This window comes from Akebia trifoliata, chromosome 11 (assembly GCF_017979445.1).
Source record: "Akebia trifoliata isolate Shusen 1 chromosome 11, ASM1797944v1, whole genome shotgun sequence".
Classification (NCBI taxonomy): Eukaryota; Viridiplantae; Streptophyta; class Magnoliopsida; order Ranunculales; family Lardizabalaceae; genus Akebia; species Akebia trifoliata.
This window is the reverse complement of record NC_141385.1, coordinates 50376562-50520740: the sequence shown is the minus strand read 5'-3', so window position 1 is coordinate 50520740 and position 144179 is coordinate 50376562. Positions and strand designations below refer to the sequence as shown.

Sequence of the window (144179 nt, the reverse complement as noted above, 5' to 3'; positions counted from 1 at the left end):
ACTCTCCATTAATTACAAAAATCATAGCCATCCCTATTCGAGGTAAATAGAGAGAATAAAGTATGTCTAGAATACCAGATTTTGCATAAAGAGATTTTTTCTTACAAGTTGGTTTATTATTATTGCATCATCAATGGAAAAAGTTTGCTTTCTAAGAACCATTATCGCTATGGTCGATTGATCTTTCGAGATGCAATTGATTAAAAAATCCTATGCAATTCATGTAAAATTTCACATTATATTTTATTTAATTGGATCGAATTGAATGATTGGGATTTGTTAGTGTTAAGTGGAATCATATTTGTTTTGTCAAAATTAAACAGGGCCTTGGAATTAGAAAGATCGGGGCGATGAATGTTGGGGAGATTCATGGACGAGAGTTGTAATTTGCACTACAACATTTTTTCCTTGTTGCGTCTGAAATCAATGGAGAAAAAATAAATTCCACAGCATAGTGTTGTTAAAAACCTGAAGGCTGACACTTTCTGTCTCCTCTTTTACTCCCAAATATGTCGAACCTAGTCTCTAAGGCTTGCGATTTTCAGTGCGCTCTCTACCATCCCAGGCAAACGTCCCCCCGGGGTTGTATTTTCAACTTACTGGTGCACTTAGATTTTCTAACATCTAGAACCAATTTAAACTCTCCCAAGCAAGGCAACAAAATAAGAAATAAAAGGAAACTTCTCCTTTCTCAAATAAAGATCTGCCAGATCCATCTGTACCAGGAAATTTTCTCGAATTTTTCTTTCAAAATCCAAACTTAAGAGAGATCCTTGAGATCTTTATATTTTGAATCTTGAAAAACATCCAATGTTTGGATAAGTTGAAAACATTTTCCTGATGTTAAGAACGCAATACTGATGACATATATGAAGTAAACAGCAGTCTAGCTTTTGAGATGAAGCAATTGAAGATTTCATCAAAGTCGTTCTTAACTGACTTCAACATTGGGCTCAACAGTGTGCTGACGTGGCATGGGCAAAGAACCATAAATTTTTTGTTCCTCAAGATACAAGACCAAAAATCTATAGCTCTCTGCACACTGCCATGTCAGCACAGTGTCGAAGGAAGTTAGTTCAGCATTTTCCAAGACAAAAAAAAAAGCATCTGAGGGGCAAGAATTCTAGCAATTCAATCAGAGGCATTAACAACTCCCATGATCTCCTAGAATAGGTTTCCATTCTATCTCTCTTTCCTTGTGATTATTATATATCACGATCTTTCTATAACTCACCAAATAGTGATTTACCCAACAGAGATGAAAGAGAGAATCATAATGTGGCACCTTTGAGATGATAAAAAACCCAAAATTCACAGATTCGTGGCGACAAATATTGATCTGATCTTATCATAGGAAGGATTAAAACTCAATCCATTGTTCACAATTCACCAAAAATATCCATCTGCTGCTGTTCCATGGTGTTAAAAAGAAGTCTTTTGCTCTGACAAAGTTGAATCAATTTTCACTTTTGAGTTCCACAGTTTTGAAACTTGTGACTAATATCTCAACCAAGCTACCAACAGCAAAGCAACATAAACATTGAGAAGCCAAGCGTTAACTGTGCCAATTGCTGATGTTCCTCCTGCTGCTGCAAACTCTCCTGAATGAGTATTAACTTTCTGTTCATAAAATAACAAATTTCAGATTTTCAAAATATTTAAAATAAAATAAAAAAGTAAACAAAATCAACTTACCACACACATAACTACGTATGATAGATACGATGACATAGAGAATGAGGAAAATCAAAGCAGGTATAATGGCATTCACTATGTTCTCCCACTTCGGCTTCATCCTATATGGAAGTGGTTGAGAAACTATTTCCCTAAATGATCCTAAATTTTGAAATTCTGGATGGTTTTCCAGATTCACAAGGATTCCTTGGTTAGGCGGTTGAGAAGAGCTTCCCAGACTTGTTGATGCCTGAGGTTGAGAAGAGCTACCCGAACTTGTTGGTGCTTGAGGTTGAGAAGAGCTTTCCGGACTTGTTGGTGCCTTTCCCCTAATCAAGTTCACCAAATTATTCCCTTCAGTTTGCAAATGTCCATAGAAGACCAGTAACCGATTAAGTTCACTCGCGGCTTGCTTACAATCTTCATATGTTATATATCCATAACAAAGCATGTCAGCCAAAATAACCCCTAGCAAAACAAGTGAAAGAACCAATTCCATGCAGAATTTACTCATGATAAACGTCATAAAGAAAAACCCAAGGTAGAGAATTATTCTCTTATTGAAAGCCTCAATCGCATCGTCAGAAAACTTCACAAGTTCTGATCCTTTCTTCTGAGCTTCAGATATTTTCTCCTTATAGAAAGTCATGCTACTCACATGAGCAGCTGAAACAACAAGATAGGATTGTTAGCATTTATGCAGTAAAGAGCTTATATGCTTAAAAAATCCAAGTTAATTTGCTAAAAAACAAAGCATAGCCTTGTAAAGATATAGCTTGCAAACAGTGATCCCATACTTAGCAGAGTTTGGGTATCATTAATTTTATTGTTGCCATTGGATTTACAGACATTGCACTATGAGAGAACTCTCAAGGTGCAAGAAGTAATGGATCTTCGTTAGAAGGAAATCTCATGGCTGGAGTAGCTTTCTAGAAGTTGTGCAGGAAGGAGTAAACATCTGTGGAGAAAGGTGATTTGAGCTGGCAGAACTAAGACCATGCTTCTTTGGATTGCTAATGTCTAGGGTTATCATGTAGATTTAAAAGCATTTTGTAGCTTATTTCACGAGTTTTGTTATCAGGTTTCTCATGGGTGCAATGTTTTTACAATCTAGTTTTGACCCTCCTCTACTTTTCGTGAATATTTGCACACCCCTTCTAATTTCAAACTGATTACATGCCCCTCTAACCTTGTTTCGCCGTTCCCTCAATTTTTCCTCTATGTTTTGGTGAATGTTTGAGATACTTCCTCGTGTTTTCAAACTTACCCATGTGTTGTCAAACTGATTACATGCCCATTTGACTCTCTCTCTCTTCCCCCACCACACACACACACATTTTCACAACTAAGTTTGTTAAATATTTGAGGATTCCGTATCTTGTCAAACTGATTAACCCCCCTCCCTCTCTTGACCTTTAATATCTTGTAGAGAACTCTAGCATTTTCTTTTAAAAAATCTCATCATCTTCTACTCCAAAAATCTTATCTTGTTCTTTAGGTTCAAGGTTAAAGTAGATCAATCATAAGATTGAAGACCAAGGCAAAAAAATTTACCCAAAGGGCTGGAAATGATCAGTTTTGGAAAGAAAAATTGAAGAGTTTTGGTTTCAAGTTGATGAGGGTATTTTGAGGTCATTTGCATTGGTCTATTAGAGAAGATCGAGGTCAAGAGGGCATGTATGCATTTGGTGAATATTTGACATAGCATATATTTTTAAACTGATAACTATAGACACCGGAATTTGAATTAGTCTGATTTAGCATCTAGTCAACCTAGTGGTTGTGGATACCTAATGTTGAGCTAAAACCAATTGTGAACCAAAAACTTGTCTCCTATCTCTCAAGTCTTTTCTTTGACACCCTTTCTTTCGTTGAGAAACTTGTGAAATCTCGAAATTTGTGAAACTTGCTCAAATAACCAAGAGCTAGATTTCTCGTCTTCGTGTGTTTGGATGTCAGTGTCCCTACTTGCAAGATTATAGAAGGAACAAGTTTTCACTGAAGTCATTGTACACAAAGGATATAGATGTTTGTTTCCTGACACTGGACTTGTATATCTCTCGTCATGTCATTTTTCATGAACTACTCCAACCATATTCTAAAGGGTGTTCCCCTACTAGTGTTGTTTTGTTGCAGGGGACAAGCTGGAAATCTCTATGTTCTCTAAGTGGTCTGATCAAACAGAGATTCCACACCAAGAACTTAAAAGTAAAATGTCTCAAAAACCTCCAACTATTTTGCTTGAAGAAGTGGACAATCTCTTTAGGCCAAATGATATTGAATCAACCTTCTGAGGCCATTCAGGTATCACAAGAACAACAGGAAATTGGTATCATTTCCACCCCTCTTGCTTTACAAGATGTTGCTACAGATCTTGATCCACCAATTGAGACCTTGCCTTCTTCATCAACCTATCATAGTCTTGTTTCCTTATCTGAAGGGACTCTTGTTAACCACATCAAATATCAACGTCGCTCTGGAATCACTGCTCAAAGATTCATCAGACCCTAGTCAGAATCTCTCACTTAATATCCATCCAATGAAAACACAGGGTACGCAATAAAGCAGGCCTATTACATGAAGTTAATACTACCATTCCTCTTGAGCCTAAGTATTTTATCTCTGCTCTTTTTATCATCCTGGTGGATCTTCTGCTATGAAAGACGAGCTACAAAATCTACTCGATAATTCTACATCTGTGTTAGTCCCACGTTCTTCTGACATGAATGCTGTGGGATGAGATAGAGAGCATGGACTAATCCTTTTGAATGAATAGGTTCATGGCTATAATGGACATTGGATTGAAGTAATATATCTACCCATCGAGAAATCGACTCATTGAGTTTGGGGCTGATTCTCCAACATTCGTTACAGGTTTACTTCTAACACAAGTTAAATTTTGAAGCTGGTTTGGTTTCCGAAAGCATATGTTTTCAGGTTGTTCTACACCCAAAAACCAGATTTTTGTCTACTGCTAAGGTCAGACTCTTTGTTGACTGTGTGATACCCAAGTTAGGTTCTTTTCACTGTTTACTGTCCAGCAAACCCAAATTTTCTTGGGGCTGCTTGCATTATGCCAAATCCCACTATTTTCAAACGATTTTCATCCGGTGATTGGGATTTGTTATGGTGTACAAAAACCGAATGGTTCGAGTTGTTGTCATGGAGAAAATACCAAAGATTGTAGGACTATTTTCATGCTGCTAAAAAAGAGAGGTATAACACAAAGGAAATCAAATTTCTTCATATTGTTGAATTGACTTGATAATTCCTACTCAGACAAATTAGGTTTTCTTTCAAGTTGATTTGGTGATTTAAATGTGATTTTCTTCAAGGTCAATGTTCGCAATCTTATGATAGTCATTAGATCATAGTAGAGACTGATTGTTAGATCGGGCGGATTTGGTGTCTAACACCTTCCAGATTCAGTAATCTAACCACTTGCACATGATCTCCATATTAGACCGACCCAAATCCTATTTAGAGTCACTCTCCCGGTTCATAGACCTAGAAATAGGCGACAACTTCAAAAATCACAACCAAAAAAAAAAAAAAACAAAAGAAGAAGAAGAAGAAGACAGTGCTTTCAATGACATTGCACCTTTGACTTAGTTCTTCTCTCATAGACTAGAAACAAATTACCTTAATGCCATTTTTTTCAACCTCTAACCAAAATTGCTGGTATTTTTTCCCCAAAATCAGCCATCTTCAAACTCTTTAACCTTATTAATCAACTATGGTTTGCACCTTCAAGAAAATCTTGGCTCCGCCCCTTCTTCCAACAAATACAAAATGGCATTTGCTATATGCAGAGATTTCGTTATAGAGGGTGGAAGCATATGTCTGAAATAATCATTAAGTGGTATATTTAACTGCTGTCACCTGCAGATGGATGGTACGTGGGCCCGCCAAAGCAAAACAAAAAAAAATAATCATGAAGCTCATTAATCCTTCAAGACCCCAGCCTGCAAGAAGGGCTGATGTCCAAAAGAAGGAAGTCCTCTATGCAGGCATGAATCAGTTGGATAAGTTAAGCTGCTTGTTTGCGGACCAGCCAGAAATTTAAGGACAAGTAACGTAGGGGTAGGATCTAGAAGGACAAAACAGAAAAGGGAAGCTTAAATATCTAGCTTGGAGGGGGCAGGTAGCTTTTGAACAATGAGGGAGGGTGTGACGTATGTATTGGGTTCCATAAAAAAAGGATTATTAATCAAAGATTAAGTTCACACTAACAGTACAGTTCTCGTGCATAAAGGCTCAATCTTGTTTTAATTTATAACATTGTTATATCATTTAAATCTATATCACATACCTCGCATCAATTCCTGTGGTTCAAGAATACCTAGCGTTAATTTATAACATTGTTATCTCAGTTAAATTCATATTATATACCTAGTATCAATTCTTATCGTTTCAAGAATAACCCTTGATGCAAGAATACACTAATGTTATGCCGAATGAGTTTACAATAAGTTGTTGCTAATGTGGGATATCCTACATCACATTCATTTAACTTCCGGGTCTAGTATACCAAACAAGACAAGATGTGGAATGATTTCAACTGAACATAAAAAAAAAAATTAAAAAAAAAAAAAAAAAAAGCTTCAAAAAACAATAGAACATAATGCATGTGTGAGGATAGAAATCTACTAATTTAAACAAAAAATAGCAACATACCAATTAAATCCTTGTCATCTTCAGTATGAGATGATAATCTGAAAAAAGGCAAACAAAAGAAAATGTCAGACTTTTATGTTAAGTGTATATTATCAAATTGTATTTTTACATAGTTTAAAATTTAATACCTATCCTTATATTCTGAAAATTGTTGGTCTAGGCGAGCAATACTTCGATCCAAATGTCGTAATTTCTCAGATACTCTAAATTAAGATTAACATAAAAGAAGTGAAACTCAAATTTTTAATTGAATTACGTGGACGTAAATACAATAAAATGAATTTTCATTAAGTCAATTTGTGGGGGCTATTCCAACTTCCAGAGATGGTGGGAACATCTCACGTCATATATAAAAAAATCATTGAAGGTTTGATACCTGTTCCGAATATCCTCACGTCTGCCATCCATTTCTTTCTTGTAGTTTGCTTTAGTATTATGTAGAATAGTAAAGCGAAATAATGCATTAATGCAAGTTGGTGAAAAAAAAATATACATTAATTCATTATATTACGCTTTATCCTTCTATAAAATATTAAAGATATAAAATGCATTAGGATTTACGCAAATTATTTTGCGGAAAAAAAAAAAGCAATACCTCTTTAATTGATTGTAACTCTATCTTCTTTTGCAAGGCAACCATGTTTCTTTCAAAACTTGTGATTTTTATATGAACCTGTTCCATTATATCTTTTTGTTATAAACAAGTATTCCAAGTAAAGTGAGAAAAATCTAAACAAAACGAAACAAATAAAAGACTAAGACAAAACAAATAAAAGACTAAAACTCACATCTTGGACTTGTAATTTCAGATTACTGTATTCTAAGACCCATGGATCCTGTAACGAACATGGGACGATAGATTAATAATACTTCATTCATTTTTACCTAATGACCCATAACTTTTAATTAGAGAAAGAATGAGAGAGGGATGGAGAAAGAACCAACCTCATCAACAGAAGAAGCTGGATTTTTCTCCTGATCTATCACCGAATCCTGGTAAGGAACATGGAATCTATAGATTAATAATCTTCATTCATTCATAACAAATGAACAAGGGATGGAGAAAGAACTAACCTCATTAGCAGAGGGAACTGGATTTATCTCCTTATTTGTCTCTATTACTGAATCCTGTAAAGAACACGGAATCGATAGATTAATAATACTTCAGGATTTGGTTACTAGAAACTAGTAACAAGAGAGAAAAGGACAAAGAGCTAACCTTAGTCTTAGGAGTTTCTGGACTTCTCTTTATCAATGAATTCTGTAAGGAACACAGAAATGATAGATTAATAATACTTCAGGATTTGGTTACTAGAAACTAGTAAATAGAGAAAAGGGCAAAGAACTAACCTCAGTCTCGACAGTTGGATTTATCTCCTCTGGGCTTCTTTCTATCACTGAATCATGTAAGGAACACTGAATCCATAGATTAATAATACTTCAGGATTTGGTTACTAAAAACTAGTAACTAGAGAGAAAATAACCAAAAAAACTAACCTCAGTTTTGGTAGTAGTTGGATTTATCTCCTGTTGACTTCTCTCCATGACTGTAAATTAGTTATGGATCCTCAAACCAGATGACTGATTTGAATATAAAATAAAGTTTAATTGATTAAAAAAAAAATCTACAGAAGGACATGAAGATGATAGATTTTAGCAAAAAAATAAAAAATAAAATCATAATTAAAATAAAAGAAAAAGAAGAAAACTGTCTGTCTTCTTCGGCAAGAACAACCTTACGGAACTACATTCAACTAATCTTATCTTTTCTATCCATTCTCTATGACCGGTGGTAAGAAATTCAATTAAGATAGTCTGCAAGATCGTCTGCTATTACTATAGCTTAGGTTGAAGTCAGTGGTGTTAACTCTATTTAGACAGAAGCTTGAGCCGATTCGCTCACTGCTAGAGGCATCAATTAACTAAGTTTACAGCAAAGAATATCTATTATGAAGATGAGAGATTTTAGCCTAAAAATAAACAAGAAGATGAAGAAGAGAATAAATTTACTCACCGCTGCGACTTCAACAGAGATGGTTTCAACTGGAAATGAGTGATTTCAGATGATAAAACTCTAATGACTTCAAAACTTTAATGGCTATATCGCTGCGTCTTGGTTTCAAAACTTTAATGGCTAAACCGCTGCGTCTTCACAGAGATGGTTTCAAAATTTTAATGGCTAAACCGGATGATTTCAGATGATTTCTAATTTTAGCCTTTTTACTTTTAACCTTTTTTTTTAGGTTGTCTTACTAGCCTGCCTAAATACTGCAACATGCATATGCATTTCCTTTTATTTTTATTTTTATTTTTTATTTTACTCTTCAGTCTTTTCTCTTTGCAGGCACCTTCCACGAAAGGGATATGAATATCTTTTGAGTCCCACTAAACTTACTAACTTAGTAAATATTCCAACTTTACTAAGGTGCTTGGACTCATCTCTTGACATCCAAAACATGATCTGTTGCTTAAGATTGTAGAGGACGAAATTCAATGAATGAATTTTGGGAAAAAAGAAAAAAATTTATTTTCACAGTTGATTTTTATTTTTAAGTTTGTAAGTTTTGTGAAAGTTATCTAGCTGTCCATTTTCAAAACCTGGATCTATTTCAACAAAAAAAAAATTAGATCTGATTTTTTGATGAAACTGATGTGGTGTTGGATTCTGATAGGAATTCATTTGATCAAAACGACTCTTAGTAAGAATCAAAATCTTACTACCGTTGATATGAAAAGTGTCTGACATAACTTAAAGTAATGTATTTTTCTTTTTCATTTAAAAAAAAATGTTGACGTGTTGCTATACATTTCAAAATGACAGTCAGGTTGTAAGAAATAATGGAAAGTTCGTACAGAAACTGTTTTTTTTTTTTGTTTTGCGTACAATGCCAACGCATTTTTCTGAAAAAAAGCCTTTTAGGCCGTTAGTGTGCTTCAAATTTCTGTAGAACCCTAATATTACACGTGGCGTGGCAAGAGGTATCCCAAATTATGAAAGTGGGGGGAGTTGATATAAATACAAAAGGCCATGTGTCGTAGTGCGAGGTGGGTTTACCAAAATTTTTATACGCACGTTTTTTTCTATGTTGTTGAAATCTCAACATGACGGATTACTATTAATGCATGATTTCGTAGGGATGCATTTTTTGGAAATCCCTCCCATTCCACAAAGGTTGACAGAATGAGGCTCGAATTCTTTCTTTCAACAAATATAACGGGGCAATTCCTCTCTAATTTTTTTTGTGGCACGTGCATTCTTGGTAAAAATGCGTGGGTAGCCATTGTAAAAAAAATCAAAATCAAAATCTGTGATTTTTTTTTAAACGGTTTTGTTAATGTTAAATTGTAATAAATACACTTTTAAGATTGAAAATTAAGGATATTTTGATATAAAAAAATATATATTTATGAAGGCATTTTTTTATACAAAATACAATTTTTGAAGTGTATTCATTGTACTTTAACACGTGCCTGTTTTGTAAACATTAAAGTACAATAAACACATTGTGGAGATTGGAAATTAAGGGTATTTTGATAAAAAAAAATTTATTATAAGCATTTTTGGTACAAAATACAAATTTCAAAGTGTATTCATTGCACTTTAACTTAACAAGCCCCTTTGTAAAATAGTTGGTCTTGCACATGTAGCTTAATCTATGATTATGTAACTTAACATCCCATACGTGCCACCCCGATACCTAAGATATCTTCAATCATTGCTAAGTCCAATATTGGGTTCAAAATATTTCCTAAGTTAACCATCAATATATATATATATATATATGAAAAATGTTCGGCATCCTACTATTTGCTCAACATGTTTTGGCCCACATGGGTTAGAAGTTTCAGAATAAACTGATTTTTGATGAGAATGATCTCCTCACCATAGAGATCATCCTCACTAATAATTAATTCATTCCAAAACTTCTAACCCAACATCCATATGAAGTACATATTCTTGTCTTTTTCACTAAAAACAAAATAGGGAGGAGTATTCTTAGAGAAAAATGTGGTAGAGAATGTTAACGTCCCCATATTAATTCCTCTGTACTAAAATACTTACTGTGTTGAGAGCATGCAGTCCAATAGTTTTCTTTGCTGATGAGACATTATCAACTATAACAACTTTTTCGTAAGTGAGACCAGGTTCTCACAATGCTCTTGAAGACGACTGCTATATTCTTCTTTAATTAGGATTTATTGGCAAGACATAAGTTTCAATCAAATCACCAGAAATGGAGCCAGATTTTCCATTGGATGGATATCTTTTAGGTGAATCATCAAAGCTAATTCTATATACAACTCTCTTTCCTTGAAGAATGATGAGTGATGACCCATTAGACTTTATATATTTTCTTAATGTATGTGTTTGCCTCGAATTATCTACACCAAACCAACCAATAAAAATAAAAAAATCTGATTGAAACAACTTTTATATATACAAAGTTTCAGGTACCAAAATATATAATTCCATAGTACAGATCTATATATGAATCGATCTGCATAGAAGATAATTTATACTACTGATTGTATATAGTACTAACTATGAAGGACATGTTAAATTAAAAAAAAAAAAAAAAAAAAAATCTTGCACAATGAAATATGTGATTAAGTGAAAATGGCATCAACTCGTGAAAATGATATAACGAACTAAGGGGTGAATTATCCAAAGTATTGATCTCAGAACCCAATGGATTACTATGAAATATATGGTTAGTTTTCACATGTGAATGAGAAGCAAGAAATATGTGATTTAAGTGAGAACTAAGGGATGAATTATCAAAACCGTATCCAAAGTATTGATCCTAGAACCCAATGGATTACTATGAAATATATGGTTAGTTTTCACATGTGAATGAGAAGCAAGAAATATGTGATTTAAGTGAGAACTAAGGGATGAATTATCAAAACCGTATCCAAAGTATTGATCCTAGAACCCAATGGATTACTATGAAATATATGGTTAGTTTTCACATGCGAATAAGAAGTACGTTCAGAAAGTAATTATAGTTTAAGCTCTTGAACACACCAAAAAAAAAAAAAATCAAATTCTAAGATAGACAATGAACAAGAAAATAAAATTTAAAACTTCACCATATCCCAAATATACCCAGGAATGTTTCCATGAATCAACACTTTTTTGGTACCTACATAGCAGAACTAAATTTAAAACTTCAGCTAAAAAATATATTGAAAACTGAGCATATTTAGAGAAAAGTGAAATGCAATTACAAATAATTCAACTTACAATGTCTTCATTGTTTTCACATTCTCTTTTCAAGCTCTTGTTAATGATGTTCTATAGAGCTCCAATAGGAATAGTCGCTAGAAGTTGCATCACCCTGTAATAATGAGAGAAAAATCATCTCTTTAAACAACTGAGTGTGTGATTGCAAGCCGCTAATACACTACACGACTCTATTGAAAATGAAGATTGATTAATAAGCACTGCCTTACAATAGAGGTCATGATCAATGATAAAGTACCAAAAACATGCTTTGTCTAGTAAACTGTGAACAAAAGATTTTTGCCCCATAATTTTATTGCTTGCACACCATTTATGCATTGCAAAATCCGGCAAGATCATCGAGTGGTATAGTTATTGCTTATAAGAAGATGAAATTGAGATACTCTTAAGCAATTTGTTCATGATATTATAGAAACCACACATAAAACATCAAAAGAGAATACTAAAATTGAATTGTAAGGAAATCTAACCTCATAAAACTTCATGATACTACAAGAAAATTGACCAATAGCAGCGGATATTTCCGCTACTATAGGCGAGAAAAAGCTGCCGCTACACAGACAATAGAGGCGGAAAAGCGACGGAAGGCATATACACCATATAATCCTCCTAGCTATAAGGTATTATTCATTTTTTCCACCACTATTCCGTCAATATATATCAACTTTCGGATGGTAATGTGCATGCCTGTAGCAGTGGATATATCCACTGTGATAGATTTATATAATTTTTTTAAATCCATAAATTGATTTTTATAAATGACACTAAGTATCTCATGCTTATTTATTTATTTACTTATTTCCTGTTCTTGCTAGGCAAGAAAGGGGGTTTGTACTCTTATGTGTGGTGAGGCCCATGATAAAAATGATGCATTCGGAGGCATATAAGGTCCTTGGTGGGATTAACATAAAAAATGGCTATAAATTTGGCTTCCTCCCCTGCATCCATATGAAGTACTGAAAATAGTGAGCAAAATGTACAAAAGAAGTGCTGACAACCATTTTCAGGAAGCATGCTAATAAATTATCATATCTAAATGATGATGAGATTATAAAACGACATGATGGTGCTAGCAAGATAAATATATATGGCACAGAAATTGTAAGTGTTAAGACCCAAACCAATGTTCCAAAAGTACTTAGGCATTAATGGAGTGGAAAGTTTTAAGTCTTAACCTAAGGATCATGACATATACCCCCTTGCTTCAATGCCAACGCCCTCATTGGCAGAGGCAGAGCTAGTAAGGAACTGGTGGGGGCAATTGCCCTCACAGAACTTTGACACACCCCATATTTTCAACTAATTACATGCCCCACTCCCTCACCTCTCTCCCCATTTGCCCCCACACCCTCACCTCCCTCCAATTTTTGACCCCAATACAGGTCAAGATGCAAATAACTAGCGTCAAACTTGGACTACATAAATACTCATCTGAACCAAATCGAGCTTCTGCTAGTCGTTGTTTCTTGATAGGTTCATGGATCGAACAAATAAATAAATAAATGACTCACTCGATAGAGGGGAGTGGGCCTCCTTTACATGAGCTTTATTTGATTAAAATCCCTTTGCTTTCTAGATCCAACACCTTTGTATAATCCAGAAAAAATTATACTAATGGGAAACAAATCTCACAAAAAACAATCCAAGCAAATAAACTCCTATTGGAAAATAACCCCATATAAATAATGAAATCATAGGTGGTCTGTACACGACTGATGTGGCAAGGGCACAGAACCGCAGATCTTTTTCCTTGTGTATCCCGAAGAAAAAAGATCTATGCAAGATTATGTGCCCTTGCCACGTCAACCACGTATGATTTACCGCATGCATTCATCACGACTCTAATAATAATTACCTAGACAGAAAAAATCATCAATTGTAATGATTGCCTAAAGAGAGGAGAAGAAGTTAACAAATTATCCTTATCAAGCAACTGTGGAAGACAATATTGCCAAACGAGTTGAAATAGTAGTGGGGACTGAGGACTAAAGGTTGGGACCATGGATTACTAGTCTTCCAAAAGGTAGAGATTTTCATCCTATATTTGTACAAAATCAAAATGACCAATGTGAGGGTAGCTGAATAAAACGAAAGTAGAACACCCAAGTTCATCCTTGTGATTATTGATGAAATAATAACCCATAGCTAGGTTGCCATTGCGTCCTAAAAACTAATTTGATAATCACTTATACATAAGGTCTATTGTAATTTTGAGAAAAGGTCCTTGATCTCTTCATAAAGAGAGATGGACCAAAATAAAAATAAGAACCCATCCCAATTATGAATACGTTGTCTTTCATGTCATTCGAACCAATTAAGGTTGGAGATTATCAAGGATGTAAAATAATAAAAAATGAAACACAAAAGTGTAGAATTTGATAACTCTTTAACTATTTTCCGTAATATTCAAAACACAGATATGGAGATTCCACACTAACAACTTGGGGTCAGCTAAACCAATCCGGATCCAAGTCTTCTCTTATTAAAAGTGAGACCGAAAACACTCATCGAATCCCATTCTTCATTATTACAACAAAAGCAAGAGAAAATGTACAAGTCATGGAAAACAACAAATGAGAAATATATATACGCCTCAAGAGAATTTATATTGGCACTCCATCTCTTACTTATCTTAGTCATTTTTCATTTTAATTAGGGTGTAATAAGTAAAGTTGGGGTGCATCTTTTAAAATCTTATTGAGATTTGCTTTAACTAAAAAATTAGGGATTTTCCACTTTGATTGAGAAAAAGGAAAAAAATTGTGTTACAGGGCGGGGGTGGGGATGGATAAAAAAGTTTAGACCCAAGTCAAGTTTGGGGTGGGTCTTAGATGAACATGGTAAATCGGGGTCAAGGCCAGGTTAAGTTAAACCTGACCCAAACCTACCTTGTTGCATCCTAATGCATCCATTAGATTATCTTTACTATTATAATTAGGGCTGCAACCTTTGTAGGTTGGCCCGAACTCAATTCAACTAATGGGCAAGCTAGGATCGATTTATGCAGAAGATGAGTTGAGTCTAGGTTAGCATATCTCAACCCAATTTCAATTCAGGTTTAGTTTGGGTTGACGGTATGAGCAACCCGACTCAAACTCAACCCAAAACTTGATGCTATTTACTAATATGTAAATATTTTTATATTAATTATAGATTTTTTTCATTTAATTTTTGTATTCCATTTTATTATTATGACGTGTGGTCAGTTGGTTTTTATTAATGTTAACTTTGGTTTAATATGATTTATCTAAATATTCTCTTAATGATAGATTTGAAGATTATATGTGATTTTATTTACCAATGCCTAATTTTGTTTTTGATGTAGTATGTCTTTTTCACAAATATAAATTTATTTGCTAATCAAAATGAACTTACGACTATTTAACGAGCCCAACCCGACCAAATTGTCCAAAATTATATAACTCGGACTAACCCAAACTTAATCCAAGTTTAGAAGATCAAGCTCGAGTTGAGCTTGGATTAGTGATCTTAGGCTCAATGGTCGGATTCAGTTGAGTTCGAGTTGGAGGTTCTGTTACTTGAGTTGAACCAGGGTTTACCCTCCAACCCATCCTAATAAAATTATAAAAATATGTTCGGAGTGGATTGGGATGGATCCAAAGTAATTTTGAATCTATGATTCAAATCCAAATCCAATTTGAAAATTCAAATTTCTTGTGTTATTTGAATCGGATAGATTCAGACATCGGGTATATTTCTAATCATTGTCAGCCCTATATCAAGCTATGCTTAAGGAAGAGGTATTGAGATCATTTTTAATGATGTTGATGGTGGTGTCGCACACATGTCAAACACGTTAAAGGACAATAAATACACTTTGGAAATTGGAAATCAAAGGTATTTTAGTAAAAAATAAATTTTTAAGGGTATTTTTTTAATACAAAATCCAATTTTCAAAATGTTTTTATTGCACCCTAAGGCACATGTCAAGAAAATGGAAAATGCTGAAATAACACAGTACTTATTGCGATTCTCACAAGTCAAATGTGGGATGTGCACATAATCATAAATGTGTTTCCTCGCGATACGAGTAAAAATCATCTATGGTTATGTATGTATGGCCACATTAGAATTGTGAGAATCACAGTAAATCCTGTGTCAACTAGCACAACTCAAAGAAAATCCCTAAATTATATTAGAAAAATTTGTACAATTCGTTACACCCTGAGTTCCAGCAACATATCAATTTGAGAAATGCTGGGGTGACACAGGCTGGACACTGTGATTCTCATAGTTCTGACGTGGATATTAAGTCACGCCAATCACTTAATGAGTGAGTTGTCACGTCATTAAGTGAAACTTATAAAAAAAAACGTCTTCTCCTCTTCTTTCCCTATTATGTCTTCTCCTCTTCTCTCCCTGTTTCAGATATGCAATGGTTCTCTCCTCATAAACTTGCAATTTTCAAAAGAATCAAATCATAAAAAATAGTAAAATTTAGTAATTTATTATAGATTGAGACAAGTGGGGGTCTCTAATTTGAAAGAATTCGAGTAAATTTGAATGGGAAGCACTTACAGTGATGCACTTGGATTTCAAATCCATAAGTTACAGAGTAATTTAAAGAGATCTCAAGCAAAATAGAGGTGACAATTGAAAAGCAACTCCTCTTCTGAAACTTAAGGGTTTTGTGATAGAAATTAAGGAAATCGAATCACCTCTTTTGATTTTTAGGTCACACTAGCAATAAACATCAACTACTTCACCGTAGTGAACTTGATCCCTCACTTTCCATTCCAACTCAAATCGTGCTAGCTTTCAAATTGGAGGAATTGAAGGAGAGATCTACAAGATTTGCTGAAGTTTAGGTCTTTCGATTGAGTTTAGGGCTTGCTGCGTTCTTGTTCGATTTGATTTTCTGAAAATCGAAGATGAAGAAGGAGAAGTGTGAAACTCTCGAGTTTTAGTGTTTCATATCGAATTTTTGTTCTTGTTAAATTGGGACTCATAAACCTATTTTATTGATTTATTTTTTATAAATTTGCACTTTTTAAAATGATTTTTGATATTTAAACGACTTAAAATCATTTTCATTTAGACACCTGTTCTTAATTCCAAATTTTCTTGTATTGTCTTACAAGAAATAGGGAGAGAAGAAGAGAAGATACTATTTTTTTTTTTTTTTTTTTTTAAAAAAGTTTTACTTAATGACGTGGCAGTTGATTCATTAAGTGGGTGACATGACTTAGTATCCATGTCAGAAATGTGAGAATCGCAGTGTCCAGCCTGTGTCAACCCAGCATTATTTTAAAAAAATTTCGAACATTTTTTTTTTTAAATACCTTTCTTTTTCTTAGAAAGAAAGGAGTGATTGAAAACAAAATCTTCCCTCTATGCGCTATTCTGTGAAAAGAATAATTAATAGGTTTCGTACCGTCATTATCGATGAGGTAAAAAAAAACTTGTTCGAATTCGGATGAATCAGATCGAATAATAATGATAATGTACTTTATGAAACTATGTCCTCGAAAGAAACAAAACTAGGTTAATGGAAGAGGACAATAGCGATTGATTAAAAAACATATTTAAAAAACAAAAAGGATTTTTAACTACGGACACGAGATGCTGCCATTATTGCTCTAGTACAAGTTTAGCGGCGAACGTTTCCTACAATGAGAGGGAAAAAAACTTTGAAGCGTACAGCTGCTTCAAAATTTTGAAGAAACTTTCCCCAAAATTTACACGTGGCATTTCTAAAAAGTATTTCAAAATTTGCTCAAATATAAGAGATCAAATAAATTCAAAACGTCATTTGTATTTTAGGAGAAGGGTTACTTGAAAATTATGAAGCGCATACCCATATGTGAGAACTCACGCGCCCCACAACAATCATTATCAATATTTAATGAATGGTGCTTATCCCCCCCCCCCCCCCCCCCCCCCTCCCTTTCACACACATTTGAAAAGATTTATAATTATGAGTATCCCGATGCAAATGATCTATGATTTTATCATGGATCCTAAAAAATGACTTGAATATCATTATCATCTATTCGATGTAGATTATTAATATAACAATGAACAAAATTTAAATCTTGACAAACAATGATCGATTCATAGGGATAATGTGATCCGACAATTCTTCTAACTCAAACCCCGATTGGGATTCGAGGTAATCAAATTAAAACAATTGTCGAATGAGAGTATTGTTAAGATAAAATTGACAGTAAAGTTATAACAAAAAAAATAAAATGCGATGTAAAAGCTATAAGGGTCAAATCCACTTTCGCTAGTTATCTTAACATCTTAATGGTTCTATAATTATTTCAATCCACTCAAAATAGCTAATGCTCGTGGATCGGAGGATAAATCAGTAAATTCACAATGTGATTCAAATGTATGTGAATCCCAGAATAAGACAAGATTATCATAGTTTTACCCAATGTTCATAAATAAGTATGATTCAATTTGATCTCATATAAATATGAATCATCACACTTAGAACATTAAATAAGTCTTCCGATAATTCCAATCTCAAGAGCTTTCACAAATACACAATTAAGCAAAAGAAATAAAACTAGTTATAAATGTTTGAGAGTTTAACCAATCACCATCACAAATAACAAATTGCAATAAATTAAAATACAGAGAGAGAGGAGAAGAGAAAGGAGAATAGATGCTTCTTTATTGCTTGTTGGTTCCAAAACCCAGCTTGAGTCATTTTGATTACAAAGCTTGCACACACACTTAATTATATTTGATTTAAAAGAAGAGAAATAGAAAGGAATGAGAGTGTTCTTGTTTTCAATAATTCCTCCAGCTCATTCTATAAGAACGTTCTTCTATTTTAAGAAACTAAAAAGAGAAAGGAATAATCCAGGAAAAAGATTAGAGAATAAGTCCCCCAATACATTGCTGAACTTCCAATTTAGAGATGAACTTAGGGTTTTTTGGACCATACAAGACGTTTGCAAATAACAAATTCAATTCAAAACAAATGAAAATGACAACTTCCAGTTCAAGGAATGGGACTGTCTCCAATGAGACCACCGCGCCGCACCAAGGGCTCACCGCGAGGCAATCTTGGTGGAAACATGAAGCCAGATTTTCGAGATGCTGTGTTGTCTTGATCTATAAAGTGCATTGCTGGTATTATTTTTGTCTGTTTCAATCCAAAATTTTGTGAATTTATGCTTGCACATGAAAATAACCATTATTTAATTGAAAAAAATCTTTAGTTATTAATATTTTTAGGACTATAGGTAAATTGTATTTAAATGGGGGAAATAGTAAATGAAGTGTGGTTATATTCTTTGTAATTACGATCCCAAAATCAAATTTCTAGGTCCCGATCACACTCCAAACCTAGTTTTTGCTAGTCCCGAGTAAAATTAAATACACAAACCACTTTTATAGGTCGTACGACTGTATTTAGCGAATGCAATAAATCCTTAAACTCCTAGGTTACCCCTAGTGGATGAGTTTGACTCGTGAGGGTTTACAGTGAATATACCTATAAAATTCAAATATTTATATAATATTAACTTCAAAAGCAATGTATATAATGAAAACATAATAATATTTCACAAGTCAGTCAAGGATCCTTATTTGAGTAGAATTCTTAGTTTTCATTCCTTATTTTATAAATATTTAAAATGCTGATGCAAATTTCGGATTGTAAAACAATTTTTTTTTCGGAACAAGATTTTCCTTCCTAATTGTTAAAATAGTCGGATCTACCTAAGTTCTAACTCGAAACTTACCATCATGTCTGGGGTAGTGAGAGGTGTGGATGTTCACTTATTTTATTAAGGGACTATTTGGTACATATTCTCAATAAAGAGCCATTCACAGTCATTGTCATGTAAGAGATTGTCACGCTAGGACTAGCAACAGATTGATTTGCTATTGGATCCGTACTATTTCGATTTTAACCCGATTGTTTTTAAACTGATCTAAACGGATTAATGAATATGTGAACCAAATTTGATCCAAACTCGCCTTATTTTCAAATGATCAATGTTCACAAAATTTAAAACTTAAAAAGATATATACTTTCCAACTACAAATGTAAAGAAAAATAAAAAAGACTATTAACTTTTTATCTATATATATTTATATGAAATTAAAAATAATAATAAAATTATTAAAATATATTTGAAACGGATTGGAAGTATATCGGAAATAATTTTGAAAATTGGAATAGGGGGTATTTTAGTAAAAAATAAAGTATCACTCCTATTAGTGAGAAAATTTACATTGCTTTGCATGGGTGGTATTTAATAGCCAATCACTTTGATTAGGGTAATTAGACCACTTCGGTGGGGTCAGTCAGAAAATTTACAATCTACACTATCATTCAACTCTATTTTGAGTTATATTCTCAATCCAAATTATGAGCGTCTTGATCATTGGTTTGATAATTGAGGAAAAGTATCACTCCTATTAGTGAGAAAATTTACATTGCTTTGCATGGGTAGTATAATTCAATATCCAATCACTTTGATTTCGGTAACTAGATCACTTAGGTGGAGTCAATCAGAAAATTTACAACCTACACTGTCACTGATGCAGGTGTGCCATGTAGTGTAACTAGGGGCATGGATAGACAAAATTTAAACACGAGATAACAAACTATATCTGACAGTCATGAACTTTGCTTCGCAACACATTAACATGAACATATAAATGAAGAAATTCAAATAAATATATTCTCAAAGTAACCTAGAAATTTAAAAACATATTGTATGTCTACTTTATAACAAAATGAGAATCTTCATGTCAAACCTAAGAAAAGCATTCGAGTATTTCTTTTTAGGAATGTCTCTTTTCATCAACAGTTGCATCGAAGAGTTGATTAAAATTTTAATAAAGACAAAAATAATCGACTAACAAAAGGTTTAAATAAAATAAAAAAACTCAACGAGAGGCAAAGAAACTTTTTGTAATTTTATGGGAACAAAACCCAGCATCATGAATTTTAAACAACAAATCAACCATATGTTTTCAACCATATCTTTGATTCAAAATTACAAAAATACCTACTTCAAAAATTATGATTTTACAACAAATTTGCACCAAAAATCTTTTTTATTTTATTTTACAAATCCAAAAAAGGGGATTTTCCCTAAATTATCAATCGTCCATTGGGAGCCTTAAAGGATTCTTTCTAATAATAACAAGTGAATGTTCAAGAATGCATTCAAATGGAAATGAAACATGGAAGGAAGAGAAAGAGATAGAGATCCAGGTGCCATTCAAACTCGTTCATCCTTAATCAAAGATCTCTCTTTCCGAATTTATCGAGTGCAATGGAATTGGATCCTATTCAAACCAATTCGACTCAAGCGAATCACAAAGTCTAGCATATGCAAGCAAGGAGATCAAATTAATTAAGAAAAAAACCCAAATTCTACATAGATAGATAGAGAGAGAGAGAGAGAGAGAGAGAGAGAGAGAGATGGTCTTATTCTTTGTAGAAGCCGATATAGAGAGAGAGAATAATGATAGAGCTCGATTGAGGGTTTTCCTTCTTTTTATCCATCAAATCAATTTTTATTTTTTGATGGAGAATGGAGTCTTTTTAAATAAATAAATAAAACTTTGTTGAACAGGCCTTTGTAAAAACCTAAGAATTTATATTTGAATTCTTTGTTACAACTGTCATGCAATTTTCGATTTAAAAATTAGATCTTAGCCGTCTAATCACCCCACATCTAATGGCTACTCTTTTATTTTTACATATATTTTCTTGTATGTTTGTTGAACGCCCGCCCCAACCCCTCCCTATTTATTACACCATAAGTTCTAACTTCCAGCATGTCAACTTTAAATTTTTTCATTGAAATCAATTTTAAATTTTTTTGTTGAAATATCTTTCATTTTAAGAAAGGTTCACGTTCGGGGCCAGCCTTAAAATCGGTCGGAATAGCAAACGTCACAAGACCGTTGGATAAAGGTCGGATGAACAGCCCAGATTGAAAGTTACATTAAAATTAAACGAAACGTGTTGATTTACAGCGCCATCCTTTTGTTTTTGCATAATTACTACTACCTCCCTAATGTCTTTAAATAAAATTAAAAACACAGAGACGGGTTGCTTTCTCTAGTTGAGTCTCTTTCTCTCTCATTTATCAAAACAAAAGTCTCTTTCTCTCTCAGCCTATGTGGGACTGATTCTTCGACTGCACTTATTAGCGCATGAAAGTATTTTTGCCCTCTCTCTGCTAATGTGATTCTCAACTGATCTCCCTGTAGAGTATTAATCAGCAGCCAAGTCCACCATTAAAATCGAAGGGAAATGAAAAAAATAATAAAAACCCAATTAACAAAGAAGAAATGTCCTTTGATCGATTTCGTCCCTTTGTTGTTTGATAAGGGTTGGCATATCTGGAATCGGAGAGGGAATATTGATGAGAATGTCTTGAAAGATTAGTTGCAGTTGTTGATCTTCTTCGTAAGCCAAATGAAGACTAGTGTAAGGGCATTGGGTTACTTGTTATTGTAAGGAATTCAACCCGAAATTCCCAACCTGTGAGAAACAAGAAATAGAGAAAAAGAAAAAACACACACGTCGAAAAAGACAATCACACGCACAAGACAGTATTTACGTGGTTCGGCAATTTGCCTACGTCCACGGAGTTGTAGAGATTTCACTATTTCGAGAAGAATTACAAAGTGCGGCTCAAGTCTCAAAGACGACAACCAAAACCTTAAAGAAACCCTAATCACCAAAAACGGCTTCTATATACTGCGCACAAGATACACAATGGGTTACAAAACGGGCCCAAGCCTCCACTCCATGGATTAAGCCTCAGAAAATATCCCATCAAAATACCACGCAAACATTATTCGGGTCGGGTCGGGTCGTCAACCGGACCAAAATATAACTAGGCTCCACAAAGCCCAACAGTTATGGAGTTGTATGGGGTTTACGAGCGTAGTTGAAGTAAGTGCTGCAGCGGCAACAACAACGTTTCGTCCCCTATTGTGAGGTTCTTCACCCACTGCATAGAACATCAGATGGAAAACTTTAGAACCATACCCAATTCATTTAAGATCCCCAAACATCAATCTAAATCAAACCAAAATCAAAAGTTGAAAAAAAATTAAATATCAAATGATGAAGTTAAAAAGAAGGGATGAAAAATAAAATAAAATAACACAACCTCTATTGTTAATGAACATCTTGTATTAATTTATATATTCCGACAGAGAGAGGTTTGAAACAGAAAGAAGAAATCACTCAAAAATCATATTTTAAATCCTTAATTACACTTGTGTATATATATAGAGGGTCGAGAGAGAGGCAGTTGAGGGGAGGTAGTTGCAGCGAGAGAAAATGAGAAAGTGAGAGAGAGAGATTCGAGACGGTCAATTTTTAAGTTGAAAGAAGGTGAAGGAGACAGAGAGAACGTCTGTCTCTGTTTTTTTTTAAGACATTAGGGAGGAAGTAGTAATTATGCAAAAACAAAAGGATGGCGCTGTAAATCAACTCATTTCGTTTTATTTTAACGTAACTTTCAATCTGGGCTGTTCATCCGACCTTTATCCAATGGTCTTGTGACGTTTGCTATTCCGACTGATTTAAAGGTTGGCCCCGAACGCGACCCTTTAAGAAAAAGTAAAAATTGACTAAAAAGCAAAATCTTCGCATCAGAGAAGAATTAATGCGTTTGCAGACACCTCATTTTTGCATTCGCCTGACTTGATAATCTGTCACCCAATTGCTATGAATTCTTAATGATGAGCGTAAGAAACTTGAAAGCTTGTGAAAAGCATCCCTCCAATTCCTCTATCTTATAATTCTATTATATTATTTCTCTTGGCCACATGACATAGAATTACTCACGCTTATGATCGCTAAACTTTCTACTCGACTTAGCAAATAAGTACGTTTAGGTTCGCTACACATTTAGATAACTTAGAGACCTTACTACGCTAAGAAAATGTGAACTTGAGACTTAGAAATACTTACGTTGGGACCGAAAGAAATGTCACGCCAAAATAATCAAAAATCGATAAAATGAGGAAAATACTCCTCATGAATTTTGAACTTTCAAAAAATCTCGAAAGTACCTTTATTACATTTAGAACATGATTTCGAGTCTAACGAGACCCAAATCGACGAAATCAGAGAAATTTATGAAAAAATTACAAAATGACTAAAACACCCCTTGATGTCCAACTTGTATATAGAGACCTTGACTCTTTTAGGAAAATCAAAACAAAACAACTAACTTGAAATTTTTTTAAATCGAAACAAAAATTAAAATTCAAACGATTAGCTTGAAAACTTTAAATCAACATTCGATCTAAAATGTAATCAACCCATTAATATTCAAATTAAAATCTTAATCAACAAATTAACCATCGAATTAAAATCTAATTGATCAACATATCAAAAATAAAATCGACCAATCGACATTTTAATTTAAATTCGATCAACCAATAAAATAAAATAAAAAATACAATCGACCAATCAACATTCAAATTAAAACTCGATCAACCAATCAAATTGAAATTAAATTCGATCGACCAATTAACATTGAAATTAAAATTCAATTGATCAATCAAATTGAATTTAAAATTTAATCGACTAATTAATATTCAAATCAAAACATAATCAACTAATCAAATTGAATCTTAATCAAGATCGAAAAGTGAAACACAATTAACCCATCAAATTAAAATCAAACTAAAATTAAAAATTAAAAAAATCAATCAAAATTAGAAATAAAAATTAATCAATAATGATTCATCAATGTGCCATGGATTGCAATATTCTCTCTTTGGTTCGATCAAAGAAATAATAAGAAATAAAACAAAAGAAATAAACAAACGAAAATAAATAAATAAATAAAAGAAGAAAAAATTGTTAAAAAGAAAACCTAGAAGATATTTATAAAAGGCCTCTCTTTCTCTAAGTGAAGGACTGACATTTTTGAAACAACATACGAGACTGACGGTTTTTTGGCACATACAATAAATAATAATAATAATAATAATAAAAACAACAACAACAGTAAAAAAGGGAAGAGAAACACTCGAATTAAAATCTAATTGATCAACATATCAAAAATAAAATCGATCAATCGACATTTTAATTTAAATTCGATCAACTAATAAAAAAATAAAAAAAATACAATTGATCAATCAACATTCAAATTAAAACTTGATCAACTAATCAAATTGAAATTAAATTCGATTGACCAATTAACATTGAAATTAAAATTCAATTGATCAATCAAATTGAATTTAAAATTGAATTGACTAATTAATATTCAAATAAAAACATAATCAATTAATCAAATTGAAATCTTAATCAAGATCGAAAAGTGAAATACAATTAATCTATTAAATTTAAATTAAATCAAAATTAAAAATTAATCAATTAATCAAAATAAAAAATAAAAAATAAAAAATAAAAAATAAAAAATAATCAATAATGATCCACCAACTCGTCATGGGTTTTTTTCTTTGATTCGATCAAAAAAAGAATAAGAAATAAAATAAAATAAATAAATAAATAAAGGTAAAAAAATTATTAAAAAGAAAATTTAAAAGATATTTATGAACGGCCTTTCTCTCTCTTTTTTTTTAAACAACACAAGAGGCTGACGGTTTTTTAGGGGTAGACAATATTAAAAAGAAAAAAAAAAACAAACAAACAAACAGAAAGGAAAGAGAAAAGAGTACGAAAAGAAAAAGGAGACAGGCCCCACTTGCGTCTTCTGCAGCCAAGGTACGAAGCCCCACTCCATTCCAACTTTGCCCAGCCTTCCTTTCTCTCCCACTTCTCTCTTTAGCCTCCTCCGTCTTTCCAACTCCCTCAAAAATAGCTCCATCTCGTCTCCTCTCCCAAACGTCCACTGCACATCACCCTCTTCTCATCCTTCTAACTCTCTCGGACAGCAGTCACCACCACACTCTCTTCAACCATATGCACCAGCCCCTATTCTCACTTCTCTCTCAGCCGAACTCTCACAGTCCATTCCTTTTCATCTTCAACCTGCAGCAACACGATCAACCATTGATTACAGCACCCTTGCTGCCCTCTCTTCTCCTCCATTAAACCTGCAACACGCCTCATTGATTACAGCCCCACACAACAGCCATTCTAATCAACGTAGTAGTCCAACAACCCCCTCCTTGCTATCTTTGACACCCCTAACGTCTTTCATTGACAGCCCCTATTGCATCTTCTTCAAAGCCAGTCCAAATCATCTCTCAGCCATCATTAATACCGGCACCCACAACCCCTCTCGAACTCACCTACTCACCATGACCATGGAGGAAGAAAAGAAGAAAGGAAAAGAAGGAGAATAAAGACCTTCTGTTAGCAGCCACAAACATCTTCCCCAACCTTCTGTTACAGCCCTCTCAGTCCCTTTTTTTTTCTCATCATCTCAGCCATTCTTTCACAATAAAAATCTTCTACGTGGCTCAATAACTTTCGATTTCAATATACATTGATTTTCGATTCGAGGAAATACTCACGTGCCTTGATTGATACTCAAGCGCCTGAATGAACCCATCGCAGCCACCAATCGATCATAGAGGTAATTTGGATTTTTTATTTCGTTTATCTCCTTATTATTTATTCTCTTTTTTTGTTTTTATGAGGTGGATGATTATCCGACCTTCATTAGTATGTTTCTAACGTTTGCCGTGTCCTACATTCTCCGGATAAAATAATGTTTCTTGGCATCTATGCACGAATGATCGATTCAATGATTTTGCCACGTATTCATGATTTTTCCGATTGGATAATTTGCAACGTGTTCCTGATTTTTTATTTAAAAACTTTGCATACATGTGTGAATAGTTGATGCGATAATTTGCAACGTTTTCCTGATTTTTATTCAAAAACTTTGCATACATGTGTGAATAGTTAATTTGATAATTTGCAATGAGTTTCTGACTTTTACATTATTCGAGAGCTTTGCATATATATGTGATTCGCTACTTTGCAACGTGTTCCTAGTTTTTTTTATTATTCAAAATTTATTTTGTGTGTATGTGTGGATGAATGATTCATTGCCCCATGTCCCTATTTTAAAGTTTTGTGGGTTGTTGATTCGCCAATTTGTCGATCTATTGTGTGTTTGTAATTTGGAGACTTTCATGTTCACATTAGAGGAGCCCGTTTGTGAGAATTGCTCTAGTGTTTGTTGCAGCAGTGGAGAACTAGAAAAACATTTTCTCTTTTTGAACTCGGAATAATCAATAACTTATCTTTTACTTCAGCCGTGATGGAGAAAAGTTCGGGTCCTCCGGAGGGAAGTCCATCGTTGGAGGAAAAACCCATGGAAATATCAGATAAGCAGCCTGGAGTAATGGAGAAAAGTTCAGGTCCTCCAAAGGGATGTCCATTGTTGGAAAAACCCATCGAAATATCCGATAAGCAGCCTAGAGTGATGGAGAAAAGTTCAGGTCCTCCGGAAGTAAGTCCATCGGTGGAGGAAAAACCCATGGAAATATCAGATAAGCAGCCTGGAGTAATGGAGAAAAGTTCAGGTCCTCCAAAGGGACGTCCATTGTTGGAAAAACCCATCGAAATATCCGATAAGCAGCCTAGAGTGATGGAGAAAAGTTCAGGTCCTCCGGAAGTAAGTACATTGGTGGAGGAAAAACCCATCGAAATATCTGATAAGCAGCCGGGAGTGATAAAAAAAAGTTCAGGTCCTCCGGAGGGAAGTCCATTATTGGAGGAAAAATCAATCGAAACATCTGACAAGCAGATGGAAGAGAGCATGGCTGAGGTTAGCTCCTTACTCTCTCTCTCTCTCTCTCACACACATTCTCTTTGTAATTAGTAATTACAAGTTAGATGATCATTTATTAATCAATCGTTCCACTTTCCGTACAGGATCAATGGGACTCGAAATTCATTCAATTGCTTTCAATGATGGATGCGGTGGGTTTTATTTTATTTTTTGTTTAGTTTTTTCACACTTTGCTTTGAATCTTTATAACAAAAAGATGTAATGTACAGATTAATCAAAGAACTAGTTCTCTTCAAACTACCAGTTTACTCATGAAAAATGATGTCGAATGGTCAAAATCAGTTGTTCAGGTATTCACTTTTATTTTTATTATTCACCAAACCAACTTGTATTTAAAGCATTTTTTTTCTTTACTATTTTACAGAAGGCGAAAATCGAGTCAGATGACTCGAATAAGAAGCATTTGAACAGGTATCAAACTCATGACAAACTAATGTATCAGAAATTTTTAATTTATATTTATATGTACGCAATAAAATTAAAAATTTGAGTGTCACTTATTTTATGTTCTTGTTACATTAGGTTAAGTGAGAAACTGGAAAAATTGGAGAAAAACTTTGAAAATCTGCAAAGTGCATTTGAAGATTATAATAATAGGTAATAAATTTTTGACTTTGTATTTTTATAGAAAACCCTTAATATACAATGACTTACTTTATGTTATCTTATTTCAGTTTGAGATCGCCAGCTGCAGAAAAGAAGGAGTTAATTGGTAATTGTTATTTTTATTTAAATTTATTTAGTTGGTATATTCTTGTCCTCACACATGCAGTATGTTCTATTGTGTGTGTTTTTTTTTTTTTTTAATTGAACCCTTAAAACTTAATTAGTTTGAGACTTTCCCTCCCATGCATATTTCAGCCAAGAGGGTTCTTGTTGAATTTTTTATTTAATAAATTGTTAAAAGTTTAATTTCTTTTAATGATTCAAAACTTTGTTTGATTTGTTTAAAGTTTGAGAATTGGCTTATGAATTTTAGATTGGTTAAAGAAAATTTAACAGGTTTTTATTTCAAATATGAAAAAAAAAAATTATTTTGTGAAAAAAATTGTATTTTGTTTGTTAAAATATTTTTATTTGTTATTTGTCGAAGTTAAAAAAGTACTTTTGTTTGTTAAAAGGTTTTAGACTTTTTAAAGGTTTTTATTTTAAAAGATTTAAAATTTATTGAAGGTTTTTGTTTTAATTTTTAATGCATTGCATGAGCAGGAAAGTTACGATGATACTCTTGAGAAGATTGTTTTTTAATTGAGCATGGTTTTCGAGGTTCGGGACATGGTGAATTTTTTGAAAAAAAAATTTCAACGTATTTCGTGGGGTTTTTTTTTGCACTACAGGAGAGATTGTCAAGGGTATTTTGGTCATTTTCGATTTTTTTGTGAGAAAAATTATAAAATGTTCCATTTTATCTCGAGAAATGATTTCATGTGTTTCAAGGTGTTTTCTTGAGTGTAACGTGGTGTCTACGTTTGTTTCGAGTATCAGCGGTGTTTTCCTAATTTTTGTTAAATTTTATAATTTTGGCTAAAAGTTTGATTTGGTCCCATAATTATTATCTGTCTTGAAGTTGAGTATATTTCTAGCATAGCTTAATTTCATAGTTTAGTTTGAGTGTCAAGGAGCTTTTTGTTATTTTGTTAAGTTTCTCGAATTTCGAGGTATTGTGGGATGCAAACCTAAGCATGCTTAATTTCTGTCATTGAGCGTCAACACAATAAAAGGTGTCGAAGATGGTGCACAAGCTTTCGGTTCTCAATTGATGTTTGTTCATCATAAGGAATCCACAACAACCACAGTGATGAGTTGTTGGGTTAGGCAAATTCAAAATGGGTGTCTACAGTCAGTAGTTTGAAAACATATGCTATCTCAAATATTCACCAATATGTGTATATGTCCCTCTTACCTTGGTCTTCTCTAGTAGACTAATGTAAAATGGCCTCAAAATACTCTTTTCATCAACTTGAAGCCAAAAAACTTTGATTTTTCTTTCCAAAAGTGGACATCTTCTACCTTTTAAGCAAATTTGTTTGGCTTCTGAAATAAATTTTTACTAACTACCATAAACTCAGTCAACCTCCTCATTTCATTTCCGGACACCCCTACCATCTTAGTTCTGCCAGCTCAAATCACCATTCTCCACTGATGTTTACTGCTTGACTTCACCCCAACTTCAAGAAAGCTACTCCAGCCATTAGATTGCCTCCTAACTAAGATCCATTCTTGCACCTTAGGAGTTCTCTCTATCGTGCAAAATAACAATCTTTCTCGATTAGATCTTTCTTCACCACTGAAAAAACCTTGGGTTCTACCACTGCAGTTTACATTGGACCCATTAGATATGCATTTAAATATTATTTGATACTGTATTTCTATATTAAAAAGGATTAAAATTATTAGATTTGATTATTATGGAGTACATATCAACTATCACACTTATTGTGGACATAATACATGATTCATCACTCGCAAGTTTCTAGGGAATACGCCACACTTGCAAAAACATGGAAGAATCTAGTGGAGGGCAGAGGGAATAGAATGGATAGCTATTTTCATACCTGCAACTCTGATTTAGAATATAGATAGGTAGATGTGGTGTTAACCATTGAATTTTCTTCTATGTACTTTTGATTGATTATTATTTATTAATGATGCTCATGCATGGCAAAAAGATCCAGAAGTTCTCTTAGAAACTGCATGATAACTCTGTTAACATCATTTCAACTATCACATTATTCAAGAAGACACATTTAGGTCAAGTTTGTTGAATTGGGGTTTAGGCGAACCCCCATCTAGTTAGATGGATTGCCTTCTTGTATCCTCCTCCAAAAAACAACTGAGATTACTAGGAAAATCAGTGGGGTACAAAACAGTTGTGCCATGGCTGGTTCTTATCGATTAGTTTCCTTTATAACTGAAGCACACTTCCATGTCCAAGGACCGACTCTGTAGCTCCTTAAATACATTGATTAGCCTCTTTACTTACCAAGGATAGTACACTTAGAATTTAAGCATTGCACAGAAACCATGGAATCTGAAGCTACCCTTAGTTTCCGGAACCCCATTCTGATGGCAAGGTCAGGCCCCAATCTGATAGCTTGAATTTTCAGGAAGAGACAGGTTTCGCATAAGTAGTGTAGGCAATTGCAGCTATATCCCTGCCCAAGTGATCCCTTGGAATAGTCCCCGTTCGTTCCCTCTCTTAGACCCTTCACAGTCTCATCAGTGTTCAGTTGAATAATCCTTGCATCAGGAGGGTCCACCTACAGCTTTTTTGGAATTGATCTAAAGAAGGAGACTGAGATGTTCCAGGATCTACAAAGGTTTCTGTTATTGTGAGAGTCTTCCACCTTCAGATTTAAAGAGAGCAACCTGAGCTTTATATCCTCAACAATTTTCCAGAACACTGTTTTGGGGGTTAGTAATTCATTGGAGAATATCCTTCTGCACCTCTCAGCACACAAATGGAAAACAGAGGCATTAAATAAATAATTAAAAATAACACTGTTTCCAGGATTTCCCATTTCATAAACGAAAAATACATAAGTAAAAATAAATTGATGGAACATAGGTGTTAACAAGAAGCCATGTAAAACAATGAAGTATGATCAATAACATTGAGACTAAAAGAAAACTCGTCAATCATTAGGCAATGAGCATCAATACAATGAACTTTGATTTTCAATTGAAACTCATATGGCAATGTCTGTAAATCCAATGTGAACAGAAAAATGAAATATGATTAATGATCCCAAAACTCATGTACATATTGGATCACTATTTGCATGCTATATCTTTACAAAGTTATCATTTTTTTTCATTATTTATCAAATTAACTTGGATTTAAGCATATAAACTCTTTACTTCATAAATGCTAACAATCCTATCTTGTCGTTTCAGCTACCTACTTGAAACATATGGCTTATTATGAGAAACAAATACCTGAAGTGCACAATAAAGGGGTAAAACTGGCACAATTTTCTGATGAGACTGTGAATGCATTTAATAGAAGGATACTCTTCTATCTTGGATTTGTTTCCATGACTTTCACAATGGGTGAATTTTGCATGCAAAATATCACTTCAGGAAATTTGCTGCTTATTATTTTTTTTGACATGGTATGGAGTGGAATTACAGCCTATAGAGATTTTCAAAAAGCGGCAAGAGAACTTGACAAGTTAGAGACATTTTATGTGACATTGCAACGTGGAGGGAAGAACTTAGTGCGTATGATAAGGGGGAAACGATCGATAAGTTCTAACCAAATTACTTCTGAAGGATCGACAAGTTCGGAAAGTACTTCTGCACTTCCTGACCAAGGAAGCCAAGTTAATTTGGAACACTACCCAGAATTCCAAATATTGGAATCGTTTGAGGGTTTAGTGAAACGAACGCTTTCATATAGGAAAAGGTCGAAGTGTGAAAACATAGTGAATGCCCTTATGCCGACTGCTGTTTTCCTCGTTCTTTATGTCGTCATAGCCTACTTTCGTGTTACTGCATGTGGTAAGTTCATTTCCATCACTCTTTTTGTTTTTGTTTTTTTTTTTTTTTTACTTCAAATATTTTGAAAATCTGAAATTTATGTTTCTTGAACAGAAGATAAATCTATGCCCCTAAGTGTAAACTGGAACAGATGTGCGGATATGGAGCAACATGAGGTAAACATAATGGACAATTTTCTCTTTGATTTGAATTGTGTTTTTTTTTTTCTTTCTTCTTTTTCATCCTTTTCTTTATTTATTTTTAATTTTATTCTTGCCTTTTTTGGTTTGATTTAGAGTTTCACATTTATATTTCCATTACCATCAATGATTTCTCTTCAGTTGTGCGAGGACAGAAGTATAGTTGCACAGTTTTTTGGAAGACTGTAGGGAAGCTGATATCAAGAGCATGTGCCCCTGAATTATTTTTGTTCAAGGTTCAAACCAACCAATTACATGAAGGATTTAATTGAACTATTTCATGACTTCAATGGCTTTTATTAGCCATAAAGAGTAGACTTTCAATTTCGTAAACAAAAGGTCTCTGACAATATGAAGTCTCTTTTATTATGTTAGACTATAAATTTTTACTTTACCACGTTTTTTGACATTGAAGAACTTTGAGGAGTTTGACATATGAATTGCAATTTTCCAACAAAACTTGTATTCCTTGATTGATCTAGACCAATGATTTTTCTTTTCATATTATATATTTCTTATTAGTAATTTTCTTTGTGGGTTGTTGCAGAAAACTGACCCTGTACTTGTCAAATTCATAATTCTCCCCAATTACCCCAATCTCCATAACATATCATTGAATTCAAATCTTGGGTTGAGATGATGAGTATGCATCAGAAAAACATATATAAATAAAAATGAAACAAAGTACAGAATATCAGAAGTGAGTTAGAGATACTTTGTTTCTCCATGCATCTCTTTGCCCAGGCTATAAACTTCGGGACTTCTTACTCTATAATGAAGTTTTTGCATGTCTCCATGGTGTAAAACCAGCTGGTAAAGGGCAAAATCAGCTTTGGGCACTCTTATTTTGTGTATCTCATACCCACTAGGAGGGTAAAAATACTATTTTCCCAAGGGTTGGATAATTTCATCATTGGATTGCAATTAGGTAAAGATATCAAAAAGGAAACTTGTTTTTTCTTAGCCTTATCATTTTCTATGGAAAACATTTTGCATATGCAAGCACTATTACTAGTACAAAAACCTAACGTCCAACCTCATGTGTCTGACTTATCATATTTTGTCACCAAATAACCACTGATTTGGTTTCTGCAGTAATCAAGGTCATTTTTTTCCCTCCTAAAGTTTTCATTTACTCATTAAAACAATTATATATATATATATATATATATATATATATTTGATAGTTTGGAAATTCTATTTACCTGGATTTTGAAATGTGTAGAAAAATAGTGGTGGAAAATGGGTGGGGTGGAAAAACAGATCGTTGGTCTTTGATTACATTTGAAAGAAAAAGAAAGTGGGTTGAAAAGAAAATGGGGAAGAAGAGAGTAGCTGGTGGTGAGTGAAGAAAAAAAGGTAAAGAAGATAGGAGGTAGGGGGTGGCCGATGAAGAAGGTGATGACGGCCTAACAATGGTGGGGATGGGGAAGAAGAAGAGAGGTGGTTATAGTTTTGATTTGGGAATGAAAATTGTCGGCACAATTCATTTTTCCAACTTTTTTCTCATAGGATGTGGAAAAATGAAATTAAGACTTTTGTTGAATTTTTAGAAGATGGTGGGTAGAAAACCATTTTCCACCATATTTTCTATGTTCAGTTAAACACATCCTCAAAAAAAATAAAAATAAATAAATAAATCAATAACTCTTAACTGTTGGTAAAAAAAAAAAAAAATCTATTTTGCTAAATACGATGTCAACAATGGGCCAAATCAGGTCCATTGTGGGTCAGGCTGCTTCAAACTTTTGGAGGAACCTGCTCGTAACATGTCATGTTTGTTTGTTTGTTAATATTTGGAATACCTCCTTGGAGACACCACGTGTAAATTATATACAGGTGACTTGTACCAAAATTTTGAAGTGGGATGACTGCTTCAAAGTTTTTTCCAAAATCACTTACGTTCAAGCCCAGACTGATTTGCAAGTATGCAAGCCTATTTATGAGCTGAGTTCGATTAACCCACATATTTTCTTTGATATATATTATTATTAATGTAACCATAGTGAATTATAAACAAAATTATCATAGGGACTGAATCTATTAAGCTCGAGCCCAACTCTAACCATGAATCAGGCCTAGTTTGGCCTGTCCCAGGCTAAGGACACTGCCCGACGCCTTATAATATGAGAACCTCTCCATATCCATATGGAATTTAGCCAAATTAACAACAAAACCTTTAATTTTGGACGAAATTAAACTAGTGGAAGACATCAACTTTTTTGCCTTTGTTTAATCATCACTGTGACTTAATTGTAATTTTTTATGACGGAAGCAGTGACATCTTGTGCAAATATGAACAGATGAATTACAAATACAATTCTAGGGCGCCAGTCCAGACTGTTTCCCTGGTTTGGCAGGAGTTATCCATCTTGTGCAAATATGAACAGATGAATTACAAATATATAATTTTTCTTGGAGTTCAAACACGTTGGGCTGTACAGGGCTTTTGATTGATTTTGAAATAATAAAAGGAAACATGAGAAAGAGGGAGAGAGAGAAAATGAGGTTCAGTGTAGTCCAATTAAATATTGGGGTTTGTGACTTGTCATGCGGACAGCTTACCTTTATTATTGGAAGAGGACACTCTTCTCCATCCAAACTCTCTGTATTTAGGGATGTTAATTTGACTGTAAACCAAGCCTAAAAAACAAAGGTCTTGGCCCTTGATTGAGCCCATTATGTTTTCTGTCTTTTATTTTTTTAAGAACAAATGCTATCATATTAGAGTAATGTTGCAGTGACTTCAAGATTGGACCTCATAACACACTTTCCTATTGTGAAAGTGTGTAAGCCATAGATCATAGATGCTTTTCGTCGAAATACGAGTGAAAAAGTCTCTATGGTTCCTACACACTTCCACATCAAGAAAGTACAATATCAAGTACAATCTTGAGGTCACTCGAGCACGACTCATCATATTGATAGAGGGTAAGGAAGATTTATGCTAAGTAATTACAATGACTCGATCCATAATAATAGAGTAATGTTGGGTGATATTGGGATTTGTTGCAATTCTTACATTTTTAACAAAAGTATTTAATATTATTATTATTATTATTATTATTATTATTATTTGTAAAAATCAGCTCATTTCGAAACTTCTAAGCCATGTAGGAAAAAAACCTTTGTCATAGATTTTGTCACAATTATTGTCCCATAAACTGTTCCTAATTAAAAAAATTTATATATATATATATATGGGAGCGGTTTAGCAGCCCCATATGGTGCCACGCATTTTTCAAAACATGGGTTACAAACTTTGGAATGAGCTGATTTTTTGTGAGGATGATCTCTATGATGAGGAGATCATCCTCACCAAAAATCAGCTTATTCCAAAACTTTTAACCCCATCAAAAGTGATTTACAAAAATTGGACGGTCCATGATTCTTCAACTTGTAAACTAGGGTTAGAAGTTTTAAAATGAACTGATTTTTTGTGAGGATGATCTCTTCACCGTAGAGATCATCCTCACAAAAAATCAGCATATTTCAAAACTTGTAACTCCATCAAAAGTGATTTACAAAAAATGCGTGACACCATATGGGGCACCATAAGGGGCTGCTGAACCACTCCCTATATATATATATAGGGTCAGGTTCAAGGGCCATATGAGAAAACATATGTAAAAACTTTCGTTTTTAATAAAATTTTAAAATATGGGTTAGAAATTTTGGATTGAGCTGATTTTTTGTGAGGATGATCTCTATGATGGGAAGATCACCCAAAAAAAAAAAAAATCAGTCCAATCTGAAACTTCTAACCCCATTAAAAGTGATTTACAATGTGGACCGTCGATTTTTATCACTAATTTGTAAATCACTTTTGCTGGATTTAGAAGTTTCTGATTGAGTTGATTTTTTGTGAGGATGATTTTTTCATCATAGTGACCATCCTTGCAAAAAATCAGCTCAATCCAAAACCTCTAACTCTTATTTTGAAAAATGAAAGTTTTTTCATATGTTTTCTCATATGGCCCTTGAACCGCCTCATATATATATATATATATGTATAGGATGGGGTTCCGTAGACGTATAAAGTTACACATAAAGTAATACCGTGTTTTGTCTTATATGGGCAAAAATGTTTGGAATGGACTGATTTTTTGTGAGGATGATCTCTGTGGTGAGGAAATCATCCTTGCCAAAAATCAGTTCATTATGAAATTTCTAGCCCCATGTTTACAAGTTGAAAAATTTTAGACCATTCAATTTTTGTAAATCAATTTTGATGGGGTTAAAAGTTTTGGAATGGGATGATTTTTTGCAAGGATAATCCCCTCATCACAGAGATCATCCTCACAAAAAATCACTCCATTCCAAAGTTTTTTGCCCATATAAGACAAAAACAGTATTGCTTTATGTGTCTAATATATTGCGTTGTTAGTTACGTAGAAAATAATTTATTTAGGGAGTCCAAATTGTATGCATCCAAGGTGGAGGATTAAAATCCTCCTCCCATACCTCAACGCATTCCATGTGAGCCACAATCTTGAGAATAAATGCTTGGAGTATTTCTTTTTTAAAATTTCCTTAAATTATAACTTATGTGGCATGTGTGGGTGTATGTGGGAGGAGGATTTAATCCCCCACCTTGGGTGCATAGGATCTGAACTCTTGTTTAGGACTCCTATGTATTCTAAAGTCCAATCAAAATATGTCCCTTAGGCATCATTTCTATTCTATAAGAATGGGGGCACTGTTTGGATCCTAATCCTTTGCACAAAAGTAACTTGGTCAAAAGATAATTGAAGCACAAGTTGATAAATTTTAGTTCGTACTTTTAACCATTGGTTCTGCTCTCAAAAACAACGATTCACACTTGCCAAGTCAAACAGTCCTTAGATCAGCAATCTCTGGTTCACGTGCTACGACCATGCCAGCGCATGCATGCACGCAAGAGAAATTGTTTTGTCACATCAGAGCATGTGTTTTTTTTTTTAATTAATCTTTGCTTCACACCATAGTTAGGGGTGTCAATGGGCCGGGCTTGGTTGAGCCCTAAGCCGGTCCTTAAGAGTTGGATTCTACGTAGATTAACCCTATATAAGTATCAGGCCTAAGTCGAATAAGTCCTAATCAGACCCTAATGGGCTCAGGCAAGGTTTGTGCCAAATAAAATGATTAAAATTTTGTTTATTTATAAGTTATAGACGAGAGCTAAATTGTAATTACACGATGCATTTCACTTTTTGAGTTGCAAAGACTTCGTTTGGCCGCTGAAATTAAGGGAGCAGTTTTCCTATAACTCATTGAATTCTGTCATGTTGAATTTTTTTTTTTTAAATATTTGCATGTACATGTGCACACGATCCCGATTAGAAGAACAACTTAGGAGGTTTGGGGCTCTCCATCAATATGTTGGTATGTTAGGTTCCCAAGAAAGAGAGTTCCTCTTGGAAATGTGTACCATTTCCACCTTAGCAATCCAACACCATAGCCCTTTAAGTTGCTTCGAAAAACTTAGATAAATTTTTTTTGTTTAAGCTTGACCCAAGGTTTTGAAAATGAATGGCTTGCAAACTTCCATATAACTTCGAAACTTAAAATGAAATTCAACGGTGAAAAATAACTATTTTTGAGATATTTTCTTTCTTTTAAAATTCATTGATTTTTATCCTCTACAACCTTGAAGTGGTCATGTTTTTGGATGCCACAAGTTGAACCCAATGAACGCTTTGTTTGGATTGAGAGAAATGAAGAGAAAAAAAACTCATTAAAAGAAAAGGGGGGAAAAAAAAAAAAAGGAGAGAATAAACCAATTTTATTTCCATTTTGTTCGGTTTAAAAATATAAAACTTAAGTTTGGAGAGAAAAGATGGTAGAGTTGTAATTTTTAGTACTCTTATTAGTCAAGTATTTTCTTCTCTCCGATTTAGAGTGAAAAAAAAACAGAAAGAAAGGAAAAACTGGTGCATTTTCTTTTCCATTATTTTTATTTTCTCTCCTCTCGTCACTAAACCTTCCAAACACGAGAAAGAAAGTCACTTTTTTTTTTCTTTTCTCTTTTTAGTAAAAGAGTAAGGCTAGTCAGATTCACAAAGGCCCCTTCCGTTAATTGTAAATGGAAACAATATATGCGTGTTGGGACCAGTAGTTTCAGTATAATCTCACCGTCTTGTATGTATAAAGCTGAGATGTCTTTTGGACCTTCATCAAACAATTTATCAAGGACGATTTTGTGTCTCTTGACCCAAACCTGCTCTGCATAATCCACATATCTCCATCTCCATATTTTAAAAGGGATCACATATGGATAAGCATAAATGCCGTTCCATCTCCATCAGATCCATCATATGAAACATTCTTCAGTTGAGCAACCTGCACTGCCAATCCCAACATTTGTCTCCACCCTGACCGGGGGGGTTGGGGTTGGAATTGTTCGAATATCCTCGGTGATCATAGTGAATGTCACAATGAAATCTGAACAATGAGGGTCGACACCAAATACAGATCTATGAAACAAATGTTGTAAATATTTGTGAATCTGATTTATTGAAACAATAAATAATAAGCAATATTATAATGTAAATAATTCGATGAAATTGGAAGAACTTATCGGTGACTGAGGCACGGAGAAGCCGCTGTCCTTAAAACCAATTTCGCCTCCTTAGGATTGAATCCTCAGTGCAGTCGGTTCTGGCGTTTGGTTTCCAAGATTCAACAGTCACTGTCTGCTAACCGTGCACTCGGAAATAGCAGATCTACGACAGAGAAGAAGAGTGATTAGAAAGTATTTCGTTTTTTCTATCTTAAATAAAAGGGAAAAACTACATTTTATGCCAATTGTAGTTCATAACGGTGCACGTGAGGCTTAAATCCCGAAATTTGCACCCCCCCCTGCGCGCGCATGGTATGCGCACACGTGCACTAAGGGTTTTCGACGGGTTGGCCCGAAACTCAATGGGCTGCAGTCCCACAGTGCCTTGGGCCCCCATGTGGGCGCGAGGTCCAGTCTCTAACTCTCTCACACTCAAGCATTAAAGAGAGAGGGATCATAAATAAGTTGAGAATTTCCTTGTATTTACCCGATGTGGGACTAAAGAAAGTAGTGAAGTTTTTACAACTTTCAAAACCAATAAAGTAAAGTAAAACGAAAAAGGAAAAAGAAAAGAGTTCTTTTATGTTTCACCAAAAAAGGAAAGTACTACTTTTTACAATAAAACACTCAAAAGGTCTTGAGTTCAAAACTTATTCTCAACAATAAATGAATGAGATATTAAATGAAAATAAAACTATGAATTTTACAATAACAAATTGTCAACAATCCAATGTAGAACACCATTTATGATTGTAGGGGGTCTCTCTGTAAGTGGAGGGTGAAAGAAAGTGTTAGTTGGTCTTGAGCATTGGATCTTCAAACTAAGTATTATAAACCCAAAGCACGCTTGCCACCTATACATATCAAGAATTTCATATTCCCTCATCATTGAGTGGAAGAAAAGTCCACATACAACATAGCACAGAGTCTGGACTAGGTGATTTCACATGTACTTGTTCTGTTGTGAACATTCTCCTCTTTGTATCTATTGTGGAACATAAGCAAACCGTTGTAGAAACCAAAACCTTCCCTGCGAAATTGAAACCCAGGCCCAAGACTCCTATGCTTAAAGTGACTTTCATTCTTGTTTCCTCAATCTTCTGAGCCCCCCCATGATCAATATTTTCAAATATCTGCTCTCAAGTCTTTTGTCATCAAGATCAAATTTGAAGGATGTCCAAGAAATATCTTCAATGACAAGGCCTGGAATTGTTCAACTGAGGTGCATTTCGACAAAAGATGGAGTCGATGTTAAGGCCCAAAGTGGTCTACACACACATTGACATTGGAAGACGCATTCATCAGGGACTGCTAAAGATGTCAATGATGATATCATTAGGGAGAACAGTTGTATGTTTTTCTTTTTTTTCGACAACAGTTCCCAACTGTTGTATTTTTTTCCTTCTTTAGATAGGCAGGAACACTTGTATTTTTTTCTTTCTCTTGATCTAGATAAGCTGAACACTTGTATTTATTTCTTCTTCTTTTTTTGATAGGCAGGAACAATTGCATTTTTTCCCTTTCTCTTGATAGGCTTAAACAGTTGTATTTTTTTTTTCTTTCTCTTGATAAGCTGGAACAGTTTTATTTTTTTTCTTTCTCTTGATAGGCAGGAACAGTTGTATTTTGTGTAAACAAACCAAGAATCTGATCCAGAAAATAGGAACCCACATCATGCATGGGGCAATTACATTCATGATACCTGTGATAAAAAAACCCAAGAGTTAAATTTAAAAAAAAAAAAAAGCAAAACATCCAACACGATAGATAAATAAATACCCAATTACATGAACACCAATAAGTTAGAAAAGATAAATTAATGCATAAAAGATATAACAAGGTTTTCAACCCCAAATTTTTTTGGATTATGTTTTGATGTTGATCAAGATATAGATAGTGAACACATATCATGGACAGAAATATCTTCTTAAATCGATCATATCATTGTTGATGCAATTGAAGGCAGTTTGGAATTTGGATCAGCATCTTTAACGATGATAGAAACACATTTTAATGAACTTCTCTATGGAGAACAATTTCTAGTACATAAAATGGAGATCCAAATTGATCTTGAAGCTACCCTTGTTTGGAAAGTGGGGCATTCTAATAAACTAGGAACTTCGATGGGATCATTATGGATTGTATATCAATGTAATATGCACTAGTTCGAGTTCTTATTGATTTCGGTGCTGATACCAAAACAAGTAGATTTCATACAATACTTGGTAGGTTTCATTTCTATCATGTAATCAACTTTTAAATACAATACTTGGGTGGTTGAAAGTTTACAAAATTATTGAAAAATAAAAGGCAATACCATCATCAATTATCAAACCTTAAATCACTTCTCCTTCAAACTAAACAAGTGAGCAAATAGACGAAGAATGTCACCAATCCAACCAAGTTAAAAAAAATTATTGTTGACATTAATTTAACTGCGTACCTCAAAATATCACCAATCACTGTACCTCAAAATCCTTTTCCCTTCAAACTAAACAGACAAGCAAAAAAAGAAAATCCAAGAGAGAACAAAATGAGTTTTTTACTCCTTCTCAGCAATAACATTTATTGATAGTCGTAGTTGACCCGCCAAATCTTTATTCTGCCTCTTGATGGTGTTGCAAGTAGACACGGTTATCAGTGCAAAATGAAACAAGGCTGTTACTATGAGGGGCTAGGAAAACACCCGACATATCCAATTCATAAATTTTCCTCGAAGTACATAATTGTAAATGGTAACCATATAGTTGCGAAGGAGCTGCCAGTAAAATCTCACCGTCTCGTATACATAAAGCTGGAAAATATAATGAAGGGTAATCAAACAATTTATCACAGAAGATTGTGTGCATCTTGACCCAAATCTCCTGTTGCTGCTGCTGCCGCTTTATATAATCCTCCTCTAGGACCCATATCTCCATTATCCAATCCCATTTAATAAAGGATAAGCATAAGCATAAATTCCCTTCCAACTCCATCAGTTGCATTTTACGAGCTTTTGATCCTTGGCACCTTCTTCCACAACATCTGTTGTCTCCTCGACCAGCATCAGCACCAGGGGGGGATGGAATCATACGAAAATCTTCAGTTTCTGTATTGAATGACACAATGGAATCTGAACAAGGAGGGTAGACACCAAATACAGATCTATAAGCGTCTTCGTCAACCACCCAATATAGAACACCATTTATGATTGTAGGGGGTCTTCTTTTTGAAAGTGGAGGGTGAGAGAAGGTGGTAATTGGTCTCGAGCATTTGGTCCCCAAACTAAGTGTTATGAACCCAAAGCATGCTTGCCGCCTATACATACAAAGAAGTCTATATTCCCTTGTCATTGAGTGCAAGAAAAGTCCGCATACAACATAGTCTGGACTTGGTGGGATCACAGCTACTTGTTCTGTTGTGATGGGATTACAGATAAAGAAAGTATTCTCCTTCAGACGATTTTGGAACATAAGCAAACCGTTGTAGGAACCTAAAGGGAACTCCCAGTACCTGTACCTTATGGCCGCCAAGCTTAAAGTGACTTTCATTCTTGCTTCCTCAATCTTCTGAGCACCCCAATGATCATCAAAGAAAAAAAATTCTAACGTACGCTCACGATCGTATTGATAGTTTATGGTTGTTGATGTCCAACAATAAGCATGAATGAGAAGGCCTGGATTCGTTCGACTGAGGTGCATTTCGACAAAAGATGGAATCGATGTTAAGGCACGAAGTGATCTACACACACGTTGACATCGGAAGACGCACTCAGCAGGGACTCTGCTAAAGATGTCAATGATGATATCATCAGGGAGAAGTGTTGTATGTTTTTCTTTTTTTCGACAACACTTCTCAACTGTTGTATTTTTTTTCTTTTTCTTGATAGGAAGGAACTCTTCTATTTTGTGTAAACAGTCCAAGAATGTGACCCCAGAGAATAGGAACCCAGGTCATGCATGGGGCAATTACACTCATGAGACCTGGGATGAAAAAACCAAGTGATAAATAAATAAAAAAAGCAAAACATCCAACACAATGGATAAATAAAGTATCAATAAATACCTGATTACACAAACACCAATAAGATATAAAAGATAAATTGATGCACAAAAGATATAATAAGGTTTTCAACCCCAAATTTCTTTGGATAATGTTTTGACGATGATCAAGAATATATAGTGAACACATATCATGGACATAAGTATGTTCTTAAATCAATCGTATCCATTGTTGATGCAATTGAAACATTAAGACAGTTTGGACTTTGGATCAGCATCTTCAGCAAAGAAAGAAACACATTTTAAGGAACTTTTCCATGTAGAAAATTTTCTAGAACGAAAAAATAGAGATCCAAAATGATTTTTAAGCATTTTTTTTTTTTTTTGGGAAGAGGACTATTCTAATAAACTAGGAACTTCAATGGGATCATTATGGATTCTATATCAATTGAACTGAAACCTATGACATACGATAGTTCTAGTTCCTATCCATTTTGGTTCTGAAACCAAAACAAGTAGATCTAGCATTAGAAAATCGGTTCTGAACCAGTATCAGGTAGGTGTTCGTTTACAAAGATTGGTGTGTCTGTGTGTTCTAGTTATAAAAAAGGTAATTATTTGTAGTCTAGAACAAACAAAGTATTGGGTTTCCATTTTGCAAATTTGAAAAGTTTTTGGTCTAACTCAAGATGATAAACAAATATAAAAAAAAATGAGATTGTTCATCCTCCTGGCTCTTGATAGTGGATACAAAAAATAATGGAAGAAATACAACCTCAATTTATTAACTATCAATGTTTGTCTTCATCTACAAGTAGTCCTCCAAGTAGGATTCCTTTGGAACTAAGGAACAGCACCATTTACTTTCCCTTTCATCTACAAATTTGTTGTGAGTTTCACTTTGTGGTGTTATTTTGATAACATCAATCAAACCATGCACTTTTTTTAATCTATTCAACCCCTTCATGGGTTGTTTGTTTTGGTGTTTAAATATTTTCAAGATTACTTATCAAAGCAAGGCCATTTTTAAGAATATCGATGAGATAACCACAAAAAAGATTGCTGACATTGGAAAACCTCTTCTTTTCTTACTTTGGTAAATGATTTTGAGAACTTAGCGAGAGGTATAGGCATGCTCAAATGTAGGGACATACAAATAATCAATCAAACTGATTTCTAGAGTGTAGGCCTGTTGAGTTTTTGGGTTGTGGGGGATCTTGACACTGGGATCATGGAAGCAAGGTACTTTGTCCCATTTTCATGAAATTTACCACCAAATGTAGAAAGTCCGTATCATTTTCCAGGGAGAGTATAGTATTGAGTTCCCAATCTTACATTAAAAATTAAATAATAATAAATAAATAAACTAAAATCTACAAATGGCATAGTTCGATGGAATAGTAATATGTGAATCATTTGTTTTAACTATACATATTAATTTGATTTTAATAATAGTAAAGTAAGGTGTTTAATTATTTGTTCATCTATAGATAACCATTTTGTGATTTTCTTTTGCAAATGATATGAATATCCATATCACATGGTTCATTATTTAATTGCAATCAATTTCTTTTATCTCCAATTATAGTTCTTATTTTGAAACAGGTACATTTTTTGTCGTCTTATAATACATATTTGGATCTCAAAGTGAGTTCCGAATCCTTTTTTATTTTTATTTTTCATTTTATGTCTTCATAATGCAAAATGATATGAATATACACATCAGATGGGTCAATATAACATTTCAATCAAGAAATGGTGTTCCTTCTTGTATATAGATTGGACCTAGGGAAGCAACCACATAAGAAATTCAAGAATCACACATTTAAGGATGGTGAGGGAGTTGACTGTTCTTAATGTCTAGGGAGTGATCGTTATCAAACCCATATCTATCTAGATTTATTAAAATTGTGATTAACTTGTGGTATAATATTTATTGATCTTCCCCAAGGGTTTAAGCTTCTTGTTTATTAAATTTAATGAGTTTTGGGATCTCATGGGTTAAGTGTGTTTCCCCCTTTACTTGAATTTCTTTTTCATTTTTCTTTTGGATTCTGCTTTGGCAACATGAACTAGTTAGTTTTAGAAAATACAGAAAGTTTCTATATGTTATTTTCGTGTTTTTTTGCTTGTTTATGTGTTTGTGGTAGATGAGCTTGGTGTTCTTTTGAAAAGATGTTGGAATAGAAAAAGATAGTGAAAAAGGTAGAACCATATGTTAATTTTGCTACACTGTTAATTTGCTATAGTATGTATTTTATGGAGTTAGTTTAGGCTTTTTTACATCGACTTTGAATATTTACACCATAGTTTGGAAATTTTGTATAAGATTTTCCAAATTTATTTCTCATGTAAGATTTGATTGACCAGGTTTATTGTTGAAGTTCAAGGTTCAATTCCACAGTGGTGTTGAGTGAACCCATATTTATTCAATATCATAATCAGAAGAAGACTACATGAGCACTTAGAAGTAAACAGACCGAAATTGCTAAATAATCTAAATTATTAGGTTTTTTTTTTTTATCGTCTCAGAAATAGAGCAAGCCTACATACCTCGAGAAAGTTGGACTCACCAGACTTTAATCGATCCAAAGTTTTGCCGTGAAGTTAAGTGTAACAAAAAACCCTTTCTTCTCCAATTCTCCCCCCCGTCACACGCACATAGAAGAATGTCTGTCTCTGTTAGTGATATGATCCTTGTATTAGAATCTATGTTTGATTCCGATACTTAAAGAGAAGGATTTCTCAGTCTCACAAGCGTAATACGACTTTTGCTTATTAGAATCTATGTTTGATTCCGATACTTAAAAGAGAAAGACTTGTCAATCCTACAAGCATACGACTTTTGCCAAACTTACCAAATTATAATATTAGAAAAATTACTTAATGGTCTCTATGCCAACTTTTGATTTTTCCTGATTAATCCCTGACTTTTTGTGGGCAGTTATATAGATCATTTCGTTCTTTAAAGAAGTCAACTCTGATTTCAGAAATTGACTTTTGGACAGAAGTCCAAAATCTAAAATATCATATTCAACAAAAATTTATTCGTTACAGAAATATATAAACTAACATATGTTACAAAGACAAAATCGGTCGCATGAAAAAGAAAGAGTGCAATAGGTATTACATATCAAATTTTCTGTTTATATGATGTCAGATGTTCTCCACTATCTTTTAAGTTATTATATTTAAATCCATGCAATAAAATTGAGTATTTGATTTTGACTAGTTTTATGTTCATGTTACATTAGTGAATCCAATATTTTGATGATTTCAATGGAAATATTACTGGTTTAAAAAAAGTATTTTCGCATTATAGGTATTAAATTTCAATTTCTGAAAAATATATTCAGTTTTATAAAATATAGTTAATAAGCAAATATGACTTATTCTTATGTTAATTTACTTTATTTCATAGTACAATTCGAGGTGGAAGATAAAAAGAACTTGATTGGTAATTTTTTATTTTTTTTGTTCAAAATTTATTGAGTTAGCAATATTGCTATTGTTGCACATGCACCACATTCCATTGCTTTTTGGAGCTTTTTATATTTATTTTATATGATGTCTTATTTGGTAAATTAGACCCCGAAGATAAGTGAGACAACAATGTTAAAACTTGCAAGAATTGAAGCTCTTTGAGTGGCAGTGCACAAAACCATTAATCTTTTTTCTTTTTGTCTCCCGTAGAAAAATATCTATGGTTTTGTGCACTACCACGTCAATCAGTTTTGCGCATCATTTTATTATGATTCTGTATATTAATACTTGATATTCTTGAATCATAGGAATTGATTCTAGGTATTTAATATAAATATAAGTGATATAATGTGGTTTAGACCCGTAGGTATGGTAGTGGGGTTTCTACATAAAAATGTAACCCACATTGCGGAGAAGTCGAAGAAATAAACATTGAAAAGGCGCAATCATTGAGAAGTTGAACACAAATCAGTTGTTGCCACAAATTCTATTCTAACAATTGGTATATACAGATCAACTACAATTGGATTTATCTCAATGCTATTTGTTGTGGATCTTCATTCCAGGTCAATTTGTACGTTTTCTCGTTGGTTAATCGATTTAGTTTAGTATTGATTAACTCAAATTAATTATTTATGGAGTGCCCCCTTGACATACACCCCAATAACAGAACCGTAGATCATTTGCATTGGGAAACACAACAAAAAGATTTATGGTTCTACATATCCCAAGGCGAATGATCTATGATTCTGTTACGGGGGCGTCAGAAAATCATTATTCTTATTTATATAACACATGCAACATCAAGTGATAAAAGAGTTCTATTTCTTATAAACTTGTAGGTGCACCCATAATCATGACTAGTTTGCAAAGAGAAAGAGACAAGAAATGATCCAATGGAGGTAAATCCCCCTCCCCTTTCTTGTCGAATGAAAAATAAGAAAGTCTTAAACTTTTTTGGGTGAATTACTATTTCGTGAGTTGAAAGTGAGTTATTTACGATTCCAATTTGTTGTTCATTATAATTACTAAAACGTGAACAATCACATTTTTGTTAAAAAAATAAAATTCAGAACAAAATGACTATTTCGCAAATATCTCTACTTTTTTTTTTCTCTGATGCAACAATCTACCGAAGAGAAAAATCAAGAAGTGTACTAAGTGTGTTCACCTCTACGAGTGAAAGTGGCTGTGTTAACCCCGATGACATGCCCATATGAATCAAACAATGGCTCACCTGAATTCCCTACTACAAATTTCTACATGTCAATATGAACATGAAATGATTATAAACAATAGGTTGAAAAACCAACTAAACACTACAACATCTAAAAGAATGAAATCAAAACTATTAATAATGGCTGATGAAGTCTTGATGGAAATTTTATTTTCTATTAAAAAATCCTCACTAACAAACGGATGTTTGAGCAGATATTGGTGAACAAAACTATTGTGGATATAAAAATGGTAAAATAAGTCGTTTGATGCCAACGTCATATTTTTTATTTTTTTCGTATAGGCCAAAAAGATTTAACTGAAGATCCACTAAGCAATGCTTCATATTACTAAGAAATTTTTGATTGACAAGTGAGTTATCTCTTATAATTGTTATGGGCACTCCACGTCAAAAGGCGCTCTTCTCATCCTCCAACTATAATGACGAGAAGGGAAAAAATGTCATATTTCGTTATCTTCAAAAAGTGGAGAGACGAGGAGGGGGAGGAAGAGAAAGAAATTTCACGTTTCCAAGTTTGCCCTCATGAATTTCAAAAATTTCAAAGATAATTAATATGGGCAGACCAGCTATCGCTACTTACACCCCAAGTAAATAAACATATTTAATTTGATTTCAGAAACCCTAACGAAGGAGCCGTTTCAGAAACCCTAGAGGTGTAGAAGGAAGGAGCCGTTTTAGAAACCCTAGAAGTGTAGAAAAAAGGAGCCGGACTCGAGTAGGAGACGACCTGAGGTATCCTCTCTCTCTCTCTGTCTTGGTTTTCTTCAAGAAACCCTCTTCAACGGCACACACCTTTCTCTTCTTCTTCTTTTTTCAAAAACCCTCACACGCTCTGTTCTTGTTTTTGTAACAATGGGAAGTCATCATCTTCGATCTCAAGGTCATCAAGAGGTAATTTTGGTGTGGCGAGGTTGATGAGAGATAAGCAGACCATAGAGCTAGTTGCCGTGAAGTATATCGAAAGAGGCTAAAATAGAGAGAGATAGAAGGAGGGGGAAAAGAACAAAGAGAGAGAGAGAAGCCTTTCCAAGCAACTACACTTCTCTCTTTCAACTCGTTTCATCCAAACCATCTATTCTCTCTCTTTCTCATGTATGTGACACAGATCTCGCACCAATAAATAATGAAACCCTAACTCACACCACTCTCTCGGACGACGAAAATAGGTACGACATCTCTCTGTCGTCTTGCACTAATGAAACCCTAGCTCTAACCCACGTCATCTCTTACTACCTCATCACAGCTCTTTGTGTTAATTCTAATTTTTTCTTTTGTTGGATTTTAGGTTTTTTTTTTTTTTTTTCCCCCCTCTCCAAATGTTACACCTTAGTCATGTGTTTACTCTAATCAAGCATTGTCGATACATTTTATCCCACATGTTGGGACTTGCATTTGTTACACAAATTCAGTTTAGATTAAATCTACAATATAGAGAGAATGTGTTTCGATAAAGTGGTTCATTGTAACAATCTACTAAAATAATTGATTGTAAGTAAGAAAATACCCTATATTTTTTAACTTTGAAATAAATTCGTAAAATTCTTCAAATTTTCAATGATTTATGGATGTGGATGTTGTTGAGTTTAGTCTCACATCAGATACAAATTGCCTTGTCTCTCTCCTTTTAAGATCATAGGCCTCTCCACTCATTGCCAACTGGTTTTGAATTGGACCCCCAAATTTATCAGATATGCATCTTGTAAAATTTTGAGTAGTGATAATCTGGCGCTCCCCTCTAACATATGCACCCCTAAACTGTAGACCATTTGCCTCGGGATACACATGAAAGGATTTATGGTTATGTATATCCCAAGGCACATGATCTACGGTTTGTGATGGGGCGTATGTCAGCGGGGGCGTTAGCAAATCATTATTCAAAATCTTATTAAGATTTTCTTCGATTAAAAAAAAAAATAGATTCTCAATTTGATTAAGAACAATGAAAAAAAATTGTGTTAAAGGGTGGGGTAGGACCAAGGTTGGTTTTAGAAATACCATTAGGGGCAGGGATGGGTTAAAATTCCATACCCTAGTCAAGGTCAAGGTGGGTTAAAGGTGAACAAAACTAATCAGGGTCAGGCCAGGTTAAGCTAAACCCACCCCATTGCCATCCCTAAGGGCTTCTGATGAGATTAAATTTATGCTTGAAAGCTGCCATTTGAATCCAATCAGATTGGGTCGGTTCTGGATTGACTAAACAAGTAATCGGATTGGATTTGGTTAACAATCATAGAATAAAAATTCGGATTGGTCTTGATCCGGCACCAGAGCGATACATTGCCAGCAGCACTATTGGGTTTATAATATTTCTTAACAGAGTATCACAATCACACGTATTAGGGCACTTGCTTTTAAAACTAACCGATGCCGTTGCTTTCTTTTTTTACAAGGTTATAAAATCTAAGAAAGGGTGCACAAATTCGGCATCTGTTAGGATTTGTGATCGAAGTTCTGAAGAATTTTTGACGAAGAAGATGGTTGTTGATGAAATAAGTGTACCGTTTCTTAATCGGAATGGTGGTTTGGGAAATTTTTGGGTAAGGGGAAGACTACGAAAGAAAGTAAGTTTTTATTCTTGATGCTTAGACTTTTTTTTTTGGATTTTGAAAATGAATGAATCTTGTTATTTAATTGAAGAGTGATAATTAATTAGTTATTTCTTTTTGGTTGCTATTTTATCATACATGGAGAAAGCTGAAAAATTAAGTTAGGGTTAATCTTGGTTCTAGATTTTTTTAAAATGAGAAGTAACCGTCAATCCTAAATCCCCACTTTGTATGTTCTGTTACCTCACTTTCATGGCAACATTTTTTTACTGTATGAAACAATGGCTTCTCTATTAATATCTCAACAATGATGCAACCTCCAAATATCCATTAGAGCATAAATAATCTTACTTTGAGAACTCCCCATAGTTTACTTTGTAATTGAGCTTAGGGTGTGTTTGGAAGCAGTTGTTAGTTGGATTTGGAGTGAGAGTTGGAGTTCATTCTAACTCCTTAAATAAATTCTCCACCATATTTTTTCTCCAAGAACACCCCTCCCATTTTTATTTTAAGTAAAAAAGACAATGATATGGTACGTGTTTTGTTTTACATGGGTTAGAAGTTTTGGAATGGGCTGATTATTGGTGAGGATAGAGATCATTCTCACCAAAAATTAGTTCATTCCAAAACTTCTAACCCATGTGGGACAAAACATGTAGGGAAAATAGTCGGGTGTCGAACATTTCCAATATATATATTTGTTGAAAAAAAAAAATTCGAGCCTCACTTTGTCTACCTTTGTGGGATGGGAGGGATTTCCAAGAAAAATGTATCCCTAAGAAATTATGCATTAGTAGTAATCCATCATGTTGAGATTTTAGTCATTTGCATGTATACGTGTAGGCAATCAAAACAACAACATAGAAAAAAACGTGCGCATCAAAATTTTGGTAAAACCAACCTTGGAATATGACACATGGCCTTTTGTATTTATATCAATTCCCCTACTTTTCATCATTTGGGATACCTCTTCCGATGCCACGTGTCGTATTAGAGTTCTACAGAAATTTGAAGCACAGTAACTGCGTTTAAGGCTTTTTTTTATATAGAAAAATGGGGGGTGAGACTCTCCATTATTACATTAGGATGTTAGGGTTCCCAAGACAAAAAATATCTCTTGGAAATATGTACGATTCTAGAAATCAAATACACATCTCTATACAAACTTTCCACTATTTCTTACAACCTGACAGTTAGTATGGACTTTTTGCACGATCGCAGTAGCACTAACTTGTTTATGTACCCCAAGCTCATGGTACTCGTTCAGGACAGAACCTCGAATGTCTAGTTTATTAGGTTTAGGTTTCTAGAAAACCTCCATTGCTCTAATTGAGACTTCGGTTGCCATTGAAATCATGGCTAGAGAACCATCCAGGACTCTGTGGGTTATGGTCGACAGTGTTCTGTCTTGTGGTTTCGACTCGTGAGAGTCTAGGGATAATTGCCATCCTTGGCTCCCAATATGTGGTTATGCACATGTGTACAATTTATAATATAAATTGAAAAAGAAACTTCAGGTGTTGAGAAACGGGTACTCCTTAAGGAATTGTCATGTATTGTCGATTACGTACATATATGGTGAGATTGAAGATTGTAATATCAAAGTTTTGATCGGAAAGTACAAGGAAAACATTTTTCTGTTTCTTAAAATTTTCCTTAGGGTTATACCCCTTTAAAATCTACTCTCGCTGTTTTCAAAATCTTGAACTCTTGATGGGTCTTTTCTCTAAAAAGCTCATTTGAACTAGATTTTTGAAATCGTTGATTTTTGAAAACTCTGTGTTTCATCACTATGCTTGTCGAAAGATGTTCGCCCAACGCCTCGACGTGATCCTTTGCTAAAGGGTTAACGGCTGCGGCTATATTATACTTGTGAGCAGGACTAGAAAACAGATGATGTTTTTAGAAAATGTTTTGCAATTTCAATTGCTCAAATCCTTTAATTTGAAAATCCATTTGTAGAGGAATTCATTTTGAAAATTCGATTTTAAAGTTAGAGACCGTTAAGATAATATATTGAGAAGCATAAAGTCAACCATGATTCTTTCAAAACAAAACTAATATATTACAAGACTCGATACTCAATTACATATGTATCCTCAACATGACTCCCCTTGGAGTCCCTGGGGGATTACTCACACATACCTAAGAGGACGCTCGCTCGTAAGATCGATGAGAAGTTGAGAGAGATTCAGAAGAAAGCTGATGTCCTCAAATGAAAGAACTCTTCTCCTTATATAGGAGTAAAGAGGGGCTGATAGCTTTTGGACAATGAGGGAGGGTTTGACGTATGTATCGGGTTCTATAAAAAAATGATTATTAATCGAAGATTAAGTTCACACTAACTGTACAGTTCTCATGCATAAAGGCTTAATCTTGTTTTAATTTAAAACATTGTCATATCACTTAAATCTATATCACATACCTCGTGTCAATTCCTATGGTTCAAGAATACCTAGCATTAATTTATAACATTGTTATCTCACTTAAATTCATATTATATAACCTAGTATTAAATCCTATCATTTCAAGAATAACCTTTGATGCAAGAATACACTAATGTTATGCCGAATGAGTTTACAATAGGTTGTTGCTAATGTGGGATATCCTACATCACATTCATTTAACTTCGGAGTCTACTTTACTAAACAAGACAACATGTGGAATGATTTCAAGTGAACATAAAAAAAAGCTTTGAAAAACAATAGAACATAATGCATGTGTGAGGATAGAAATCTACTAATTTAAACAAAAAATAGCAAACAAACTAATTAAATCCTTGTTATCTTCGGTATGAGAGGATAATCTGAAAAAAGGCAAACAAAAGAAAATGTCAAACTTGTATATTAAGAGTATGTTATCAAATTATATTTTTACATAGTTTAAAATTTAATACCTATCTTTATATTCTGAAAACTGTAGGTTTATGCATGAGTAATACTTCCTTCTAAGTGTTGTGATTTCTCAGATACTCTAATTTAAGATTAACATAAAACAAGTGAAATTCAAATTTTTAATTGAATTACGTGGATGTAAGTATAATAAATTGAATTTTCAATAAGTCAATTTGTAAAGGTTATTCCAACTTCTAGAGATGATTGGAACATCTCACGTCATATATAAAAAAAATCATTTGAAGGTTTGATACCTGTTATGATTATTTTCACGTCTGCCATCCATTTCTTTCTTGTAGTATGCTTTAGCATTCTGTAGAATAGTAAAACGAAATAATGTATTAATGCAAGTTGGTTTGAAAAAAAAAAATATTAGTTTATTATAATACGCTTTATCCTTTTGTAAAATATTAAAGATATAAAATGCATTAATATTTACGCAAATTGTTTTGGGGAAAGAAAAAAAAGAATACCTCTATAATTGATGTAATTCTATCTTGTTTTTTAAGGCAATCATGTTTATTTCAAAACTTGTGATTTTTTTATGAACCTGTTCCATTATATCTTTTTGTTATAAATGATTCTTTGAAGGAAAGTGAGAAAAATCTAAACAAAACAAAACAAATAAAAGGTTAAAACTTAAATCTTGGACTAGTAATTTTAGATTACTAAATTCTGAGACCCATGGATCTTGTAAGGAACATAGGATGATAGATTAATAATACTGCATTCATTTTTACCTAATGACCTGTAACTTTTAATTAGAGAGAATGAGTGAGAGGGATGGAGAAAGAACCAACCTCATCAGCAGAAGGAGTTGGATTTCTCTCCTAATTTCTCTTTATCACCGAATCCTGATAAGGAACACGGAATCGATAGATTAATAATCTTCGTTCATTCGTAACAAATGAGCGAGGGATGGAGAAAGAATTAACCTCTTCAACAGAGGGAACTAGATTTATCTTATGACTTCTTTTTATCACTGAATCCTGGTAAGGAACATGAAATCAATAGATTAATAATCTTCATTCATTCATGACAAATAAGAGAGAGAACTAACCTCGTCTGCAAAGGGAATTTGATTTCTCTCTAAACTTCTTTATATCACTGAATCCTGTAAGGAATACGAATTCGATAAGTTAATAATATTTCAGGATTTTGTTACTAGAAACTAGTAACTAGATAGAAAAGGACAAAGTACTAACCTTATCAGTCTTGGGAGTTGAATTTATCTTCTCTGGACTTCTCTCCATGATTGCATATTAGTTATCGATCCTTAAATTAGATGGTTGATTTGAATATAAAATAAAGTTTTATAGATTTTTAAAAAAAATCTACAGAAGGACATAAAGATGATAGATTTTATCAAAAAATCATAAATCAAAATCATAATTAAAATAAAAGAAAAAGAAGAAAATACTTGTGTAGTTTCAACGAGAATACTTGTGGGTTTAGTTTTCGTTTTGCTCTATGAAGGGTGGTTTGTACTCTAAGTAAGTTTATAGTAAAGAAAATCAATCATGAAGATGAAAGATTTTAGCCTAAAAATAAATAAGAAGATGAAGAGAATAAATTTACTCACCACCGCATCCTTAACAAAGATGGTTTAAGTTGAAAATGAGTGATTTTTAGATGATAAAACTTTAATGACTAAAGGTTATGTAAAATGACATTCTTCTTCTTCATTGCTATTCACACAATTTCTATTTTTAGCCTTCTTTTAAGTCTTACTGGTTATGTTCAACGGCCTGTCTTACTACTGGAGCATGTATATGCATTTTCATTTTCATTTCTTTTTTTTTACTCCTCAGTCATTTCTCTTTGTAGGCACTAGCAATGAAACGGATATGAATATCTTTTTAGAGTCTGACTAAGCTTACTAAGATAATAAATATTCTAACCTTACTAAGGTGCTTGGACTCATCTCTTGGCATCTAAAACATTGTAGATGGGGTGAGTATGGACTTCCTGCACGAATACACTGTTAGCGCTACTGCGATTGTGTAGAAAGTCCATACTCACCCCTTCATGCGAACTAGATTTAAAAGGTTTAAAACACCCCCAAAATTGTCTAGCAACATATCAACATTTTTGTAAAAAAGAGATGAGTCGGATACCAAGAGATGAGTCCAAGCACCTTAGTAAGGTTGGAATATTTATTATCTTAGTAAGCTTAGTCGGACTCTAAAAAGATATTCATGTCCGTTTCGTTGAAAGTGCTTGCGAAGAGAAATGATTGAAGAGTAAAAAAAATGAAACTGAAAATGCAAATGCAAATGCATATGCATGCTCTAATAGTAAGGCAGGCTGTTAAACATGACCAGTAAGACTTAAAAGAAGGCTAAAAATAGAAATGGTGTGAATAACAATGAGGAAGAAGAATGCCATTTTACATAACCTTTAGCCATTAAAGTTTTATAATCTGAAATCATCCATTTTTAACTGAAACCATCTTTGTTGAAGACGCAGAGGTGAGTAAATTTATTCTCTTCATCTTCTTATTTATTTTTAGGCTAAAATATCTCATCTTCATGATAGATTTTCTTTGCTGTAAACTTAGTTAGAGTGCAGACCTCCCTTCATAGAGCAAAACGAAACCCACAAGTAGTCTCGTCGGAACTACACAAGTATTCTCTTCTTCTTTTTCATTTATTTTAATTATGATTTTGATTTTTTGCTAAAAGCTATCATCTTCATGTCTTTATATAGATTTTTTTAAAAATCTATTAAACTTTATTTTATATTCAAATCAGTCATCTAGTTTAAGAATTGATAACTAATATGCAGTCATGGAGAGAAGTCAAGAGGAGATAAATCCAACTCCAAAGACTGATGAGGTTAATTCTTTGTCCTTTTCTATCTATTTACTAGTTTCTAATAACAAAATCCTGAAGTATTATTAATCTATCGAATCTGTTTTCCTTACAGGATTCAGTGATAGAAAGAAGTTTGGAAAGAAATCCAGTTCCCTCTGCAGACGAGGTTAGTTCTTTCTCCATCCCTCTCTCATTTGTTATGAATGAAGATTATTAATATATTGATTTCGTGTTCCTTACTAGGATTCAGTGATAGAGAGAAGTCATGAGATAAATCTAGTTCCCTTTACTGAAGAGGTTAGTTCTTTCTCCATTCCTCGCTCATTTGTTATGAATGAATGAAGATTATTAATCTATCGATTCCGTGTTCCTTACCATGATTCAGTGATAGAGAGAAATCCAACTCCTTCTACTGATGAGGTTGGTTCTTTCTCCATCCTTACTCATTTTCTCTATAATTAAAAATTACGGGTCATTACGTAAAAATGAATGCAGTATTATTAATCTATCATCCCATGTTCCTTACAGGATCCATGGGTCTCAGAATTCAGTAATTTGAAATTACTAGTCCAAGATGTGAGTTTTAGTTTTTTATTTGTTTAGATTTTTCTCACTTTGCTTGGAAGAATCATTTATAACAAAAAGATATAATGGAACAGGTTTATAAAAAAATCACAAGTTTTGAAATAAGCATGGTTGCTTTGCAAAACAAGATAGAATTACATCAATTATAGAGGTATTCTTTTTTTTCTTTTCCCAAAACAATTTGCGTAAATCTTAATGCATTTTATATCTCTAATATTTTACAGAAGGATAAAGCGTATTATAATAAACTAGTATATTTTTTTTCAAACCAACTTGCATTATTTCGCTTTACTATTCTACAGAATGCTAAAACATACTATAAGAAAGAAATGGATAGCAGACGTGAGGATAATCGGAACAGGTATCAAACCTTCAAATGATTTTTTTTTTTTATATATGACGTGAGATGTTCTAACCATCTCCTGGAAGTTGGCATAGCCTCTACAAATTGACGTATTGAAAATTCAATTTATTGTACTTACATCCACGTAATTTAATTAAAAATTTGAGTTTCACTGGTTTTATGTTAATCTAAATTTAGAGTATCTAAGAAATCACAACACTTGGAAGGAAGTATTACTCGCGTAGACCTACATTTTTTAGAATATAAAGATAGGTATTAAATTTTAAACTATGTAAAAATACAATTTGATAATATACTGTGTCTGACATTTTTTTTTGTTTGCATTTTTTCAGATTATCTTCTAATACCGAAGATAACAAGGATTTAATTGGTTTGTTGCTATTTTTTGTTTAAATTAGTAGATTTCTATCCTCACACATGCATTATGTTCTATTGTTTTTTGAAGCTTTTTTTTATCTTCACTTGAAATCATTCCACATGTTGTCTTGTTTGGTAAATTAAACCCCGAAATTAAATGAATGTGATGTAGGATATCCCACATTAGCAACAACCTATTGTAAACTCATTCGGCATAACATTAGTGTATTCTTGCATCAAAGGTTATTCTTGAAACGATAGGATTTGATACTAGGTTATATAATATGAATTTAAGTGAGATAACAATGTTATAAATTAATGCTAGGTATTCTTGAACCATAGGAATTGACATGAGGTATGTGATATAACAATGTTTTAAATTAAAACAAAATTGAGCCTTTATGAATGAGAACTGTACAGTTAGTGTGAATTTAATCTTCGATTAATAATCCTTTTTTTATAGAACCTGACACATACGTCATTCCACATGTTGTCAATTTCAAACTACAGTTCACTACAAACTGTAGTACACATCTTATTACAATACATCGTATACCCTTATGCCCCTCTCCACTTCTGTTTATTTTTTTGGAGATATCTTCAGGAAAAAAAAAAAAGATGAACTGTAGTTTGTAATGATAATTGTAAGTAGAAGTTGGTAAAACATAGATCTATTAAGGAGGGGCAAGTTCGGAAATATACAATACCTTCAGAACAGCCAGATCGTATGCAGGATCAAAACCAATAATCTTGCCTTCTTTGGAAAAGCTATTTCCACTGGAATCTACCAGATAAACCTGTAAATAAGAGCACAAAAATCTGATTCTAGTTCACTCATAAACATTGAACAGAGATTGATAGCAACATAGCAGAGTCCATCATCCTCATATCTATTTTGAGAAAAAAAGAAGAGAAATGGAAACATAAAACGAACCTTACAACGCTGAAGCCCACTTGTATTGTAGCCAGTTTAGATATGACATGATAATTAGTGACCTGTGATACAATCAGTTAAATTTTCCCTTATCAAGATGAGCAAATAGATGCATATATATACAGGGAACGGTTTGGCAGCCCTAAAGTTTGCCAAGTTTTGTGCTAAACATTTTTTATAAATCACTTTTGATGGGGTTAGAAGTTTTGGAATAGGCTGATTTTTTGTGAGGATGATCTCTACAGTGAAGAGATCATCCTCACAAAAAATCAGCTCATTTTAAAACTTCTAACCCTAGTTTACAAGTTGAAGAATCGTGGACCGTCAAATTTTTGTAAATCACTTTTGATGGGGTTAGAAGTTTTGGAATAGGCTGATTTTTGGTGAGGATGATCTCATCATAGAGATCATCCTCACAAAAAATCAGCTCATTCGAAAGCTTCTAACTCATATTTTGAAAAATGTTTGGCACCAAACTTGGCAAACTTAAGGGCTGCTGAACTGTCCCGATATATATATGGGAAATGTTCAACACCCTAAGCTTTACCCTACACTTTAACAAACGTGTTTTGTCCTACATGGGTTAGAAATTTTGGAATGGGCTGATTTTTGGTGAGGATGATCTCTATGATTAGAAGATCATCCTCACCAAAAATCAGCCCATTCCGAAATTTTTAGCCCCATGTTTATAAGTTGAAAAATCGTGGACCGTCCATTTTTTGTAAACCATTTTTGATAGGGTTATATGGAAATCTCAGGAAAAGCGGAAGAGAAATGAGGAGGGGGGGACCTATACGGAAAAGGTAAGCATTGATGAAATCAAGCACTATAAGCATATTTAAACTAAAGTGTCCTGGATTTTCTTTAAGATTTGGCTTAATGTTCCAAATTCATAGAACATCAATTAAATAGGTGGGATTTAGATGTGCTTTACAAAGAAATTTGCATAAATCGAGGCATTGTATGATACCTAGTATCCATAGAGAATACCTCAACTAGTAGAAGTATTCAATCATCATGACCTATCATGAAAATGTAAATTGGAATATATGTGGAGAATGCCTACAACGTGCCCACTCTTATCCCAGATGATCCGGAACCAGTGCCTTCAACTTTTGCATTTTCATCGTCAATTAGAGTGACTTCATTAGTGTTCTTGGGGGTTTTTCACTATTTCAAGGTCTTTAATGAAAACCACGGACGGAGAAGTTTCCTACAATCACCCATGAGAAGTTACTCTGTTACAATACAAGTACAATCACATTCTCATATAATAGTAAATAGAAGAAGATGAAGAGAAGAAAATAAGAAAAAGCCTTAAAATCAGTTAAGCTTGATGTGCAAACTACTCTCTTTTTTCTCCTCAGTGTCACTCATTTTCTCCCATATTAAATCTATAGGTAGACATTCCTGTTCATTCTATGCTCTAACCACATAAGGTACTTGAGAATCCTTTCTAAATGGGTTTACTTCTCTATGCATCCTCTACAAGTGAACCAAAAGAAAAAAAAAAAAAAAAAAAGGTTTTTTGAACCCATATCAAGAATCATTTGAACACTTCTCTCAACAATTTGAAACTATTCCTTCGCTGCTCTTTACATATGAGTTAAAACTAATACAAATTAATAGAGCAGATGAGCAATCTGAGATAAACTGAAGGTTAGGTCATCATCTTTACATATGGTATATGCCAACTATTTGGGGTTGGCAACTTAACTTCTATATCTCCATTCAACTCTATCTAGAGCCTATGCAGTTTGTCAAGGCATCCTTCAAATAATTTTTACTATCTCAAACTAAAGTAGTCCTTCTGAAATTACCATAATTGGAAAAGAATCTAGATAGAGTTGAATGATAGAAAAAATTTATATATAAAACCCAAGATAAATGGATGGTAGAGATCTGAAAGTTGAATTTGAACATGGAGATGTCTTCAATGCCTTACCTCTAGAACCATATTCATTTTGAAATAACTCTTCCTGATAAATTTGGGGGTCCAACTCAAAACCAATTGGCAATGAGTGGAGAGAAGCTTATAAGGAAAGACAAGGCTCAACACTTCCATTTCAATCTCAAAAGAAATAATGGGCTATAAAGCATTAAATTGCCTACCACAAGTCACAAGGCAAGTAAATTGAGAATATTTGTATGCATGCATGCTGAAATTTGGGAGTAAAAGCTATAATTTGTTTGTGAAATAGTAAAATGAAGATGGGTTGTCTGACTTTAGAAGTGAAATGGGCAATGGGTCTCCATTAAACATTCTTTGAGTCAATCTCAGCATAAGCTAAATGGGTCTGTAACGCATGTATGTGTGTGTGTGTGTGTGTGAGTGAGAGAGAGAGAGAGAGAGAGACCTGGAATAAATGAACAAATTCTTGTTGCTGAAATTCATCCTCTAGAGCTCTTGCAAACTCAAATGATGAGGGACTGAAGTAGTTGGGAGCTAATTGGAGAAAAGAAGTTACAACAGGGAAAGCTAATAATATATATTTTCTCCTCGTAAGGAAGAAACTCTTGTTTGAAAGAGGAGAAGAAGAAGAATGAATGGGAATTTCAGAGGGGAGAGACTGTAAAGATCCCAACACCTTCGACATCTCTACTTCTTTATCCAACTGTTACTTTATTCTAGTAACTACCAGATAATATAAGAGCCTGTGAGATGCTTTACGTGCAATTGATCCCATTGTAAGTTTGACATCAGCCCAAAACCAAGGTACATTATCAGTCCCAAAATAAAGTGTAGAATTGGCTAAAACAAAGTGAATGACCAGCCAATGAGATGCTTTAAAGTCACCTAAATCAATGGTGCAAACAGATTTTATCAAGGTATGACCAACTTAATTATGAGAATAAATGAGATTTCTAGTCTCGTAATCAGGGGAATGACCATGAATTTGCCCTCCTGATCACCTTAATCATACGCTTCTTACGAATTGATTATCATAGAAACGATATTGATCTGGCCTGTTGTTATATCTTGATTTTGTTCTTCTAACCTTTCATTGATTAGATTAGGCAAAATAAATAGTGTTTCTAGCCAAAGGCAAGCTATCTTCTTCACGTACTCCTTCTCCCAACTACTTGTTCATCATCAGGGTTCTATATGTGTTTGGCATCATCACTTTAGTCCTCCATCAAAATGTGTTTTGGATTGGATTCTCTCCACTTCTTCTCTTAAAGCTCATAAACCTCTACAAGCCAAGTTTATATGTTCATCTTGTCAAATGGGTGAATGTTCAATGCAACAATTTTCGTTGTCTAGCTCTATCACATTTCCTCCCTGGTTCATTTTGTTAGTAATTTTCGTTATTATATTATCTTTGTTGATGACTTTAGTCGAGATTGTTGGTTTTTATCCGTTACCAATAAATCTGATGCATTCACCACTTTTATTGCCTTTAAAATATTGATCGAAAATTACTTTGATAGGAAAATTAAAATTCTCCAAACCGATGGGGGTGAGAAATACACTAGTACCCCCTTCTGGCATAATTTGGTACAAAATGACATTCATCACCTTTCTTGTCTCCACACCAGAGTACAAACGGTCTCAAGGGAACATCACCATATAGTACAAAGTGGGTTATCTTGAGTGGCTCATTCTCATATGCCTCTTTCCTATTGGGTTGAAGCTTTTCGTAGGCTGTTTTCCTCATCAATCATATGCCATCCAAACCTCTAGATAACATTCACAATGGATATGCATGTTTGGAAAACAACTGGACTATACTAATCTAAAATCCTTCTGATGTGTGTGTTTTCCATTCCTACTCCCCTGCGACATACACAAGCTGCAACTTCGATCAATCGAATGCATCTTTTTGAGCTACAATTCTAAACATCTGAGATTGTTTGGATCCTACAATGGTATATATTTCTTGACATGTACGCTCTAATGAACAACACTTCAATTCTAGCAAAACTAGAAAGGAATGTAAAATATTCAGCAAAACTCGGTCAATGGGGGCATGTAATCAGTTGGAGAACAGATTGGGTATGTTAAATATTCAGCAAAACTAGAAAGGAATCAAAATTGAGGGCAGCAACAAGAATAAAGAGGGAATGTTTAATTTGAAAAAAAGAGCGAGTATCTGGAAATATTCACCAACATAAAGGTGACTCTAGAACACCCATTTTTTCATATTAGGCATAGGAACTTTCCATTTCAGTCTATTTTTTCGCATATTTTTGTATCTTCATTATTTTTCTTCTTCTTCCCAAGGACCTTTAATCTTTTCCATCACTTGCTTTGGCAAGAATTGATGTCACCCACCCATCGTCTTCTGCCAAGAGCGAAAGATTTATCAAAGAAAATTTTGAGATAAGAATGAAATGCCCATATCCCATTAACCCTTTCAATCTTGAGGCTTTATCTTGCACGTAGATTGTAAAAAACATTGCACCGGGAGACCTGATAACATCACTCACTTGCGAAATAAGCTATAAAATTTCTTTTTAAGTCTACATGACCACCTAGCTTTAGCAATCCAAAGAAGTGTGGTCTTATATTCTCAAACACCCACCTACAGGAAACTAATTTGTAGCAAGAAAAGGAAAATAAAGAGAGATTGTTTCCGTGCACTTAAATTTAGAATAATATAATGTATCAAGCTGAGAATATTATCAATGAAGGTGTTCCAACAAAATCAGTCATTAAATCCAATCAGTGAGCAACATGTTTTACTATGAAGCAGTGGCTTCCCTATTAATACCTAAACAACGATGCAACCTATAACTCCAAATATCCATTTGAGCATAAATAATCTTACTTTTGAGAACTTCCCATAGTTTACTTTGTAACTGAGCTGATTCTCATGGTATTGGTTTTTGTCATCAAGGTATGGATATTAATCCAACTCCTTCCAAAAAGGCCTTCTGAAATCATTTTTTATTGACTGCCATAAACTCACTCAACCTCCTGATTCTCCACAGATGTTTACTCCTTTTAGACTTCACCACAACTTCAAGAAAGCTACTCCAGCCATGATTTTTCCTCCTAACTAAGATCCATTAATTGTTGCACCTTGGGAGTTCTCTCTATCATGGAAAATAACAAGAAAAAGCATTTACATATTATTTGATATTGTGTTTTGCTATATTAAAAAGAAGTTAAATTATCAGATTCGATTATTGTGTAGTACATATCAACTATCACACTTATTGTGGACATTATACATTAATTCATCAATTGCAATATTCTAGGGAATACTTCACGCTTGCAAAAGACGGAAGAATCTAATTGAGGCAGAGGAAATAGAATGGCTGAATATAGATAGATTGGTACATGTGGTGTTACCATTAGATTTTATTTTATGTACTTCTGATTAATTATTCATGATGCTCATACATGCAATTTTCTTTTATGTTTAATTCTGATTGATATCAATGGTTGTAAATCTAATTTGAACAGAAAAATGAAATAGAGTCAGTGGTCCCAAAACTCAACTAAATATTGGATCACTTGTTGCAAATTATATCTTTCCAAGGCTATCATTTGTTTTTATTATTTTGCAAATTAACTTGGATTGAAGCATGTAAGCTCTTTACTGCATAAATTCTAATAGCCTTATCTTGTCGTTCCAGCTGGGTGCTCATGTGAGTAGCTTGGCTTACTATGTGACAAATATATCTGAAACTCATAAGAAAGGAATGAAGTTTCTGCCGTCTTCTGATGCTGCTACGAAGACCTTCAAGCAAAGAATAACGTTCTTTCTTGGATTCTGCACCATGAGTCAATTTTGCTTCCAACATGTTGATTCTATAGTTTTGCTCGTGGTAACTTTGGTTGACTTGTCGTGGACTGGATTTACATCAATTATGGATTTTATGAAAGCCATGGGTGGACTGCAGGAGGTAGATGAATTTTGTAGGAGGTTGCAGAATGGAGGAAAATATTTGGTGAATCAGATCAAGGGAAAGGATCTAAGCCTCCTAACAAAGAAGGCCTTTTTAATCTAGAACACTGTCCAGAATTCCAAGCATTGGAACGCTTGAAAAGGCAGTTTCTGAGCCGCTTCCATACAAGATAAGGGTGAGGTGGAAAATCATACTGAATGGTTTAATGTATCTAGTGGTTTTTAAAATTTTCATCCTTTTTTTTCCATCGTAATTGCAATACGTATTCATGCATGTGGTAAGTGCTTTCCCTTTACTCTTTTTATTTTATTTTAAATATTTTGAAAATCTGAAATTTATGGTTTCTTGAACAGAAAAGGAAAAAAAGAAACCTAGTGACATGATTGATCTGAAGAGCGGATATGGACCAACTTGAGGTAAAAATAGAGGACAATTTAGCGCTTTGAATTGAATAGTGTCTTTAAAGAATTTAGAAGAATATTTTTAGGACATTTTGTTCAAATTGTATATATATATATATATTATTTGATCCATTTGTGTGTTATAAAATTACACTCACTAAAATTATTTCCTTACAGGTCCTTTTGCTCGGAGCTAGATGCAGCTATTTGATTGGAGACATGGTAGATAGCTATTGGGGTCTGGGTTCAAGTACAACAGTGCAGTGTGAAAGTTTTCCTGTCATTTCTGGCTGTATTTTGGTGATGGATGTCTTACTCGTTACTTGAAGGGCAAAATCTTTTTATTTTTCTGTTGTATGTGTAGGGGTTGGAAATTTGGGTTGGGATGTTGGCATGTATTGAGGATCATTGTGTTTTTCTTTTTGTTTCTCTTTAATTGAACTTGTATGGGTTGGGATGTTAGCATGTATTGGGTTGTGAGGGGATATTGTTTGCATGTTAATTCAAGTTAGAATCAGATTAGGTGAAGGTGGGTAATTTAACCAACTTCACGACTTTGATTGGGTTTTGGGGATTTGAATTTGTGACTATTTCCATTTGTCACCTGGTAACTATTCAATATTATCTTGAAAAATTGATTATATCAGTGTCCAGTTAAAGCTTAAAGGTGATGATGTGTGTGTTGAGTTTGCTTTAATTTCTAGGGTAAGAGAATTTTAAGAAATTCTATGTTTCTTTCTTTCTTTTTTTTGGTGAATCTTAGATGAAGTGTGATGTTCTACACTTATTCTTTGATGAGATCTTTAAGAATTCAGTTTATACTTGTCGTTGGTGAGGAGGAAGCACACACTGGGCAGGTTTATGGTTGTTGTTGCTCAATCTGTTAACCGCCACGTCGTATTGTCAATATCTTAAACATTATCCTTTTATGTTGTTTACTTGGTGTATATGCATACTATGGTAGTTGATCAATCCAAATAGTTTGGAAAATGCATATACCACGGAGACGCTAACAAGTGGCCCAAATTCAAGATTTGGAGTCAACTTAGAAAATTGTTCAATTTAAAAGATTATCACCAGTTGCTTGGTTCATTTCTGTGATCATTTCCGAAAACAATGTGACAATCTATGATGAATGGTTCTTGTTCATGGATATCTCTCAATTCTAAACCAAATCTACTTTGCAGTAGAGCTGAAAATACAAATCCCAAACACAAGCATAACCCTTCAAATGTTCCAAGGACATGAGCAAATCTGAAGAATGAAATATGAAAGGATTCAAGAATTCAAGCAAAACCTGTACTAAAATGAAAAATAAAAGCTCTTATATATGGCAAACCAGAAATAGTTACTCTTTTCTTTTGTTTTTTATTGTACTCTCATCTTACGTAAAGGTCACGCATAAACTTCTACAAATAGGGGTGAGCCTACCCCAAAAGTGGGATTGAGAAGTATAAAAAGAAGAAAAACTATGTTGAATTTGTACCTTAAAGATTCTAAAGAAAGATTTGGGGTTTTTCAAAGATTCAAATCGTATCTGCTTTTCTCTTGATGACGATTCGCTATATTATGAGATTTTTTTTTAACAATTCGTTTACATTTTACAACTCCTTTTTGCTTGAATCCTCGAGTCATTTCATATTTCATTCTTCAGATTTGCTTGTGTCCTGCTTTTCTAGGAATGTGTCTAATTCATAGACATAAATTCTTGTAAACCCAAAGTCATGTATAACAACTACAACACTTTTCTTCTCAAAGAAAGGGATGTACTCAAATGGTTCGAAATACAAGCCATATTTTTATGGTTAGAGAGAAAGATCATAAACAACTTGTGTCAATTGAGAATGTGAGCACCAACTCTTATGATTGTTGATATATTATTAATTGCAATATATGAAATTATTTTTGAAGTTCCTGCTTCCAATTTTGTAAACACATGATATGATTTTGTGTTATAAACTTTTGGGTGAAAGTGTAAAAATTATTGAAAGAAATGAAAATAACCTGAATAAAGAAGGAAACAAAAAAACTTATGAAAGTAATCCTATAAAACAACTTATGAAAGTCTATTTATTTAAATGAAAAAAAAAAGAGAATAAAATAAGATAGCCTTCCCCTCCCTATAATTTATATGTATTTACTCTGCATCTGTACGGTGTTGCAATAAAACAAGGTTATCAGTGCACAACGAAACAAGGCTGTTACGATGAGGGCCTATGATATCCACACCCAAATCAGTTTCATGAACTATCCCATATGTACATAATTGTAAATGGAAACAATATATGAGCGTTGGGAAGAATAGTTCCAGTATAATCACACCATCTTGTATGTATAAAGGTGAAAAATAACTTGGGCTAGAACCAAGCATTTTATCAAGGGTGATTGTGTGCATTTTGACCCAAAGCTGCTGCTGCTGGTTTGCATAATCCTCCTCTACGACCCACATCTCCATTACCTTAACATTCTTGACATTATATACAGATAAGCACAAGCATAAATTCCCTTCCATCTCCATCAGTTGCATTTCTAAATATTTTCTTCCTTGGCACCTTCTTCCACAACATTCGTTGTATTGTCTTTCTATACCATCAGGGGGGAGTGGAATCATACGAAAATCTTCTGTTTCTGTATTGAACGACACAATGGAATCTGAACAATCAGGGTAGACATCAAATACATATCTATACGCAACTTCGTCAACCACCCAATATAGAACACCATTTATGATTGTAGGGGGTCTCTTAGGAAGTGGAGGGTGAGAGAAGGTGCTAATCGGTCTCGAGCATTTGGTCCCCAAACTAAGTATTATGAACCTAAAGCATGCTTGCTGCTTATACATATAAAGAATTCTATATTCCCTCGTCATTGAGTGCAAGAAAAGACCACATACAACATCATCTGGACTTGGTGATTTCACAGCTACTTGTTCTGACGTGATAGGATTACAGATAAAGAAAATGTTCTCCTTGAAAAAATTGCGGAACATAAGCAAACCGTTGTAGGAACCGAAATGGGTTGCATAGAACAATCTACTTATGCCCGCTAATCTTAAAGTGAATTTCATTCTTGTTTCCTCAATCTTCTCAGCCCCCCAATGATGATCAACGAAATGATGATCAATGAAATGATTTTCTATTTTAGGCTCAAGCTTATCAAGCGTAAATTGTCCGGTTATTGATTTCCAATAAGAAGAATGAATGACGAGGCCTGGATTTGATCGACTGAGGTGCATTTCTACAAAAGATGGAGTCGATGTTAAGGCACGAAGTAATCTGCACACACGTTGACATTGGAAGACGCACTCAGCAGGGACTCTGCTAAAGATGTCAATGATGACATCATCAGGAAGAAGTGTTGTATGTTTTTCCTTTTTTCGACAACATTTCCCAACTGTTGCATTTTTTTCTTTTTCTTGATAGGCAGGAACAGTTGTATTGTTTTCTTTTTCTTGATAGGCAGGACCTCTTCTATTTTGTGTAAAAAGTCCAAGAATCTGACCCCAGAGAATAGGAACCCACCTAATGCAAGGGGCAATTACACTCATGATACCTGCGATAAAATAACGAAGTGATAAATAAAGAAAAGAGCAAGACATCGAATGTGATGGATAAATGAAGTATTAATAAATACCTGATTACACAAACTCCAATAACATATAAAAGATAAATAGATGCATAAAAGAGATAATAAGGTTTTCAACCCCAAATTTCTTTGGATAATATTTTGATGATGATCAAGAATAGATAGTGAACACATATCATGGACATAAGTATCTTCTTAAATCAATCATATCCATCGTTGATGTAATTGAAAGTTGAAACATTAAGGCAGTTTGGATTTTGGATCAGAATACTCAGTAATAAAAGAAACAATGTAGTCTGAATAATGATGGTAAACAACCATACACAAATCTATAATAAATTATGTTAACCATCCAAGGGGGTTATTGGAATGTGGACAGTAAGAGAAGGTGGTAACTGGCCTTGAGTATTTGGTCCCCAAACTAAGCATTATAAACACAAACCATGTAAGCAAGGTACTTTGTCCCTTTTCATGAAATTTACCACCAAACATAGAAAGCCCCTATAATTTTCCAAGGAGAATATAGCATGAGTTCTCAATCTTAGATTTTTAAAAAAAGAGAGTAAAGTCTATGGAAACGATGTTCCTTCTATTATATAGATTGGAATTCAATCACACATTTAAGGATTGTGAGGGAGTTGATTGTTCTTAATGTCTAGGGAGTGATCCTTATCAAACCCATATCTATCTAGATTTATTAAAATTGAGATAAGCTTGTGGTTTAATATTTCTTGATCTTCCCTAGGGTTTACTCTTGTTGTTTATTAAATTTAATGAGTTTTAATTGGGGTCTGATGGGTAAAGTGTGCTTCCCCCTTTACTTCAACTAGTATAGTGCACGTACGTTGCACGTGGAATATTATATGTTTAATTTTTTTTAAAGGTGAATAAATACTTAAAAAATAATTTCATTTACTTTAGTATAGTAAGTTATCACGGCATGAAATATTACGCACAAAGCCTCAACAAAAATATCAATCAGATTTTCCTTCTTTTTTTTAAGGTACAAAACTTTTAAAGTGAAAATAAAAGAGATTTTTTCTCTGTCGAAAATTTTACAAGTTGAGAATGTAACATTCCTCTACATTCTTATACCTTTTGGCTATGTTAATTACAAAATACATAAAGAGTGTGTCACGACACGTAATTTTGTATAAGGTAGAATCTTGGAAGATATTTATTAATCGAACACGATGTAATGCTTCAAACCAAAGACACAATTTTGGGTGTGTGTGGAGGGAGGGAGGGAGAGAGAGAGTTTTGGAACATTGAATAGAACACGATCGAGAATATCCTGAAGTAGCATTTGATACAAGTACTACATAAAACCCAAATGATTCTTAATACAAACAAAATAAGAAGTTTGACCAAAGCTCAAGTAAGAAAACTTAAATGATTAAAATCAAGTTAGTTAACCTATCAACAATACAATTTCAAGAAATGTAGCACCCAACAAAGGGATGTTATCAAGAATCAAGAAAAAGGAAAAGGGGAATATTTGTGCAGAGGAAAACATGACTAATGGGCAGAGCTTAAAGCATCCTACTTGGTTGTAGATTCTATAATAGTGTGGTGGGGCACTCACAAAAAAATGACTTGGAAGAAAGCGCAACACCAATGAGTCATCTAATCCTCGTTTTTCTTTAGGGGTGGTAACGGCCCTTCACTACTCACAACTTCTCTGCCCCCGTAACTTCAACCTCCTACAATAAGCATCTAATAATCTACTACTGCTTCTTTTCTTTCTTTCTTTTTTCCTTACGTTACATGAATTTCATCAAAACAACTATTTTCCCAAGAAAAATATGGCAAGTTCTATAAACTTGTCAAAAAAAAAAAGAAATCGGTTAGAAAAAATAAATAAATAAGAACCAAAATTAAAATAGACTATGGTGAGAAATACATCATACAATGTTTCAATAGCCCAAATCCAATTGGATTTGGATTGGTCGCACAACAAGTAGTCGGCACACAATATGGAGAAGGTACATAAAGAAAATTCTTAATGGGTGGTATGTTCTTTTGAAAAAGGAGTAATCAAGGTTCCGTTTATTATGACTCATGAGTTAGTGACGATGGGCTCTAGTCAAGAAACTAATCCACACAAGTCTAAGGTTTTTTACTAATAAAAATTAATCGCACAAGATAATACGAAAAATATTCTTGCATTAGTTCACAACTTTTTGTAGAACACTTTCCTTACAAACATATTAAGATTTTAAGCCTTACTAAGGGTATTTTGCTCAATTGGATTACCACATCAACAATCCAACACCACAACACTAAGTTTATAGAATCTTGTTCTCAAAACAACCTTGAAGCATTAGATCATGTTTTTAGATGCCAAGAGGTGTGCTCAATGACCCTTAGTAAGAATGAAATCCTTACTAACTTAGTTAGGCTTGTACGACTCCCAAGTTTATTTTTTTGTTGCTTAGTCCATGAGTTTGGTGTAGATCACAAATGTCTGGTTAAAATGTTTTCTCTTCTATTTGCATGTAAGTTCAGTCTCTTGCATGACAAACCATCTCTTTCTTTATATGAGATAGATTCATCTGAGGCCCAATTATCATTTATTTATATCTGATAGTTTCTACAATTATTATTTATTTTATATTTATTGTTCATAAGTTTTAAGGGTTAGTTCTTAATATATAACTCATCTATATATAGTAAAATATACAACATGGTTTACAATTTGTGGCATATGAAGATATGCCAGTTGGTTAACCAAGGGTTCTTTTTCAGGTAAAGCAGGAAGAACCGCTCCAATTTGCACAAGGTGGAACTTCTAGGTTGAAATTAAGTGATAATATTGCAAGGTGATTAAAAACCTCTGTTTCTAGAGTTCCTATGCATTTAGTCATAGGATTCCAATTATATACTTTTTTTATTTCACTCTCTTGAGTAGGCTATGAGAATACTGATGTTTTGCTTATGTTTGTTAGATCATTCCTTCCTAATTCATTGTTTTTCTAAGTGTAGAATTAATTAGAACATAAATCATATACAAAAGGATTGGGGGTTCAAGAAGACCAACATAAGTAGTACAAAAGGAACCAACTAAACTACTTACCAACCCAATATCTTTTATAATGATTTTCCATATAAGGTCCTGCTTTGTGTCATTGAAAAATCCCCCCAAAAAAATTTGTAGCTCTCTTCGTGCTTGGTTGCCCCTCTATAAACAAATTTTGTAGGTGCTTGGTTGTTTAAGTAGGGTGCAAATCAATGGAATTTTATATGCCCATGTGCATCCTATGTTAAGAAAATCCCTCTACATGAGCAGACTTTTGTGGTCTATAAACTCACCGCAAACAGTCTCAAAATCTTGAAGGCCAAACTTTCAACTGTTGCAAAGAATTATAAATTTGTTAATTTTATAATTTTTAGAAACTCGCAAATTAAACAACCAACTTTGTTCACAAAGACCATTCTAGGATCTTAGTACCATGAGTGCACTACTAAAACAGTCAATAAGATTTACATGTCATCCATGTGGTCTTCTAAACTTTATTATAGAATCGAATAAGAATTCTTTTATTTTTGAGATATGAAACCTTGAAATGAATAGTACATCTTGGTATTAGTGGTGGATTCTACTCCCAAACTGGTAGATTCATATTTTTATTTTTTTCACTTGTTTATTTTATTTATTTATTTAGTTTTTTGCTTTTGATTTCCTGCACCAATTTTGGCCCATGGACCACCAAAATAAAGGGCCACCCAAATATCAATTTGCGTGATACCCCTCTCTTTGGATCTTAACTTTTCCAAGTACATATAATGAATAAATTTTGGATCGAATATCTGAAAAGTTTTTGGTGATTTAACATATCCTCCCAGATCTAGTGAATATTGGATATACCTATGTTTCCAAACTGATGAAATGTCCCTTTCTCTAATCAATTATTGAAAAATGACCTACCCTTGTTTTTAAATTGATGCTAGAAAATTCAGTTCAAAACCAACCAATAGAAATCCCATGTGAGACATTTTGTTATGTAGATGGATCACTATCCTTAGTCACTACAATCATGTGATTTCTTTTCTGGAAGTTTATGTGTCCAGCTTTGAGTGTGTTAAAAAAAAGGCATAAGAAATAAATATATGAAAAAGAATCAATTAAAATAAAAACAAGGACAAATATGAAGACATACAAAACAGATTACTTGCATACGTTGATCCTTATTATTATTTCAGTTCATTTCAAACCATATCCAAGATAAGATAATGACGACCATGGGTGGGTACATTGTGACAACTATAAATCTCCAAAAATGAAAAAACACATTTGACTTGGTAGAAATCAGGAAAACACATTTCACCATGACTTTCATCATGAGTCAATTTTGCTTCCAACTTGTTGATTCTATAGTTTTGCTCGTGGTAACTTTGGTTGACTTGTCGTGGACTGGATTTACATCAATTATGGATTTTATGAAAGCCGTGAGTGGACTGCAGGAGGTAGATGAATTTTATAGGAGGTTGCAGAATGGAGAAAATGATTTTGGTGAATCGGATCAAGGGAAAGGGATCTAAACCTCCTAACAAAGAAGGCCTTTTTAATCTAGAACACTGTCTAGAATTCCAAACATTGGGATCACTTGAAAAGGCAGTTTCTGAGCCACTTCCATACAAGGTAAAGTTGAAGTGGAAAATCATACTGAATGGTTTAATGTATATAGTGGTTTTCAACTTTTCATCGTTCTTTTTTCCATCGTAATTGCAATACGTATTCATGCATGTGGTAAGTGCTATCCCTTTACTCTTTTTATTTTATTTTAAATATTTTGAAAATCTGAAATTTATGATTTCTTGAACAGAAAAGGTAAAAAAGAAACCTAGTGACATTATTGACCAGAAGAACGGTTATGGACCAACTTGAGGTAAAAATAGAGGACAATTTACCTCTTTGAATTGAATAGTGTCTTTAAAGAATTTAAAAGAATATTTTTAGGACATTTTGTTCAAATTGTATATATATATATTTTGATGCATGAGTGTGTTATAAAATTACACTCACTAAAATAATTTCCTTGCAGGTCCTTTTGGTCGGAGCCAGATGCAGCTATTTGATTGGAGACATGGTAGATAACATTTGGGTCTGGCTTCAAGTACAACAGTGCAGTGGAAGTTTTCCTGTCATTTCTGGCTGTATTTTGGTGATGGATGTCTGACTTGTTACTTGAAGGGCGAAATCTTTTTTTTTCTGTTGTATGTGTAGGGATTGGAAATTTGGGTTGGGATGTTGGCATGTATTAGGGATCATTGTGTTTTTCTTTTTGTTTCTCTTTAATTGAACTGATATGGGTTGGGATGTTAGCATGTATTAGGTTGTGAGGGGATATTGTTTGCATGTTAATTCAAGTTAGAATCAGATTAGATGAAGGTGGGTAATTTAACCAACTTCACGACTTTGATTGGGTTTTGGGGATTTGAATTTGTGACTATTTCCATTTGTCGCCTGTTAACTATTCAATATTATCTTGAAAATTTGATTATATCAGTGTTCCAGTTAAAGCTTAAAGGTGATGATGTGTGTGTTGAGTTTGTTTTAATTTCTAAGGTAAGAAAATTTTAATAAATTCTATGTTTCTTTCTTTCTTTTTTTTGGGTGAATCTTAGATGAAGTGTGATGTTCTACACTTATTCTTTGATGAGATCTTTAAGAATTCGGTTTATACTTGTCGTTGGTGAGGAGGAAGCAAACACTGGGCAGGTTTATGGTTGTTGTTGCTCAATCTGTTAACCACCACGTTGTATTGTCAATATCTTAAACAATATCCTTTTATGTTGTTTACTTGGTGTGTATGCATACTACGGTAGTTGATCAATCCAAATAGTTTGGAAAATGCATATACCACGGAGACACTAACAAGTGGCCCAAATTCAGGATTTGAAGTCAACTTAGAAAATTGTTCAATCTAAAAGATTATCACCAGTTGCTTGGTTCATTTCTGTGATCATTTCCCAAAACAATGTAACAATCTAAGATGATTGGTTCTTGTTCATGGATCTCTCTCAATTCTAAACCAAATCTACTTTGCAGTAGAGCTGAAGACACAAATCCCAAACACAAACATAACCCTTCAAATGTTCCAAGGACATGAACAAATCTGAAGAATGAAATATGAAAGGATTCAAGAATTCAAGCAAAAACAGTAGTAAAATGTAAAATAAAAGCTCTTATATATATGGCAAACCAGAAATAGTTACTTTTCTTTTGTTTTTTATTGTACTCTCATCTTATGTAAAGGTCACGCATAAACTTCTACAAATAGGGGTGAGCCTACCCCAAAAGGGGGATTGAGAAGTATAAAAAGAAGAGAAACTATGTTGAACTTGTACCTTAAAGATTCTAAAGAAAGATTTGTGGTTTTTTCAAAGATTCAACTCGTATCTGCTTGTCTCTTGATGACGATTCAATATATTATGAGATTTTTTTAAACATTTCGTTTACATTTTACAACTCATTTTTGCTTGAATCCTCAAGTCCTTTCATATTTCATCCTTCAGATTTGCTCGTGTCCTGCTTTTCTAGAAATGTGTCTAATTCATAGACATAAATTCTTGTAAACCCAAAGTCATGTATAACAACTACAACAATTTTCTTCTCAAAGAATGGGATGTACTCAAATGGTTCGAAATACAAGGAGATCATATTTTTGTGGTTAGAGAGAAAGACCATAAACAACTAGTGTCAATTGAGAATGTGAGCACCAACTCTTATGATTGTTGATATATTATTAATTGCAATATATGAAATTATTTTTGGCGTTCCTGCTCCCAATTTTGTAAACACATGATATGATTTTGTGTTATAAACTTTTGAGTCAACTTGTCAATTCAGTCAGGTCAAATTGAAAAATGCACCAGTCAGGTTCAAGTAATTGGTCTTGGTCAGTTTCATTTCAATCTTCTAATCAATTTTTAAGTACAATGTCTGTTTGGGTGAAAGTGTAAAAATTATTGAAAGAAATGAAAAATAACCTGAATAAAGAAGCAAAAAAAAAACTCATGAAAGTAATCCTATAGAACAACTTATGAAAGTCTATTTATTTAAATGAAAAAAAAAAAAAAAAGAGAATAAAATAAGATAGCCTTCCCCTCCCTATAATTTATATGTATTTACACCGCATCTGTACGGTGTTGCAATAAGACAAGGTTATCAGTGCACAACGAAACAAGGCTGTTACGATGAGGGCCTATGGTTTCCACACCCAAATCAGTTTCATAAACTATCCTATATGTACATAATTGTAAATGGAAACAATATATGCGCGTTGGGAAGAATAGTTTCAGTATAATCACACCATCTTGTATGTATAAAGGTTTAAAATAACCTGGGCCGTTACCAGGCAATTTATCAAGGGGGATTGTGTGCATTTTGACCCAAAGCTGCTGCTGCTGGTTTGCATAATCCTCCTCTAGGACCCATATCTCCATTGCCTTGACACTCGTGACATTATATACAGGTAAGCACAAGCCTAAATTCCCTTCCATCTCCATCAGGTGCATTACTAAATCTTTTGTTCCTTGGCACCTTCTTCCACAACATTCGTTGCATTGTCTTCCTCTACCATCAGGGGGAAGTGGAATCATACGAAAATCTTCTGTTTCTGTATTGAACGACACAATGGAATCTGAACAATCAGGGTAGACATCAAATACAGATCTATAAGCAACTTCGTCAACCACCCAATATAGAACACCATTTATGATTGTAGGGGGTCTCTTAGTAAGTGGAGGGTGAGAGAAGGTGCTAATCAGTCTCGAGCATTTGGTCCCCAAACTAAGTATTATGAACCCAAAGCATGCTTGCTGCTTATACATATAAAGAATTCTATATTCCCTCGTCATTGAGTGCAAGAAAAGACCACATACAACATCATCTGGACTTGGTGATTTCACAGCTACTTGTTCTGACGTGATAGGATTACAGATAAAGAAAATGTTCTCCTTGAAAAAATTGCGGAACATAAGCAAACCGTTGTAGGAACCGAAATGGGTTGCATAGAACGATCTACTTATGCCCGCTAATCTTAAAGTGAATTTCATTCTTGTTTCCTCAATCTTCTGAGCCCCCCAATGATGATCAATGAAATGATTTTCTATTTTAAGCTCAAGCTTATCAAGCGTAAATTGTCCGGTTATTGATTTCCAATAAGAAGAATGAATGACAAGGCCTGGATTTGATCGACTGAGGTGCATTTCTACAAAAGATGGAGTCGATGTTAAGGCACGAAGTGATCTGCACACACGTTGACATTGGAAGACGCACTCAGCAGGGACTCTGCTAAAGATGTCAATGATGACATCATCGGGGAGAAGTGTTGTATGTTTTTCATTTTTTCGACAACACTTCCCAACTGTTGCATTTTTTTCTTTTTCTTGATAGGCAGGAACAGTTGTATTGTTTTCTTTTTCTTGATAGGCAGGACCTCTTCTATTTTGTGTAAAAAGTCCAAGAATCTGACCCCAGAGAATAGGAACCCACGTAATGCAAGGGGCAATTACACTCATGATACCTGCGATAAAATAACGAAGTGATAAATAAAGAAAAGAGCAAGACATCGAATACGATGGATAAATAAAGTATTAATAAATACCTGATTACACAAACTCCAATAACATATAAAAGATAAATAGATGCATAAAAGAGATAATAAGGTTTTCAACCCCAAATTTCTTTGGATAATATTTTGATGATGATCAAGAATAGATAGTGAACACATATCATGGACATAAGTATCTTCTTAAATCAATCATATCCATCGTTGATGTAATTGAAAGTTGAAACATTAAGGCAGTTTGGACTTTGGATCAGAATACTCAGTAATAAAAGAAACAATGTAGTCTGAATAATGACGGTAAACAACCATACACAAATCTATAATAAATTACGTTAACCATCCAAGGGGGTCTATTGGAATGTGGACAGTGAGAGAAGGTGGTAACCGGCCTTGAGTATTTGGTCCCCAAACTAAGCATTATAAACACAAACCATGGAAGCAAGGTACTTTGTCCCTTTTCATGAAATTTACCACCAAACATAGAAAGCCCCTATAATTTTCCAAGGAGAATATAGCATGAGTTCTCAATCTTAGATTTTTTTTAAAAAGAGTAAAGTCTATGGAAACGATGTTCCTTCTATTATATAGATTGGAATTCAAGAATCACACATTTAAGGGTTGTGAGGGAGTTGATTGTTCTTAATGTCTAGGGAGTGATCCTTATCAAACCCATATCTATCTAGATTTATTAAAATTGAGATAAGCTTGTGGTTTAATATTTCTTGATCTTCCCTAGGGTTTAATCTTGTTGTTTATTAAATTTAATGAGTTTTAATCAGGGTCTGAAGGTTAAAGTGTGTTTCCCCCTTTACTTCAACTAGTATAGTGCACGTGCGTTGCACGTGGAATATTATATGTTTAATTTTTTTTAAAGGTGAATAAATACTTAAAAAATAATTTCATTTACTTTACTGTAGTAAGTTATCACGGCATGAAATATTACGCGCAAAGCCTCACCAAAAATATCAATCAGATTTTCCTTCTTTTTTTGAAGGTACAAAACTTTTAAAGTGAAAATAAAAGAGATTTTTTCTCTGTCGAAGATTTTACAAGTTGAGAATGTAATATTCCTCTGCATTCTTATACCTTTTGCCTATGTTAATTACAAAATACATAAAGAGTGTGTCACGACACGTAATTTTACATAAGGTTGAATCTTGGAAGATATTTATTAATCGAACACGAAGTAATGCTTCAAACCAAAGACACAATTTTGTGTGTGTGGAGGGAGGGAGGGAGGGAGAGAAAGAGAGAGAGAGAGTTTTGGAACATTGAATAGAACACGATCAAGAATATCCTGAAGCAGCATTTGATACAAGTACTACATAAAACCCAAATGATTCTTAATACAAACAAAATAAGAAGTTTGAACAAAGCTCAAGTAAAAAAACTTAAATGATTAAAATCAAGTTAGTTAACCTATCAACAATACAATTTAAAGCAATGTTGCGCCCAACAAAGGGATGTTATCAAGAATCAAGAAAAAGGAATAGGGGAATTTTTGTGCAGAGGAAAACATGACTAATGGGCAGAGCTTAAAGCATCCTACTTGGTTGTAGATTCTATGATAGTGTGGTGGGGCACTCGCAAAAAAATGACTTGGAAGAAAGGGCAACACCAATGAGTCATCTAATCCTCGTTTTTCTTTAGGGGTGGTAACGGCCCTTCACTACTCACAACCTCTCTGCCCCCGTAACTTCAACCTCCTACAATAAGCATCTAATAATCTACTACTGCTTCTTTTCTTTCTTTCTTTTTCCTTACGCTACATGAATTTCATCAAAACAACTATTTTCCCAAGAAAAATATGGCAAGTTCTAAAAACTTGTTACTTATCAAAAAAAAAAAAAAGTTCTATAAACTTGTCTAAAAAAAGAAATCGGTTAGAAAAAAATAAATAAATAAGAACCAAAATTAAAATAGACTATGGTGAGAAAAACATCATACAATGTTTCAATAGCCCAAGTCCAATTGGATTTGGATTGGTCGCACAACAAGTAGTCGGCACACAATATGGAGAAGGTACATAAAGAAAATTCTTAATGGGTGGCATGTTCTTTTGAAAAAGGAGTAATCAAGGTTACGTTTATTATGACTCATGAGTTAGTGACGATGGGCTCTAGTCAAGAAACTAATCCACACAAGACTAAGGTTTTTTACTAATAAAAATTAATCGCACAAGATAATATGAAAAATATCCTTGCATTAGTTCACAACTTTTTGTAAAACACTTTCCTTACTAACATATTAAGATTTTAAGCCTTACTAAGGGTATTTTGCTCAATTGGATTACCACATCAACAATCCAACACCACAACACTAAGTTTATAGAATTTTGTTCTCTAACAACCTTGAAGCATTAGATCATGTTTTTAGATGCCAAGAGGTGTGCTCAATGATAATGATCCTTAGTAAGAACGAAATCCTTACTAACTTAGTAAGGCTTGTCAGACTCCCAAGTTTATTTTTTTGTTGCTTAGTCCATGAGTTTGGTGTAGATCACAAATGTCTGGTTAACATGTTTTCACTTCTATTTGCATGTAACTTCAGTCTCTTGCATGACATACCATCTCTTTCTTTATATGAGATAGATTCATCTGAGGCCCAATTATCATTTATTTATATTTGATAGTTTCTACAATTATTAAAGGTTAGTTCTCAATATATTACTCATCTATATATAGTAAAATATACAATATGGTTTACAATTTGTGGCATATGAAGATAAGCTAGTTGGTTAACCAAGGGTTCTTTTTCAGGTAAAGCAGGAAGAACTGCTCCAATTTGCACAAGGTGGAATTTCTAGGTTGAAATTAAATGATAATATTGCAAGGTGATTAAAACCCTCTGTTTCTAGATTTCCTATGCATTTAGTCATACAATTCCAATTATATACTTTTTTTTTATTTTCCATGTAAATATCTCACCTTGAGTGTCCCACTAAGCATATTTGTCTGAACATCTTCACTCTCTTGAGTAGGCTATCAGAATACTGATGTTTTGCTTATGTTTGTTACATCATTTCTTCCTAATTCATTGTTTTTCTAAGTGTAGAATTAATTAGAACATAAATCATATACAAAAGGATTAGGGGTTCAAGAAGACCAACATAAGTAGTACAAAAAGAACCAACTAAACTACTTACCAACCCAATAGCTTTTATAATGATTTTCCATATAAGGTCCTGCTTTGGGTCATTGAAAAATCCCCCCCAAAAAAAAATTGTAGCTCTCTTGGTGCTTGGTTGCCCCTCTACAAAACAACAAATTTTGTAGGTGCTTGGTTGCCTAAGTAGGGTGCAAATCAATGGAATTTTATATGCCCTTGTGCATCCTATGTTAAGAAAATCCCTCTACATGAGCAGACTTTTGTGGTCTATAAACTCACCGCAAACAGTCTCAAAATCTTGAAGGCCAAACTTTCAACTGTTGCAAAGAATTATAAATTTATTAATTTTATAATTTTTAGAAACTCACAAATTAAACAACCAACTTTGTTCACAAAGACCATTCTAGGATCTTAGTACCATGAGTGCACTACTGAAACAGTCAATAAGATTTACATGTCATCCATGTGGTCTTTTAATCTTTATTATAGAATCGAATAAGAATTCTTTTATTTTTGAGATATGAAACCTTGAAATGAATAGTACATCTTGGTATTAGTGGTGGATTCTACTCCCAAACTGGTAGATTCATATTTTTATTTTTTTCACTTGTTTATTTTTTTTATTTTTTTATTTTTTTATTTTTTTGCTTTTGATTTCCTGCACCAATTTTGGCCCATGGACCACCAAATAAAGGGCCACCCAAATATCAATTTGCGTGATACCCATCTCTTTGGATCTTAACTTTTCCAAGTACATATAATGAATAAATTTTGGATCCAATATCTGAAATTTTTTTGGCGATTTAACATATCCTCCCAGATCTAGTGAATATTGGATATACCTATGTTTCCAAACTGATGAAATGTCCCTTTCTCTAATCAATTATTGAAAAATGACCTACCCTTGTTTTTAAATTGATGCTAGCAAATTCAGTTCAAAACCAACCAATAGAAATCCCATGTGAGACATTTTGTTATGTAGATGGATCACTATCCTTAGTCACTACAATCATGTGATTTCTTTTCTGGAAGTTTATGTGTCCAGCTTTGAGTGTGTTAAACAAAGGCATAAGAAATAAATAAATGAAAAAGAATCAAATACAATAAAAACAAGGACAAATATGATGACATACAAAACAGATTACTTGCATAGGTTGATCATTATTATTTCAGTTCATTTCAAACCATATCCAAGATAAGATAATGATGACCATGGGGGTGGGTACATTGTGACAACTATAAATCTCCAAAAATGAAAAAACACATTTGATTTGGTAGAAATCAGGAAAATATAAAAGAAAAATAAGGGAAACACTTAGTCACTCGATCTATGTTTGCCTAGAATCTTGGAATAAAAATCCTAAGTACATAAACAAAAAATAAAATAAAATAAAATTCGGAGAGAAAATAAGTAAGAGAACAGTAATAGACCGATGAAACACTCTAGATTTGTAAGAAAATGATCCAAAATCCCAGAAGAGCAGATCAAGAAAAAAAAAACCTTTAATGGAAGAAGTTGAGACCAAATACCTTAGATAATTGTTCTTTATGAAAAAATGAGAGGTTGTTTTTGGATAAATACAAGACCCACTCATTTTACCCTTGTTATTCATTTATAGGAAGGACAAAGAAATCAAAATGGATCAAGGATAAAAAACAATTCCAACATTAGCTTGCAATCAAGCAACAAGGATAAAAATTTGAAAGAGAATATTTCTCTGATGAATCAGATTGAAGCTTCAAATAAATTAATATTTTAAGAACCTTGGGATTAGACCCATAGTTTGCAAGGCAACCTTAAGGTCTTGGGTTCAAGTCCAGCTTACCAAATATCCTATAACCCAAATAAGAAAGAAAAATGAGTTTTCTTTTTAACTTTACCTCAAAGCACTCTAAAGCTCAAGAGAGAAATAAAAAGCCAAAGTGAGGGAGCCCGTTTCAAAGATGAACCTTGGCTAAATACTTTAGGAGTACAATTAATGGCCATAAGCTGCAGTGTCACCACCAGCTAATTTCCGTTCTGTTCACCATTCGTTATCTACATATTACATCATCTAGAATCTAAAAACAATTTCCTAGAGCTTCCAGTCTTTAGATGCACAAATTCTCCTAATTTGTTCTTTTTTATGTAGAATTTACAACAAGGAAGCATGGTGTCTACAAATTTATTGGATATACAGATTTTCGAAATGGGTCTTTGTGTGATCGCCAGTAGAAGAGAGACGAATTTCATAATCATCAATTCTCCACAGGTTAAAATTGGTTTTACTAATCTTTTAAATCCCAAATTTTGGGAAATCAAGAAAAAAAAAGTTTTTAAGTTACAAGCTCTCCACAAAACCTTTCAAAAATTAAATAAACACATCAAGCAGTGAATTATACCTAGTAGAATTTGGAATTTCTCAAAGAAGATGGTATTGGAGGTTTCTTCCACGTTGACTGTTGCCCTCCATTGGAAGTCCTTCCCAAATTTTCAGATCTCTCAAACCTAATTGATCAAACTTTTCATAATAGTGGATAGCAAACAATGTTGGGGGGAAAAACATTCGCTTAAACACAAATATAAAATTAGATAAAATTGGATTTTTGCACACCGATTCCTCCACATACATTGAAATGCCTAAGTATCTTATAAAAAAATTAACAAATTTTCTAAGATAGTTATAGCCTCGGAAGAAGAAAACCCAAGCCTAAATTTCTTCCAATCAATGAAACCCTAAAATCAGAGATTTATGCATAATCGTGATGATAAAACAACAAAAATTGCAACTTCTTTCACCAATGGATACCAACTTGGAAGAGATTAAAAACAAAGAAAGCTTGGAATTGAAGAAAACATATTCAAATTTGAAACTCACAAATATTAAACAAAGCAACTGGCAAACAAACGAGAATCGGTCAATGCAAAAATGTCAAATTTGAAATTTCTCAGTGATCTCTTGAATATCTGAAAACCCTAGAAACAGAGGAAAGAAAAAAGAGTTAGAGAACAAACCATTACCAACTTGCGTAAGATTTTCCAAATTTATTTCTCATGACCACTTAACTTATAATCAAAATAAAACTATATGAGCACTTAGAAGTAAACAGAAGGAAATTCCTAAATAATCAAAGATTATTAGTTTCGCAGAAATTGAGCAAGCCCTAGTTGAGTTGAGCATACATATAATATATACCTCGAGAAAGTTGGACTCACTAGAGTTTAATCAAAAACCCTTTCTTCTCTGATTCTCTCCCTCTGTCACGCACGCACGCACGCACGCACAAAGAAGACTGTCTGTTGGATCAGAATCTATGTTTGCTACAATATATATTTTTAAAGAGAGAGACTTCTCAATACGAAGACTTTTGCCAACTTACCAATTATAGTATTTGATTAGAATTAGAAATTGGAAAATTCTTGAACTGACGTGGCAATGTATAGAGAACAGTTGATTTTCTATGGACTGTCAGGTCAGTCCAGTGTTGAACGCAGAGTGTATAGCACGACTCATCATTGCCTAACGGAGACCATGATTTTTTTCTTTCTTCATTCCCAGTATATTAATTTCTTCTAAGACCTTACGTGATAAACGGACTATCCTACATGTAATACTCAATTGACTCATTTGACGTGACAAGTTTGAGAATGGCATATCTATACTCATCAGATTCACAACTGCACTTTCATGTAAAAAGTGTCTTGAGGAGTATAAATCTACGCTTTCCGACCATGTCACATCAAAAGAGTCGATTGAGTATGACATGTGGGGTGATAAGATTAAAAATAACTTGTGATCTGCACTTCTCAAGATACACAATTGTACTTCCCCACAAAAATGTATCTCAAGAAAATCGTGTATCCCTAAAAGTATAGATCTATGATTCCCAAACTTGTCACGTCAAGAGAGTTAATTGTCAATGTCACGTGGGATAGTCAAATTACCACGACTCTTTTTGAATCGAGATGATTTAACTATCCCATGTGGCATACTCAATCGACTCTCTTGACGTGATAAGTTTGAGAGTTGTAGATTTGTACTCCTTGAGATGCACAATTGCGCTTCTTCAATAAAAAAAAGTGTATTCCAAAGGGAACTGTGTATCTTAAGGAGTACAAATCTACAGTTTCGAAACTTGTCATATCAGGAGAGTCGATTGAGTATGCCATGTGGGCTAGTCAATTGAATTGTGATAATTTGACTACCCCACATGGCATACTTAATGGATTCCCCTAATGTGACAAGTTCGAGAATTATAGATTACTTTCTTCCTTATAGAGGTACATTTGAGAGTTCTTAAAACCTATAATATTGTGCTTGTAAATGAGGTTTTTCCATTGAATCATGGGAGAAAAATCGGTCAACTCCTTAAGAAAGAGAAAGAGATGATTATTTCCTTTTAGGACAACGAGCACACCACATGCCTCGGTTTGCATCATCAAAAATAAATAATTGTTTGGAATTGCTATTACAGGTTCTGTTAGTATTGTTGCTGCACAGTTTAGTTGCTGATTTTAGATTTACACGCTGAACACAAATTAGTTGCTGCCACAAATTCTATTCTGCTAGTTGCTATATACAGATCAACTACAATTGGAGTTATCTTTGTGCTATTTGTTGTGGATCTTCATTCCAGGTCATTCTGTACATTTTCTCATTGGTTAATTGATTTAGTTTAATGTTGATTAACTCAAATTAATTATTTATAGAGTTGTAATAGTCTGACTCCCCCATCACAGAACCGTAAATCATTTGCCTTGAGAAACACAAGAAAAAGATTTACAGTTCTACGTATCCCAAGGCAAATGCTTTATGGTTCTATGATGGGGGCTTATGTTAAAGGAGGCATCAGAAAATCATTATTCTTTTTTATATAACACGTAGAACATCAAGTGGTAAAAGAGTTCTATTTCTTATAAACTTGTAGGTGCACTCATAATCATAACTAGTTTGCAAAGAAAAAGAGAAAAGAAATGATCCAATGGAGGTAATCCCCATCCCCTTTCTCATCGAATGAACAACAAGAAAGTCTTATATTTTTTGGGGTGGATTACTATTTCGTGAGCTGAAAATGAGTTAGTTACGATTCCAACTTCTTGTTCATTTTAATTACTAAAACGTGAACAATCACATTTTCATGAAAAAAATAAATTTCAGAAGTGTACTAAGAGGAAAATCAAGAAGTGTACTTAGTGTGTTTACCTCTACGAGTGAAACTGGTTGTGTTTACCCTGATGACATGCCCATATGAATCAAACCATGGCCCTAGCCCATCTGAATTCCCTACTACAAATTTCTACATGTCAATATGAACATGAAATGATTAGAAACAACAGGTTAAAAAACCAACTGAACACTACAACATCTAACATAATGAAATCAAAAGTATTAATAATGACTGATGAAGCATGCATGGAAATTTTATTTTCTATTAAAAAATCCTCACTAACAAACGGATGTTTGAGCAGATATTGGTGAACAAAACTATTGTGGATATAAAAATGGTAAAATAAGTTGTTTGATGTCAACGTTATATGAATATATATATATTCATATATGCCAAAAAGATTTAAGTGAAGGTCTACTAAGGGCATGTTTAGTAACACCTCTGAAGTCTAGAGTTTGAAGTCTGTTTTCTAAAATCTAAAATCTTATTCTGGAAAAGTTGTTTGTTTATCATTTTTAAAAGCTTCTGGTTACAAATAGAATTTTAAAATATAATGAACATTTTGACAATAATATATTTTTGTAATTCTAATAGATTGTTAATCGAAAAACATAACATATTATGCATAATGAAACCATCCACAAATTTAATTTTGATTTCTAACACATCAAACACTTCAAAAGTATTGTTTTTAATTTGAATTCATACATGAGAAATTATATTCCAAAAAGGTAATACTCAAACAATAAATAATCATTCATTTTCTAGTTGAAAAATATAGGGTTTTAGGTTCGTATAAAAATATAAGATTTTCGAACACGAAACGAGAGAAAGGGGGGAGACTTTGACAACACAGTTATAGATGAAGGAGAAGTAGAAAAGAAATAAGAGGTAGAAAAGTTAAAAATAAGGGTTTTAAGATTCGTATAAAAAATGATAAGTGATAAAAATCAGAGTTTTGATGAGGGTATTTTAAGAATAAAAAAAATTAGATTTCAGAAGTTTTATCCAGCATCCCTCTATCGCTTGTTTAAAACTTATGAATTTTGGTTCTGAAATCTGAAATATGAACCAAAACAAACGGAAATAAAACTTCTAAAGTCTGAATTTTATAGGTGGACCACCTCCATTCAAACTTCAGAAGTGTTACCAAACACACACTAAGATATGCCTTATTTCACTAAGGAAAATTTTATTGACATACTAAGAAATTCTAAGGACCCTCACATTTTTAGGGTTACCTCTTATAATAATAATAAAAACAATTGTTGTGGGCACTCCATGTCAAAGGGCGCTCTTCTGATCCTCCAACTATACCGATGAGAAAGGAAAAAAATGTCATATTTCTTTCTTTTCAAAAGTGGAGAGACGAGGAGGGAAGAGAAAAAAAAGAAATTTCACGTTTCAAGTTTGCTCTCATGAATTTCAAAATTTTCAAAGATAATTAATATTGGTAGGCCAGCTATCGCTACTTACACCCCAAGTAATCAAACATATTTAATCTGATTTGAGAAACCCTAGAAGTGTAGAACGAAGGAGTCGAACTCAAGTGGGAGACGACCTAAGGTATCCTCTCTCTCTCTTTTTTGGTTTTCTTCAAGAAACCTTCTTCAATTATACACACATTCCTCTTCTTCAACTCCACACATCTTTCTTAGATTTTTTGTGAATATGATCTCTATCATAACCCTATAAATCAAAACATTGTCAACTTGGATTGTGAAATAAGGATTGTCACCTGATCCCCAACTCATATATATATATATATATATATGGGTTGTTAACTTGGATTGTCAGATAAGGATTGTCACTGGATCCCTTCAGTTGCATTTTTGTGGTTGGACAAATGTCCCGTCAAACTTACACCACACTTTTTTGTCTTTCTTTTTTACTTTTTCTAACTTTATTATATCTCTTATTTAACCGATTTTATTGTTTTTTCCTCTTAAGTTCAAGAAATTTTAATGACAATAGTGGGGCCCACTTTTATAGGACCCACTTTATTTCATTTACTCTTCACTTTTAATTTTACTATATTTTCTCTTTTACCCATTTTAACCTACTTTATTATTTTTCATCTTTTACCTCTTTAACTTCAAAATTCTTTAATAATATCCTTTCAACTTCATTTTTTTTTCACTTTTACCCCTTAACCCTCCTATTAAGATATAATTTTGTGGGACCTACTTTATTTTCTTTACATTTCACCACTATAACTTTTCTAAATTTTTTATTTTACCCTTTTAACCTTAAAAAATTTCAATAATAGCTCTATTATTTTATTTTTTAAGCGTTTACCCCCTTAACCTAAGAGAAAATGACTGTGCCTATGGAATAGTCAAAGTTTAGTATATATATATAGGGGGCGATTCATGGGACAATATTTGTGACAAAATCTATGCTAATGATTTTTTGTAAACCACTTTTGATGGGGTTAGAAGTTTCAGGATGGGTTGATTTTTTGTGAGATCATCCTAACAAAAAATTAGCCCATTCCAAGACTTCTAACCCTAATTTATAAGTTGAAAAATTGTGTACAATCAATTTTTTGTAAACCACTTTTCATGGGATTAAGAGGATTCGGAATGAGCTGATTTTTGGTGAAGGGATCATCCTCACAAAAAATCAGCCCATTCTGAAACTTGTAACCCATATAAGAGAAAACATTTTCATAGATTTTATCACAATTATTCTCCTATTAACCCTCACCATGTATATATATATATATGGGTCAGGTTCAAGGGACATATGAGAAAACATATGTAAAAACAATGTAACATTAATAAATTTTCAAAATATAGGTTAGAAGTTTCGGATTGAGCTGATTTTTTGTGAGGATGATCTCTATGATGGGAAGATTATCCGAAAAAAAAATCAGTCCAATCTGAAACTTCTAACCCCATTAAAAGTGATTTAGAAAGTGGACCGTCGATTTTTTACTAATTTTTGTCAATAACTTGTAAATCACTTTTGATGGATTTAGAAGTTTCTGATTGAGCTGATTTTTTGTGAGGATGATCTTCTCATGGTCACAAAAAATCAGCTCAATCCAAAACCTCTAACCCATATTTTGAAAAACCATTGTTTTTACATATGTTTTTTCATATGGCCCTTGAAATGCCTGTATCCCATTAACCCTTTCAATCTTGAGGCTTTATCTTGCACCTGGATTGTACACACATTGCACCCATGAGAGACCTGATAACATGACTCACTTGCGAGATAAGCTACAAAATTTCTTTTTAAGTCTACATGACCACCTAGCTTTAGCAATCCAAAGAAGCGTGGTCTTATATTCTCGAACCCCCACCTGTGAAAATGTAGCGCAAGAAACTAATTTGTAGCAAGAAAAGGAAAATAAATAGAAATTGTTTCCGTGCACTTAAATTTAGAATAATATAATGTATCAAGCCGAGAATATTGTCAATGAAGGTGTTCCAACAAAATCAGTCATTAGATCCAATCAGTGAGCAACATGTTTTACTATGAAGCAGTGGCTTCCCTATTAATACCTAAACAACGATGCAACCTATAACTCCAAATATCCATTTGAGCATAAATAATCTTACTTTGAGAACTTCCCATAGTTTACTTTGTAACTGAGCTGATTCTCATGGTATTGGTTTTTGTCATCGAGGTATGGATATTAATCCAACTCCTTCCTAAAAGGCCTTCTGAAATCATTTTTTATTGACTGCCATAAACTCACTCAACCTCCTCATTTCATTTCCCATCACCCCCACTATCTTAGTTCTGCCAGCTCAAATCACCTTTCTCCACAGATGTTTACTCCTTTTTGACTTCACCACAACTTCAAGAAAGCTACTCCAGCCATGATTTTTCCTCCTAACTAAGATCCATTAATTGTTGCACTTTGGGAGTTCTCTCTATCATGGAAAATAACAAGAAAAAGCATTTACATATTATTTGATATTGTGCTTTGCTTTATTAAAAAGAAGTAAAATTATCAGATTCGATTATTGTGTAGTACATATCAACTATCACACTTATTGTGGACATTATACATTAATTCATCAATTGCAAGATTCTAGGGAATACATCACGCTTGCAAAAAGATGGAAGAATCTAATTGAGGCAGAGGAAATAGAATGGCTGATTTTTTCATACCTACAACTCCGATTTAGAATATAGATGGGTACATGTGGTGTTACCATTAGATTTTGTTTTATGTACTTCTGGTTGATTATTAATGATGCTCATACATGCAATTTTCTTTTATGTACTTCTGATTCTGATTGATATCAATGTTTGTAAATCTAATTTGAACAGAAAAATGAAATAGAATCAGTGGTCCCAAAACTCAACTAAATATTGGATCACTTGTTGCAAATTGTATCTTTCCAAGGCTATCATTTGTTTTTATTATTTTGCAAATTAACTTGGATTTAATCATATAAGCTCCTTACTGCATAAATGCTAATAGCCTTATCTTGTCGTTTCAGCTGGGTGCTCATGTGAGTAGCATGGCTTACTATGTGACAAATATATCTGAAACTCATATGAAAGGAATGAAGTTTCTGCAGTCTTCCGATGCTGCAACAGAGACTTTCAAGCAAAGAATAACGTTCTTTCTTGGATTCTTCACCATGACTTTCACCATGAGTCAATTTTGCTTCCAACTTGTTGATTCTATAGTTTTGCTCGTGGTAACTTTGGTTGACTTGTCATGGACTGGATCTACATCAATTATGGATTTTATGAAAGTCGCGAGTGGACTGCAGGAGGTAGATGAATTTTATAGGAGGTTGCAGAATGGAGAAAAAGATTTGGTGAATCGGACCAAGGGAATGTTGAGGAAAATATAGAGTACTTGACTCTAGATGCACAAATATTGGATATAAACAAATAAACAATTTACTTGTACTATGCCCTCAATAAAAATATCACTTACAAGTTGAAGAAGAAAATAACACTCTATTAAGAAGAACACACTTTTACAAACACTCACACTTTTTACAACCTCTCAAGACCTCTTACTCACAACTTATTTTCTTACTACTTGATACAAAATGAGAGGACTCACTCCTATTTATACTAGTGATACCTCCTTAACTAATGGTTAGGATTGTGCCAACACTTTTTTAATCTAGTGGTTACAATTTTGTCATCTAGAACTTTTTAAAAATATCTATTAGTCTAGAGTTTTCTACCAAAATATCTATAATTCTAGAATCTTCTATTTTTCTCTTATCTAAAAACATCTAGAGTTTTCTCTAAGAAGATTCTAGAAATTGGGCTCTAAATAGCCATTGGGCTTGGACAATAAATGTGGGCTTTTCCCAATTTGGGCTGGTGTTGAATTTTAATAGGGAAAGGGATATAAACCTCCTAACAAAGAAGGCCTTTTAATCTAGAACACTATCCAGAATTCCAAACATTGGGATCGTTTGAAAAGACAGTTTCTGAGCCTCTTCCATACAAGATAAAGTTGAGGTGGAAAATCACACCGAATGGTTTAATGAATCTAGTGGTTTTCAACATTTCATCGTTCTTTTTTCCATCGTAATTGCAATACGTATTCATGCATGTGGTAAGTGCTTTCCCTTTACTCTTTTTATTTTATTTTAAATATTTTGAAAATCTGAAATTTATGATTTCTTGAACAGAAAAGGAAAAAAAAGAAACCGAGTGACATGATTGATCTGAAGAATGGATATGGACCAACTTGAGGTAAAAATAGAGGACAATTTACCTCTTTGAATTGAATAGTGTCTTTAAAGAATTTAGAAGAATAGTTTTAGGACATTTTGTTCAAATAGTATAATATATTATGCGATGCATGAGTGTGTTATAAAATTACACTCACTAAAATAATTTCCTTGCAGGTCCTTTTGGTCGGGGCCAGATGCAGCTATTTAATTGGAGGCATGGTAGATAGCATTTGGGTCTGGGTTCAAGTTCAACACTGCAGTGTGGAAGTTTTCCTGTAATTTCTGGTTGTATTTTGGTGATGGATGTCTGACTCGTTACTTGAAGGGCGAAATCTTGTTGTTTCTGTTGTATTTGTAGGGGTTGGAAATTTGGGTTGGGATGTTAGCATGTATTAGGGATCTTTGTGTTTTTCTTTTTGTTTCTCTTTGAATTGAACTACTATGGGTTGGGATGTTAGCATGTATTGGGTTTGAGGGGGTATTGTTTGCATGTTAATTCAAGTTAGAATCAGATTAGGAGAAGGTGGGTAATTTAACCAACTTCATGACTTTGATTGGGTTTCGAGGATTTGAATTTGTGACTATTTCCATTTGTCGCCTGTTAACTATTCAATATTATCTTGAAAATTTGATTATATCCGAGTGTTCCAGTTAAAGCTTAAAGGTGATGATGTGTGTGCTGAGTTTGTTTTAATTTCTAGGGTAAGAGAATTTTAAGAAATTCTACGGTCTTTCTTTCGTTTTTTGGGTGAATATTAGATGAAATGTGATGTTCAACAGTTATTCTTTGATGAGATCTTTAAGAATTGGGTTTATAATACTTGTCATTGGTGAGGAGGAAGCAAAAACTGGGCAGGTTTATGCTTGTTGTTGCTCAATCTGATAACCGCCACATCGCATTGTCAACATCTTAAACAATATCCTTTTATGTTATTTACTTGGTGTGTATGCATATGCTACCGTAGTTGATTAATCCAAATAGTTTGGAAAAAGCATATACCATGGAGACACTACCAAGTGGCCCAAATTCAAGATTTGGAGTACTTAGAAAATTGTTCAATTTAAAAGATCATCACCAGTTGCTTGGTTCATTTCTGTGATCATTTCCCAATACAATGTAATAATCTAAGAAGATTGGTTCTTGTTCGTGGATATCTCTCAATTCTAAACCAAATCTACTTTGCAGTAGAGCTGAAAACACAAATCCCAAACACAAACATAACGCTTCAAATGTTCCAAGGACATGAGCAAATCTGAAGAATGAAATATGAAAGGATTCAAGAATTCAAGCAAAAACAGTTGTAAAATGTAATTAAAATGTAAAATAAAAGCTCTTTATATGCCAAACCAGAAATAATTACTCTTTTCTTTCGGTTTTTCTTGTACTCTCATCTTATGTAAAGGTCACGAATAAACTTCTTTAAATAGGGGTCACGCCTACCCCAAAAGGGTGATTGAGAAGTATAAAAAGAAGAGAAACTATGTCAAATTTGTACCTTAAAACATTCTAAAGAAAGATTTGGGGTTTTTCCAAAGATTCAACTCGTGTCTGCTTTTCTCTTGATGGTGATTCGCTATATTAGGAGATTTTTTTAACATTTCGTTTACATTTTACAACTCCTTTTTGCTTGAATCCTCGAGTCCTTTCATATTTTGTTCTTCAGATTTGCTCGTGTCCTGCTTTTCGAGAAATGTCTCTAATTCATAGACAAATTCTTGTAAACCCGAAGTCATGCGTAACCACTACAACAATTTTCTTCTCAAAGAATGGGAGGTACTCAAATGGTTCACAATACACGGAGATCATATTTTTATGGCTAGAGAGAAAGACCATAAACAACAGTGTCAATTGAGAATGTGAGCACCAACTCTTATAATTGTTGATATATTATTAATTGCAATATATGAAATTATTTTTGGCGTTCCTGCTTCCAATTTTGGTGATATAAACTTTTGAGTGAACTTGTCAATTCAGTCAGGTCAAATTGAAAAATGCACTAGTCAGGTTCAAGTAATTGGTCTTGGTCGGTTTCAACGTTCAATTCAATCTTCCAATCAATTTTTAAGTACAATGTCTGTGTGGGTGAAAGTGTAAAAATTGTTGAAAGAAATGAAAAATAACCTGAATAAAAAAGGAAAAAAAACTTATGAGAGTAATCCTATAGAACAACTTATGAAAGTTTATTTATTTAATTGAAAAAAAAAAAAAGAGAATAAAATAAGATAGCCTTCCCCTCCCTATAATTTATATGTATTTATTCTGCATCTGTACGGTGTTGCAATAAGACAAGGTTATCAGTGCACAACGAAACAAGGCTGTTACGATGAGGGCCTATGGTTTCCACACACACATCAGTTACATAAACTATCCTATATGTACATAATTGTAAATGGAAACAACATATGCGTGTTGGGAATACTAGTCTCAGTATAATCACACCATCTTGTATGTATAGGGGTGACAAATAACTTGGGCCAGAACCAATCAATTTATCAAGGGTGATTGTGTGCATTTTGACCCAAAGCTGCTGCTGCTGGTTTGCATAATCCTCCTCTAGGACCCATATCTCCATTACCTTAACATTCTTGACATTAAATACAGATAAGCACAAGCATAAATTCCCTTCCATCTCCATCAGTTGCATTACTAAATCTTTTCTTCCTTGGCACCTTCTTCCACAACATTCGTTGTATCATCTTCCTATACCATCAGGGGGGAGTGGAATCATACGAAAATCATCTGTTTCTGTATTGAACGACACAATGGAATCTGAACAGTCAGGGTAGACATCAAATACAGATCCATACGCAACTTCGTCAACCACCCAATATAGAACACCGTTTATGATTGTAGGGGGTCTCTTAGTAAGTGGAGGGTGAGAGAAGGTGCTAATCGGTCTTGAGCATTTGGTCCCCAAACTAAGTATTATGAACCCAAAGCATGCTTGCTGCTCATACATATAAAGAATTCTATATTCTCTCGTCATTGAGTGAAAGAAAAGACCACATACAACATCATCTGGACTTGGTGATTTCACAGCTACTTGTTCTGATGTGATAGGATTACAGATAAAGAAAATGTTCTCCTTGCCACGTTTGTTATGATTGTGGAACATAAGCAAACCGTTGTAGGAACCGAAATGGGTCGCATAGAACGATCTACTTATGCCCGCTAATCTTAAAGTGAATTTCATTCTTGTTTTCTCAATCTGCTGAGCCCCCCAGTGATGATGAACGAAATGATTTTCTATTTTATGCTCAAGCTTATTGCGTGTAAATTGTCCGGTTACTGATTTCCAATAAGGAGAATGAATGACAAGACCTGGATTCGATCGGCTGAGGTGCATTTCGACAAAAGATGGAGTCGATGTTAAGGCACGAAGTGATCTGCACACACGTTGACATTGCAAGACACACTCAGCAGGGACTCTGCTAAAGATGTCAATGATGACATCATTGGGGAGAAGTGTTGTATGTTTTTCATTTTTTCGACAACACTTCCCAACTGTTGCATTTTTTTTCTTTTTCTTGATAGGCAGGAACAGTTGTATTGTTTTCTTTTTCTTGATAGGCAGGACCTCTTCTATTTTGTGTAAAAAGTCCAAGAATCTGACCCCAGAGAAGAGGAACCCACGTAATGCATGGGGCAATTACACTCATGATACCTGCGATAAAATAACAAAGTGATAAATAAAGAAAAGAGCAAAACATCGAATATGATGGATAAGTATTAATAAATACCCAATTACACAAACTCCAATAAGATATAAAAGATAAATTGATGCATAAAAGAGATAATAAGGTTTTCAACCCCAAATTTCTTTGGATTTTGATGATGATCAAGAATAGATAGTGAACACATATCATGGACATAAGTATCTTTTTAAATCAATCATATCCATCTTTGATGTAATTGAAAGTTGAAACATTAAGGTAGTTTGGACTTTGAATTAGAATCCTCAGTAATAAAAGAAACAATGTAGTCCGAATAATGAGGGTAAACAACCATAGACAAATCTATAATAAATTACGTTAACCATCCAAGGGGGTCTATCAGAACGTGGACAGTGGGAGAAGGTGGTAATCAGACTTGAGTATTTGGTCCCCAAACTAAGCATTATAAACACAAACCAAGACTATACATATAACAAACTCTATATTCCCTCTTCATAAAGTGGAAGAGAAGTCCACATACAACATAGCCTGAACCTGCTAATGTCATGACTACATGTTCTTTCGTAATTTGATTACAGATAATATTCATCTAATGGCTACGGCAGAACAGAAGCAAACTGTTGCAGGAATCAAAAAGTTTAGGCCAACTGGAAACCTGCCACACTAGGCATAAAGTGATTTTCAAACTCTTTTTTTTTTTTAAACCTTAACCAATCGGTCACAATAATTTATAAGAGGATTGACTTATGGTTACATGACTTAGAATTAATCCACTCATCCAATCCAAGAGCTCGTAATCGTTTTCTGTCGGTGACGTGGATTTAGCCAAATTTTGGATGGATCAAATTGAATATCGACGGGTCTTGTTTGGAAAATCCAGGTCCTTTTGAAGTGGGGGGTCTATTGCATAATCATGAAGGTAGCTTCATCAAAGCTGGGTATTTATTTATCTTGGGCATGGAACAAATTCTTCAGCTGAATTTAATGATCTTCTTCGAGGGTTACACTTAATTCCTCTAAGAGGATTAAAGCTTTTCATTGAATCTGACTCAACTCTTGTAGTTAGAGCTCTTAAAGGAGGTTCTTTCCCTTGGGTTTTTAAACATCTGGTAGCTAGCTGCTTGTTTTTTTTTTTGAATCAGATCGAATGGGATATCAAACATATATTTAGAGAAGGACAATGCCATGGACGCTTTAGCAGGTTATGCTACCTCATCGAGTTCTAATGTAATTTTTCACTCTATCCATCATCTTCCTTATTTAGTTAAGAGGGTGTTTGTTGGTGATCAATCATACTAATTTCTAGAGTGTAGGTCTGTTGTGTATTTGGGTTGTGGTGGTCTTGGCACTGGGATCATGAAAGCAAGGTACTTTGTCCCTTTTCATGAAATTTACCATCAAACATAGAAAGCCCCCATATTTTTCCAAGGAGAATATAGTATGAGTTCTCAATCTTAGATATTTTTTTTTTTAAGTAAGGGAGTAATCCTTCTATTATATAGATTGGAATTCAAGAATCACACATTTAAGGATTGTGAGGGAGTTGAATGTTGTTAATGTCTAGGGAGTGATCCTTATCAAACCCATATCTATCTAGACTTATTAAAATTAAGATAAGCTTGTGGTTTAATATTTCTTGATCTTCCCTAGGGTTTAATCTTGTTGTTTATTAAATGTAATGAGTTTTAATTGGGGTCTGATGGGTTAAGTGTGTTTCACCCTTTACTTCAATTTATTGAGGACATAACCATATGTTCTTATGATTTTTATCCTCGTTACCAACTTGTGTAAGATTTTCCGAATTTATTTCTAATGACCACTTAACTTATAATCAAGGTAAAACTATATGAGCACGTGGAAGTAAACATAACGAAATTCCTAAATAATCAAAATTATTAGTTTTGCAAAAATTAATTAAGCCCTAGTTGAGTTGAGCATACATATATTATATACCTTGATAGATTTGGACTCACTAGAGTTTAATCAAAAACCCCTTTCTTCTCTCCCTCTGTCACAAGCGCACACACAAAGAAGAATGTCTGTTGGATCAAATCTATGTTTGGTACAATATTTAAAGAGAAAGACTTCTCAATTCTCATAAACACACATACAAAGACTTTTGCCAATTATAGTATTTGATTAGAATTAGAAATAGGAAAATTCTTGACTAACTGCATTGGACATTGTATTCAACATTGCACTGACGTTGCAGTGTACAGAGAACCATTGATTTTCTATGGACTGCCAAGTCAGCCCAATGTTGAACGCAGAGTATATAGCACCACTCATCATTGACTCACGCAGACTAGGATTTTTTTTTTTCTTCAATCCCAATATATTAATTTCTTTTCAGACCTTACGTGATAATTTGACTATCCCACGTGGCATACTCAATTGACTCCTTTGACGTGACAAATTTGAGAACAATAGATCTATACTCATCGGGATACACAACTGCACTTCCCTGTAAAAAGTGTGTCATAACATGTTTGGGAAACATAGATTTGTACTCCTCAAGTACTTAGAACCTAAGTACTCTTAGAAGTACTTTTTGAAGTACTGTCTGGAGTAGTTCTAACAGAGTTTTGTGTTTGGATGCAGGTTTTGAGAATTACTTTCAGAAGTACTTCTGACAGAATTTCGTATTTGAGAACTATTTTGGATTCTGTTAAAATGACCAAAATGCCCTTATATGTAACATTACTATTTTTAACATTATAACTCAACAACTTACGCTCTAAAAAAGTAACAGTTACTGTTTTTATTCAATAAAAACATTATAACATTATCTTAAACTCAAAATATACTACTTATTTTTTTGAAAAAATTTCACTTTCCAAACAAGCCTAAACCATTTTGGAACCCTAGTCCATAGGTCAGTCTCAATGTATAAGCTTCAAAAGCTTGTTGAAACAGTGGCACAACTTAAAAGGATTGTCTCTTATGAAGATATTGGCTTGAAACCATTTATCTAAACTACTCATGAGCTTTAAAAAATGTTTCTACATTTTAGTCCTCAAACATAGGAAATTCCACAGTACATTATATTTCATAAAAATAAGAAGTAAATGACAATTTGATTCCATTAGTAGATAATCACAATCACATATGGTTGTGATGGATCAACTACAATTTTTTTCAAGAAGGAACCATAACATTCCACTCCATAACTAGTATGATGGTCTAAACTTTCTGCATTTTAAAAACTTTGGTCTCGGTGTAGGATGAGATTAGATAGTCATAAATACATAATCACATAATGAAATTAAACATAATCCTTTGCACATACCCAATAAGAGTAAAATATAGATTTAACAAGTGTTTTTGGGTGTTGAGATAATTATCAGAAGAGAGAATACTTGCCTATACTTAAGTAATTTAACCAAATCAACATGCACATAAATACCCTTATGCTATTGTCAGTTAAGGTTAACATTCAAGGAATGTCTATGTTTTACCAAGGATAAGAAAACAAACTTCTACTAAATTCAGACAAGGTAAAAAAACTGACAGATTAAGAAAATTATAATAAGATGATAAAATTTGTTAAACAATATAAGGATCATCCAAGTAGAGAAACATTCAGCATTCAGGAAGCATCACCCAAGTAAAGATTCAAGAACAGCAATTAACGATGAAGTATATTTGGGGGTTTCCTCGATCTTTCACATGTATTTGCAGAAATTGGAGATAGAGGAAACCCCCAAAAGAAACCCTGAAAATTCACGGTTAGATAAACTAACCTCCGCCGAAATCGTCCCTTGAAGAAGTGAAAGATTTCGTCGCCGCTGCAATCGGAATTTTCAATGAATAAAATCAATTTCTGCTGCTACACTCGTTGAGGAGGTATCAGAGATTCGTGGCCAGTTTCTGGCGTGTTGAATCACCGAAGAAGACAAAGGTACGCCAAAGATTTGTGAGTGCCCTAAAAAATAATTTTTTTTTCGTGTTTTTTTTTTTTTTTTTCACTTTGGCCCGCCCTCGTAGAAACCAGGGGTGTCAATAAAATTTCCCTTTTACCAAATGGGTTTATAAAAACAAGGTGCAACTTTTACCATAATTAGGCAAGGAGGCATTGGATAGGATTGGTAATGAACCGATTTTTATTCGGTGTCCGACCTAGTAAAGAAAAAGAATTTGGATTTACATTTTAATTATTCGAATCAGATTTTGATTGAATTTTACAAATTTGATCAATTTCCAAAACGATGTTGGATTAACCCCTGACTGAATCAAAAAATCAAAATCAAATTTAATTTAATGTATCATAATTCATTCATTCATTTTCTCTCATACAAATTTAGGGTTTTTCTCATTTCTCCACCAATGGCTCTCATTTAAGTTTAGGATTGTTCTCATTGTATTGGTAAACACCCCAATTTGCATGAGTCACACGAAAAAAATTCAAACTTGCAAAAATCTTAAGTTTAATTCAAATAAAAATGCAAAAGTCTTTAATGGGCCCATAGTCCATAATAAGTGTCACTTGACAATTTTCTCATGTATATATACATCATTTATCCATTGTACTACTCAAACTTTATCCCTAGCTCATTACCTTACTTAAGTTTATTCAACCCAAAATTGAACCCATTTCCCTTTCAAGACGAACCAAAGCCCATATTCTAAACTTATAACCTAATTCCAAATCCAAGCCATTTCAAAGCTCATAACTTAAACCCTAATCCTATCCCATTCTAAAACCTAAGTCCAAATCATAATCCATACTCAAACATTTAGCCGAAGTTTATATTCCAAACCCTAGAATCCCATGGCCTCATACCTTTTTCAAAAAGAGGACACATGTCATATTTTAATAAGTCAATTTCAAATTTATCTCTTTGCCCTTAATTTTAGAATTATTTACATAAGGATCAAGGTTTACTTTTTACATGTCACTATTTTTATCATGCTCCAAAGAACACTTCTCACACTTCTTATTTACCTTTAGATTATTAATTATTTATAAAAAAATCAAAGTCTAATTTTTACCTACCACATTACCTTTCTATGTCATTTCCCTATTCACCCTCCTAAAAATATTTTTTCTCTCACATCTCTACTCATAATTTCGATAATATTTATAAAAACCAAATCAAAGATCAAATGTATTTTTAGGGTTTCATATAACCATTTTTACCCTTATCAAAATAAAAAAGTTAAAAAGAAATAACTTAAATCCCATGTCATTTTTCTTTGTTTTTAGGATTGAACTACTTTACCTTAAAAGTCTCCCAAAATCTCTATAAAAAATCTCATTTTTCATGAGAAATTTTATGCTTTCAAGCCTTCTCTCAACCCAAAACTCTACCAAAATCCTTAAAAACCTCAAACATTCTCTTAACCCAAATCTCTTTAAAAAAATCCATACCTTATTTGTAGACACTCCAATTTGCACGAACCCGTTAGGAGAATCTAATTTTCTCGAATTAATTCCGATTTAGAACTCAAGATTTCTAACGGACCCGTATTGCTACTTGGCATCATTTTCATGCATACATGCATCATATCACATAATTGTGAATGTTCAACCTTGTCCTTAACCCAGTTTAATTCCATACCACCTCTATGATCCAATCCGGATCCACAATCGTTCACCATTCACCGCTCCATCACTCATACCATAACCAAGGTCCATTTCCTCCTCCAACCTAATCTAAGTCCAAAACCCAAGTCCATATCCTAACCCAAACCCAAGCCCACTCCAAGTCCATTCTCTCACCCCTTCACAAGATGACACATATTGATACCTCATAAGCCCCCAATACCCAATGCATCATTTAATTGGAGGGTCAACTTTTCTTTTGTAAAAACTCAAGAATGCCCTTCTCAAAAAGTTTAGTCCAATCAAAAAGATTATTTGGTCTTTAGTAATAGTCCATAAAGGTGAGAGAACTTCTTATTATACCTTCAAAAGGTGGTAATCTTCAAGTACATACATAGAGTTCTCCCATTGGTCCATTTCAAAAATATACTTCCACAATTGTTTTATGAGTTATTAACAAATGAACCAAGGGTTACTTTTCACCTACCACTTCACCTTTACACATGTCATTCTCCCATTCACCCTCCTAAAAATACTATTGTCCTCCCATTAGTCCATTTCAAAAATACACTTTCACCCCTTGCTTTATGAGTTATTTACAAATGAACTAAGGTCTCATTTTACCTACCACTCCACCTTTACACATGTCACTCCCTTATTCACCTTCCCAAAAGTATTTTTGTTCTCTCATCTCTATTTATCAAAAAACTAAGGACCAAAGAATGCTTTTAAGGTTTCTTCACAAATGTCATCTTTACCCCCATACAAATGAAAAATCCAAAAATAAATAACCTAAACCTTATGTCCATTCTCATTATTTTTAGAATTGTACCACTTTATCCCCAAAAGTTCTCCAAAAACTTTATAAATACCCTCATTTTTTAAGAATAATTCATGCTCTAAAGCCTCCATCTCTCAAGCTAAAATTCTACCAAAATCTCTACTCATCTATCATCTCCTAACCTTCAACTCTCTCACCCCTCAACTCCACCCTTCAACTCTCAAGTTCATCTCTTAAGCTCAAGCTCATTCAAAACTTCCAAAAGGGATAAGGTGGGACAATAGTTATTTATTTATCTTTTAACTTGCATCTTCTTCTTCTATCCATCTCTTTTTATTTTTAGAAGCCTTTAGGATGTGATGGAAAACCCTCATTTATTTCAAGTAGATTGAACCTCAACCTTGGGCATAAAATGCTTGAGGTGATTTGTCGAAAGGATGGAGGTTGAAGCCCTTTTAAACCCATTCTCATGTCATGCATCATAATGTACACTATGCACACACATCACACATGTTTGACTATGATGAAGAAATGTATAACTCTCTTGATGGGGTTAAAACACTAAGTTTCTAGCTAAGCATGCATGCATTAAGGTTATAGATCTAAGAGAACTCCATTTATGAAACTTTTCTAAAATCATTAAACAAACATCTCAACTCATGCAAAGGTGTGTTGACTCCATAGAATATCTTCTTCTATAAGATACTTCTTATGTCAACACCAACATCAAATCCTCTTTCAAATAGGTACATACACACCATATGCACCCACCCACTTCATGCATCCCATGCATTTTACTTGTTATGTTAAATATTTTTCAAAAATGGCCAAATCTAAAGGTAACCACCATAGGTGGAGAAAATGGGATGCTTAACACCTTTCCCATTCTCTAACCGAATCCCCTTACCTATATCTTAGGAAGACCATACCTTTTCCATGATTGAGACTCACTACAAATGCCATGAAAAATGATTTTCAAAAGAATTGATTTGAGTACCCATTCACATTCATTTCCAAAAAAGAATGGTGGCAACTCTAAACAATGTAGCATTAAGGTTCAAAGATGAACATTCTCATGTCTACATTCTTCCAACTTAAGTTTTTTTAAAAACCTCAACCATCTCCTAACCCTAAATTATATGCTAAGACCCTCACCTATTATCATTTTATTTTAAAACTCAAGTTCAATAAAGAACTTCAAGGGATAAGGTTGTAGCTTTATATTTTAACATTACATTCCCCTCCCTCTTTTATCTCTCCCTCTTTTTATACTTTATGTTCTAGAAAACCCCATGTCTGTTTACTTTATGTCTTAGAAAATCTATAAAATGTAATGTGTCCATCTCTGTTGGGGTGGAAACACTAATCACCTTTGCTTCTCAAATTTATTTTCGAGGAGCACCAAATTCCAGTCATTGTAACAATTTATTTCCAAGTACACCTTTTAAAAAACTTGAAAATTACTCCCTTCCCTATTATCTTCTTCGTTTTGTTCGAACACTAACCTGTGCCCATTCATCTCCAACTCTGCTACAAAGAAGAAAGACTCCTCTCCTCTATGGTCCTGATTCTTCATCTCTTCCTTTTTCGTTATCATCAAATTAGGCCTTGTGAGACTGTTACGTTCCCATATTTTGAAAAGGGACTATTGTAGCTTGGGTTGCTAAGGATCATATGATCACAACTCACAAGTTTTAGAGTTTTTTTTAGAATGTATGTGTTAAGTGGGAATAGGTAGTTAGTTATTTCCCTAGTAAATAGTGGGGAAGGTTTTGGAAGTAAGTGCTTTACTTTGAGAAGGAAATAATTAATCGAGTAGTGGACTCGTTTTTCTAAATTTTAGGAGTGGTGCAACGTGCTAAACTTTTGTAAAATCTATTTAAGTAATCAATTAATGTGAATAAAAGCATGCATAAAATTATTATTAAAGTCCTTTGGGATTTGGAGATTCACCATCTCGAATTGGTGGTTTAAGAGGTCTGATTTCCCTTGAATGAGATCAATTTCTGATTTTTCTTCATCTTTTATTATTTTTGTGATCCGATTAAAGTAGGTTCGTATCAGAGACCATCTACTCCACCCAAGCTTTACTCACGGGCAATCTCATATTCTTCCATTGTTCGAATTCGAACTCTCGAAATCATCTCCTCTACATTTCAGTCGTTTGGTTCCATTGTGAGTGCCCTAAAAAATAAATTTTTTTTTTTTGTTGTTTTTTTTTTTCTTTTCACTTTGGCCCGTCCTCATAGAAACCAAGCGTGTCAATAAAATTTCCCTTTTACTAAATGGGTTTATTAAAACAAGGTACAACTTTCACCATAATTAGGCAAGGAGGCATTGGATAGGATTGGTAATGAACCGATTTTTATTCGGTATCTGACCTAGTAAAGAAAAAGAATTTGGATTTACATTTTAATTATTCGAATCAGATTTTGATTGAATTTTACAAATTTGATCAATTTCCAAAACGATGTTGGATTAACCCCTGTCTGAATCAAAAAATCAAAATCAAAATTAATTTAATATATCATAATTCATTCATTCATTTTCTCTCATACAAATTTAGGGTTTTTCTCATTTCTCCACCAATGGCTCTCATTTAAGTTTAGGATTTTTCTCATTGTATTGGTAAACACCCCAATTTGCATGAGTCACACAAAAAAAAAAATTTCAAACTTGCAAAAATCTTAAGTTTAATTCAAATAAAAACGCAAAAGTCTTTAATGGGCCCATGGTCCATAATAAGTGTCACTTGACAATTTTATCATGTATATATACATCATTTATCCATTGTACTACTCAAACTTTATCCCTAGCTCACTACCTTAACTTAAGCTTATTCAACTCAAAATTGAACCCATTTCCCTTCCAAGACTATCCCCAACCAAAGCCCATATTATAAACTTGTAACCTAATTCCAAATCCAAGCCATTTCAAAACTCATAACTTAAACCCTAATCCTATTCCATTCTAAAACCCAAGTCCAAATCATAATCCATACTCAAACATTTAGCCTAAGTTTATATTCCAAACCCTAGAATCCAATGGCCTCATACCTTTTTCAAAAAGAGGACACATGTCATATTTTAAGAAGTCAATTTCAAATTTATCTCTTTGCCCTTAATTTTGAAATTATTTACATAAGGATCAAGGTTACTTTTTACATATCACTTTTCTTATCATGCTTCGAAGAACACTTCTTATTTACCTTTGGATTATTAGTTATTTATAAAAAAATCAAAGTTTAATTTTTACCTACCACATTACCTTTCTATGTCATTTCCCTATTCACCCTCCTAAAAATATTTGTTGTCTCTCACCTCTCTACCCATAATTTTGATAATATTTATAAAAAACAAATCAAAGATCAAATGTGTTTTTAGGGTTTCATATAACCATTTTTACCATTATCAAAATAAAAAAGTTAAAAAGAAATAATTTAAATCTCATGTCATTTTTCTTTATTTTTAGGATTGAACTACTTTACCTTAAAAGTCTCTCAAAGTCTCTATAAAAAACCTCGTTTTTCATGAGAAATTTTATGCTTTCAAGCCTTCTCTCGACCCAAAACTCTACCAAAATCCTTAAAAACCTCAAACATTCTCTTAACCCAAATCTCTTTAAAAAAATCTATACCTTCTTCCAACTTAAGTTTTTTTAAAAACCTCAACCATCTCCTAACCCTAAATCACATGCTAAAACCCTCATCTATTATCCTTTTCTTTTAAAACTCAAGTTCAATAAAGAACTTCAAGGGATGAGGTTGTAGCTTTATATTTTAGCATTACATTCCTCTCCCTCTTTTTATACTTTATGTTATAGAAAACCCCATGTCTGTTTACTTTATGTCTTAGAAAATCTATAAAATGTAATGTGTCCATCTCTGTTGGGGTGGAAACACTAATCATCTCTGCTTCTCAAATTTGTTTTCGGGGAGCACCAAATTCCAGTCATTGTAACAGTTTATTTCCAAGTACGCCCTTTAAAAAAACTTGAAAATTACTCCCTTCCCTATTATCTTCTTCGTTTTGTTCGAATACTAACCTATGCCCATTCATCTCCAACTCTGCTACAAAGAAGAAAGACTCCTCTCCTCTATGGTCCTGATTCTTCATCTCTTCCTTCTTCGTTCTCATCAAATTAGGTCTTGTGAGACTGTTACGTTCCCATATTTTGAAAAGGGACTATTGTAGCTTAGGTTGCTAAGGATCATATGATCACAACTCACATGTTTTAGAGTTGTTTTAGAATGTATGTGTTAGGTGGGAAAAGGTAGTTAGTTATTTCCCTTGTAAATAATGGGGATGGTTTTGGAAGTAAGTGCTTTATAATTAATTGAGTAGTGAACTTGTTTTTCTAATTTTTAGGAGTGGTGCAACGTGCTAAACTTTTGTAAAATCTATTTAAGTAGTCAATTAATGTGAATAGAAGCATGCATAGAATTATTATTAAAGTCTTTTGGGATTTGGAGATTCACCATATCGAATTGGTGGTTTAAGAGGTCTGATTCCCTTGAATGAGATCAATTTCTGATTTTTCTTCATCTTTTATTATTTTTGTGATCCAATTAAAGTAGGTTCGTATCAGAGTCTATTTTCTCCACCCAAGCTTTACTCATAGGCAATCTCGTATTCTTCCATTGTTCGAATTCGAACTCTCGAAATCATCTCCTCTACATTTCAGTCGTTTGGTTCCTTACTCTTCTTCGTTTTGTTCGAACCCTAACTCATTCCCATCAACAATCTTCTTCGTTTTGTTTGAGCCCAACCCTTACCCATCAACGATTGCAGTTGTAGAAATCAATTTTATTCATCAAAAATTTCGATTACAACGACGACGAAATCTTTCACTTCTTCAATCGATTCAAGGGACGATTTCCACAGAGGTTAGTTTATCTAACCGTGAGTTTTCAGGGTGTCTTTAGGGGTTTCCTCTATCTCTAATTTCTACAAATACATGTGAAAGATCGAGGAAACCTCCAAATATACTTGTGGGCACTCCATGTCAAAAGGCGCTATTCTCATCCTCCAACGATACTGACGAGAAGGGAAAAAAATGTCATATTTCGTTATCTTCAAAAGTGGAGAGATGAGGAGGGGAGGAAGAGAAAGAAATTTCACGTTTCAAGTTTGCCTCATGAATTTCAAATTTACAAAAATAATTAATATTGGCAGACCAGCTATCGCTACTTACACCCTAAGTAAACAAACATATTTAAGCTGATTTCAGAAACCCTAACGAAGGCGCCGTTTCAGAAACCCTAGAGGTGTAGAAGGAAGGAGCCGAACTCGAGTAGGAGACCACGTGAGGTCTCTCTCTCTCTTTTGGTTTTCTTCAAGAAACCCTCTTCAACGGCGCACACCTTTCTCTTCTTCTTCTTTTTTCAAAAACCCTCACACGCTCTGTTTTTGTTTTTGTTACAATGGGAAGTCATAATCTTCGATCTCAAGGTCATTAAGTGGTAATTTTGGTGTGGCGAGGTTGATGCGAGATAAGCAGACCAAAGAGCTAGTTGCCGTGAAGTATATAGAAAGAGGCGAAAAGGTTTGTTTCTTAGAATAATAGAATTGTTTGAAGTTCCTCCATTTTACAGTTATTGTGATTAAGAGGTTAATTATTGGTTCAGAGAATCGGAAATCATGTGAATTATGTGGAAGGTGAAGACATCTATTTGAGAAACTAAGGACACAATCCGAATTTGGGTTTTGTTTGAGTTCTCTTTTGGCTTGAATTTTGCTTCGAGAATTTATGATTATTGTTCTTTCTAATTAGAAGCTAGTTTTACTTAGTTTGACCGTCGCTGTAAATTGAGAATTTTTATGAGTTTTATGTAGTCTAGTTTTGCCGAGTTTAGGTTTTTCTTGGTTTGGAGAAATTTATAAGAGGAGAGTTCTGTCAGATAACTCTGCGATGTGAAAGTTTCCACTTTGGTTAGGAATGTGTTACTATTACAAGTGGTTTAGTTGGAAGGTTTTTGAGTTTTATTTGATTGGAGAATTTTGGTTTTTGGATTTTATTTGAGCTAATCAGCAAATATTATCTAATTTTATTAGATGACAATACAGTTCAAAGAAGATTACTAAAGAGAATGATGACTCTGGATCATAGTTTCCAAGCCATGCCTTTTGAGTCCATTAAATGATTTAGTCAGTACTATGGTTTAAAGTTTCATATAGTTTCGAAATGTCTCGGCTGAGTTGTATCAGTTTCAGCTGAAACAAGAACAAAACGTTAAACATATAGATTGTCTCCGTTCACCTCACCTATATGGATTAAAAAAATTCTTATGTTATTTGAGAAACAAAAAATTTCTTTAGGTGTTTATATTTTGTATCATTGTATAAGTAGAACTTTGTTCTTTAGACTATGAAGGGTATAATAGTCATTTGACAGGAATAATTGCTCTTCTCTTCTCTTATGAATCCTAACCAAACAGGAGAAACTTGGTTCTTTCTCTTCTCTTCTATTTCAATCCAAACAGGGTGAAGAGAAACTAATCTTCTCTTCTATTCTCTTCTCTTCTATTAATGAGTTTCTCTTCCCTTCTCTTCTCTCAATCCAAACAGAGTGTTAGGCAAGGAGGAGGAGGAGGAGGGGGACAAAAGAGAGAGATAGAAGGAGGGGGAAAAGAACAAAGAGAGAAAGAGAGAGAAACCTTTCCAAGCAACTACACTTCTCTCTTTCAACTCGCTTCATCCAAACCATCTATTCTCTCTCTTTCTCATGTATGTGACACAAATCTCGCACCAATAAACAACGAAACCCTAACTCGCACCACTCTCTCAGACGACAAAAATAGGTACAACATCTCTCTCTTGTCTTGCACTAATGAAACCCTACCTCTAACCCATGTCATCTCTTACTATCTCATCACAGCTCTTTGTGTTAATTCTATTTTTTTTTTGTTGGATTTTAGGTTTTTGTTTTTTTTTTTTTCTCTCCAAATGTTACACCTTAGCCATGTGTTAACTCTAATCAAGCATTGTCAATACATTTTATTCCACATGTTGGGACTTGCATTTGCTAGACAAATTCAGTTTAGATTAAATCTACAATATAGAGAGAATGTGTTCTGATAAAGTGGTTCAGTGTAACAATCTACTAAAATAATTGATTGTAAGTAAGAAAATTCCCTATATTTTTTTAACTTTGGAATATATTCGTAAAATTCTTCAAATTTTCAATGATTTAGGGATGTGGATGTTGTTGAGTTTAGTCCCACATCGGACACATATTACCTTTTCTCTCTCCTTATAAGATCATGGGCCTCTCCACTCATTGCCAATTGGTTTTGAGTTGGACCCCCAAATTTAGCAGATGTGCATCTTGTAAAATCTTGAGTAGTGATAATCTGGCGCCCCCCTCTGACATATGCACCTCTAAACTATAGACCATTTGCCTTGGGATACACATGAAAAGGATTTATGGCTATGTATATCCCAAGGCACATGATCTATAGTTTTGTGATGGGGCGTATGTTAGCGGGGGTGTTAGCAAATCATTATTCAAAATCTTATTAAGATTTTCTTTGATTAAAAAAAAATAGATTCTCAAATTGATTAAGAACAATGAAAAAATTGTGTTAAAGGGTGGGGTAGGACCAAGGTGGGTTTTAGAAATACCATTATGGGCGGGGATTGGTTAAAATTTCATACCCTATTCAAGGTCGAGGTGGGTTAAGGGTGAACAAAACTAATCAGGGCTAGGCCAGGTTAAGCTAAACCCGCCCCGTTGCCATCCCTAAGGGTTTCTAATGAGATTAAGTTTATGCTTGAAAGCTGCCATTTTAATCCAATCGGATCGGGTCAATTTTGGATTGACTATACAAGTAATCGGATTGGATTTGGTTAACAATCATAGAATAAAAATTCGGATTGGTATTGATCCGGCACCAATCTGATACATTGCCAGCAGCACTATTGGGTTTATAATATTTCTTAACGGAGTATCACAACCGCACGTATTAGGGCACTTGTTTTTAAAACTAACCGATGCCGTTGCTTTCTTTTTTTACAAGGTTATAAAAGCAAAGAAAGGGTGCACAAATTTGGCATCTATTAGGATTTGTGATCGATTCTGAAGAATTTTTAATGAAGAAGATGGTTGTTGATGAAATAAGTGTACCATTTCTTAATCGGAATGGGTGGTTTGGGAAATTTTTGGATAAGGGGAAGACTACGAAAGAAGTAAGTTTTTATTCTTGATGCTTATGACTTTTTTTTTTTTGGATTTTGCAAATGAATGAATCTTGTTATTTAATTGAAGAGTGATAGTTAATTAGTTATTTCTGTTTGGTTACTATTTTATCATACATGTAGAAAGCTGAAAAATTAAGTTATGGTTAATTGTTGAATCTTGGTTCTAGATTTTTTTTAAATGAGAAGTAACTGTCAATCCCAAATCCCCACTTTGTATGTTCTGTTACCTCACTTTCATAGGAACATTTTTTTTACTATATGAAACAATGGTTTCTCTATTAATATCTCAACAATGAAGCAACCTCCAAATAACCATTAGAGCATAAATAATCTTACTTTGAGAACTCCCCATAGTGTACTTTGTAACTGAGTTTAGGGTGTGTTTGGAAGCGGTCGTTAGTTGGATTTGGAGTTGAAATTGGAGTGAGAGTTGGAGTTCATTCTAACTCCTTAAATAAATTCTCCACCATTTTTTCTCCAAGAATACCCTTCCCAACTTGTTTTTAACGAAAAAGACAATGATATGTTACGTGTTTGGGGCAAATAGTCGGGTGCCAAACATTTCCCATATATATATTTGTTGAAAGAAAAAAATTCGAGCCTCACTCTATCAACCTTTGTGGGATGGGAGGGATTTCCAACAAAAATGTATCCCTAGGAAATCATGCATTAATAGTAATCCATAATGTTGAGATTTTAGTCATTTGCATGTATACGTGTAGGCAATCAAAACAACAACATAGAAAAAAAATGTGCGCATCAAAATTTCGGTAAAACCCATCTTGGAATATGACACATGGCCTTTTGTATTTATATCAACTCCCCCACTTTTCATCATTTGGGATACGTCTTCCTATGCCACGTGTCATATTAGGGTTCTACAGAAATTTGAAGCACACTAACTGCGTTTAAGGATTTTTTTATTATTATTATAGAAAAATGGGGGGTGAGACTCTCCATTATTACGTTGGCATGTTAGGGTTCCCAAGAAAAAAAAATCTCTTGGAAATATGAACTTTCCAATATTTCTTACAACTTGACCGTCAGTTTGAAATGTCCAGCAACATATCAACATTTTTGTAAAAAAGAAAAAGAAAAATACATTGCCTTAAGATATGTGAAACCCTTTTCTTACTAACGTAGTAAGATTTTGAGCCTTACCAAGGGCCATTTTGATCAAATGGATTCCTATACTAGAAATCCAACACCACATCAGTTTGATCGAAAAACTCATATATATATATATATATATATATATATATATATATATATATATTGAAATAGATCCATGGTTTTGAAAATGGACGGCTAGATAACTTTCACAAAGCTTGCAAACTTAAAAATAAAAATCAACGGTGAAAATAACTTTTTTTTCCCCAAAATTCATTGAATTTCGTCCTCTACAATGTTTTGGATGCCAAGAGATGAGTCCAAACACCTTAGTAAGGCTAGAATATTTATTATCTTAGTAAACTTAGTAGGACTCTAAAAAGATATTCATATCCATTTCGTTGACATTGCCTGCGAAGAGAAAGGACTGAAGAGTAAAAAAAAGAAAATAAATGAAAATGCATATGCATGCTCCAGTAATAAGGCAGGCTGTTGAACATGACCGGTTCGACTTAAAAGAAGGCTAAAAATAGAAACTGTGTGAATAGTGACGAAGAAGAAGAATGCCATTTTACATAACCTTTATCCATTATAGTTTTATCATCTAAAATCACCCATTTTCAGCTGAAGTCATCTTTGTTGAAGATGCGGCAGTGTAAATTTATTCTATTTATCTTCTTATTTATTTTTAGGCTAAAATCTCTAAACTTCATGATAGACTTTCTTTGTTGTAAACTTAGTTAGAGTGTAGACCTCCCTTCATAGAGCAAAATGAAAACTAAACCCAAAAAAAGTCTCGTCGGAACTACACAAGTATTCTCTTCTTCTTTTTCTTTTATTTTAAGTATGATTATGATTTTTTATTTTTTGTTAAAATCTATCATCTTCACGTCTTTCGGTAGATTTAAAAAAAAAATCTATGAAACTTTATTTTATATTCAAATCAGTCATCTGGTTTAAGGATCGATAACTAAGATGCAGTCATGGAGAGAAGTCCAGAGGAGACAAATCCGACTCCTAAGACTGATGAAGTTAGTTCTTTGTCCTTTTCTATCTAGTTACTAGTTTCTAGTAAGCAAATCCTGAAGTATTATTAATCTATCGAATCTCTGTTCCTTATAGGATTTAGTGATAGAAAGAAGTCAGGAGAGAAATTCAGTTCCCTCTGCTGACGAGATTAGTTCTTTCTCCATCCCTCTCTCATTTGTTATGAATGAATGAAGATTAATAATCTATTGATTCTGTGTTCCTTACCGGGATTCAATGATAAATAGAAGTCATGAGATAAATCCCGTTCCCTCTGTATATATATGATGTTGTGTATTCATGTTTTACAACAAAACTTAGCTTTTAATTCTTTATTTTCTCTCAACCTAAAACGCAAACGCAAGAAGAACCAGTCGAAGTAACGGTAAGGTGGGTTTCGATTGTGCGAGCTTTGTAATCGTCTTTTTCGGCCGGTGAGCATACAGGAACATATTCTCTCACTCTCTTTCTCTCTCTTGGTAAAATCCTATTTCTTCGACTGTGCGAGTTCCATAACTTTCATCTTTTCTGGCCGACGAGCATCCAAAGATACTTCTCTCTCTCTCTCTCTCTCTCACACACACACACACACACAGAGAGTAATACCCCATTTTATTTGATTTTAACACTAAAATAGGTGGAAGATTACGACTGTTGGAGTTGAAAAAAAAAGAAAATCAATTAGTTTTTTTACAGATTGAGGATATGGTATTTTGTAGGATTTTTAATCGGATCGGATATTATTGAATATCCGATATAGTTATGAAATTCGGATTCGAATGTTTGTTAGTGATATTCGATTTGATTCGAATTCGAATTCAGATATCATTATTTTTTTTCATATTCGAATTCGGATATGGCACTATCCATCAGATATCTATCCGTTGACAGCCCTACCTGAAGGCTTACAATCTAGCATATAGGTTTCTTTGAGTAAATCAAGCGTATCTTTTCGCTGAACGACATAAATGCCTTTGCTAGAACGAGCTACTTCCATGCCAAGAAAATATCTCAAGAATAGAAAATGGAAGTTTAAATATCTAGCTCAAAGTGGGCTGGTAGCTTTTGAACAATGAGGGAGGGTTTGACGTATGTATCGGGCCATATAAAAAATAGAATTATTAATCAAAGATTAAGTTCACACTAACTGTACAGTTCTCATGCATAAAGGCTCAATCTTGTTTTAATTTATAACATTGTTATATCATTTAAATCTATATCACATACCTCGTGTCAATTCCTATGGTTCAAGAATACCTAGCATTAATTTATAACATTGTTATCTCACTTAAATTCATATATTATATAACCTAGTATTAATTCCTATCATTTGAAGAATAACCCTTCATGCAAAAATACACTAATGTTATGCCGAATGACTTTATGATAGGTTGTTGCTAATGTGGGACATCCTACATCACATTCATTTAACTTCGGGGTCTAGTTTACTAAACAAGACAACATGTGGAATGATTTCAAGTGAACATAAAAAAAAGTTTCGGAAAATAATAGAATGTAATGCATGTGTGAGGATAGAAGTCTACTAATTTAAACCAAAAATAGCAACAGATCAATTAAATCCTTGTTATCTTCAGTATGAGATGATAATCTCAAAAAAGTCAAACAAAAGAAAATGTCAGACTTGTATATTAAGAGTATATTATCAAATTGTATTTTTTACATAGTTTAAAATTTAATACCCATCTCTATATTTGGAAAATATTAGGTCTACGTGAGTAATACTTCCTTTCAAGTGTTGTGATTTCTTAGATACTCTAAATTAAGATTAATATAAAACAAGTGAAACTCAAAATTTTAATTGAATTACGTGGATGTAAATACAATAAATTGAATTTTCAATAAGTCAATTTATGGAGGTTATTCAAACTTCCAGAGATGGTGGGAACATCTCACGTCATATATAAAAAAAATCATTTAAAGGTTTGATACCTGTTCTGATTATTCTCACGTCTGCCATTTATTTCTTTCTTGTAGTATGCTTTAGCATTCTGTAGAATAGTAAATCGAAATAATGCATTAATGCAAGTTGTTTTGAAAGAAAAAAAAATAGTTTATTATAATACGCTTTATCCTTCTGTAGAATGTTAAAGATATAAAATGCATTAAGATTTATGTAAATTGTTTTGGGGAAAAAAAAGGAATACCTCTGTAATTAATGTAACTCTATCCTATTTTGAAAGGCAATCATGTTTATTTCAAAACTTGTGATTTTTTTATGAACTTGTTCCATTATATCTTTTTGTTATAAATGATTCTTCCAAGCAAAGTGAGAAAAATATAAACAAAACAAAATAAATAAAAAACTAAAATCACATCTTGTACTAGTAATTTCAGATTATTGAATTCTGAGATCCATGGATCCTTTGAGGAACATGAGACGATAAATTAATAATATTTCATTCATTTTTACCTAATGACCCGTAACTTTTAATTAGAGAGAAAATGAGACTTCTCTCCATTTTCTTTCTGATGGAGAGAAGTCTGGAGAGAAATCAAACTCCTTGTCCATCCCTTTCTCTCATTGTCTCTTTAATTAAAAGTTATGGGTCATCAGGTAAAAATAAATGAAGTATTATTAGTCTATCGTCTCATGTTCCTTATAAGATTCATAGGTCTCAGAATTTAGTAATCTGAACTTACTAGTCCAAGATGTGAGTTTTAGAATTTTATTTGTTTTGTTTAGATTTTTCTCATTTTGCTTGGAAGAATTATTTATTTCTCATTTTGCTTGGAAGAATTATTTATAACAAAAAGATATAATGGAACATGTTCATAAAAAAACTCACAAATTTTGAAATAAACATGGTTACCTTGCAAAACAAGATAGAGTTACATCAATTACAGAGGTATTACTTTTTTTCCCCCCCCAAAACAACTTGCGTAAATCTTAATATATTTTATATCTTTAAAATTCTACAGAAGGATAAAGCGTATTATAATAAACTAATATATATATTTTTTCAAATCAATTTGCATTAATGCATTATTTCGCTTTATTATTCTACAGAATGCTAAAGCATACTACAAGAAATAAATGGATGGCAGACGTGAGGATAATCAGAACAGATATCAAACCTTGAAATGATTTTTTTTATATATGACGTGAGATGTTCCCACCATCTCTGGAAATGAAATAGCCTTCACAAAACTGAGGAGATAAATCCAACTACTCCCAAAACTGAGGTTAGTTTTTTTTGTTATTTTCTCTCTAGTTACTAGTTTTTAGTAACCAAATCCTGAAGTATTATTAATCTATCGATTCAGTGTTCCTTACAGGATTCAGTGATAGAAAGAAGTCCAAAGGAGATAAATCCAACTGTCGAGACTGAGGTTAGTTCTGTGATAGAAAGAAGCCCAGAGGAGATAAATCCAACTGTCGAGACTGAGGTTAGTTCTTTGTCCTTTTCTCTCTATTTACTAGTTTCTAGTAACCAAACCCTGAAGTATTATTAATCTATCAATTTTGTGTTCCTTACAGGATTCATTGATAAAGAGAAGTCCAGAAACTCCTAAGACTGAGGTTAGTTCTTTGTCATTTTCTCTCTAGTTACTGGTTTCTAGTAATCAAATCTTGAAGTATTATTAATCTATTGATTATGTTCCTTACAGGAATTAGTGATAAAGAGAAATCAGGAGATAAATCCAGTTCCCTCTGCTGAAGAGGTTAGTTCTTTCTCCATCCCTCGCTCATTTGTTAAGAATGAATGAAGATTATTAATCTATCGATTTTGTGTTCCTTACCAGGCTTTGGTGATAGATCAGGAGGGAAATACAGCTCCTTCTGCTGATGAGGTTGGTTCTTTTTCCATCCCTCTCTCTCATTCTGTCTCTAATTAAAAGTTACGGGTCATTAGGTAAAAATGAATGATGTATTATTAATCTATCGTCCCATGTTACTTACAGGATCCATGGGTTTCAGAATTTAGTAATCTGAAGTTACTACTCCAGGATGTGAGTTTTAGTCTTTTATTTGTTTAGATTTTTTCTCACTTTGCTTGGAAGAATCATTTATAACAAAAAGATATAATGGAATAGGCTCATAAAAAAATCACAAGTTTTGAAAGAAACATGGTTGCCTTACAAAACAAGATGGAGTTACAATCAATTACAGAGGTATTCCTTTTTTTTTTCCCAAAACAATTTGTGTAAAACTTAATGCATTTTATATCTTTAATAGTTTACAGAAGAATAACGCGTATTATAATGAACTAATATATATTTTTTTTCAAACTAACTTGCATTAATGCATTATTTCGCTTTACTATTCTACATAATATTTTAGCAAACTACAATAAAGAAATGGCTGACAGACGTGAGAATAATTGGAACAGGTATCAAACCTTCAATGATTTTTTTATATATGATGCGAGATGTTCCCACCATCTGTGGAAGTTGGAATAGCCCCCATAAATTGACCAATTGAAATTCAATTTATTGTATTTACATCCACATAATTCAATTAAAATTTTGACTTTCACTTGTTTTATGTTAATCTTAATTTGCAGTATCTAAGAAATCACAACACTTGGAAGGAAGTATTAGTCGCGTAGACCTACAGTTTTCAGAATATAAAAATAGGTATTAAATTTTAAACTATGTAAAAAATACAATTTGATAATATACTCTTAATATACAAGTCTGACATTTTCTTTTGTTTGCCTTTTTTGAGATTATCTTCTCATACTGAAGATAACAAGGATTTAATTGGTTTGTTACTATTTTTGGTTTAAATTAGTAGATTTCTATCCTCACACATGCATTATGTTCTATTGTTTTTTGAAGCTTTTTTGTATGTTCACTTGAAATCATTCTACATGTTGTCTTGTTTAGTAAACTAGACCCCGAAGTTAAATGAATGTGATGTAAGATGTCCCACATTAGCAACAACCTATCGTAAACTCATTCGGCATGACATTAGTGTATTCTTGCATCAAGGGTTGTTCTTGAAACGATAGGAATTGATATTAGGTTATATAATATGAATTTAAGTGAGATAACAATGTTATAAATTAATGCTAGGTATTCTTAAACCATAGGAATTGACACAAGGTATGTGATATGGATTTAAGTGATATAACAATGTCATAAATTAAAACAAGATTGAGCCTTTATGCACGAGAAGTGTACAGTTAGTGTGAAGTTAATCTTCAATTAATAATCCTGTTTTTTTATAGAATCCGATACATACGTCAAACCTTCCCTCATTGCCCAAAAGCTACCAGCCCACTTCGAGCTAGATATTTAAGCTTCCTTTTTCTGTTCTTGAGATATTTTCTTGGCATTGAAGTAGTTTGTTCCAACAAAGGCATTTTTGTCTCTCAGCAGAAAGATTCACTTGATTTACTCAAAGAAATAGGTATGCTCGATTGTAAGCCTTCAGATACACCTATGGGCTCTTTTGACAAACTTGGCTTGAAGGAAAGCTCTACTCCAGTTGACAAAGGGAGGTACCAAAAACTAGTAGGTGATTTACCTGTCCCACACAAGACCAGATATCAGTTTTCCTGAAGTGTGGTAAGTCAGTTTATGAACAACCCCACTAATGAGCACCTTGAAGCAGTCTACAGAATTCTCAAATACCTCAAAAAGACTCCAGGGAAAGGATTGTATATTAAAAAGAATTGAAATTATTAGATTCGATTAATATGTGGTATTGTCACACTTAGTGTGAACATAATGCATAAATTTATCAAATGCAAGATTCTAGGGAATGCAATACGCTTGCAAAAACATGGAAGAATCTAATGGATGACTGTTTTCATACCTACAACTCCGATTTAGAATATAGATGGGTACATGTGGTGTTAACCTTTAGATTTTCTTTTATTTACTTCTGCCTTATTATTAATGGTGCTCATACTTGGCAAAAAGACTCAGAAGTTAATTCTTACAAACTGCATGATAACTGTATTGACATCATTTCAACTAGCAGAGTATATGAGAAGTCACATTTAGGTGAAGCCACTGCCTATATCAATTCAAATCAATTTGAACTTTGAAATATCAGATAACAAGTTCACCAATTACCTATGGAAAATCAAAACTATAAGAGAAAGTGGGCCTCTAGTGAACAAAATTGGGTAAACCTCTCTTATTTGGGAGGTTGCAAACTAGAGGGAAGACTTTGGTGAACATGATAAGGGGAAAGCCATTGGCAAGGCTGGGAAGCTCTTTTGAACCTCATAACCAAGGAATCATAGTTAATCTGGAACACTGTCCAGAATTCCAAACATTGGGATCATTTGAGGAAACAGTTTGTCAACCGCGTCCACGTAGGATGAAACCGATGTGGAAAAACATAATGAATATTATTATTCCTGCTTTGACTTTTCTCGTTCTCTTCGTCGCCATAATTTATCTTACGTCGTCATGTGGTAAGTTGATTTCTTTTACTTTTATTTTATTTTAACTATTTTGAAAAATCTGAAATTTATGATTTCTTGAACAGAAAAGAAGGGTATTGACATGCTTAAACTAAAGAATGGATATGGATCAACAAGAGGTAAAATAGAGGACAATTTTCTTCTTTGAGCTGAATAGTGGTTTTTAAAAGAATCTTTTATAGGACATTTTGTTCAAATGGTATATATTGTGTGATGCATGAGTGTTATAATATGTTGTTTTTTTTTTCTTTTGATCTTGATGGGTTGGCTGCCTTGTTAATCAAAATCTTTTCTTATAAAAAATATTGAAAACATTTAATTTAAATCTTGGAAAGAGTGGGGATCTTGTGACCAAAATGTAATTTTGTGGATGAATGGTAGGGGAGATAGTCTCACATAAGAGAAAATATACAATTGAGGCCTAATGAAGTTTTATAATTTCCATCATTACTTTCAAAAGACATGGTCATACATCAAAGAGATCAAAAACATGGTATGAATGACACTTTCCAACTAATAGTTTGAGAATAGTACCTGCTGATATATGGTGTTCCGTGCACAAGTAAGGAACAGTTCGCATTGTGACATAATAAAACAAAGCAGCAAAGAGAACAAAAATAACACACGAGTTACACAAGAATAGAAACCTCCAAATAGAAAAGACCCTTTAAGACAATATTACATAATTCCCTTTTTTGGTAACCCAAAATAGAATACAAGACATTTTAACAACAATCTCCACCTTGAAGATCAGTTGGGATGATAATCTGTTATGTGCTTATCCCTCCAGATTGGCATAAATACCAGAACCACCATGGAAATAAGCCGCATGTCTCACACATGAATGATAGGGTTCATCATCTTCAAAACCTTATCATAAACATCTAGGGTTGGATGTATGTATAACTAATGAAATCATTGCAAAATGAATGTAGGAAGCTAGGAAGCAAGAGATGATGATTTTAAGGAAGTCAATACTTATGGTGATTTAGTTTTCAAATGCCGAAAGTCTAGTACAATATAATTTTCTTTTAGGTATTGGCATGATTCAGGATTAGATCGAGTCGATACAAATCTTAAGTAATAGTTTTAGTTTTTGAACACTATGTAAGGAATTCAACCCGAAATTCCAAACTTGTGAGAAACAAGAAATAGAAGAAAAACACACACGTCGAAAAAGAAAACAATCACACGCATAAGACAGTATTTACGTGGTTCGGCAATTTGCCTACGTCCACGGAGTTGTAGAGATTTCACTATTTCGAGAAGAATTACAAAAGTGCGGCTCTAGTCTCAAAGACGACAACCAAAACCTTAAAAAAACCCTAATCACCAAAAACGGCTTTTATATACTGCGCACAAGATACACAATGGGTTACAAAACAGGCCCCAAAAAGGGGGCGTTGCCCCCTGGGCCCCCAAGAGGCTTATCCATGAGCGCTCCAGCTTGGGCCTATCGGCCCAAGCCTCCACTCCATGGATTAAGCCTCAGAAAATATCCCATCAAAATACCACACAAACATTATTCGGGTCGGGTCGGGTCGTCAACTGGATCAAAATATAACTAGGCTCCACAAAGCCCAACACACTATAGTCTTGATCCTTGAAACAAGAAAACTTTAGTTTTATGTCTAAACAAAAAGTTAATTCTCATGCAGGAATGTGTGCAACAACGCGAGCAACATCAGCGGTTTTCACAGTTGATTTGATGATGCTGTCAACTCATTCAGTAGAGGATACTCTTGAATCTTGGATTTGTGTCCATGACTTTCACAATGAGTGAATTTTGCATGCAAAATATTGCTTCAGTAGTTTTGCTTACTATTATTTTGTGTGACATGTGTTGGAGTGGAATTACAACATATAGAAATTTTCAAAAAGCGGTGCTGGAACCTGATGAGTTAGATGAATTTTATGGGAAGTTGCAAAGTGGAGAGAAGAACTTGGTCAATATGATGAGGGTAAAAGCATCGACAAGTTCATGAAGCACTTCTGAACCTCCTAACCAAGGAAGTCAAGTAAATTTGGAACACTATATTGAGTTAAAGATGGAGGGCAGAACTTGGTGAATATGATAAAGGGAAAAGCATGGACAAGAGGTTTAGTAAGCACTTCTGAACCTCCTAACCAAGGATTCCAACTAAATTTGGAATTGTCAAGAACTAAAAAATTGGAATCTTTTGAGGGGACTGTTTGTTAACTGCTTCTTCCATATTGAATCAGGTCTGGAAAAACGTATTGAATGACTGTATACATACTTTTGTTTTCCTCGTTATTTATCACACCTCAATTAAAGATTAAAACACATTCTTCAAACATTACAAAGGTTTGGCTCGAAGTATAATCTCAACATTGTAACACATTCAAACAATTTTAGTAGTTGTTTACAATTATGATTAGGCTCATATAAAATCCTAAATAAAAAAATAGATCAAATCTAACAAATAATGAGAGTTTCCTTCACAACTTCAACTTTTACTTATTATTATTTTTATTTGGGGTATAATCAATAAAAGTTGGGATGTCAATAGCAGCTCTCTATTTTTATTTATTAAAAAAATATTGAACTAATTTAAAATTAATTGTTCAAATAGAAATTAAAAAAAAAAGAAAAACAGATTGATTCAAATAAATTTAATTTTTTTATAAAGTGAATAATTTCTAACAATTTTAATATATATTTTACAAATAAAATTATGCTTTTTTTAATGCTTTGTGTGCAAGCAAATTGTTTTTCAAGAGGGGTAACGGGGTTTGCAAATTGCTTTTTGCACAATTTTCTAATTTTTGACACTCGTCAAACACTTGCAATTTTTATGACATTTCAATTTTCCCCTAAATTTTTGTGCAATCGATCGCACCCTAAGCAGAATTGTTTTCCATTAGGGGCATGTTACCAATTTCAAAACATAAAGAGGAACCTCAAATCTTATGTTGAAAATCATTCAATAACTGGACCAGTCTTTTTACAATCCTGACCGAGTCACTGCTCAAACTGATTGAACTTGTTGAATAGGATGGTCTTATTGTTTTTTTTTTTTTTTTTTTTTTCTTTTTCTAATTGGGTTTTTTATAATCTCGACACGTAGAAGCTGCTTCGATTTTTAAAACACGAGTGACAAGTGTTGCTAATTAAGGTATGCAAAGCTTCATCGCTTCATCCTTGCGTGGCAAAGTTGATAATTATCGAGTCAAAAGAGTAAATAATCAAGGGTTTTTGCCAAAGATTGTATATGAGGGGAGTTATGTCACTTTTTATTGGTCTCTCATTAAAGATACTGTTCAAAGCAGGTATGAAATCAGTTTGAAAACAACAAATGCAAAACTATATAACTCTTCGATATTCCAACGTGGGTAGGTGAACTCTACCCTAACCCAAGCAAACATTTTCTTGATTTGTAAGATTACCTCATAGATCTTGTGTGTAGGTCAGGAAGTGAGTTAGAAACACTCTGTTTCTCCATGCACCTCTTAGCCCAAGCTATCAGCTTTGGGCACTCTTCTTCCATATTGAAGTTTCAGCATGCCTCCATGGTGTAAAACCAGATGGCAATGTCCACAAAACCCAAGTTGTCACCACCAAAGAAGAGCTTTTCGCCCCCAGAAGTCCTAGTAAGACTGAGAGCCCGACTATCTATGTTATTCAGGCTAGTCTCACCATGAGGAATATCTTCCCATTCAAGTCAATTGTTTGATGTTGGCTGCTATTATATTCAATTGGCGATAACTGAATTTTCAAACAGATGACACGCCTTCTTGATGCACGGTCTTCGATGAGTGATTAATCAAAATTAACTGAAATGCCTTCATCTTTAATTTCTTGCCAACAAGTCTTAATTTTAAAAACCTATGGTCTTCAATTTTTAGGGTAAAAACCTACATTTATTGGTAGAAATTCTATTGCCACACCGACTTCTACTTATAATTACCATTACAAACTACAGTTCATCTGTTTTTTTTTTTTCTGAAGATATCTCAAAAAAAACAAAAACAAAATGGAGCAGTGCATAAGAGTATACAAGGTATTGTAATAAGATGTGTACTTACACACCAAATCATATTATTATGAAAATTTGGAGAGCAAAAAAAAAAACTAGATTAAGTCGAGATTAGATCCATTAGAATTTACTTCCAGTTAGAATCTTTCCATTATATTTCCACATGGAGGTTTGAAGATGAGGCTATTTCGATATTTTCTGTTAGTCTCTCATAAAAGACCACAATCAACATGTCATTAGTTTCGAAAAGAGGGTGCATACCAAGTTTCACCAAAACCCAAAGGGGTATGTTTAATGATCCAAACAATAGGGGGGCTCTGGTCCGCTCAAACATGTCTTCGCATATAATTTTATAAGAGGGAATGATAAATTTCAAATAATAATAATAATAATTACAAAACAAAACAAAAAGAATAGAAAGAAAGAAAAAAAAAAAAAGTCTGGGATCTTGGGGCCCAAGGAAGGTTTATAATTTCCACAGTTTTCACCTTAGAGAGAGTCATACATCAAAGAGATCAAAAACACGAAACAAGTGACACTTTCCTATTAATAGATTGAGATTAATACCTGTTACTATAAGGTGTTCCATACACAATCAAGTAAGGAATAGTCCGCATAACCGTGTCGATTGGTATTGCAAAGTTGACCCCAGAGGATTGTCCTGTCCCTGTGAAATGATGGGCAATGCAATCAAAAGCAATTATAACTTAGAATACTAAAATAATGGGTCTCCTCATGTTTATTAGTAAGTTATTTTGTTTGGGAATTTGCTTGCTAATCATCGTTGAAGCTGAACCAATTTAAACCAACATTGCATGGGTAGACTCCCGAAATCTGATATAGAAGTTAGGGATTTGGAATAGAAATTCAATAATAATAATACGATACCGAGTTAAGAATAAGGCTAAAGATCTAATAGTAAATTTTTCACGATTTTTTGCAGGAATAACAGGGTTCATCATCATCTTTAAAGCTTTATCCCAAACACCTACGGTTGGCTTAATGTGTATCTACTGAAATCTTCTCTGCAATATGAATGTAGGAATAAAATGATTATTGTATTTTTTTAGGAAGCCAATGCACATAGAAAAGCTAGCAGGATCTCTAAGCTAACGATTGATGGGAACATAGTGAAAGGTGAGGATGTGTTAGATGTGGTATTGGACTTCTCCAAGTTGTAATATGAGAATGAAACCTTCAGGCCATTGTTGTATGGCTTAATGTTTGAAGATATCACTGTGGAGCAGGCCAAGTGACTTGGGAGACCTTATAAGGAGGAGGAAGTGTGGGAGGTTATAAGAGTTATGGATGGGACAGCCCTTGGAAGTTGGACCAGATGGTTTCACTGACTTTCTACTAGTGTTGGGAGGTAATAAATGAAAACTTCATGAACATGCTAAGATATTTCCAAGGTGAAAAATTTCTGAATTAGGGGTCTTATTGTACTTTTCTTGTATTCATTCCAAAAAAAGCAAGAATTGGAATATATATCTGATCTATGCCCTATCAGCCTAGTATGTAGCTCTTATAAAATCATTGCTAAGGTCCTTGCAACAAGACTGATATCCATTGCTAAATGGCATTTCTCATGAAGCAAAGAGTTTTTTTGAAGGGTAGCGACTTTCTAAATGGCATTTCTCATTGCTAATGAGTGCATAGGTTATGGGGTGAAGGAGAGTAAGCCAGGTTTTATCTGCAAATTGGCATTAAAAAGGTGTCCAATCGGGTGTCTTGGAGCTTCTTGAATGAATTGTTACGCATAATGGGATTTGGTTGGAGGTGGAGGAACTGGATTTTTAAATGTGTGTCATTTGTTTCCTTTTTTTATCATAGTAAATGGTGAATCTACTTGATATGGGTATGACGATTTCTAAGAACTCATAGAGAGTGCATCATCTTGTGAACAATTAAATTAATGGCCCTAAAGTATAGATATCGCTATGGGTCTACCAAGAACTTTGTTTAAAACCAAAAGCGAAAAAAGTAAACAGGTGCAGAAGATCAAGAAGTCAAGAGTTCTATTTCTTATAAACTTGTCGGTACTCCCGTAATCATAACTAGCTTGCATAGAAAAGGGAAAAAAAATTATCCAATGGAGGTAAATCTTTCCCCCTCCCCTTTTCTTGTAGAACAAGCAACAAGGAAGAGTCTTTACTTTTTTTCCTTCAATGCTGCCAAGCTACAAAGTAGGAAAATCAAGAAGTGGAGTAAGTGTGTTCACCTTTGCGAGTGAAAGTGGATGTGTTAACTCCAATGACATGCCCATATGAATCAATCAATGGCCCACCTGAATTCCCTGTTACAAATTTCAATATGTCAAGATGAACGTGAAATGATTAGAAGCAATAGATTGGAAAACCAACTGAACGCTGCAGCATCTAACAGAATGAAATCAAAACTACTAAGAATGGCTGATGAGGCCTAAATTGAGAAATTTATGTTCTATTTAGAAATAAATCCTCACTAACAAAGAGATGTTTTAGCAGATATTGGTGAACAAAATAATTGTGGACATAAAAATGGTAAAATAAGTTGGTTGATGTCAAAGTCATCTTTGTTCATATATGCCAAAAAGATTTAACTGAAGGTTGACTAAGCAATGCTTTATATATAATTAAGAGAGAATAGAAATCACCGGCATTAATAGCAGCATCTGTTTGTATAGCTCCTCGAATGGCACTTCCATTAGGAGAAGGTATCTCCCTGCCTAGTCCACTCACGACCTGCCCTTTTCATCAAATCATCTAGTAAGCAGAATGATAATACATACAAATGTTTGTTTCTTAGTTAAATTGTTTAATCATTCCGACTCAAGGCTCATCTTTGGAATTTCAAGACACAACAATCTGTCACAAAATTCTGTAAATTTTTCAATAAAAATATCTAAATAAGGGAATGGACAATTAAATTGGCGAATAAATCAGTGATTTGACAATATTCCCATAGTTACAAAATTACTTCATACTCCGATTAAAGCCATAATAATCTACATACAGCATATAATATATGCCTTTAGCAACTACTGATATCACATGACAGCCGAGGAGTTCATGAAAAGTTACCCCTGTTGTCAACGTGTTCTCAAATCCATAAGGATTTCCAATGGCGAAGCAGCTCTGACCAACACGTAAATCATGAGATGTACCAAGAAGGGCCGGCTTTAGCTCATTCCCTTCAACATCAACCTGAACCAAAATACCGAAATACTAAAATAAGCATTTCAGAACTGCTTTCGTGTCTTCAAGTATTTAGCTGGTAATACGTACTTAAAACAAATACATATATTTCATACACAATTATTTCGAAATATGCATATTACAAGAAATGCACTATTGGTTTCAGAATAGGAGCTGTCAAGCTCGAAAACCAATACATATGCGTCACCATCTTCATGCAGAAACTATATTTACTCTAGTATGACTAAGCCAGCGAGTCATGTGATGACATGTATTTTCTTTCACCATAACTAAACATTGACTTGGACAAGTCTATTGTGTTATTAAATCTTTCTTACGACTCATAAATTCTATAAAAAAAAATTAGACATTTAGGTTAGCAATATCTGCTTATAAACTTGAGGATTTAAAGAACATAATTTCTCCTCCAAGTACGGCCTTTCAGCGTAAACTCAAATGGGCTATAGTGCCCACTCTCTTCAATTAATAATTAAAGTTTAACTGTCACAAATATGTTCTCTTTTTTCTTAAAATAGACTAACCAGATATTTCACAGCCTTTATCAAACTTCTAAGGACAAACAAATCATTTTTCATTTTCAACATAAACAGTGTAATACCATATATTCTATTGTTAAAGTACACATATATTCAGTATTTTGGTAAAACAAAGATCTATTAAGGAGGGACATGTTCGGAAATATACAATACCTTCAGAACAGCCAGATCGTATGCAGGATCAAAACCAATAATTTTGCCTTCTTTGGAAAAGCCATTTCCACTGGAATCAACCAGATAAACCTGTAAATAAGAGCACAGAAATCTGATTCTAGTTCACTCATAAACATTGAACAGAGATTGATAGCAACATAGGACAGTCCCTTATCCCCATATCGATTTTGAGAAAAAAAGAAGAGAAATGGAAACATAAAACAAACCTTACAACGCTGAAGCCCACTTGTATCTGTAGCCAGTTTAGCTATGACATGATAATTAGTGACCTGTGATACAATCAGATAAATTTTCCCATATCAAAGATGAGGAAACAGATGCATATATATGTGTGTGTGTGTGTTTCAAAATCTTGTTTTGCCTCAGTGATGTTCACTCTGCCAAGGTAGTGAGATGATACATAGTGTTATATTAGATATCTTCAAAGGTCTGATTTAAAGATTTAGATCATTATTTTTTACAGTACGTGTGTTTTATAACATATAATATCATCATTAGTGCCTTATTCCAGATATTTGGACAACAACAATACATGATTAGATAAGAAAAAATCATTTACTTTAATTAAGCATTGAAAATGGTTTTATGTCTTTCGAAGAATTATCAATTTTCCCATATCTTGTTCAATTTCAGTTGGCATGTTTTGTTCCAAAAGCTTACCGAGACAACACTACTTTGAACCTCAGACAACACTGTGCATCTTCCAAATAACCAGATATATTAAATATGGATCAGGGTATTATATCTGCCACATTGGTGTATTATAATCAATATGGAAATCTCAGGAAAAGCGGAAGAGAAATGAGGAGGGGGGGACCTATACAGAAAAGGTAAGCATTGATGAAATCAAGCACTATAAGCATATATTTAAACTAAATCTTTAAGATTTGGTTTAATGCTCCAAATTCATAGAACATCAATTAAATAGGTGGGATTTAGTTGTGCTTTACAAAGAAATTTGCATAAGATAAAACCATCGAGGCATTGTATGATACCTAGTATCCATAGAGAATACCTCAACAGGTAGAAGTATTCAATCATCATGACCTATCATGAAAATGTAAATTGGAATATAAGTGGAGAATGCCTACAACGTGCCCACTCTTATCCCAGATGAATCCAGAACCAGTGCCTTCAACTTTTGCATTTTCATCGTCAATTAGAGTGACTTCATTAGCGTTCTTGGGGTTTTTCATTATTTCAAGGTCTTTAATGAAAACCACTGATGGAGAAGTTTCCTACAATCACCCATGAGACGTTACTCTGTTACAATACAAGTACAATCACATTCACATATAATAGTAAATAGGAGAAGATGAAGAGAAGAAAATAAGAAAAAGCCTTCAAATCAGTTAAGCTTGATGTGCAAACTACTCTCTTTTTTCTCCTCAGTGTCACTCATATTCTCCCATATTAAATCTATAGGTAGACATTCCTGTTTATTCTATGTTCTAACCACATAAGGTACTTGAGAATCCTTTCTAAATGGGTTTACTTCTCTATGCATCCTCTACTAATGAACCAAAAAAATAAAAAGCCAAAAAGGTTTTTTGAACCCATATCAAGAATCATTAGAACACTTCTCTCAACAATCTGAAACTATTCCTTCGCTGTTCTTTACATATGAATGAAAACTAATACAAATCAATAGAGCAGATGAACAATCTGAGATAAACTAAAGTTTAGGTCATCATCTTTACATATGGTATATCCCAACTATTTGGGGTTGGCAACTTAACTTCTATATCTCCATTCAACTCTATCTAGAGCCTATGCAGTTTGTTAAGGCATCCTTCAAATAATTTTTACTATCTCAAGCTGAAGTAGTCCTTCTGAAATAACCATCATTGGTCAACAATCTAGATAGAGTTGAATGATAGAAAATTTTTATATATAAAAGATAAATGGATGGTAGAGATCTACAAGTTGAATTTGAACATGGAGATGTCTTCAATGCCTTACCTCTAGAACCATATTCATTTTGAAATAACCCTTCCTGATAAATTTGGGGGTCCAACTCAAAACCAATTGGCAATAAGTGGAGAGGTCCAGGAGCTTATAAGGAAAGAGACAAGGCTCAACACTTCCCATTTTAATCTCAAAAGAAATAATGGGCTAAAGCATTAAATTGCATAACACAAGCCACAAGGCAAGTAAATTGAGAATATTTGTATGCATATATGCTGAAATTTGGTAGTAAAAGCTATAATTTGTTTGTGAAATAGTAATATGAAGATGGGTTGTCTGACTTTTGAAGTGAAATGGGCAATGGGTCACCTTTAAACATTCTTTGCCATCGAGATCTTTCAGTCAATCTCAGCAAAAGCTAAATGGGTCTGTAACGCATGTATGTGTGTGTGTGTGTGTGTGAGAGAGAGAGAGAGAGACCTGGAATAAATGAACAACCAGGTCTTCTTGTTGCTGAAATTCATCCTCTAGAGCTCTTGCAAACTCAAATGATGAGGGACTGAAGTAGTTGGGAGCTAATTGGAGAAAAGAAGCTACAACAGAGGAAGCTAATAATATAGATTTTCTCCTAGTAAGGAAGAAACTCTTGTTTGAAAGAGGAGAAGAAGAAGAATGAATGGGAATTACAGAGGGGAGAGACTGTAACGATCCCAACACCTTCGACATCTCTATTTCTTTATCCAACTGTTACTTTATTCTAATAACTACCAGATAATATAAGAGACTAATCTGGACTCTGGTGGCCCTCTCATGACCATACCAATAAAATAATTTCAATACTGCCACACCAAATTTTACTAACAGCACACTCATACTTGAAGTGCTTTTAGTAAAAGTTGGTGTGTCAATAGAAGCTCCCTATTTTTAATTTTATCTTCTACCTGTAATTTATTGTTGATCTTATTATTCCTATGTTGTATTTATGTCAATGATCACAAAAATCGTTTGGACTGTCCCAATTACCAAGTGGTCATAGTTTGCTACTGAATTACATTGGTTGGCCCGGGTTGAATTAAGGTTTTTCGGTTCATCACTGTAGATTGAATCCGATTCGTAAACATAGTTTGTACTTTGTACTTTGTAGAGGGAGTTTTAGGTCATTTATTTTAATATTAGATAAGACCTAAATTGTGGGCATGTCATCATATTTGAAAACACATGGTATTATTAACCAAAATGGAAAGAATTCATAATTTTTCAAAATAGATGGCTTCTCTAATATTAAGTTATTAATATTAGAGAAACATTTGGAATAAAAATCATATCAAATTCTTGCTAATGTAGTGCACGAATAGGATAACTCTAGCTTCTATCTAATCTAAGTTTATGATTATTTAATAATCATGGCAATAATGAATCGTTGCAGGAGAAATATCAAAGCAAAAAGGGGTGTGAAATTTTTCACTGTTCCTCCAACTCTTACCTTTGGTTCCTCCCTTTGGTAGATCTTCTAGCCACCCTCCCCAAAAACCTCCTTGACGTTCAAGTCAAAATCAATTTTAAAAAAGATCAACTCTTAAGTTAGTAAAAATCATGTACCTTGACTGTCTAATGGAGTGGTATTTATAAGAATTTCCTTTTGAACCCCTACAGATTTGAATTTCCTCATATGATTTAAGAATATCTTGGTCTTTACGTGATTCGCAATTATTTGACATCTTTCGTTACCTCATAGATCTTTCCACTTTTTTGGATGATCATATTTAAATATATTTACTAAGATGTTTACTCTTTTGGCCCGATCACACACAACGCATGGGAAGGGGGGGGGGATTCCCAATCACACGACTTTGAAAGATCTCATTTTGAGATGATGGAGTTGGGGTGACGCAGTGCTTAACGCTCAGGCAATTGTGCCTCGACAGTTAGGTATGGGTTGTGCTCTTCAGTGCCATCCATTTTCGGGACTAGTTGATTTGACAGGTGAGTAGTTACATACTCCTTAGCGAATGGCCTGACAGTGCACTTCGGTTGATTGCGGATTTCAATGGCAACTCAAGCCCATGTTGTCCGAAATGCTCGTGGAGATTGTGGGAGACAGTACGTTTGAAAATTTTCAGTATTCACTTAGACAAATAATCAAGACCTACCTAATCATACATTAGCTCTAAGGGACTAGATTTTCCATCCCGTCCCAACAAAAGGAAAGAAAGGAGATAAAATAAATCAATAGATTTGTATTAGACAATCGATCTACTCTATGTTACCTAATTCATTGATACTAGTTTGAACTATGAACATTACAAATCAAACTAATTCACATTACAGTTCATATTGATTCATAAAATCAAACGAACCATCAACCCACCAAATTTTGATTCGATTCGACGAATTAAACAAATTTTTAATTGATTTGGTGAATCAAACCAATTTATTATATTTTTTTCATTGTTTATATTTAGAATTTGAATTATTATATAATTTGTTTTTATTTAACTTATATTTTCTTTACTTTATAATTATTCTTATAACTTGTATACATGAATTGCATATATGCCCAAGCGAACTAAACTAGCGAACTGATCTAGGGAACCAACAAACGGATTATCTCTACTTATCCCTACAAATTCATTTTAGAATCCAAACCATTGAACTTGAATTCAGATCAAGCAAACCAACAAATCAGGTAACATGGGGTTTACTTAACAACAACATTACAATAAGACTATAATGTGGACCCATATTTAGACCCTAGCCATCAAAGTGAATCGCAATGAGGATTGGCCAAGGGAGAGATGTTATCTACTCTTAGTTGAAAATACTTTTCTCACTAAGGTAGTAAGTTAAGTTTCCTCGTTGCCCATATATATATATAAAAATATATGATTGGATGTACATCACAAAATGTTAAAACTTCAAAAAAAAAAAAAGTTGTTAGTTTTAGTTTTGAAGTTGGGATTTGGTGACTATTCAATTTCAAATCCAAAAAGTTTGATTTAGAGTTTTTCCATAAAAATGTGGAGGAATTTGAAATATTACTATATCAGTGAGGCTAGTCTCTCATATTCATTTGTGCAAAGATTTATATTCCTCCTGGAAGATGTTGACCACAGATTGTAAGTAGGCGTTTGGATAGGATTCCTTGGCTACTTCTGACTCTTGCGGGGAGTTAGAAGTCGTTTGGATGCGTTTGTATGAACTACTCTTTCGAAGAGTTACTCCGCGCAAGAGCAAGAAATTACTCTTTATGAAGAAGTCAAGAAAACCTATTTCTCAAAACTCTTCTTGCGGGGAGTCAAAATCTAACGGTTCGTTTTACCAAAATACCCCTAACTTTATTAATTTTCTATGAAAATATTTCTAATTCATTTGCCCTTAAATCAAACAAAAGAAACATTTATTAATATTAATTTTTTTTTTTTAATTTTGAGTATAATGGATTTAAACACATTATATTAATATTTAATATTTAAAATATTATATTATATTATATTAATATTTATTATATTATATTATATTAATATTTATAGTTAAACACATTATATTAATATTTAATATTTAAAATATTATATTATATTATATTAATATTTATTATATTATATTATATTAATATTTATAGTTAAAATGTCAAAAACAATATAGTTTGAAGGCATATTATGACACTAAAAGACAGTCTGTCAATTTTTTTTAAAAATTGAGTATAATGGATTTAAACACATTATATTAATATTTAATATTTAAAATATTATATTATTTATATTAATATTTATTATATTATATTATATTAATATTTATAGTTAAAATGTAAAAAACAGTATAGTTTGAAGGCATCTTATGACACTAAAAGACAGTCTGTCAATTTTTTTTTTAATATTATGTCATATTATGTCAAAAACAGTCAGTCAATTTTTTAAAAAAATTTTAAGTATAATGGATTTAAACATATTATATTAATATTTAATATTTAAAATATTATATTAATATTTATTATATTATATTATATTAATATTTATAGTTAAAATGTCAAAACAATATAGTTTGAAGGCATATTATGACACTAAAAGATAAAAAACAATAACTGGTATAATATAAGGGTATTCTAGTCTTTTTTCTAGAAGTCATGAGAAGTCAGTATGGTTCCCAAACAAACTTCCAGCACAAAAGTACTTTTGCCAATTGATTGTCAAACGCCATTTCTGCACATAATTACTTTTCCAGCTCCTCCATAGAGTACTTCAGCTCCTGTTCTTTGGAAGAGTAGTTCTGCTCCTGGTATCCAAACATGCCCTAACTGATTTTGCTCAAGAGTCAAGAAGAGTACGAGACTAGGAAAAAAGAGAGCTGATTCTCTTTCAAAATTTTCTCGTTTATTTCGCAAAGGATGACGTATTTGGATGAGAAGAATAATCAATAAACTCATTTTCCAAGGTCAAATCAAATACGATTCTTTCAAAAACTGATCCTGTAAATCTCTTCCAATGATCTATACCCATCTGTCAATTTCTAACCTACTCGTTTTGGTTCTATTATTAATTAATTGTTGTTCTTATTGTACTCTCTCTCTCTCTTCAATATTATCTGCAAAACCTCTCTTGGTTCCCTCTCTCGCTTAACCAAGAAGGCCAAGGTCTGCTTCCCTCTCTGTTCTCTTGTTTGCTTTCAATTTCAGTTTAACCCAAATTTTATTTTCAGTAAATTTTTTCTTATTACCTGTTATCTCTGTATCTAGGATTATATTTTAAGCTCTAGTGTAAAACTTAATATCAATTTTAAGCTCTGAGATTCAATTTATATCTATTTTCTTTCTGGGTAACAAGGGCTGTGTATTATTTTCTGTCTTTTCTATTGTTAACTTCTTCCTTTGTATTTATATATTCAGATTTTGTGTTTGTGTTTCTACTTTGGGTTCAATAGGACTTTGATAGGAAATTTTGTATCAATTTTTGATGTGGATCTTTTCATTCATTTACTTTCGTGTTTGAGAAGAATTTGATATAAGATTTTGTTTTTTGATTATTGCTAGTGTGATTGAAATATCATTATTGATTCAATCTTTCTGATATTGTTTTAGATTTTCCTGGAGGGGGAGTAAATAGTAGTTGTAAGTTGTCACAATGGAGATTACCAATGTTTCTGAGTATGAGGCCATTGCCAAGGAGAAATTACCAAAGATGGTGTACGATTACTATGCATCAGGTGCAGAGGATATGTGGACTCTCAGGGAGAACAGATTTGCCTTCTCAAGGATTCTGTAAGATCACTCTTTTTTTATTTATTTATTTTTTTTAAATGTACATTCCTTTACAAGACCGGCAAGGCACGAGCATTAATCCAACTGTCACTTGGAAAAACACCATTGCAGAACACGATCATCGAGATCACTCTTTCTTTACAGTACCCAATACCCCAAATTTGATACTTGCTTATTTGATAACGTAAATTTTGATTTATCTTGTTTTAGATCTGGTTGGTCATGGCTTTTGAGAGATTCTTTTTGTTCTGATTTAAAAGAGATCCGTAGTTGATTGTTAAAAACAAAGGTTTTATGGGCTGGCTCCATCTGCAAATTCTTTCTTTCCCTTTTGTTTTGAGAATTATAAATAAAAGATGAGCAAGGTTTGGCTAGATTCTTGGCTCATCAGCTAAGCTAAAAGTGATCTTTGTGTTTATGGTATCATTTTCATACTAATACCCACTTCAAATGGAGTTATTTTAACTTGGGAGTTATTTAATTACTTTAGATTGAGCTTGTTTATTCTTTTGATTTCTTTATTTTTTTTCAATCTTAAATTGCTCAAGGGTTCGTACTGATGTTCTCCTTTGAACGTGCCATTCTAATTGTACAGGTTTCGGCCTCGTATTCTTATTGATGTAAGCAAAATAGACTTGACAACCACTGTGTTGGGCTACAAGATATCAATGCCCATCATGATTGCTCCTACTGCTATGCAGAAAATGGCTCACCCTGAAGGTATGCCACAGTTTCCTGGAGCTTTTCTTATCTCATAGTATTTTGCTACACTCTCTTCTTGTGTCTGGTGCAAAGTTTAGAAACATGAAATGTGTTTTAGAGTTGGTTAATGCCGTTGCTGACTCGGCTTGAAACTCAATAACGTACTCAAAACAATAATTTTTTATATGTATGTAGGGTTGTCAAAGGTAACACGATGTGAGAATGTTAAGGGGATTTTCTTCTTTCATTTTTTCCATTTTTCTTTTATTTATTTATTTTGGTTTTTAAATAAGTTGAGCCACCCAAAAGCAATTGAGTGGATGCAAAAGGTCTTATGAGTAATTAGCATTATTGAATGATGGGATTTTGTTAAATTATGACCCCAAGGGGATCAGTGCCTAATGGCCGAGAGGAATCTAAAATGGGTTAGTAATTGATCTGAATTTTGAATATTCAATCACCACTTATGGGTAATTTAATTTTCAAATGTCTAGAGTTTAGTCGATTATTCCTTTCTTCTAGACATTTAGAAAAGTTGAATCACCCTGACATAATGTTGGCTGATTCATGATTTGGTCGAGTCGATACAATTCTCAAGCAATAGTTTTTGAACCCTATAGTAGAAGCAAGAGAAACAAGAATCCTATTTTTAAACACAAAGTTTATTCTCATGCAGGGGAGTGTGCAACAGCACGAGCAGCATCAGCAGCTGACACAATTATGGTTTGGCTTCTCAACATCTATATTGCGTTACTGTTGTTATTGTAGTTGAGATAGGTCACAGGCTTCAATACCATGGAATCCAAAGTGAAAATTGTTCCTAATTTGCTAATTAAGGAACCAAAGACTTCTTTTAAACCCATAGTAGAGGAACAATAGTGTTGGACCCTAGATCTGTTTAATATAGTTGCTCATGATCCACCAAGTGGTGACAATAGCATTCATTTATGTCGCATTTGGTCACTTATATCCTGAAAAATAGACTTACCCATGCAAATCTTTACAATTGAATTTATATTACTCTTTATGTTTCTTCTACTGCTCTGCTTCAGTCCTGAAAAATTACTTTCAGAGAAACAAAGTCACTGATTTGAATTCAAAGTCTAAATCCTCACATTTCCTTTTGTGATTCTATCATGGTTAGTTTTTATTATATAAAGTAATGTGTGCGTCACTCGCATTGTTGTTTGTGCATGATTGGTTGTTCCAGACATTATCATCATGGGCTACATCCAGTGTTGAAGAGGTTGCTTCAACAGGACCCGGCATCCGCTTTTTCCAGCTCTATGTAAGCTCCCTCTAGAGCTCCTCTTTTGGTTACTATTGGTTTGTTAGGGTATTGAGTGGTGCATAAATTTCTGTAGTTTTTGTTGTGATAGATGTCTTGAATGTAGTTGGTGATTGATCACCAGGGATGCCAGGTACTCCAGGAAAGTATTGTGCACTTGTACCCAAAAAAGGGGGTCTCATGGACAATTTTAGCTGACCCTAAATCTTTGGAATAAGGGTTTGTTTTTGTTATTGGGTTTTGGGGATATATAAAACTCGTTTTAGGGATAAGGGAGAGTGAAATTAAACAGAAAACTAAGGCTTCAGGGTTCTGGAGATCTGGCTGAGGTATTGGGTGACATATACTTTCATAAAGATATGTAATAGTTTTCATCACATCTGTTGACTTATGCACTGCTGAACCACGTAATTCTTACTGTGTTTTTTTCCATAGTGGTTTGATGTAGAGCTTCATATTCATATTTTCTATACCATCAATAATTTCTCTTCAGGTAATGAAGGACAGACATGTAGTTGAACAGCTTGTTAGAAGAGCTGAAACAGCTGGCTTCAAGGCAATTGCCCTAACTGTTGATACTCCAAGACTTGGTCGCAGGGAAGCTGATATCAAGAACAGGTGTGCCTGAAACGTTGTTCAAACCAGTGGTCTCTCAAGAATCTGAATTTGTTAGTTAAGGAACCATAGACTTCTGAAACCAGTCGTCTCTTTAAGAATCTGAAGTTTCTTTTAATATGTTGTACTACAGATTTACTTTACCACCATATTTGACGTTGAAGAATTTTGAGGGATTGGACCTTGGGAAGATAGATAAGGTGACCACCAAAAAAATCTCGTGATTGATTAATCCAGAACGATGATTTTCTTTTCACGTTATTGTTTTGTTCATAATTTGTTTTGTGGGTTGTTGCAGACAAATGACTCTGGACTTGCTTCATACGTCGCTAACCAAACTGATCAATCTCTAAATTGGAAGGTGGGTTATGTGAGACAAATGGTTTTGCTGTGATGGCGATGTGGTTGTAATCGGTCTCCACACATAATATCTATATGCATCTGAAGATCCTTGAATTATGTTACTAAGACACCCTGCTGAAAGGATCTCTCTTGGGTTTGGACAGGATGTAAAGTGGCTTCAGACAATCACGAAATTGCCAATTCTTGTGAAGGGTGTAACGACAGCCGAGGATGGTAAGCAATTGGGATTGTAGCTATTTATTCCTTCTCCTGATAATAGTCTTGGAATCTCTTGTGATAGATGTCTTGAATCTAGTTGGTGATTTATCAGCATGGATGCACTGTACACCAGGAACGTATGATACACTTAAACCCAAATTGTTGGTAGTTTGGGTTTTTGGTGTATACATGCAATGTAAGTCATTGTTGAGTTACGAGAGTGGAACTGAACATTGAAACTAGGGTTTCAGGGTTCCAGACTCTAGAGATCTGTGAGAGGTATAAGTAGAAATCCAAGGCTATAATTTCTTTCTTAAATTTAGTAAATCACTCTCAATCTCATCCATTGTCGTAGGCACTGTCAAACCACATAAATCTAGTGACGTTTTTTCTTCTTCTTTCAATTAGATTGTCTTTGTGGTTTCATCTGGGGACCGACGTTCACAGAATCTTCAACAATCTTCCTTTTCATAACCTTTGCATGAACTATGCAGCAAGGTTAGCCTTACAAGCTGGAGTAGCAGGGATCATTGTGTCGAACCATGGAGCTCGCCAACTTGATTATGTCCCTGCCACCATCAGTTGTTTGGAAGAGGTACATCACGTTATCCTTACACGATTATGGTGAAACCATTTAAGTGAACTTGCATATATGTGAAACGGTATGTTAGAATTATTCTTATGTTACGAGTTCTTTTGAGGTAACTTCAGGTTGTTAAAGCTGTACAAGGACGAGTTCCTGTGTTCCTGGATGGTGGAGTCCGACGTGGTACAGATGTCTTTAAAGCACTAGCATTGGGAGCCTCGGGCATATTTGTAAGTGAATATATGAAATGATCATGGTTGCAAGGACCACCCCCTCCCTCCCTCCCTCCCAACAAAAAAATAAAATTAATCTTCTCCTTGGATCTTCTGTATTTTGATCTCAGATTGGGAGGCCCGTGGTGTTCTCTTTGGCTGCTGAAGGTGAGGCTGGTGTAAGAAAGGTACTCCAAATGCTTCGTGATGAGTTTGAACTAACTATGGCATTAAGTGGATGCTGCTCAATCAAGGAGATCACTCGAAACCACATCTTGACTGAATGGGACCGTCCTCATGAGCCTAATTATCCTCTGCCCCTACCCAAGTTGTAAGATGTCTTAGAATGCCAACAACCAGCCCTTGTAGTTGTCGCACTATACAATAATGGTTGTTGGGAATTTGCGAAATAAAAACAAGGGATATAAGAATTAATTATATTTTATGAAAATAATGGTTTCTATTAATGATGTTTTTTTTTTTTTTTTTTTTTTCCCTTTTTACAAGAAAAGGGAATTATTGGTCAGTAATTAGTTGGTGAGAGGATGAGTTTTAAATCCCAAGCCGTGGTATCAACACTAATAGACTTTAACCAATTTGTGGGCTAGCACCTTCAACACTGTTGAACCTATGCCCAACAGATATGTAAACTAAAGTCTCTGGGTCCTATGCTCCCTAGTCTACTACTCTAGGAGGATAATCACGTGTAAAAGCATGTGATTATCTTGAGCACACATGTGTTGCGTCGAGTTCATGGAAATACTAGTTAATGTCATGTAAGACCTATTTTCCCAAGAGAGAGTGGGAAGAGTAATCAACTTGTATCGTTTTGATGGGATCGTGACCATGGTTTTAAAATGTGTCAAAGACCAAGATGTATCGCCCGAGTTAACTTGGTATTGGAGTTGAATGAGACCAACTCACAATATCACTTTTTTTTATTGAGATTTAAGACACGTTCAATTTTTTAATTTTTTGAACAAGACGTCTCAAACGTATCGGAAAACTCGTCTGAGACGACTTGGTATTGGGCCAAGATGAGATGAGATGAGATGAGACGAGACGAGACGCAAAACCGAGTTTTAAAACCATGATTGTGACTCAAGTCCACGGTTGAATGAAAGAAGATCTCCGTAGTAGAAATGATTCTATTGGGGCAGATAACCAAAAGCATGATGCATACAAGAGAATTAAAATGGTCTTGAAGGAGTAGTGGTTTAAAATATTGTATCAAATTAAATGTTTCGGTTAAGGAAAAAATTGTTACAAAAATTGACCGTTACATTTGGGGTCAATGTTTCGTATCGGTCTTCATATATCATGTTCGTCCCTTCATATATCATCTCTTATTCAAAAGGGGGTGTTTTACCAATACAGTCCAGCATTTTGCAAAAATTACTGAAATCAGCCACTTTTTACTCTCCCTAAAAATAAAATCACGAGTGTAACCAGTATTATCAGGAGCCAGTTTTCTTCCACGTGGCGAAACACTGTGTTCAAGTTCAACTTCTCGTATATGAGAGAGAGAGAGAGAGAGAGTTGGGATGGGGGAGACGTTCTTTCAGGTAATTTTATCATAGTTAATTCTGTTTCCTTATTTATGTTTATTATTTGACAGAATAAGTTTATTACAACTCTTTCGCTCTCTCTCTCTGAACACTTTTCGCTATTTATCTAAATCAGGGACTAAATCATTAGGTTTAACTTAATTTGATCCTTCAATGCGTATCCAATCCATCACTGATCTTTGTATGAGGCTTCTTTCAATCGTTAGGGTTGCTTTTGCTAATTATGCGTACAGAGAGAGAGTCTCCCCTTACTTAATACTTACATCTAATTTTACTTTTACTTAACATCTTGACACTTCTTCCCTACAAATGCATTTATTGTCAAATGACATAATGCCCCCTCTCCTCCTGCAGAGTTAAAATTAAACAAATAAAATAAAAATGGGGTGTTTTTATTACACCTGTTTGTTGTGGCTTCGAATGATCTTTTTCTTGAAATCTAGATTTTTAGTGCATAGTCAACTTTTCTTGAAAATAAAAAATAAAAAATTTGACCCCAACTTATTTGTAAATGATCATCATGGTTCATCATGATTTGAATATGGTGGGATGATAGATGGTGTATTTTTCAAAGGTGTGATAATTAACGGCGTGGTGACCGGATCGTTCTCGTTATTGTCATAGACATTATATATGGGATCTCTATGTGCAATATTCCATGCAGTGCTCGCATCACTCTTCGTATCCATATCATTGTGTTAATCCAGTTGCTTTGATTTGTTGATCGGCACATATTATCTAGGAAGGAACTTGCAATGAAACACACACACACACAAAACAAAAAAAAAAATCAACCCTAAGGAACACCACAGCCAACCAATTTTACCAAAACTTCTTAACTTTCACAATATCATTTATTAATCAAAATTCTTCTTACATTTTCTAAAAAATCAATTATCTGTAGGGAAAAAACCCCTAAACTTAAGTTAAGATATAAAATCCATAATGAAAATTTTCTCAATGAAAACATTCTATCAATCTCTTATATTTTCCTGATATCCTCTTTCCCTGCTTCCATCATATATGGTTAATAGTTCCTTCTAAGATTTTCCTTTATTTCTTCCTTAATAACTTAATACGTTGCTTTAAATATTAATTGTGAATCACCTCATCTCTCGAGACATCCTCATTGATAATTTTTGCTCCATATGCAATGCCAATGTCAAATCTATTGATCATATTCTAATCCATTGTAGTTTTGCTAGAGCCATCCGATCTAATTTTATCCATCTTATTGGTAGTGACCGACTCTTCCCTAATTCCATGTTTTTTTTTTCCTTCAAAAGTTGGATTTCCCTTCCTTTTAGACCGCACAAGTGAATTTTGCGGTGTCTTCTTCCATTTGCTGTATTTCTGGGTTTTTGAGGGAAATGAGTTTAAGGTTTTGAAATTATTTTTTGGGAGGGGGGAAGCATGTTATAGAATTTTGTGGTTTCTTCTTTGAAGACTTGTTCAGGTGAGATTCTGTAAGTGGTGCTGACAGCTGATATATAGTAAAGTGGTTGTGGTTTGTTCTTCTGGTTTTCCATCTTTTTCCTTTTTTTTTTTTTTTTTTTTTTTTTTTGAAGTTAGGATGGTCTCTTCGATCTTCTTGTTTATACTTGTCAAGATGTTCAACGTAAGACTTGAAGCTCTTCGTTACCAAAAAGCATCCTCTGACTCAACTCCAAGTGGAATGGGTTCAAATAATATATATATATGCATGGGTCAGGTTCGGCAGCCAACTTTGGGAGCCAAAAATTTTCCTATATGGGTTAAAAGTTTTGGATTGGGATGATTTTTTTGTGAGGATGGTCTCTATGGTGAGGAGATCATCCTAAAAAAAGATCAGCCCATTTTGAAACTTCTAACCCCATCAAAAGTGATTTACAAATTAACAGTAAAAATCGACAATCCACAATTCTTCAGTCTAAAGACATAGATAGGGATCTCAAATATTGACTAAAATGCATAAATGCCTCCGTGACCTTGGTCTTTTCTAACAGATCATTGCAAAATGACCTCAATACTCTCAACTTCAACTAAAAATAAAAAACCTTTGATTTCTATTCCCAAAGTCAGTCATCTTCAACATCTTGAGTATAAAAAAAAATTACCCCAATCCTGCACCATAGGACTGATCTACTTTAACATTCAAACTTAAAGAACAAGATGTATTTTTGAAATGGAAGATAATATTTTTTTAAAAGAAAATTTTAGGATTTTCTCTAAAGGGATTAACATGAGGTGCAAAATGATGGATTGAAGATGAGGTTAAATAGATTAAAATTAATTTTTGAAAGAAATTTAAGAGTTTGAAGATGACTGATTTTAGGACGAAAGTGGAGGATTTTTAGTAACGGGTTGAAGATGGGGGACTTTAGTTTATTTCTTGTTAATGTAGAAAAGAAGAACAAGGTCAATGGGAGAGTGTCATCAGTTTGAAAACTTAAGGGCTTCTCAAATATTCACCCAAATGTGGAGGGGTATCCAATCAACAAAAAATATTGGAGAAGGTGGGTGGGATGTTATCAGTTTGTAAACATAGGGGTGTCTCAAATATCCACCAAAAATTGAAGGGACATGCCATCGATTTGAAACCAAAGGGGTGTCTCAAATGTCCATCCAAAAATTGAAAATGTCCTGTAATTTTTAAAAATTCTTGTCGGGGCAGGTTCCCCCATTGTCCCCACTGTAAATCCACCTGTGTGTAATTATGTTTAGGGGAACACTAGCAAGCAATGCATTATGTTATGCAGTTGCTACCCTGCTAAACAACAACCAACACCTGGAAACTGGTTCATATTGTTGCTCAACAAAAATATTTATCTAAAAATCTTCATTATCAAACCAGATCCAAAAATAAATGGACATCATAGTGCCCATCAGTCCAAAAAACTCGAACATAAATCCTATTGCACTGGAAAAGTGCAAGCAAGAAAAATTGCATTTTTGCAGACAAATCTCAACAAGACAATGAAAATCGGACTCTGCTTGAACAGAAAATCAAGTACTTAACCAAAAACTGTTACCAACAACTCTTATTAAAAATCTCCAGCTACTTTACCTGAAATTTAACTATGTTGTTAGATTCTTTTGAAACTCATTGTTCTTCCTTACTTTCTTTTCATCAACAAATACTTAATAGCAAAAGCAACACTGCTTCTTTCCATATGATAAAAGGACACTGGACACTAAAATTATTATTTGTTTTCCTTTTATCCGTCTTTGACTCTTTGTTACCTTTTCCTTCACGAAACTTTTTTCTGAAAATTTTTCCATTTTCTTAGCCCTTCTTGTATCTATGACTAGATATTATCACAATGCTCTAATATCTGCACCAGAATCTATATTCTTTTTCTATTACTTTAGGAATTAGGATGGAGGCTGAACAATATTGGAAATAAAGCATTAGGATTATTTGCCCCGGACAGATCAAGGACTGAAGTGAAAACCTCCAGAACTGCTAAATTTTTATCAGATTAAAGAGTGCAGTCTCTGCAATCAAGATTAAGAAAAGCAGTTTCCCATTTGTGTGATAGAACTATAAAGAAAACATAGATTTTCTTTGTAGCATTATACTCATCTCCCTCATACACTAGTATACCCTACTCTTTCCTATATTTTATTCATCACTCTTCAGGATAAAAGAACTCTATCAAGTGGTAGCATGGGAATTAGTGATCATGTTTGGGACAAGGCTTTGATGATGATGACGATAATGTTCTGTGGTTGATAATATTATGAAGATTATTATTTCCCAAGGTTTTATACTTGAGGTTGGTCACGGTTGATTGTCAACCATGACTTTGTTTGTTCCTTGCTTACCTACTAAGCACGCAGTAGAGCTAGACAGGATCAATTGGTTTGGATAATTTCCTTCTTTAATGTGGAGTTCTGGTCCTTTATGTTGGGCAGTGCAATGTGGCCTTGTTTGTTTTGCTTTTATTTATGTTATACTGTCTTGGACATGTGGAAACATGTCTAAGTTAGCTCATGAACATGGGCATGCTGGGTACGTGCAAGTAGCTGATTGGATCTAATAATACCACTGCGAGAGATGGGGTGGGATCAAGAGAAGATTTAATTGGGATGGAGGGGGTTGGAGGGAATCAAAGGAAGATTTAATTAAACCCATGTGCATGTATGTACATTAGTATAGGCATGCTTGCTGAATTGCCTGCATTAATTTCCCTGCATGTTTCTTCTTATCCCAGAGTACAGGAATGCAATCCTTTCTGACAAGATTGGAGCATGATTGTATGATTCATTGATTATTCTTTTTACTCCACATGGGCAAACAAATCTACCCATGTGGACGACACGTGGAATCTAATCGGATTGTGATATATGTTGGCTATAGATACTTTTTGTTATGCTTGTCATGTTCTAAGGTCTTAATTTTTCCGGCTTCTTGTTCTGCCATCCCTACACATACACACATGCTTACAATTATTTTCCCACTCTTTTTAAGTTTTTTATTGTTATTTTTCTTCACCTTGTGAGGACACATGGAATCTAATCAGATTGTGCTGTGTTGGTGCTAGATACTTCGAGAGTTTATATGTATCTCATTTTCTGTGCTTCTAAGTTTTCCAGCTTCTCGTTCTACCATTCACATGCATATATTATTTTTCCCCTGTTTAAGGTCTTGTTATTTTTCTTAATTTTTATCCCCTTTCAGTAGTTTATCTCATGTAATCTGGTCTCCGCTTCATAATATGCCATCATTTAGCTTACATATTCAATATGATGATATATGGTACGACTCTGATGTGCCTCGTTTGGTATCTCTATTAAATTACGATAGTTTATATTGTCACACTAGTATTTTTTTTTTTATTTATAATACACCAACAGTCAATTTTATACAGCACATCAAATAAGGATATAGATTATTGATTCAAAAAGGGGGTTTCAAAACAAAATCTAAAAATTAAAAATGGGAGTTGCTGTGATGAAAATCTAAGAGTGGCCAACCTTTGGTTTCTTGATCACTCCCTTTCTAATAACTAGTCCTTTTAAATCTCTAAGAGCTTTTCTCACCTGATCTGAAACTCAAATCGAAGAAGAGTTTTGGAGGAGAAGAAATAGGAGTGTGGTAATTAAATGACATGATGATTATATGCACCCCAAACAATTATTGAATTGCATTTTGGTGTGTATAGGAAAATGTTGGTATGGCAATATAATCTCTCTGAATTATTAAATACTTATCATGCATGTGTATATGCAGGGACATAAATGCACTTGACACACAAAAATGATTTTGAATGTTAGTTATGACTTGTAAGGTGGATGATGCAAAGGAAAATAATTCTTTCTGTTGGTGTTGGATATTTGAATGTTGGGACCTCATGTGGGTGATGAATGCAGTGAGATCAGCATTAAGCCAAGGATTGGAACATGAATGCCAAAATGGCTTGGCATGGACGAATGACAGGTAGACACATAACCCATCCTTGAAAGGGTTGTAAAAGGTCACTTATTTTTTAATATGAACCCACGTCGTAAGGGGACCAGCCGCTCTCCTTTTGCCACGTATCTATACTTGTCCATCACATTATTCCTTTCTGTCCATGCAATCCAAGCGACACGTGGTGGCCCCCAAAGCTTGGAAGAAATCAAAGATGTCAGAATTTCTGCCTGAAAGCGGCCCAGATGGCCTTGTCCGGCCAGTCGAGATCAAAATGTTTCATTCTTTATTTCTTTGAGTTTTCATTAGGGGTTGGAGAGGTAGTATGGGAAAAATGCTGAAGGCCTGTTGTGGGTCCACTTATAGGATCTGTAATTTGTGGGTGTGTGAAAAGGGAGCATCACAATCTAAAATTTGGTTGCATTGCTAGAAAGGTTTTGCTTGTATACCCCCCTATGAAAATTGACCTGATTAAGCCATTTCTTTTGTTTTTTTTTGGTTTTTCTACTCTCATTGAAGTTTGAAATTTCAAAACCCAGACTAGAAGAAAACCTGGAACTAATTGGGAATGAGCATTTAATGACTAGGATAACCATAAAGTTTGGGATTAAAAAGAAACTTATCTTGTTACACCAGTTTCTTTTTGTACACACCAATTAATAAAATTATATACAACAAATAAGTGTACACTAAATAGGGAGTTTGAGAAAAAAAAAGGAATGGGTTTTGGATCTGGGCCAATCCATTCCTACTCCAAGGGGTGGCTAGTAAGGAGTTAGTATGGGCAATTACCTCCACTTAATTTTTATATTTTTTTGGATGATTTTAGGTACCCTTACATTTATGCTTTAATTTAAGATGAGATACCCCTATGTTTTCAAATAATGACATCCCTTATGCCCCCACTCTCTCACCTCCCCCCTCTTCCCTCTCTTTTTTAAAGATCACATTGCCTCCTTGACTGGCCTTCTCTCATAGAAGATTAATTAGAAATATCTAAATACCCTTTTCTCCTAACTCTAATGAAAAAACCTTTGAATTTCTGCCCCACCACCACCTTTTAAAAAAAAATAAAAAATAAAAATCAATTCATCTTCAAGCTCTTCAACCTTACCATTAATCATAGTTTGGCCCCACTAAAAAAAAGAAAAAGAAAAAAAAAAAAATTCCAGGCTCCGCCCAAGTCCTATTGAGGTCTCCTCAGGGGACACGTTAAAAGTGCAACAAATATACTTTGGAAATTGGATTTTTTACTGAAAAATGCCCTTGAAAAAATTACTTTCTACCAAAATGCCCTCAAATTCAAATTTTAAAGTGTATTTATTGCATTTTT

General features: G+C 33.7%; 8 protein-coding genes and 1 long non-coding RNA gene across 43 annotated transcripts; 5 read left to right on the top strand and 4 right to left on the bottom strand.

Annotated features, from left to right (window-relative positions):
• Positions 1-25372: 25372 nt before the first annotated feature.
• Positions 25373-32887, top strand: LOC147392481 (uncharacterized). 2 transcript variants are annotated; one of them, XM_086417186.1, is made up of 10 exons: positions 25373-26121; positions 26810-27324; positions 27432-27479; positions 27558-27638; positions 27713-27759; positions 27871-27945; positions 28023-28060; positions 31246-31851; positions 31948-32006; positions 32172-32887. In XM_086417186.1, exons 1-10 carry the CDS (start codon positions 26088-26090, stop codon positions 32217-32219), a joined length of 1551 nt encoding a protein of 516 aa, XP_086273312.1. In that variant the 5' UTR covers positions 25373-26087; the 3' UTR covers positions 32220-32887. The 2 variants fall into 2 exon arrangements, with proteins under 2 accessions (XP_086273312.1, XP_086273311.1); XM_086417185.1 differs by having other exon boundaries at positions 31945-32006.
• Positions 32888-40948: 8061 nt separating this feature from the next.
• LOC147392480 (F-box protein At3g07870-like) lies at positions 40949-42518 on the bottom strand. The gene has a single exon (XM_086460247.1). The coding sequence runs from the start codon at positions 42249-42251 to the stop codon at positions 41169-41171; it is 1083 nt and encodes a 360-aa protein (XP_086316373.1). The 5' UTR covers positions 42252-42518; the 3' UTR covers positions 40949-41168.
• A 5170-nt stretch (positions 42519-47688) lies between these two features.
• Positions 47689-64668, top strand: LOC147392479 (uncharacterized). 17 transcript variants are annotated; one of them, XR_015182533.1, is made up of 14 exons: positions 47689-48437; positions 49662-49832; positions 55499-55548; positions 55640-55693; positions 55778-55824; positions 55913-55947; positions 56056-56103; positions 56187-56263; positions 56415-56473; positions 56809-56846; positions 58526-58570; positions 63354-63801; positions 63980-64042; positions 64205-64668. XR_015182533.1 is itself a non-coding variant. In XM_086457455.1 (7 exons), exons 3-5 carry the CDS (start codon positions 49746-49748, stop codon positions 63726-63728), a joined length of 507 nt encoding a protein of 168 aa, XP_086313581.1. In that variant the 5' UTR covers positions 47727-48003; positions 48132-48437; positions 49662-49745; the 3' UTR covers positions 63729-63801; positions 63980-64042; positions 64205-64668. The 17 variants fall into 17 exon arrangements, 5 of the variants coding, with proteins under 5 accessions (XP_086313583.1, XP_086313584.1, XP_086313582.1 ...); XR_015182526.1 differs by having other exon boundaries at positions 47690-48437; positions 55771-55824; XR_015182532.1 differs by lacking the exon at positions 55499-55548 and having other exon boundaries at positions 47696-48437.
• Positions 64669-66057: 1389 nt separating this feature from the next.
• Positions 66058-97788, bottom strand: LOC147392476 (uncharacterized). Of its 7 annotated transcripts, XM_086457446.1 has the most exons (6): positions 82657-82830; positions 82473-82569; positions 81679-81784; positions 79334-79613; positions 74971-76143; positions 66058-67579 (listed from the first exon to the last, which is right to left on the bottom strand). In XM_086457446.1, exons 4-6 carry the CDS (start codon positions 79362-79364, stop codon positions 66165-66167), a joined length of 2619 nt encoding a protein of 872 aa, XP_086313572.1. In that variant the 5' UTR covers positions 79365-79613; positions 81679-81784; positions 82473-82569; positions 82657-82830; the 3' UTR covers positions 66058-66164. The 7 variants fall into 7 exon arrangements, with proteins under 7 accessions (XP_086313572.1, XP_086313578.1, XP_086313573.1 ...); XM_086457452.1 differs by lacking the exons at positions 79334-79613; positions 81679-81784 and adding an exon at positions 82155-82252 and having other exon boundaries at positions 82657-82829; XM_086457447.1 differs by lacking the exons at positions 79334-79613; positions 81679-81784; positions 82473-82569; positions 82657-82830 and adding exons at positions 95745-95799; positions 97535-97788.
• On the top strand, positions 89779-90407 carry LOC147392478 (uncharacterized). The gene is made up of 3 exons (XR_015182537.1): positions 89779-89995; positions 90072-90135; positions 90291-90407. It is a non-coding gene; the product is annotated as an uncharacterized LOC147392478 (long non-coding RNA).
• On the bottom strand, positions 92245-93766 carry LOC147392477 (F-box protein At3g07870-like; the record flags this gene model as incomplete). The annotated part of the gene is made up of 1 exon (XM_086459187.1): positions 92245-93766. A coding segment is annotated over one exon (957 nt), but the record flags the coding sequence as incomplete, so codon positions are not given.
• A 6827-nt stretch (positions 97789-104615) lies between the features above and the next one.
• Positions 104616-119158, top strand: LOC147392475 (uncharacterized). 10 transcript variants are annotated; one of them, XM_086458070.1, is made up of 12 exons: positions 104625-105661; positions 106684-106916; positions 108135-108303; positions 113737-113859; positions 113951-113992; positions 114082-114135; positions 114217-114264; positions 114376-114423; positions 114508-114585; positions 114745-114803; positions 116921-116974; positions 118514-119158. In XM_086458070.1, exons 3-11 carry the CDS (start codon positions 108208-108210, stop codon positions 116934-116936), a joined length of 564 nt encoding a protein of 187 aa, XP_086314196.1. In that variant the 5' UTR covers positions 104625-105661; positions 106684-106916; positions 108135-108207; the 3' UTR covers positions 116937-116974; positions 118514-119158. The 10 variants fall into 10 exon arrangements, with proteins under 10 accessions (XP_086314201.1, XP_086314198.1, XP_086314196.1 ...); XM_086458072.1 differs by lacking the exon at positions 106684-106916 and having other exon boundaries at positions 104622-105661; positions 113749-113859; XM_086458069.1 differs by lacking the exon at positions 106684-106916 and having other exon boundaries at positions 104627-105661.
• A 2040-nt stretch (positions 119159-121198) lies between these two features.
• DEG5 (DEGP protease 5) lies at positions 121199-127439 on the bottom strand. Its single transcript, XM_086457453.1, has 8 exons — positions 127149-127439; positions 125852-125998; positions 124967-125029; positions 124740-124829; positions 123916-124038; positions 123489-123576; positions 123075-123149; positions 121199-121520 (listed from the first exon to the last, which is right to left on the bottom strand). Exons 1-8 carry the CDS (start codon positions 127392-127394, stop codon positions 121414-121416), a joined length of 939 nt encoding a protein of 312 aa, XP_086313579.1. The 5' UTR covers positions 127395-127439; the 3' UTR covers positions 121199-121413.
• A 3551-nt stretch (positions 127440-130990) lies between these two features.
• LOC147392473 (glycolate oxidase 1-like) lies at positions 130991-136350 on the top strand. Of its 3 annotated transcripts, none has more exons than XM_086459529.1 (12): positions 130991-131132; positions 131740-131919; positions 132515-132639; positions 133298-133344; positions 133832-133909; positions 134403-134527; positions 134658-134724; positions 134823-134885; positions 135031-135100; positions 135580-135680; positions 135797-135901; positions 136015-136350. In XM_086459529.1, the coding sequence occupies exons 2-12, from the start codon at positions 131783-131785 to the stop codon at positions 136216-136218; spliced, it is 1122 nt and encodes a 373-aa protein (XP_086315655.1). In that variant the 5' UTR covers positions 130991-131132; positions 131740-131782; the 3' UTR covers positions 136219-136350. The 3 variants fall into 3 exon arrangements, with proteins under 3 accessions (XP_086315655.1, XP_086315656.1, XP_086315654.1); XM_086459530.1 differs by having other exon boundaries at positions 131072-131096; XM_086459528.1 differs by lacking the exon at positions 130991-131132 and adding an exon at positions 131139-131295.
• The last annotated feature ends 7829 nt before the right edge of the window (positions 136351-144179 follow it).

Coding starts and splice junctions, on each gene's coding strand:
- LOC147392481 (XM_086417185.1), top strand. CDS start 26,088: ATGAACCCATCGCAGCCACCAATCGATCATAGAG. Junction 27,325..27,431: donor TGGAAGAGAGCATGGCTGAG/GTTAGCTCCTTA, acceptor CTTTCCGTACAG/GATCAATGGGACTCGAAATT. Junction 32,007..32,171: donor CGGATATGGAGCAACATGAG/GTAAACATAATG, acceptor ATTTCTCTTCAG/TTGTGCGAGGACAGAAGTAT.
- LOC147392480 (XM_086460247.1), bottom strand. CDS start 42,251: ATGCACCTCAGTCGAACGAATCCAGGCCTTCTCATTCATGCTTATTGT.
- LOC147392479 (XM_086457457.1), top strand. CDS start 49,746: ATGGTTGTTGATGAAATAAGTGTACCGTTTCTTAATCGGAATGGTGGT. Junction 49,833..58,525: donor GGGGAAGACTACGAAAGAAA/GTAAGTTTTTAT, acceptor TGGAAATCTCAG/GAAAAGCGGAAGAGAAATGA. Junction 58,571..63,353: donor GGGGGACCTATACGGAAAAG/GTAAGCATTGAT, acceptor TTGTCGTTCCAG/CTGGGTGCTCATGTGAGTAG.
- LOC147392476 (XM_086457446.1), bottom strand. CDS start 79,364: ATGGAAAATCATTATAAAAGCTATTGGGTTG. Junction 76,144..79,333: donor TTATAAAAGCTATTGGGTTG/GTAAGTAGTTTA, acceptor ATTTTATCGCAG/GTATCATGAGTGTAATTGCC. Junction 67,580..74,970: donor CCCCCTTGATAAATTGCCTG/GTAACGGCCCAG, acceptor ATTTTATCGCAG/GTATCATGAGTGTAATTGCC.
- LOC147392475 (XM_086458070.1), top strand. CDS start 108,208: ATGAAGAAGATGGTTGTTGATGAAATAAGTGTACCATTTCTTAATCGG. Junction 108,304..113,736: donor AGGGGAAGACTACGAAAGAA/GTAAGTTTTTAT, acceptor CTATCGATTCAG/TGTTCCTTACAGGATTCAGT. Junction 114,136..114,216: donor CAGTTCCCTCTGCTGAAGAG/GTTAGTTCTTTC, acceptor GTTCCTTACCAG/GCTTTGGTGATAGATCAGGA.
- DEG5 (XM_086457453.1), bottom strand. CDS start 127,394: ATGTCGAAGGTGTTGGGATCGTTACAGTCTCTCCCCTCTGTAATTCCC. Junction 123,577..123,915: donor AGAACACGTTGACAACAGGG/GTAACTTTTCAT, acceptor TGAAAAGGGCAG/GTCGTGAGTGGACTAGGCAG. Junction 121,521..123,074: donor ATCCACTTTCACTCGCAAAG/GTGAACACACTT, acceptor ATCATTTCACAG/GGACAGGACAATCCTCTGGG.
- LOC147392473 (XM_086459529.1), top strand. CDS start 131,783: ATGGAGATTACCAATGTTTCTGAGTATGAGGCCATTGCCAAGGAGAAA. Junction 131,920..132,514: donor TTTGCCTTCTCAAGGATTCT/GTAAGATCACTC, acceptor CTAATTGTACAG/GTTTCGGCCTCGTATTCTTA. Junction 135,681..135,796: donor CCATCAGTTGTTTGGAAGAG/GTACATCACGTT, acceptor AGGTAACTTCAG/GTTGTTAAAGCTGTACAAGG.